This window comes from Nelumbo lutea, chromosome 4 (assembly GCF_056320005.1).
Source record: "Nelumbo lutea isolate HS-2025 chromosome 4, American lotus-T2T, whole genome shotgun sequence".
NCBI lineage: Eukaryota > Viridiplantae > Streptophyta > Magnoliopsida > Proteales > Nelumbonaceae > Nelumbo > Nelumbo lutea.
Genome location: NC_142687.1, coordinates 49,307,178 through 49,424,236, shown reverse-complemented (window position 1 = coordinate 49,424,236; position 117,059 = coordinate 49,307,178). Strand labels below are relative to the sequence as shown.

The following is a 117,059-nucleotide window of genomic DNA, read 5'->3' as shown; positions in this document are numbered from 1 at the left end:
CCTGAAGATGGTGGTAATAACCATCAGTGATATTTCTCTTTCCTCTACCAATATTGATAAAATTGACCTTTAACAGGGGTGTTGCCTAGGGCGGCAATGGTCATATTAATAATACCTTTTATACTCCTACAATAAAATTAACATTATTTGTCAGGAGGGTTTCTTAAAATGGTAAAAATCATCAACAATGTTTCTCCTTTTCTTTTGTGCAAATGTTGATAAAGTGGACTTTCAGCAGGGGTTTTCCTGGGGTGGTTACGGTCATTAGAGATGCATTTTGTCTTAAAGGTTGTGTTTGGTTGCAGTGCAAATTTATTTGCACTAGTACAAATGCATGGGAGTGCAAATGTGAAAAATGCAAATTCTTGTTTAATTTTGTTTTGGATTTTACTTTATTCTGCTTCATGAACAAAATAAGCTAAAATTTGAAACAAAAATAGATCAGAATTTACACTCAAATCATTTGCACTGTCATAGTTTTGCACCAGTGCGGATTTATTTACATTGCAACCAAACACAGCATAACTATAAAATTATCTTTCATCATGAGGGCTTCTCGGGATGGTAATAACCATCAACGGTATCTCTCTTTGGTGTATGTCTAGGTGACAATGACCATTGCAGTATCTTTTGTATCTAAAGGTCAACCTTCAACAAGGAAAAAATATACTAATGGCCATCAATAGTCTCATTCTTGTACTATTAACAATAAAATTAGCATTCATAAGGAGGGCTCTTTGAGATGGTAATAATCATCAATAGGGGGGGCAGGGAAGTTGGTCAATGAGAAAGTTAGACCAAACTTTTCATGTTCTTTTACTAGTTGAGTACTGGGGGTCACATGGAAAAGTTTTTGGCAACTTTCTTAGAAAAGTTTTGCCCATTTGGAAGGTGGCTAAGTTACTTATCCACGGAGGGAGGAAACTGGCAAAATCGTGTACAACTAAAATGTTCCTGTCAGAACAAAAAAAATGATCTTTTAGGAAGTTTGTTCACTTACCACATGGCAAAAGAATATGGGTAAATGTATTTACCTAGGTAACATTTTCATAGGTAACACTTATTTAACTAAATGCATTTACCTACCTAAGTAGCTCACCACGAAACAAAGGGGCCTAACACTTATCTTCATCAAGAGGGTTGCCGATGATAATAAATTTGACCTTCTCCAATGGTGTAGTGCTTTTTCTTTTGTAGTTTGGATGATAAATTTAACTTTTGTTAGGAGAGTTATTTGACATGGTAATAACTAATAACCATCAACAATGTTTTTCTATCTCATGTGTTCTTAACAATAAAGTTGACCTTTCTTAGAAGTAACAAGGCAGTGTGGGGTGGGCACCTCCCCATCCCTGTCTTGTAGCAAAAATCCCCTACCCTACCCCATCCCAAGTGGTAGGGTAGGGATTCAACCCCATCCTTGTAGGGTTTTAGGAATTTGGGGGAAATGGGATTATGGGAATCCTAAGTCACCTTATATACTCAAGGCTACTTTAGAAATTAATGTTAAGTATAGAGGCATTTTAGTAATCTACCACTAGGTTTGGGGTGGGTTTAGGGATTTGTATGCAAACCCCGTCCCCATTTATGATCAAGGAAAACCAACCCCATTCAAGGTTGGGCAGATTGGGCCCATAGTTTTATGTGGAAAATTGCCATCCCTACTTACGAGGATTGCCCAAGGTGACAATCCCAACATTCATTAATAGAACCTATCTTTTGTGCCACCAATAATAAAATTGATCTTCATTTTGTAGACCCTATTTTTCAGTCCAAATGGGCTGTCTATTTAGATTTGACATTTAGTTGCAAAACAATCTCTATCAAACAAGGCCATCTTTAGACACCCCTTTTTGGCTCCAATTCTTTATTAAATTTGTAAGACTTCAAGAGAAGCTACACAAGGTGGGGGTAGCTCTGCCCCAGGAATCACTGCAACAGATATACATTAACACACTATGAAGAGATGAAATATAGAAACTAATATAGTTGGGAGAACAAATAAGAGCTTGATGTGCCATCCAATCCGTAGCTTGATTTCCTTCCCTGAAAGTGTCAACGTATGTGACACTACAATTTAGGCAGTCAACCAACTTTGAGCAATCTTCTATAATGGTCTCCATCTTCCATCTTCCATGGAATGTTAACTTTGTTCTTCAAGCAGGAGATTACCAAGAGAGTCGCATTCAATACAGATGGGTCGATTTTTTATGTTTAGAGCAATGTTATGGGCCTCCTAAGTGCCCATGCTTCACTTACATTTATGGGCCTCCTAAGCATCAAAGTTTATTTTAATGGTGCCAACTCTTGGTGCCTTCCATAGAATGGGCTTCAACATTGTTTTTAATGTTTTGATTTGTTGAACTCGCCCTTCCAGAAATAAAGTTAGTGAAAAAAGGATAAGGCTCTATCAATGATGGCTGAAAGGTGGAGGCACCGGTTGTGAAACAGATTTTCAATTCCTGTTTTCTCAAATCTGCCAAAGAATGAAGCAAGCTTTTTCCAGAGCTAAAAGTTCAACCGATGTGGTCTTACTGTCTAAGTTTGACCACCACTCCTAAATCGACAAAACATTTTCCCTAGGCCCCATAATGTTAGAGTTTATAGTATTCCAAACTTGTTTGGGAAAAGAACAATTTTTTAAATATGTGATCCATATCCTCCATTTCATTACAAAAACAACAACTTCCATCAATGCATGGAAACACTCCTAGTTTAGAAGTAAGCAAATGTTTTAATTTTTTTTTTTTTGTGGATCTTGAGCCCCCAAATTTTATTAAGCATCATATTTGGGCCACCTGCACCCCTGTGCATCACTATTGCTTCTTTATAAGCCGATTTTATAGTGAAAATTCCCTTTGAATCCAATCTCCATACCACTTTTGGGCAGGAATCATGTTGCATATCTTATCCAATTATCTTTCTAGAAGTTGATATTTTCATCATTACCAACTAACCATTCCACACCCCTTTTGACTCACTTTAAGCATTTTATAATGAACGTTAGTTCGAAAGCAATTGTTTGACTAATTTGTTTGTCATACGGTTGTTCAAACAACCACATAGTTATATTATTACAAATGGATGTCAAAACTACATTCTAATGGGGATCTTAATATAAATATCCATGTGCATCAACTAAAAGGCTCCATTACAAAGCATAGAAACATATAGAATGCAAACTTAATAGGTTCATCTATGGATTAAAGTAAGCCTCTAGGAATTGGAGCATCCATTTAATTCTACAATCAATGAGTTTGATTTTAGAAAAACAAAAATACTAATGATCTTTATCAACAATCAATTTTTGTTTAGTCCCCTCAATAATCTGCTTTAAAATGGAGGAGATTCGGTTGGATCTAGATTTGGTTATCCAACATTCCTATCGGGAAGGTAATCAATTGACTAATGCCCTTTTTAACTTTGGTTGTGATAATAGAGCCCATACTTCTTCTTCTTCTTCTTCTTCTTCTGATTCCGGTGTTGATTTGGATGTGATAATGAGTTGAAATCTTATTATATAGATTTTCAGAGAGGTAAGGTCTTTATGTCCTCCTCATAAGTTTGATTTCAATTGATAAAATTTATGTCGATCTATCATGTTTGTAACTTTGTTTCCATTGATAAAAAGTACATTCCATTTACTTTGATGTAGAAAAGTTCATGTTGAGACATACATGGGCAGTGATGCTGTGGATTGTATAGAATGAGTATAATTCAAGAATCGCAACTTAGTTGGTCAATATGTTAATGTGGATTCAGATGAGGAAGAGGTTTTGAAGTGGGTATGTTAAGTTGAAAAGTGGAAGCAAATGAAGTGCTTTGGCTGGAGTTAAATAGAGTAGTTAGTCTGCCTAAAAGAAGATAAGACAGATGGAGTCCTCTTGTGGGAGCTATAAGAAATGTCTAAGTAGGAGCCAGAAGTCTTCTCTGGATCAAATGTTTCATGCAGTAGGAAATTCATGTGGAAGATTTAGGAAAATAGATTCTAGTACTAAAGTACTAAAGCTTGGAAAAACTTAGTTGCAGTAAGATTATTGGTAGAAGGAAATACATTTGGTTCCATTGTTTATGGCTATGAAGATTGCTGAAGAGTGGTTTGATTTGAGATTAGTGGAAGTGTTCCACTTAAATGGCTGGATATCGATTCAGTGTTGTTGGTTGCTGTTGGACATGGGGTTGAGAGTTGAAAAGACTAAAGCTGAAAGGGCAGGATCTAGAGGTTGAAGATGTGGCATTTTTGAAATTTTGATTAATATGGGCATGGGATGGGCTATTGTAATTGGGAGACACATGGGGAGTGACCTTAATGTGGGTAAGTTGAAGATTCATAGGTCAATTGCAGAGAACCCAAAGTTTTAGATAATAAATGGTGAGTTTAAAATAAATATCTCCATTAGTGTGTAAATGAAAAAGAGTCATGGTAAGTTTTAGATAATATTCCATGTAAATTTAAATGGATAGATTTAAGGGTAAATTTGATATTTAAAAATAATTGGATCACATTAGCGTTTTCCATGTAAAAAGCCAAGTGGCTTATTTGTAGCTTTTTTTTTTCAAAATCAGAGGGAAGGTTTTTGTTAGGGTCAAAACCGAAGAGAGGTTTTTATAAATTACCCTTACATATAGGCTTAACTAGCGGGGACCTATGCGATGCATGAGAAAACCCAATGTTTAATATGATGGCAAAAGGGATTCAAAGGAAATATAAACTTTACATCATTTTCCCAAGAAAAAATAATGCAAGAAATAAACTACAAAAAAACAATGGGAGAAAAAACAATGAACTTGACACATGTATATGTTTCGAATTGCATCTTTATGGTATCTTTTAGGTTACTGTACTTCATCAAAAGAGCCACAATAGATGAGAACAAAGGTAATAAAAAGAGGGAAAAAGTAAGAACTAAAAAGAACCCAAGTAGTTTATAGCTTGGAAAATCACATGAACTAAGTTCTCCATGAAAGTGGTAACATAGCTGAGTTCATTGTTTTACTGACAACACATATGCTACATTGATCAGCTGCTTTCTCTAATATGCACAATTAGCAACAAACCTGTGAGAATAAATACATTCAGAAATTTAGACCAATAAATATGAAGGAATAAACAATGGGAGATGACTTTTTTATGCAACATTATATGATTTGGATCTGAAAGAGGAAGGAGATTGGTCAAAACTACTTTTGCTCCTATTTAAGGCTGCAACTTGGGTGGGATCCAACTTGATAATCCACAATAGGAGTCAAGCATAAATCTCTAGAATTATAGGATAATCACATACATATTTATATGGAAATCAAAAAACCAACACCAAACCGTGTTATAAAAATATGTGAGATTACCTATTTAAAAAAGACATTAATAAAATTTAAAAAATGTTTTTATGTATATAGTTAACTATGAAATCTATTTAAACATTCTCCAACAACCACTTTATAATGCCATTATATACCTGTTGGGGTCTAACAACAACCACCCACAATCTAAAATCACAAGGCATTTGAAATAACAATTATGAGAAATCTAATAGTAGTAAAAATGATAAATTCCAAGCAAAGGCAAATAAAGACAAATAAAACAAATACCGCAAAGAACACAAAGATTTACGTGGTTCATCCTTACTGCCTATGTCCATGGGAGAGATGAAACCTGTTATTCACTATGAAAGAAAATTGAGAAGCATTACAAATATCTTTTGACTTGCAAATCAAACCAGCCCTTAACCCTTGTACACCCGTTCTCTCTTTTCTCTCAACCCAAAGAACAAAAACAAGAGAAAAAATCCACTCTCATACCAAGAGCACTCTGTATTTTTCTTTCACACATTCTCTCCAAAAAAGCCTTAACCCTACATACAAAAGAACGTTTTTATATATAAAACCTCTTTAACCTAAAGAGGGATCACATCAACTGTTAGATTAAAATTAATCTAGCAGTTGTAAAATAAGACGCAATTCCAACAATCTCCACCTTAGAGAAACACCATTTGTGCCTCCACCTGTTTGCAAATATTGCAAACACCTTGTAAAACATCAACTAGCTATACATAACTTGAACCATTCGGTCCTGACTTCACCTGATGCAAACAAAACGACTAATGTACCTATGCAACCATACCCAAACTAACAATCCTAGTTAACTTTAGAGAGGGACATCGATCCTTCCTCCCTTCCAACAGGAATCTTCTACTCACCGTCATTTATACCTTGGAAACTTGTAGCATTTGGCTCCACTCTATCCGCAAAAGAAACCCTCTGTGTGGCCACACTACCTTGTGTTTTCTGTTTCTAACATCCTATCGAGGTCTTGGGAATCACTGTACTTCCAACCAGATGATACAAACCCTTGCATTTTCCTCCCTTCATCAAGACCATACCACCATGTGTGATTTTCATGGCTCCACCTGCAACAAAAACCTTGCAACTCTTAGAGTCTAACTTGTTAAGTGATATTAGATTCTTGTGCATTTTTAGGACATACGCGGAACCACCCAAAGTGTGAACTGTTCCATCAAACATTTTGATTTTAATTGTCCCAATACTTGTGATGTTACACATAGATCTATCACCCAAGGAAACAATACCTGTCTTCTTCTCTAAGAATGTGTCAAAATATTCATTCTTAGAGCAAATATGCATAGAACATCTAGAATATAAAACCCACTCATTTGGACAAAAATTGCACATACCTTCGGAGACTATAAAAATGTCTCCATCATCATCATATCCAATTGCCACACTTTTGGATTCATCCCCACTTCTTTTTCATATAAGGCATTCTCTCTTTATGTGACCAAATTCCTTGCATCTATAACATTGCACTTTTCCCTTTTCCTTGGCCTTGGATTTAGACCTGTTGCTCTTAGACCTCCTATCAGACGACCTTCCTTTCCGATCCGTTCCCAACGTAACCAACGCAGAGTCTTGCCTACCCTCATACTTGGGCTTCCTCCTAACCTCATTGGATAGAAGAGATGCGGTAACTTCTTCCATTTTCATTGTATCTTTCCCTTATAACAATGTTTCCACCAAGTTTTCATATGAATTAGGAATTGAGGTAAGAAGCAAAAGGGCCTTGTCTTCTTCCTCCACCTTGACATCAACTTTCTCTAGTTGATTCAATATACTGTTGAACACATTTAGGTGTTCCAAGAGATTCTTACCTTCTTCCATCTTCATCCCATACAATTGCATCTTTAGATATAGCTTTGTAGTTAAGTTTTTTCCTAAATAAAGCTTCTCCAACTTATCCCACAATTCTAATGTATAATCTTTCTCCATAACATTATTAGCCAAGAGCAATTGAATCGTACTAGCACACATTGACTTGATGTCCTCCCAATCAACATCCTTCATGTCTTATGGCTTCCCATCATTTTCCTTGAACACTCTAGCCAAGCCTTGTTGAACCGAGATATCCTTTATCCTTCTTTGCCATAAGGTAAAATTGCCTTTGCCATCAAACCTCTCAATCTGGAATTGAGAATTTGTACCTTTTGTTGCCATTATCTCTCAAGATATTTTATAAACACCTTGTAAACACTAACCTAGGAGCTCTATTACCACTTTGTTGAGGCCTCACAACAACCACCCATAATATAAAATTACAAGGTATTTGAAATAGCAATCATGAGAAATCTAATAGCAGCAAAAATGATGAAATCCAAGCAAAGACAAATAAAAACAAGCACCACAAAGAACACAAACACTTATGTGGTTCGGCTTTACTGCCTACGTCCACGAGAGAGATGAAACATATTATTCGCTATGAAAGAAAACTGATAAGCATTACAAATATCTTGTGGATTGTAACTCAAACCAAACCTTAACCCTTGTACACCTGTTCTTCCTTTCCACTCAACTTGAAAAACAAAAACAAAAGAGAAAACCCACTCTGTATTTTTCTCCCACACCTTCTCTCCAAAAAAGCCTTAACTTTACATACAAAAGAAAGCTTTTATATGTAAAACCTCTTTAACCTAAAGAGGAACCACACCAACCGTTAGATTAAAATTAATCTAGCAGTTGTAAAATAAGACACAACGCCAACAATACCCACCAAAGAATGGTGAGTATGTTTGTTACTTTATAATTTGAATTTACTATTCTAATATCTTTTGTTTCTTGTAAATAGATTATTTATAAAATATAAAAATCCATAAAATTATAGATATGGATCTTTTCTAGATCATATGTTCTCAAAGTGATCAAAACATCTAATATGAAACCTATCGTCTACTTCGTCTTTACTATTCAACTTAATTCGTCTAACCAAAATATTGATGAAGAACAGACTAATAATAAATAGTCTGATAACCAAACTAGCTAGGGTTAAATGGCTGATTTTCAAAATTTTTAGTTTGAACCCAAGAACTAGATTCTCGGACTTAGGTGAATTGGATTCTCCTAGGATTGATCTAGTAATGTTTTGAACCAGATTTGGAATCTGAAATTGAAGTGAATTTACCTGATACAAGTCCACAAATTGCAGCTCTTAGAGTGGTAGTTCACACCCAAAACTTAGACCAAAATTGGCATCCCAACTAAAGATGACACGGTTAATGTTGGAGGTCAATCTTGCAACAATCTTTCAGCTGAATTTGTTCTCTAACAACTTGAGATTTATGCAACTGTGAGAACCACTTCAAATCTGATGTTTTTTCTTCAAAACACAACAAAAAATATTGAAGGAACAAAGTCCTTCTTGGATGGTTCGAATAAGGGTTTATAAGAAACAAGAGAAAAGAGAAAGAATGCAAGAGAGTAGCTAGATAAGAGTAGTTCAAACTCTCCCTCTTGCCTCTTTAAATAAACCCTCTTAATGTAATTAGGACTTATCCAAATCATATTTGGGTAGGTCTCTAATTACATTAGGTAATATTTCGATCCAAATCACATGACAATTTAAGTTGTCATGTGACTAGTCCAACTAGTCTTATTAGTTAATTGGCTAAAGCCTATTACTTAAAGTGGTTCACTTAAAGTAATTGTTCCAAGCCTTATTAGGCCTTAATAATATATGGTGTGGGACCCACAAATGTATCATATCAGTCCATATGAGTTCATCCCATGTTTGAAAACACATGGATAGAATTCACTAACTAAAGGCAATGAACCCCTAAGCCAATCAAATTGGGCTCAGTCTAGGCCCAACACTTAAGTCTAAGTGACATTGGTTTCAACTATCTTATGAAGCCTAAGGATAATAGATTTATATAGGATAAAGTCCATCGGGTTTCAACCTTATAATGGTTTTTTGCTCTTAATCTCTCAGCCCTAAATGATCAAAATATTGCTTTAGGGAATGACCTCTTCCCTAACTGTTAAGTATAATGTCACACCTTCTTCGTAGATAGATTTTGAGATTAAAACCTTTTGCAAATATTTTTCATAAAATAATATATCATAAATATAAATACATTTTACAAAGAGATTTTAGAAAATATTTGAGATCCACTACTAACAATTTTCCATTAGAGATAGTGTAAATATTGATATTTTCTTTGTTTAGCGAAGGGGTTGATCTTATCACAATGATCACCCACTTAGGTAACATTATAAATTGCTTCAACATACCCATATGTTTGACCCTAAGAGGATTTTTATTGACTGACATATCAAAAGTAGCTCAATCCAAGACCTAGTGCAGTATTATTATCAAGTATGGGGTTAAGTGCAACTTTCCAACTGTACTTAGGGTCTAACCCCAACAATTAAAATAAGATACTACACCATTTCGACAATACATTAGTGCTGACCTTGTCAGAATGATGAAAACCTTTTCAAACTAACATAAATTTTATAGATGTCTAGTTAAGGGGTAATTCATAGAAACATACTAATATGAACATAAAACAATAATGTACTGATTTTATTAATACATAAAACTCAATGTATATCAATATAATTGGAGCTAACAACATACATTGTCCAATAGTTGAAATCGGCATCTTTAATCTCTCTAAATGGTAAACCCATAACCTTAACCTACAATATACTCTAACAAAAAATGTATGATTTGTTAAGTTTCCTTACATAAAAATACAACAAAATCATTTTGGAATAAAGGGTGATTGATACTTGAGAGACACAAAACACTATATTTTTATATTTCTTTTAATTAAAATTCTTTTCACCTTAACTCTCACTATTGGTTACAACTACACACCATAAGAGGTTGATAATTTCTAAAGTTCTTTAAGTTCCCTACAAGAAAAAAAACAAAATCATTTTGGAATAAAGGGTGATTGATTCATTGACACTTGAGAGAACCAAAACACTTAATAGGTTGATAGTTTCTGAAATTGATTTAAGTTTCCTCATTATTAGTTACAATTACACACCACGACAGGTTGATATGAAGTATAAATAGAAGAATCTCAATCACAATTTCATGTGATGAGGGAAACATTAATCACAATTTCACATTGATTTAAGAAGCAAAAATAAGAAAAAAAAAACATGGGAAAAGATTTGGTTTACAATGAAGAGGGAGACCCATTGGTTATGTAATGAAAGGCTTCAAATCTACTTGCACCACAAAAGAAGTACAAAAAATTGTAATAAAATGAACAACTAATTCATAGAATAAGAATATACAATGATAGTATCAGTAAAGTAACTAAGTGAATGAGAAAGTATCAATAACCCAACTAAGCAAATGAGATAAAGAGAGACATGTTGGTTATCCAATGAAGGCTTCAAGAGTACTTTCACCATAAAAGCATGGTGATTAGGGTGGATTCGAGCTGAGTCGAGCCGAATAGTATGAGGCTCAAGCTCGGCTTGAGACTATTCTACAAGGCTCGAGTTTGGCTCGAGTAAAAAATTCATAAGATCGAGCTCGATTTTGAGAAAAAAATATTTTATAAAAATAAAAAATTATTTTTTATTTGATATTTAAAAAAAGAAGAATTATAATATTTTTATTATATATATTATTTTCTATAATTTTATTATATATATTAAATAATTATTTTCTATAATTATAATAATTCTACAAGGATCGAGCTCGGCTTGTTTCATAGTCGAGCCAATGAATTGGGCTCGAGCTCGGCTGAAACTGAGTCAGGCCAAGCTTTTTGCAAGCCGAGCTCGAGCAGCTCGTGAAAAGCTCGGCTCGTTGCCACCCCTGATGGTGATTATGAATTTTCTCAAATATAAAATCCACTTAATAGAGGCACCACTAATTGTTGTCTAAAAGAAAGGACAAAAAAGAAAAAGAGAGAAATTTTACCTAATAATAGAAATTAACTAGAAGATTAACATGTATGGCCCCTATGGTCAAGAAATTTTGATCAATCTACAAAATTTGTAAGCTAAAATTCAATAGAAAATTTATTTAAGGCCATGTTTGGTTCGCAGCTCTGGGCCTCATTCTTTTAATTCTTGCTCTTCCTAAGCAAGAATGGTTAAAAATGAATAAGATTAGAGTGTTTGATTACAAAATTCTTGCCATAAGCCTCATTCTTTTTAGAATGAGAAATCAGCCTATAACATAAAATTTGAGGTAGCCAGTAGCATGAAAAATAGTCATGCGTGATCTTGTTCATTTTCATTCTTTAGAGAAACTCTATGCCAGTGGTCGTAAATTGCCGACCTAGGTCTACAAAATTGTTGCCATAGATGTTTAATGGTGGACTGTCATGGAAACTTATGCCGATGGACACTGAACTGAACATTGGCCATCCACCGATAAACATTTATATTGACAGTTTTGGAGACCTAGGCTGACAATTAATGACCAATGACACTGATTTTTTTTTTTTTTTTTTTTTGTAGAATGAAAATGATAGGACATAGGGCATTTGTCATTCTTAAAGAAAAATAATTTTTAGGAAAAAAGTGTTTGATTCATAATAATATTTTCTGATTCTGCCCATTTTATCCCATTCTTGTTGAGTTTAGAATTTCATCTTAAATAAGAATGAGAAAGAACGAGAATTGAACCAAACATGGCCTAAATTTCCAAAAAGAAGAAGAGGAAAATCACTATCTATATGGAGCCCACTAACCTTCGCATTCTTGAATAGCATACGTAGTTAATCCGTACTAAGTATGGAAAAGGAAGGCTGAAGAAAACATCAAACCCAAATTCTTTTTTAAAGAAAGCAAAAAAAAAAAAAAAAAAAATAGAGATAAGCAAACTAAACACAACGCTCAACTCTACAACTCTTAATCTTCAACTTCCATCACAGAATCACAATCAAGAAAAAAATGGACCTATAAACCCATTATATTAAGCAAACCAAATACCAAAATAAGAAACTAATAACAAACAAATATGTAATAAATCAAAACCCCCAATATCAAGAAAACAATATTTGAAAACTAAACATTTGTTTTGTTCAAGAAGAAAATACACACCTCATAAACCCTATGCAAAAAGGATTAAATTATTTAGCATGGCAAAGCTTGCAAACAAGGGAAAATAAGACCTACACAAATGTCCTAGCTTAATCCCTAGAAATCCACCCAGGATTTATTACTAATCAAATGAGAATTGAGAAACCTTGATCAATTCAACATTATTCCAAACAAAATATTTAACATTTTTAAACCAAAAAAGTAGTAAATTCAAAGAATAAGGTAGGAAATTAACCTTTACAGCCTTAATAATGAACTAATCATCCTAAGTAGGATAAAAGAAAGCTTCCATTCTTCCCTAGCAAATATGGCTGACTCTCTTCATACATCAATTCTGCAAATGGCAAGCATATGTAATATGCAGGATGTACATAGAAGTATAGAACAACTCCCTTAAATGTCTAGAAGAAACAGAAATTTAACATAGGCAAGACCTCAAAACTTGAGACCAGAATTACATCCATTCACATCCAATTAGAAAACAAAACGGAGGTCAGGTTTTCTATTTCAAGAGAAGCAATACCTAAATACTAACAGGCAATAGTCCATCCACCTGAACTCCAAGCATAAAATGCCCTACAATATCTTGCACCAGAAAATTTATTTTTCACCCAAAAATTAATAAAGTTGAAAATGAGAACCTTAAATGATTTGCATGTTTTACTTTATATATAAATTATATGTTAAAAATGAAAAAACATTTATTATTTGAAAAAAAAAATAGAGTTGTTATTTACATAAAAATACTAAATAAATAAATTCTCTTAACAAAATAAATAATTCAAGATTTAATTTTCACAAAAAAAATTTAATAAAAAACAAAAATTGTAAAAAATAATTTATTTTATCAACCTTAAATTATTTATATATTTTAATTTACAATTATATGTAAAATAAAACAGTTATATGTTAAAAATGAAAGTATGTTTATTATTTGAATAATAGTTTTTATTTATATAAAAAATACTAAACATGTAAAATTTTCCAAAAATTTAACAAAAATTGAAAATTTTAATTATAAAAGTTGAAATAGAGTGATAATTATTGTATGATGTGGGCATGTTTTAGAGTCTGAAAATTGTTGACGTTTCTCTTCAAATAATCTATTAAATTGTGCATTTATTATATGTTTATACATTTTCATAGATAATTCAACTTTAGATTTAATGTTATTAATGTATTTATATGATTTATATGCATTTCCTTGATGTATCCAAGCTTTTATATATATCTTTGGAACCGTATTTAATTTTGGCACAGTACAAAACTTTATTCATACATATCAAATAACTTTTCTCCAAATAGTGGGGCTCGAAATCGCATCTATTTTAGGACTACCCAATTTAAATCAGCTCGATCTATATTCTAACCACTCAATTGATTATATATCTTTTATCTATATCTATGCATTTTCAAAACATATCTATTTCTATATTTTTATTTCAACAGTAATCACATGAAATATCAAATATCAGATAGATACCAATACAAGGTGTAAAGATCCAAATCCATCTTTAGTATTCATTTCCCAAGGCTGAAGGGTCTTAGAGAATTGAGACCAACCAATTCAACCCTTGTTGACCAGGGTCCAGGACACACGGACTGGGTCCCAGTCTTCCTGGTGGTTGCAAAACCACTATAACGGTGAATTTCCTACTGAACTGTTTGGGAAATTCCAAGTTCAAATCACCCTTTCTCCTGATCCGTACTAGAAGGAATCCATTGCAGCCAATCAAGACATCCGTTATTTACTGTTGTATTTACTAGAAAACTCTCATCATTGCACAACTGACCTCTCAATCTGTCAGTCACAGAGGATCTCAACTGGAAGTTGCCAGCTATGCATGACTGATTAAGTCAGTTGGGATTGCCACGTTAGCTTCCTTTCTGTTCTCATCTTCTCGTGCGCTGCACGCTGTACTCCTGGGATTGCCCTTTTCAGCGTGCATTGGGAACATCTCCCGCATCTCTCATGGGGAGATGTTCCAAGACACGGTTGGAATGTGCTGACGTGCTCTGTGGGCGCGCGTCAATCTGAACTCTAAGCCTGAGGGCTTGAACCTATATAACATTCTTCATCTCCTCAACTTAAGGAAGATACTATTCATTATTTTTTATGTTGAGACTGAATCGATTAAAGTATTTGAGATTCTAGATTAATGAAGTTATTGCCTTTTAACTTTAGATTTGGAATATATTATTGTCATTATTTTTTTTGTTTTCGTTTATTGTTTCCTTCTATCATATTTCATGTTTTTTCTTTATTTTTCTTTGAAGATAAACTAGTTCGGTCTCTAGGTAGAAGACAATGAACAGTATTTTTTTTTGAATGATAGTTTTGACATTTTCAAAATATACTTTTGAAAGTTTCTGTACTAACCTTGCTCTCTCTCTTTGTCCCACTGTCCTTCCATTTAGGGACCTCACAACACTTGTAGCTATGCATTGGAAACATCTTTGCATGGATGGCAAAATTTGTTTTAAATACAGAGCTGTAAGTGTTGTGAGGACAATTTTTGTTAGGACTGAATCCGATCTTGAATAAACCACTTCCATATCTATTTTATTTTATATTAAAAAAAATCAAATCAATTAATCCATCTCCTTCCCCATTCCATAGTCATCCATCTGTTTTTCTCACTTTCTTGAAATTCCGTCCTTGTCCTTGGAAATTGGGTTTCCAATTAATAACATTTCCCATCCTCACAAAATTGGTCTTCACACCCATCTCACAGCTCTTAAAGTTGTTTATCGAAAATATCTCCTATCAATAAAAACATACAAGTATAGAAATGTTTTTGATGTACAGCTGTAAGGGCTGTGAGGTAGGTGTAAGGACCAATTTTGTGTGAAAATCTCAATTCTTCCCATAGACCTTATCGGTATTGTTCACGAGCCCGAATGGCTTATCGGAGAGCCCTGATCCGGCATCCATTCGTCGTTTTTTTAAGCTTAACCAACTTAGTTGAATGTTCAGCCAAGCCCTCCCAAATGGGCACTTCTATAATAGAAAATTTATAAAATAAGATTAATAGGTTGGTCAATGACTCAAAGGTTAATTTTATCATTAATTAATACTAATGGTGCTTGTGAACCACTTCTATTATGATCACTAAAACAGATAAATATGTCTTACAGGGGGTTTAAAATGAAGAGAATCCTAGAAAAATGAGTTGGGAATTTTACATGAACCCTTTAAAAAATTCTGGGTTTTAAGTGTACTTGTGGCCCATACTCACTAAATAAATCCATCCTATCCCCACTGTTTCCTACCCACCATACACTCCTTCCCCTGGATTAAATGCTTCAATAGGAAAAAAAAAAAGAAAAAAACACAAAATTTCAAAATTACCCTTTATCTCAAAAATCACAAAAATACAATGTTTTACAATTGAACACACATACTCTTTGAGGGAGAGAGAGAGAGAGAGAGAGGAAGATTCAACATAGTCTAGGTAATGCTCTATTGTGAGCAGGGGCATTGATGACTTTATTTTTCACAATCTTTGTCATCTGACCTTTCATCTCTCTACACACCTTTTCCAATTCAACCACCCTCCATTGCATCCTCTGTAAATTCATCTTCATATCTTCCTTCTCTTCGGAAAACCCTGAAAACTTTTCGGTATCCGATTCGTTGTACAAAACCAACTGCGTCTGCTGTACCTTGGATTGCTGAGAGACGAGCGCTTGCACAGCAACCCTCGGAGGAATTCTAGGGTTCTTCGCTAGGTCTTTACAGGCTTCCAGCGTTAGCTTCTCGTATTTCAGACATCTACATAGCCTTGATCGTTCCTCAAAAGAAAGTGTGGGATGTGACTGCACAGATTACCCCTTATTACAGTTATAATCAGGATTTGATTCACTTAATTAAATAACCAAATTGGGATTAATTGACTTGAATTTCATACTTTCGATACCTTAAATAAGGGGGTGTTTAACCAACCCCTTGAAACTATTTGCAATAAAAAGCTAAAATAAAGTTATAAAAGTATTGACACTTTTCTATGCTACTAAGAAAATACATGAAACCCACACCCCATCTTATAGTGGGGCCTCCTAATCTATTACCCACTAGTTGTTCCCACATCTATACCCATGAAACACCCTCACACCATTTCCCTATAAATGAAAAGTGAGATATTCCCATGTTAGGTGGGTAAGTATGTGGGTGACAGATCCAAACCCCTAATGGGACCTATGAAAATATGAATTTATTACAAACATGGAATATTATCATTGATTGCACAGCCAGCTGACGAGCCATCCATCACATTCAGCTAAACCAAAATTATCTTCAATGGAGCTTTGCCTTTATCTTGGGAAAGCCAAAAGCCACTCGAAAAATTGTCCGGTGAAAAAAGCTTGAAATGGGCTTTTTAGTTTTTACATCAGAAAAGCCTATTCGAAAAAAGCAGGGAAAAAACAAAAACTTAATCTAACTTCTATTTTGAACAGAAAAAGCTGGTGATGAGACAAACACCAAAACAGTGATTTTTCTTAAAGCCCGTTTCAAAACTCAGAAGTGTCTTTTTTAGAAGCTGTTTATGTCAAAATGAAGTCCAAATGCAGCCTTATAAGTGTAGGGGGTAATTTTGGAATAATGAATTTACTATAACTGAATTGTAGCATCAAGGAAACGGAATTTAACCACCACCAACCAATTATATATAGTCATTACATACCAGCATTAAATTACACACATTCTAAAATGGGCTAAAAAATTAGAGAATGAATAGAAAAAATAAGTCATTTACCGCAAGAAATCAAGAGGAAATTGAATATAAAAAAAAGTAGAAGTAAAAACAGTTTTTGTGGGCAGAAGAAGAAAAAAAAAACTTACTTGAGTGAAGAATTGAGGAAGATTTAATCAAAAATAGGGGAAAGTCCTTGAGAACTAGAAAATTCTCAATTGCTAATCATGGGTAGCAAGAGAGGAAATGATGGGTTTGTGATATTTACCTCAAGATAGATGTCAATAGCTCTGTATACACCATCAAAGCAATCTCTAGCAGAGTCAGGCAAGCTCTCTGCAACTGCAAGAAATTTTGAAATCTTGAGATTCTGATCAGGAGAGATCTCTCCCATGTATTTATCAATCAATCTCCCAACCTTTTTTAATTTCTGTATCGTCAATCCGTCATCGTTAACAAACACCCTGACCAATCTTAAGACCAGATTCACATCGTAAACACCCCCATCATGTCCACAAATGAGCAAATCATCTAATGTTGCCTGATCAAGCATCCCACCAATCAGTCTCTCCAACCTAGCTCTGTATTCTCTGCTCAGACCCAAACCAGAAATCACTCTCAGTACTGAAAACAGCCCTCTGCAAGAAAAAGCGGTTTTTCCCATCAAAACTACTCCATGTACAGCTGTATCTGCAAGTCCACCACAGTCAAACTTGGACCGAATACCACCTTTTCTCTGAACAGAAGCTTTGAGGTAGTGGAGGAGGAATTTGGTGAGGATTAGGCTGTTGTTCTCCGTTCCATAAGCACCCATCGTCTTGACGACCTTTTCAATGATCTTGGGGGGTAAAATGGTCAAATCATCGAACCACCATGCCTTACCTTCAGAAGAACATGGCTTCATGGATTCTGGTGTGGTCTTGGCAGATGAAGAGAATCTAAACCCAGATGTTGTTTCAGGAGATGAGGAGGAAGAAGGGGAAGAAGCATTGAGTATTGTGTCTGAATTCTGGGCAATCTTTGCCAGAAGTGAACAGACGAGCTTTTGAAGAAGACCAGATGAATCGGCAGCCAAGAAGAATGATTCACAGCTCTTGAGACAGATCAATATATCATTCCAAGACCAGTAGAACATCCCTTCAAGAAAGGTTTCTGTCTGTTGCAGGAGATTGCAGCTTGAGACCTTCTCTGTCATCTCAAGAACGGCTGCAGAGCAATAGAGGAGGGAGACATTTGATGGCGTTATAGGGATTCTGCCTTCGTTATAGCAGAATCTTGAAACCAGCTCAAACCCATCTGGGCCTCCCGGGAAATCATCGATTTCAATTCCTGAGTTTCTGATCTGGGTTTTTCTCTTCTCTTGCTTTATTATCTTCCTCAATCTCCCCGAGAATGTTGAGATAGTCTTCTGCAAATATAATGAAAGAAGAAGAAGAAAGCATTTAAAATTACTACCAACGAAGGAAAAACAAAGCAAATAATAGCAGAGGTTGGAAAGAAACAACTAACAAGACAGTTAATGGAAGCTCAGATTACCTCATTTAGAAAGAATGTGTGTTGCCCATTTACAAGGATTCTCAGATCGCAGAGCTCATGCATTGCTGATTCAAATTCAACTCACCTGAAAAATCGGTGTGTGTACAACACAGACAGAGAGAGAGAGAGAGAGAGAGAGAGAAGATGCTGAAGAAATATGAAACTAGTTTTGCAATCTGGTCTCTAAAATCAAGAGAGGGTACATGATGCTCGCAAGCAGCATCATAGGCAATGCATTTCACATCTTTAGAACCTACAAGTGGTCCATCTGACACACACCCATCAAGAGTTCTGCCATGGTCAACCCAAATCTAGACCATAATGGACTATAATCCTCCATGCTCCTTAGCAATACAACTGTTTTGGTGGGAAAAAAAAAAAAAAATAAACTTTTTACTATTTTATACACTACCTGACACACACGATAGCCTCTGAAAGTCAAGGAGCGTGCTTTCTTACTATTTTGGAATTCTTTTGTCAATTTGCAAAACTGGATTCCTTGCTTGAGTTTGGACTTGCATGGACAAAAAGTCTTGCTAGCAGTAGAGAACCTTTTTTGTGAAAGGAGAGGCAAATAGGCCACCACAGACCACACAACAACAAAACCCATTTATTATTTTTGTTTGTTTATTAAACTATGCATAAATAAGTACAGAGGAAAAATATAACCTCTCCCACTCCTAATAACCCTTTGTTAAAAGGAAAAATGAAAAAAAAAAAGAAGGCAGAGTTTGTTTTACATGGGTCTTACCTTTGCAAATTTTATCTTTTATTTGCTTGAGGCCAAACGGTTTCTGCTTGCAGCTGTTACTTTAAACCTACCTCATCAGTAGGAATTTTCCACCAGGTATAGAGTTGACATGGTGGGCAGCATCAAAGGTACCCTTTTGGTTTGACAGTAAATAAGAGAGAAGCAGAGAGAGGAGTGAAAGTTCTGAGGGAATTTTACAAATTTCCTTAACAACTTACCATCAAGTTTCTGTTTCTCTGTTATTTTGTGTCCAGCCAAACATGGTTTTGCTATGATCAGTTCCTTGCTTTATCTCATCTTTATGTTTCATGAGCAAGGTTCTCAACTAAAACAAGGGAGATTTTATTATATGTATTTTACTAAATTCTATATATGAGTTTGTAGATAAATTATAGTCATTTCTTAGATGACATGGCATCTGATGTGGACAAGGGAGATACTAGCAAACAAACTCAATATTGTTGATTTCTCAGAAATTGGCTGATATGGCATCAATGGTACCAAACAAACAATTTCTCTGATTTATGAGAAATCTCTCTCATTAGTTGTGTTTGGTTTGAAACAAATTAAGGTTGGAAAACCTGTACAAAGTACAAACTTTATATAAGTTTCCCTATTTTTTCCCCTCCTTCCCTACCTTTACTTTCAAACCAAACATGGCCTTAAGCCTTCCTTTCATTTTCTTTGTTTTTATTTAATGGATTTATGGTTTTTTTTGTGTGTGTTTTCTTTTGTCTTTTTTTCCTTTGCATATTCTTGTGATGACATCAACCAATGGTATCATAGTTTAACTCTGGATCTCTTGTCCACAAGAACTCTGCCTATGTCTACCCACAATACACTAGCTTTGTGCATTGGGAACATCTCCTGTGCATAATACTATATAGAATGATGAGATATTCCCGATGTGTGACTGTGATGTATGTGAGATCCGGATTCGTAATTATCTGTTCAAATATTATGTATAGTGGCACCTGAATTATCTTAATTGCGCTTTTCGACCAGGTGTTTTGGGAAAATGGGCTTTACCTTCTACCCTCCATGGGTTATTTAGTATCTAATTTCATTATTATTCAATTTGGCCGAGGATGATACTTTGGGTGATTGAGTCTCCAACCTCTTTAGATGAGTTTCCTAATTTCTTTATTATCATAGCATTCATTATTTATTTATATAGTTTCACTAATTTTTTTAATATTTACTTTTGAATTTTTTTATTTTCATTTATTTAATTGAACTCAAGGTTCAAAGTCTCACAATGTATTGTATTCCTTGATTTTGAACCAAATGATGCGCTAAATACTAGGAATTAAAGACATCTGTCAAGTTTATATAGTAGTAAATGTAAATTAATGATTGAACAATGTGAATGGTTTTGTTTCGTTAAACAAAATGCCTGACATGTCAGCAAAAACAATAAAAAATTGCTGATGTGGCAGTTGTTTTTATTTAGAAAATCGAACCATTCACATCATTTGTTGCTTGATACTGATTTTTCTGTATCATGCATATGGATACTTTGAACCATGATTAGGGGTGTTTGACAAGGTCTAAAGTAAAAACACAGTTGTTATGTCAGTAAAAACAATACAATTTTTTTTTAAGTTGTAATTATTCATATTTTAGAAAACAAATTAAATCATTTACATCCTCGAACACCCTATAATCGCTTTATACTGATTTTTCCTTTATCATGCATATGGATTGCTTTGAACCATAATAAATAAGGTTCAAAGTACTGATAGGATATATTAATCTGATATAGGGTGTATCATATCGTATCTTTGAAACCCAATATATCTATCTATACACAAAATTAGTAAAATTTGAAAATGAAAAGTAAAAGCAAAAAACAAGTATCGATTAAATATCAATACCTCTGCTGATGCACAGAAATGCATGAATACTTTGAACCTTGATTGGAGATTTGGAGGGTAAAATTTGTCACAGTGGGGGAGGGTGACATGAATGTACATATGACCCATTTCAGGTTGTCTCTTCTCCCACATGAATAAACATATATGTGAAATTAAACTCTTTTGTCTAAGAAGCACATTTGTCACTTGTGCTTCAATTCAAGGTTTAAAATAATATAGACATGTTTCAGCCTACATGGGCCAAAAAAATATCGGATTTTAGAAGGATGTACTATACCTAGGTGGAGTTCCCTAATACTCATTCATATTGCACTGTATCTCTTTACATTGGTCAAATTCTAGGTATTGGGTGGTAAAGATGAAAAATATCGGATACCCTTGAAGAATAAGGGCCCGTTTGGCATGTCTTTTTGAAAAGATCTTTTAGTAGCTTTGATATGTAAAAGATGCATTGAACTTTTGCATGAAGATTTGAGTAGCCCAAAGCATGTTTGGCAGACATAAATCTTTCAGCACGTTTTTTCGCATCTTTCGCACAAGATTAAAGCACGAAAGATACGAGAAGCTTCATTTGAAGCTTCCCGAAATCAGCCCGAAATGGGCTTCTCACGTCTTTTTGGCACTCCATTTTTTGGCGGCTAGATCTTCCATGAGCCAAATGGGAATAGATCGAAAGTCGGTCCTCCCGGTTTGTAAACAGCCGAAAGACCACATGGAAAGATATGCCAAACGGGCCCTAATTCTTTAACCAGACTTTTAGAAAACCTCTTTAGGTTGAACTATCTTAAAGCCAAACTTCTATCAAGAATACCAAACGTCATATTTTTTCTTTCTTTTTCTGATAGGCAAATGGGCTATATAACAGATGCCTTCCCTCAACCTGGGTGAAGGTGGGACTAGATTGATTGACATGGGGAACATCTCATCCTTTTACATGTGTAAAAACTTGAGTATGGATTTCTTACTCATGAAAATTCTACCTACATCTACCCACATAATATCGCAGTCACAAATGGGAAATATCTCATCCTCTTACATGTTATTAGGCATAGGGAGATGTTCCCAATACACGAAAATAGTGTTTTGTGGGTAGGAGATTCGGAGTCCGAAAACATGGGTTTGAATCTAAAAGTTACCATTTTATGCGAAAAATGGCAAAGGTTAAGACAATGTCCAATCTACTCCCCCAAGACCATAAAGAACGAGGGCAAATATGGGACAATGGCCTTTAAATTCTTAACCAACCAAATCCTCAAACAGAAGGCTGGTAAAGCTTAAGGTGATTTCTAGAGTGTGAAATGGCATCCTCATAGCTTTGTAGACTTAATTTGAATGGTGAGGAAAATTTTATATTGAAACCGAAAGAAGCTCTACATATAATGCCAAATCAAAGTTGATCATACTAATTTTTAAGGCAGAAATTTTTAGTAAGCTTCCATTTAATTTTGATCCCCATGTGTACTTATATGTTAGATCCATCCACCCAAAGAAGAAACTTTTGAACATAATATAAACAAAAAGAAAATAAACAAATGTAAATAGAAAGAAATGATATTAGGGCCTAGGGGCTTGTACAAACCAAGCCATTTGGCAAGAGCTCTCATGCAACCACCTAACCTGTTTGAGTTTTTTTTAATTACTTTTTATTTTTTTCTGGTAGAACCTGCTTGAGAGTGGGGCCTAGTGTTAGGTGGGCTTCATTGACAATACATGAGTTGGGTCTGGGAGATTGGAGGTTACTAGAGTTGGAAAATAATGGGATGCTCTCATGATCATACATGGACAACGCATGTGGTTATAAGCTGATTCAGTTATGCTGCATTATTGCCTCTTCCTTGAATGACTTTGGAATTTATTTGTCTTTATGTGTGCAAATGAAGTTTGCAACAAAAAAATCCTAAACAAGATTATATCAGTAAGTTGTAAAATATAAGTTATATGAGAAAAGATATAGTGGACAAAATTTTGGATGAAATTTTGCTTTTGAGATTTGTGCTTTGGGAAACAAAAATGAGCCAAAAAAGTGTTTTGTATGTTTGGTACCAATTGCTTTTAAAGATAATTAACCATCTGAAGTTTAGAAAACTTATAAGCCCCAAAATTGTATTTGGGCTTTAAAAGCACAAATCCTAGAACTTATCCAATGGCAATTTAGAACAAAATAAATAGCACTCAAAATAAGTTTTTAGCATTATTGTAGCATTGTAAAGCACTTAATAAGATTAGAAACACATATTATGTCTATTGTAGGCAAAATGCAAATTTTCTTACATATTAAACATTCTTATAGTCAATTGAGTAATTAAAATCAGTATTAATCTTAATAATTTCTGAAATGAATGAAAAAAAAATCAGATGTTGGATTAGGCCCATGATCTAAAACTAGGTGTATGAGATCTAGGATGAAAGAACACACTGGAAAATAAAATAACAAGCAATATCAAGGTTTTTAAAACTGAATTGGACAACGAACCAGTCAGGGGTTCAATTTCCGGATTGAATGGTCCAACTGTTTGAACTGAATAGATGACTAGTTTTGAAAAAAATAAAATAAAAAATAAAAATAAAACCCGCCAAAACCATTGAACAGTTTGAACGGTTCAACCACCCGGATCAACGGTTTACTGACCAAATCAACGGTTTTTGACAAAATAACGATTCTGAATTCCTGACAGGTTCCTAGTTTTTTTTGTCCGGTCTGGTTTTAAAAACCATGAGCAATATTATACCATTAATAGAGTCTACAGCCCTAGCAATGGACTAAAGATAAAACTCTCTATCCCCCTTGGATTGGATTGACTTGGCGAGTTATACCATTAGTAGGAATCCTACTCATCATCTTGGTCATACTTTGTGAAAAGATTACCCGGACTTCCATACATTTTATGGATCAATCCCTAATGTAGTGTTTGGCTTCTCAATAAGTTTATATTAAATTATTTATCAGAAAGCAACTTAAGACATACGTCACTTTAGTAAGTTCCTTTCATTTGGTCTAATTTATTTTTTATTTAAGCCTATTAGAGATATTTCACATGTGGGAGACCTCTCTCTTTGTCTTTATATACTGATGGTCAGTGGTTATCAATGAAATCTTACTTATCTATAAGGAACCAGATGCCCTTAAATCAAGGATTAATTCAAGATAAAGACATGATCACTCGGGAACAGCCTATAAACTATTTTTGGTGAAAAATCCAGTTATCCGGATAGCCCTAACAATGTCAGTCGGTTGTTTGAAGGGCTGTCCGTTTCAGCCTTATAGAATAGCATATGCTGAGTGCTTCAAAGTGGCTAAAGCAGCTTAGCTGAATCTTCAGCTCACTAATGGGTCCTTTGGAAAAGCCCCATGCCGGCCTGTATTGTATTATTTTTAGGTTTTATTTATTTTTTTCGAAATTGGTTTAAAGGGGTCAGTTTAAGGTTTGATTATTCTCTGAATCAGTGTCTGACCCAATACAATCCTTAAAGGGGCATATCGGGATGTTATCGGCACGATTATGGACCAATACGTATCGATACTTTGAACCTTACTACTTGAACAACCTATAATTAATGTTTGATGAAAACCCATAAAACTTAAATTTACTGTTCTTTAAGCCCAAAAAAAAATGTAGAAAACATGGCTTTTCTTTAAAGTTTCTATCTCAAAATGAGACAAGTGAGTCCTCACTCAGTAAGAAAATCACATAACATAAAGTCCCAACTCCAAATAAAACAAAAGTCCCCCATTCTGCCTCTTCTTTACCATATCCCACTTTTTCAGCTTTTCTAGCCTTCAATTAAATTATTCACCAATCTCTCTCTCTCTCTCTCTCCTGTGTGAGCCCCACGGCTAAAAGGATGGTAGGGACTAGGGGACCTTTAGCCACAAATAAGGTCCCAAGGTGGGTGATTGAGGCCCAAATACCAACAAGTGTTGTTTGGTCGACTGTCAACCTCCACTGTTAATATAATTTAAACGGACTTTTTAATGTACCAAGGAAAGATTCTGTTTATTAGGGCTGCCCATTGTAATTTACTCGAACAAAACACTTTTATCAAGACAATGAGACCAAGTTGCCGTTGGCAAAAGAATCTTTCCCTTAGATTATCACAAGAATGTAAAACAATAGCGTTCAAAGTTTGTAATCAAAGCAGAGCACCAAGGAAAATATATTCCAATCCGACGGTCACTGCAGAGGCTTTACACGGATCGACCACACAAATGGTCCCTAGCTCCCAAATTAATAATTTGTTGGTTTCTTTGTGGACGAAAACAAATGTTAATCTACCACAGCTTGTCTGCTGTCCTAACCAGCCAACACACCCATTTTACGAAGAAAAACATTCCCTCCCACAGGGATGGCATTTCAACCCACCTGGGTTTTCTAAAGTTTCTGTTGGCGAATACCAACTCAGTTCAAGCCCGGGTCAGACTCGGATCAGGAAGGACTCCTTGCCGACCTATGGTGAGACCGGATCTGCTACTCACACAGGGCGTCTCACACCAATCTCACACAGGCCTGATGTTTTACGCCTGTGTGAGGAGCAGATCCCGTTCCATCTAGGGTTGTCAATGTGTCAGACTACCTGGCAGACTGGGCCAACCAAACTAATGTTAGTCCTTGTTCTGTGATTTTATCCCGATTAATAATTAGGTTGGGATTGATTCTTGCTCTTATTCATAGATAGACCTATTCATGGGTCGGGTAGCCTGATGGGTTGGTTCGGTTTGGCCCATTCTAAATTATACTTGGACAAAGTTTTAAGTTCATAGGCTCGGGCTTTAAACATCAGGCCTGACTGTTTTTTGGGCCGGGCTTGGGCTTTTCCAAATAAATTTGGCCCGAGCCCGAGCTTAGCCCAATAATATTATATATAATAAAAATATAATATATTTATTAATAATACATAATATATATTATATAATAATAAAATTAGTAGTGAAAAATGAATAATTCTAATGCCCATCCTAGATTTGGCTCAGCCAAAGGCGTCCTCCCAATTCTTTTATTGCAAATTAATCATATAACCTGAACTGTGTGATTGATCACGTAGGACTAGCGAGTTGATGGATAGACCTGTTCATAAACCGGATAGTCCAACAGGCTGGCCCAGCATAGCCCAAGATTGAGCCCCACCAGATAATATAACATATAGTCAAAATATATACTAAAAATATATAATAAGTATACAATATATATTAATTTATTCAATTATGATCGAACTAATATTAATATTAACTTATTAAATTACATCATAAATATAACTTTTCTGTCTAGACCGGGCTTTGGGCTTTTATATAAGGGCCAGGGTTGGGGTCGGGCTGGATATTTTCTGTTGGAAGAGACAAAGCCTGACCTGTATACAAGTGTATCGGTGGATGAATTGGCTAAAGCTAAGAGCAAATAAAAAAAAAAAGAGTTTTCAGATGGTCCATAGTTGGTATGTGCCAATCCCAATATGGGATGAGATCTGGATGAGCCCAATCCAGGCTCCAGCCAATTAATTAAACAACCTGCTAGCCTATCTCATGGGTTGTCCTTGACCTAATAAAAATGGGGTCTGGTTCAGTTGGCCAAAGCTATCCCTCTCAGTTGGATTTATTTTTTATCAAGATTTTAGAATATTGATAAAATACTAAACTATATTAAGAAAAGTAATACAAATATTAATACATAAAATAAAAAATGAAAAAAAGACAAATTGTTCTATGTAAAAGCCAAGCCAATGTGGGTAATTGTCTTCACTGAGATTTGAAAATTATTTACATGTATATAAAAGAAATTTAGTTTTTTACAATTACCCCCACCCAAATAAAATAATAGGGGTCCAATAAAATTTAACTTGTTAAATAACATATCTTTTCATGGTTTTAAAAGGCCACACATGTGTGCCAACGTGATTCCATCACCGAATGTAAGTAGGAATGGCAACGGGGCGGGTTTGGGGTGGGGCACCCCCTCTCTGTCCCTGCCCCGAAGTCATGATACCTTGCCCCGTCCCCAGTGGCGGGGTGAGGCATCCATTTTTCATCGGGAATGGGGAATTTCTAAATTTTTCCCGCTCTAAGGCAATTACTTAAAAATTATCTATTTTATGGATAATTTATGTATAAGGCATAGGAATTTGGGGGTATTTTAGAATTGAATTATAATACTTTGGGGGTAATTCAAAAATAAAATTATGGGATCCTAGAATTTTAAAAATTTAGAAAAAACTTAGAGATATTTTAAATATCAATATTAAACCCAGAGATATTTTACTAATTTATCTTTAGGTTCAAGGTGAATTCGGAAAATTATATACAAAACCTATTCATGCCCCATACCCAGTTCAGGGAAAAATTATTTTCCCCATATCCACCGCGTCCTTGTTTAAAATCGGGAAAAACCTGCCTAATTCAGAACGGGGCCCCGATTTTATAAGTGAAATTGCCATCCCTAAATAAATGTAAGAGACTAAGAGCTGAGTGGGAGTTGGGATTCTCTCTGGTCCCGACCGTTCAGATAAAATTGAAAATTGAAAATTTGAAATCCATTCAAATTGGTGACTCACAATCACAAACGACACATTAGGATTCTCCCTACCCCGCACCATATTCATGATCATGGTCTGTTAGAGACGAAAATGATCTCGTGATTGGCTGGTCAAGTGGGACCCATATTGTATTGATGCCCACGTGTCGTTTGATTATTGATGCACCTGTCAGAAGAGTACATACCAACCCACTTATTTGTAGCATTACTAGCGAAAGGGCCCGTGGGGAGTCTTTTAAATCGGTATACATCCAATTGTGTTTCATTCATAGCATTTTATTTTCACATATTAGCACTCCGGTACTCTTTCATCATTTGGTTCTACTTAGGGGTGGATTCGAGCTCGGTTCACCAAGGTAATATGAGGTTCGAGTTTGAGTTCAATTTGAGCTAGAATCTTGAGTTTGAATTCGGTTTGAGTTAAAAGCTCGTAAGTTTAAGTCTGACTTAAAAAAATATTTTATAAAAATAAAAAAAGAAATATATATATATATATAATATTTTTATTTGATATTTAAAAATTAAGAATTATATTAATTAGTTATTATTATATATATAAAATTTTCATTATTTATTATTATTATTACTATTTTATGTATGTAGTTAAAGTCTCACAAGCCGAACTCGAATAGCTCGTAAAGAGTTCGACTCATGACTACTCTAGTTCTACTATCAATTGAGTCAAGTAATGGCTTAAAGGATTTAATAATGAATTCTTCTTACTCATCTTCATATGGGTTAACTAAACTCTGGTGTGTTGTTCCAAGTGCATAACTGTAAGTGTTGTGAGGATGGTGTGAAGATAAATTTTGTGAGGACTGAATCCGAATATTCCATGTTCCACATGCTATCTGCCATTTAGATCAAGTAATAACCATCAAGCATTGAATTCATGGATGGATGAACATAACCCAATCAACCAGGTATATGGCTTTGCAAGTCTATGTTCGTACACCCTCACCATATCCATCCAGTCAATGTTTTCATCATCAGTTCAGTTCCAAGCAATATCTTCTTCACACAAAGTCATAACGAAGAAAGCCGTAAGGATCGTCACTAAACATGGAACCAAGGCAGGTGAAGTGAAATATACAAATTTCACAGCAAATTCATGATTCATTTTGATTGGGAAGAAAATGATTATGTGAACAGAGTAATAAGTAAAGAGGAATTTAAATATAAATGACCCAACAAAGGATCAATTCACTTGAATTCCCCAGCTACAGCTTGCAATCAAGGTCCTAAAACCACATACAATGTCATTATCTGATGATCTACTAATGTAAACTTCATCCAAATCATCATCTTCTTCATCCTCGTACTCATATCCATACTGATACTGATAAAGGTCATCAAATTCATTATAAACCTCTCCCCGAACCTCCATTGTCAATGTGTGAGCCATGCATGTAGCTCTAAGAAGTAGCTAAACACTCTCCTCAAAGATGGTGTCAAGAACAGGAACATTTTGGTCATCAGCATATAGTTGTTTCTACCTCCCTGTCTTATTCTACCAACAAAAGCAAGAAGTGTTCTTGTACCTACCATCAAGTGACCTATGAACATTGAGAAACTCGAATGGATGCTTACACTGAGGGCACGAGGGAGGGCATGTGGGTTTCTGATTGTATGTCGCCCATCTGAGGATGCTAAGTCATACTAAACAAACCAAAAATGATAGAGAATTAGCAAATCCTCGTGTCATTTCACAACATGAACATGATTTACCAAAAAGTTGAATATACCCTAGCTTCCATACCACCAAAAAAGCTGAACTTAAAGTGGATTTTGTTTTGTGCACCAATCCAACACCTAGTAACATAATTCCCTTACTAATGTGTGTGTGTGTTAGAGAGAGAGAGAGAGATTTGTGTAGTAGAAGTCTAAGATGATCCCATGTTAGTAAATGTATATTGTTATAAAAACATTTATATTTATTTATATGATTTTTAGCTAATGTATATTGCTTTTTGTAAAACGTAAATTGAATTTGTTTAGATCTCAATTATCGATAAAGTTGTTGGGGATTAATGTTTATTGTTCATTTTTTTTTTTGTAAAATGCATTACAAATTATTGAAAAACTGACATGTGAACAATATTTAAAGATACTTGATTATTATTATTATTATTATTATTATTATTATTATTATTATTTTTTGTATAATATACTTAACATTATATTTTATGAGACTAAATTATAAATGTGAAAATTTAAATATAATTTTGTATTATTGCATATATATTTAACATAAGATGAATAATAATGTGATTATTATTAATTCATACATGTCTTATTCATATATCAATGTGTAATAAGATTGTGAATATTAAGATGAATTATTATAGTGATGGTATTGTTCATCACTATAGATATAGTACCGCCATTATATTTGCAAGTTAATTATATAGTGACAATATTGGTCCTCACTAAAGATACTCAATATCTAATATATTGACACAGACAAATTATATAAATTGTCACTATAGATATATTAGCATGTCATAAATAACAACAATGCTTGTCACTATAAATGCTTAATAGTGACAAAATTGATTATTACTATACATTATTTATAGTGATAAAATTTAGAAATTCTATCACTATACATTTATTTATAGTGACAGACAATTTATCACAAATTCACACAATCCCACTTGAGTCTATAACCCAGTACAACTTCCCAATGGTACCTTATTACCTGTGGCCTTCAAGGGAGAAGTTTCTCTCTCCCCTGAGTTAACTTTGAATGATGTTCATTTTGTCCCTGATTTTCAATGCAACTTAATCTTCATAAGCAAACTCACTTCACAACTACAATGTGCTGTCCTTTTTTGCCCACATTTTGTATATTACAGGACTTGATAACCAGTAAGGTGATTGGGGTGGGAACAGTGCATAATCCTATATCACTTCATTTCGTTCTCCACTCCCATGACTCTACATACATCCAGTACAACCAATTCCGAGTTGTGGTATTCCAAGTTGGGTCACACCTCATATGGTAGGCTATCTATGATTCTTAGTCTTCTCATAGTTATCTTCTAACACTCTATTTCCCACTTAGTCATTCTCATACATCCTCTCTATTCAAAATAATACATTGTGATATATGAGATGGGTATAGTACTCCTTTACATTGTAAATGCACATTATTTTCTAACACTTGTAGATGATTTTTCACATGCCACATGGGTCTATTTTCTTAACCATAAATCTGATGCATATGGTTACTTCACCATGTTTGAAATCAATTTTAAACCATTGTTAAATGTGTATGGTCGATAATGGGTTGGAGTTTCTATCAGGACCAATATTGGATTTCTTACATGAGCATGGCATTGAATATCAACATTCAAGTGTTGAAACACCCCAACAAAATGGAATTGTTGAGAGGAAACACCATCATTTACCGGAAATTGCTTGGGCCTTACATTTTCAAGCACATTTACCCATTAGCTTTTGGGGAGAATGCATTCTCATAACATCATATCGCCTCTCCGCCTCTCCGGCAAGACACTATATGAAGTTCTGTTCAAGAAAGCTCCCTCAAATGAGCATTTACGGGTTTTTGAATGCTTATGTTACGCAGGAAATGTGCCTTCATTGGGTATCTCCATGGCCAGATAGGTTACCATTTATACAATAGGGAAACTTTGAAGACCAATACCCATTCCAAAGGGAACGTACCAATGGCCGACAGAGCCCAATCTTTCCTTTGTCAGTTGCTGAATACACAAATGATGTTGGCCCATTGGCCCATGAACTTGTTTGCATATTGTTACTGATAGTCCCTCTAATATTGATGGTATACCAGCCCAAACCCACATTCTTGTAACTGAGCCCATTGATTCCCCAACAAATCAAATTGACGCTATTGGATCCATACTTGAACCCACACCTGAAACCACTGGTACATGACCTACTCGTCCATGTAGACCCACCCACCCATCACTCCGACTTTGTTTGCCCCACCATTCATCCCGCCACCAACCCTAACATTAGATATCCCATTTCCCATTATACTCATACATCATCATTCTCCTCACATAACCCACCAACTGAACCCACCTCCTATGAACAAGCTAGCAGATACTCTTGTTGACAACAATCTATGCAAAATTAGACAACACCAGCACTTAGGATTTGGCCAATCTGCCTCTAAGGGCTCTACTCAACAGGAAGGCATCAATTTCTCTGAAACATACACACCAGTTGCCAAGCTTGTTACTGTACATTGTCTCCTGACTTTAGCTGTTGCTCAACATTGGGATGTCCATCAAATGGACGTTGACAATGACTTCCTTCATAGAGACCTTAGTGAAGAAGTTTACATGAAACCCCCACTAGGACTTTTCCAACCAGGTGATACAAGAGTATATTGTCTGAAAAAATCAATATATGACCTCAAACAAGCCTTACAGAATCGGTTTCACACCCTAGCTCACACACTTCATCAACATGGTTTTTCACAATCCTCTGCAAACAATACACTCTTCACCTCAATTGAACACGAAAGAACTTTGGCTATGTTGATGATCTTCTCATAGTAGGTAATGATTTGGGTCGTATTACAACACTTAAATAGTATTTGGGTCAATGCTTCCCCATCAAGGAACTTGGCCCATTACGGTATTTTTTGGGCATTGAAATATCTCAAAGTGATGACAACAATTTTCTATTCCAAAGAAAATTTACTAGACATACTCAGAGATGTTGGCATACTGGCTTGCAAACCATGTTTATTTCCCATGGAACAACAAAACAAACTCAGACCTGATGATGAACCTCTCTTAGTTCAGCCTGATTGCTATAGAAGACTAGTGGGCCAACTCATTTACTTTACTATTACAAGGCCAGAAATCACGTACTCAGTTCATGTTCTTAATCAATTCATGAGCAATCCTAGAAAAGATAACATGGATGCAGTTCTTCGGGTCATGCGCTACTTGAAGTCTATTCTTAATCAAGGGTTGCCTCTTTCATTCAACAGTGATCTACGGATCCGAGCCTATTGTGATTTAGATTGGACTGGATGCCCGTTTACGTGCTAGTCAACCACATGCTACTTTACTACACTTGGAAGCTCTCCATTATCATGAAAAACAAAGAAAACGATCGATAGTTTCCTATTCTTCATAGAAGCCAAATACCGGGCCATGGAAGCTACTACAATTGAACTCGTATGGCTCCGATGACTCTTCAGTGACTTAGGTCTTTTTTTCCTTGCAACCTATGAAGCTCTATGTGAAAAAAAAGTGGCACTCCACATAACCACTAATCTTGTCTTTCTTGAGTGCACTAAATATATCGAGATTGATTGTCATTTCATCTGAGACCATCTTCAGTGGGGAATTATCATTGCCTCTCATCTCTCGACTAGACTTCAGCCTGCAGACATTTTCACCAAAGCACTTGGGCATGATCAATTCACATCCCTACTCTCCAAGTTGGGCATTATTCAAAACTATCCTCCAACTTGAGGGGGCATATTACAACACATGTAGATTAGCATAGATAGTTAGTCACGTGGGTTCTTGATCTTGATTCTTGAATCCGTCACACCCAAATGCATTGACCTCAAAAGTTTCAAGAGTATTCCCCTATATCTATAAATATTGCAGTGGAACAAATGATTGTTTTGCAATTCACACATTTTTAGAGAGAGAGAGAGGTCTCATGAATCTCTCCTTGTCAAGGTTCAAAATATCAATATGCCAGTAGGGGCATATCGGGCGAAACGATACTGCATTTTTATACGTTTTTTATTTTTTTTCGCAACCGGATGGGGGTGTACTTGCAACTGTCAGAAAATTCAGTAATAGTAGAAACTTTAGGGGAGGTTTCAGCAATTTATCCTAAAAAAAAAAAAGAGCGACTGCTGCAAAGGAATATCATGGTTTCTGTAAACGTTTAACATTCGACGATATCCCTCTTCCATGCATTAAAGCTTCTATTACGAGTTGAATAGACTCCTTTTTTAAGGGAAAAAATGAAAGCAATATAATGGCACGAAGCCCTCCCAAACTGATATATGGATACATCTTTTGTGAATCATTCTTCGGAAAAAAGGGAAAGCAAAAACAAGATTCAAGAATCTTGGTTCTATACGTAATAACTTAAATACAAACTGAGGTAAATATTAACCAAAAGAAAAAAAAAAAAAAAACGAGATTTCTTGAAAGCCATTAGTTGAGCTTAGAGTTCTATTTCCCTTTCACCTGTTACAAAACAAAACCAATGCTCCGTCATTCAGATGGCTTTTACAAGGAACAAAAGCAAATTACCACTCTTGTTGCTTGCTGTATTTCTTTTTACACAAATAAGAATATATGGTACTCTAAGAATATTACAATGTGATTTGATTAAACATTAAAGAGAAAAATTCGGGATGGGGTTTAAAGAATTGGCTCCGTCAATTGCAGCGGAATGGACAAAATTTCTAGTAAACAATCGATCGACCCTGTCCCATTATACATAAAAATGGTATCCAGGCTACGAGGGTATTTACATTCAGATGCATGTATGCTGGTGTAGAAAGGGACGCCTAGTCACAAGCATGCCTGCACCGGCCACTGCACAGGATGATGCATGGATTTCATTCCCACCTTTCAATCTTCTGCCATTTCACGGAATATGCAAATTGCGGAAGTCATCGGCCACATCAGAGGGGGCACTCAGGTTTCGGAAATCAGATCGGTGAAGGACATTGGCTTGGAATATTTTAGAATTGCTGGATTTTGAGTTAGAGCGTTTGGTTTTGGATGAAGAACAATGACGCACATGAATCCAGTGGTTTCTTGCCTCAGTGCTGCAACTGCCTCGAACATTCACCACCAGTATCACTTCCTTGTCACGGTTGTCCTCGCACCAAATGTTCTGTTGAATGCCATCAACAAACTGTTCTATGGTATTAAATTCCTCAGGACGCACCAAGACCTCAGCAATATGGCCAGGTTTAATTACACCAGATGCCGGAGTGACCTTATCATCCATAAGAAGAATTTGACCGAAAACATGAGACAAATTATAGAAATTACGTTTTTCTCTTCTGAAATAAGTACTTTTTTTCCTTGTATGCCAACCATGCTTGCAGATCACAACAATCTTTGTATCGTAAACTAATCAGATAAGAGTCTTGAAAACAAGGATCAAAATTTCGTAACCCATCAACCCCCATACATTATTTTTAGAGTTTTTTTTTTTTTTTAAAGATAAACGTTAATAAACATTAATCCAGCCCCCTTTAAATTTTGAAAAAAAAAAAAAACAAATGAAGCAGAAGGTTCAAAGTACTGATATATCCCTTCTACCATATCGAGGTGCATTGATACTTTAAACCTTGATTAAAAAAAAGTAAACTACTAAGAGCATTTCTGCTTACTAAAGTTGTGTTTGGGGTTGAACCCTATGTACGAGTCTATTAGGGTTTAAATATTGGGAAGTAAAGATCTCCCATCAATGCAGGAAGTGTATGCCCTAGTGCAGTCAAAAGAGAGCAAATAGAATGTGATGAATAATCCCGAGGGAGAGCCAATTGCCCTGACAGGTAATGGAAGTGTAGTAGTAGGTGGCGGAAGTCTTTAGAATGGTGGTTTCTAGAAGAAAACAAATGACAAGGATAAATTATGGTGCACTCATTGTCAAAGGTCAAGGCATACTCATGATACATGTTGGGACCTTCACGGGAAAGACGAAATGGACCAAGGAGTTGAGTAAGAAATCAGATCAAAATAAGAAACTAGGACAACAGGGTTAAAAGAAGTTCAATGTAGCAAAATTGGCTTCTCATGAGACTTAATCTTTTACAACTGCTATGAGCCAGGAATGCTCTTCCAAGACTAATCCCAAGGAAGATATCATTAAGTCCTTCCATGACCATTTGGAGTTGTATGGTAGGGTAATTCATCAGATGGATTCAGCCCCTCTTCCCTTGACTTCGTCCATGACCACAACTTTCCAAGTGTCTTCTCATTCCTTAGACTCTCCCTGGATAATATATTTGGAGCCTCGAACAATATGACTAGTAAGTCTAATTGTTTTCAGTCTACAAGCTTCTACTACTGGAGACAAGGCGAGACTAATTGATGGCTCGTTTTCCACCATAGCTGGCCAAGGAACCATCTCTCTACTCATTTTCTATTAGTAGTATTACAAATTCATTAAACTGCTTAGTAACCATTTTTCCTTTCTCTTGTGTGATATAAGATTTGGGCTCAAAGAAGACGATTGGTAGAGGTAGTATGGTGGATGGTCTCTACATGTTGGAGAATAAAGCTTGTCTTGTGGCAATAGCGTCTACAAGTCAGTCTAGTAAGAGTTAAGCCTATTTATGGCATAGTCATCTGGGTTACTCATCTTTTGAGTCACTAAAAATTTTTGTTTCTAAAGTTAAGTCAGTGTCAATGCCTGAATTTACATGTCAAACATGTTAGTTAAGCAAACATTGTACAAATCATTTTCCTGAAAGAAATAATAAATTTGGATTTCCTTTCCATATTGTTTATTCTGATGTTTGGGCCCTATTACTTTACCTTTCGAGACTGGTTATAAGCATTTTATTTCACTTATTGATGACTATTCCAAATATACATCGATGTATCCAATGTGTTCTAAAGATAAAGTGCCAAAAATTGTAAAAGATTTCCAACGCCATGATATTCAACCAATTTCAAATTGAAATCCAAATTTTCCAATCCGATAGTGCCAAAGTGTATTTCCAAAGTGACCTTACGGAATTTTTTGCTTTGTATGGATCCCTTCACTGCAATTCTTGTCCCAAAATGCTTCAACAAAATGGTGTTATAAAAAGAAAAACCCACCATCTCCTTGAATATTCCAAAACATTTTTGGTTGGATATTGTCTTATTTGTTACATACCTTGTTAACCATATTCCATCTCGTTTGTTGGAGTACAAGGCCCTACGTCAACTCTTGTTTCCCAAAGCTCCCTTATTTCCTGTTCCCATATGTGTGCTTGATTGTTGTGTCATTCAAGAATTGTCTACCACCCGTGGTAAGCTTGATCCCCATACTATTCCCCATGTTTTCTTGGGTTACCCTTCTTTTCAAAAGGGTTACCAATGTTTTGGTTATGTTTCCAAAAAGTAGTATTATGTTTTTTTTTTTTGAGAAAAGATTTTGTATTAATAAAAAGGTATTGTGTACAATGAGTAGTTGTACAAAACACAACCAAAAGGACCTCAGAAAAAGGGCACCCTCAAAAAAGTATAATTAGAAGTGTTTTCTTTAAAACCAGAATGTATAGACAAGTGTTTTAAAAGCGCAAGCTCAAAAAACGCGCAAGGGCCAATTTGTGCTGAGGCGCAAGCCTTTTTAAGCAAAAAACAAAATTACAAAAAAATCTAAAAAATAAAAAAAAAGTCAAAAAAAAAAAACAACAAAATTTAAAAAATGCAAAAAATTCAAAAATATTAAACATAATGTTAGTAAAAATATAAACTTAAAATTTAAAATAAATGTTTTAAAAAACATATTATCTAAAATTAAAATACATAAACATAACATGTAAAACATATTCAAATGAAAATTAAAAAATAAAAGCAAACATATAAAGCATTTTCAAGCATGTAAAACCCACAATCTCTTTTTCTCCTTAATTGCATTGCTTCAAGTAGCTAATGTGATGTAAAACATATTGCATTCTTGATTCTATGAGTCACCTTTGTACCATGCCCCTCGAGGCAAGTCCAAACAAGTCTATGTTAGGGTCTAAAATTCTTATTTCTCACATAAAAATAATGATTTTATAACTTCCATTGCCTTTTAAGAAGATATTTTATTGCAATGAATGAATGAACAACGTTAGACTCAAAAAAAAAAAAAAGAAGCAAAATGCACCTCACCTGTGCGCCTAGGCACGCCTCAAGCACGCCTTTTAAATCATTGGTATAGACATCAACTCCTAACAGCATCTATACTCTAGCCGAATTAATAATCTCGGCTTTAGTAGTAGTTTTGTTCTCAAAAATCCTTTCATTCCTTTCTGACCACACAGCTCATAGAACTGCTGAAGGGATGGAAGATCAACAAATTTTCCATTTCTTGGTTAACCAATGTAGATGCCACTCCTCCAACAGAGCTTTAATTGAGACTGGCATGCACCAATTCAAGTTCAAGGCTTTCAAAAAGAGATTCTAGACTGCTGAGCTAAATTTGCAACGAAGGAATAGATGCCAAGAGGACTCCACCTCCATATTGCATAAACAACACAATAAGTCTAAAATGTTAGAGCCACTTTTCAGTAACATCTCTTTGGACAAACACCTCCAGAGCTGTCACCCAAACAAAATACAAGACTTTTGATGGAGCCATATTCCCCTAAGTGGCTTGATTGGGGAAAGGGACTTCAATCTTCCCCACTAGAAAATCGTAAAAGGATTTGATTGTGAACTCAAGCCATTTGTGTCTAGCAGAAGAGGAATATGGTCCGAAATAGCCCTTGGTAGTGTTCCCCGCCTTGAGTTGGGGAAGGTTTCTTCCCATTCCGGAGAAATCCAAAACTTGTCTAATCATACTAGTGAAGGATTATCTTGATTATTGGTTTGGGTGTACTTTGCTCCAGAGAGTGGCAGATTAATTAACTCCCACCTTTGAATGAATTCCATAAAAAGTCTAATACCTTTATTAATCCTTGTACAACCTTTTTTGTCTTCTAGATTGACAATAGCATTGAAATCTTCCCAATCACCCAAGGTCCTCCCCAAAATCTTCTATTTGAGTTTAGTTATTACCGAAAATCTTCTTTCAGGCTGGAGTCCACCAACCCATACACCCTTATTACCATTATCTATAAGTTATGTGTTTATGACAAAAACATAACTAAGATGGAAAACACCCAAATCTTCTTGTTTAAGAGCTTTAAGGAATTATTGTTCCAAACTAGAGCCACTCCACCATAAGTATTCACCATAGGGATTTCAAGCTAGTCGCAAAGCAAGGTTCAAAATATTGATATGGCCAATACACCGGATGGGGTGTATCAGCCTGCATTGAAGCTCACCTTCATTTCTTTTTTAGATTTTTTTCTCTCAAACTAGTTCAAGGGAGTCGGTTTAAGGCCCGTCTACCCCGTGAAATAGGTGGGACCTTGAAACACTATGTATAGGGGTGTATCGGAGGGGCCTTGATATGATACGTATCGGCCAATACACCCCAATATGTGACGAAATTTTAATCCTTCGTCGCAAGGATCAAAACCCCAAATGCTTCTCACCACTCTGAAGGTCAACTTTTGTAATTTGGTTTCCTAAAAAGAAAATCAGGCTTCTTGTCTTTTAAAAAACCACCAATTAACATTCTTCTTCTATCAGAGCCTAGTCCTCAAACATTCCACGAAATTACTTTGATTCTCTCCATTTCTTAACCTTTTGTATTTTCATCGATTCGACTTACACTCCCGACGGTTTCATTTAAGCCCCAAGACAATCTCAGCAACTCTTTCGACTATCTTCTATTCTTTTTTTCCTTTTCCCACCAAAAATCTATTTTCAATGGCAACTAACATGGCTTTTGTTTCCTCCTCCACCCCTTTTCTTTGGTTTCTCCTCATAGGGAGAGTAGGGTTAATGCTTTACATAAAAATGGTACATAGAAGTTGGTGGATCTTCCTAAAGGAAAGGAATTGGAAGGGTGTAAATGGGTGTTTACAGTGAAGCACAGGGTTGATGGCACAATGAAAGGGTATAAAGCCCTGTTAATGGCAAAAGAGTTTACTCAAGTGTATGGAGTACATTATGCAAAGATGTTCATCAATTGAATATAAAAAAATGCCTTGTTGAATGGTGATTGTTTGTGCTGTTCAGACGAACTGAGAAAAGAGGAAGAAAGAAGAGAAGAAGAGAAGAGGGAGAAGAAGGTGAATAGTGTTGAACTGAGAAGACTAAACGTCTAACCCAATCGACCAAGCTTAAACATTACAAAAAAATAAAATTACAAGGACTGAAATGCCCCTGCATATGAGACATACAACTAACACTTCACTTGGGGGAAGAGACCAAAATACCCCTCTTTAGTCGACTCTAACACTCCCCCTCAAACTGGAGAGTATATCATATAATCCCAACTTGTTACATATATAGCTCACTCTTCCCAAACTCAACCCTTTTGTGAACAGATATGCCCATTGATCACCTGTTCTCACATGCTCAGTACCTATCTCACCATTGACGACCTTTTCCCTTACAAAATGGAAATCTACCTCTATGTGTTTAGTTCTCTCATGAAAAACTGGGTTGGATGAGATGTGAATTGCAGCCTGGTTGTCACAGTATAGCTTCATGGGTTTGCTTATTGAAAACCCAATTTCCTGCAATAGATTCTTCAACCATACTAGCTCACATGTAGTATGTGCCATGGCCCTGTATTCTGCTTCTGCACTGCTCCTTGCTACAATATCCTGCTTCTTGCTCTTCCAAGTCACTAGATTTCCTCCCAGAAAGGTGCAATAACCTGTAGTGGATCTCCTGTCTGATACAGAGCCAACCTAGTCTGTGTCGGTGTGTCGGTGTATCCAACCCACGACCTGGGTCCCCCTTCAAATACCTCACAATTCTAAGAACTGCATCCCAGTGAGGCACCCAACATTGTGCATGAACTAGCTTACAACACTGACGGAAAAAGAGATGTCAGGCCTAGTGATAGTTAGATAGTAAAGTTTTTCCACTAGCCTTCTATACCTTCTAGGATTATCAAACAATTCACCTGTGCCACTTCCCAACTTCACATTCAGTTCCATGGGAGTTTCAATTGGTTTAGCACCTAGCAACCCCATTTATTCCAACAGGTCAAGAACATATTTCTGCTGATAGAGGTTGATGCCTTCCTTTGATCTAGCAACTTCTATACCCAGAAAATACTTCAACTTCCCAAGATCTTTTGTCTGAAAGTGATTTTGTAGGAATGTCTTCAATCTATCAATCCCAACTCTATCACTACCAGTTATGATTATGTCATCCACATACACTACCAGCAAAATCTTCCCGGCCATAGAGTCATAGCTAAATACTGAAAGGTCAACTTGACATTGTCTTATTCCAAACTCCTTCACCACTTCATTGAATTTTCCAAACCAAGCACGAAGAGACTGTTTGAGCCCATAGATCGCCTTCTTGAGCTTACACACCTTACCATCCTCCCCTTGAGCAACAAACCCTGGTGGTTACTCCATGTACTCTACTCTTCCCCTAGCAGATCACCATAGAGAAAGGAATTTTTAATATTAAGCTGAAAGAGAGGCCAATCATGCAGTGCAACTACAGAAATCAACACGCGTACTGAGCCAATCTTTGCAACTGGAGAAAAGGTTTCGACATAGTCTACACCATAAAGTTGAAAGTACCCTTTTGCAACTAAATGGGCTTTCAGTCGTTCCACTCTCCCATCTGGTAGATACTTAACGATATACACCCACTTACAACTAACAACATGTTCACCTGGGGGAAGATTGGTCAATTCCCATGTATGATTGTGATGAAGGGCAGAGAGTTCTTCCATAGTTTTTCGCCAACCTGGTGAGGTAAGAGCCTCCTGAACATCCTTAGGTATGGATACAAAGGATAAGAAGGTAATAAACTCATGATGGGAAGGAAAAAGGTGTGATACAAAAACATAATTGGATATAGGATGTAGTGTGCAACTACGTTTACCTTTCCACACTACAATAGGAAGGTCAAGGTTAGAAGGAAATTCAGTTGTGGAAAGAGCTGGATCAGCCGCCTAAGTAGAAGGTGGTGAAGGTGCTAGCCTCTATCGATGAGTATACACTTGACGAATTGGTGGTCTTTCAGTATGCTCCTGCATTGGGGAAGGTGTAGACTCAGGCATAATGGGAACCACTGGGATGGAATTATCAACCGAAAGAGGAAGAGGAACCTCTGTAGGAGAAGGGATATCAGAAGGAGAGAAGTATGGCACCGATTTGAAAAACGTAATATCAGGATACACAAAGGATTTTTGAAAAATGCAACATTTAATGGAACGAGCATTCAACTTGTCTAGTCCAGGACCAAGATTTTGAAAAAAGCACACACCCGAAGATCTTGGGAGTCGGAGGATATGGAGAGGTAGTGGGAAACAAGATAGAGAATGGTTTACAACCATTTAGAATAAATGACGGCATGCAATTAATGAGAAAACAAGCAGTCAGGACTGCATCACTCCAGGAACGTTTAGGAACATTCATATGATGAAGGAGAGACTGAGTTGTTTCAAGTAGATGTCGGTTCTTCCTCTCAGCCACTCCATTTTGCTGAGGGGTGTAAGCACATGATGTTTGATGAATAATACCATGTTGTTCCAAGTATTGCTGGAATGAAGAAAGAAAATACTCTCTGCCATTGTCAGGATGAAGAATTTTAAGTGAAACACCAAATTGTGTACGCACTTCAGCATGAAACTTTTGGAAAATGGAAAATAATTCACTTCTTTCTTTTATTAAATAAAGCCATGTCATTCTTGATCAGTCATCAACAAAGATAACAAAATATTTGTAACCATTATAAGACTCAATTCTACCCCACACATCTGAATGAACTAAATTAAAAGGACTCAACATACGACTATCAACTCTAGGACTAAAGGAAACCCAATGGTGTTTCCCATACTGACACGACTCACACTGTAAAGACAACAGACGACTCGATGCCGAAACAAGAAGCTTGAGAGCTTTAAGAGATGGATGGCCGAGTCTACAATGCCACTGAAGAGGAGTCAAAGAGGTTTGAAGTGCAACCGTAGACCCACCACCGTCAAGATAATACAATTTGCCAGCTTCATCCCCTCCGCTAGTCCCCGTCGTTAGATCCTGAAAAACACAAGAGGAAGGGTCAAATGTGATAGAACAATTGAGGGATTTGGTTAGTTTACTAACAAACATAAGATTGAAAGGAAACTTGGGAATGTATAAAATAGAAGTCAAAGAAAGAGATGTTGTATTAACATTACCAACACCATAGATGGGGGAAGTAGATCCATTGGCAAGGGTCATATTATTCGATGTAGAGGTTGGAGAAAGGGAGGAAAATACACCTAGAGTCCCGGTCATGTGATCAGAGGCTCTAGAGTCAATTATCCAAGGTGAAGGTTTGGATGCTAGGCAAGCTATACCTAAATGAGCAAGAGTGGCAGTATTCTGATGTGAGGTGGCTTGAACAAATCTCTCATACTCCTCTCTTGGAATACTCATCATCTCCTTCCCAAAAGTAGTGACTGTAGGGGACGCGGGATGAACTGGTTGAATATCACTGACTTCACTACCACCAACAGCTGCATGATTAACCCATGTTGATGGTGGGCCATGCAAATCATAGCAGAAGTTAACTGTGTATCCTCTCCCACAATGTGTGCATTTTATAGTAGTGCTCCCCTTTCCTCTGCCACGACCTCCCCCTGAATCACGACCTCCTCTAGCACCACGACCACCCATAGGGTTACCACAGCCTCCCTTAACTGTACGACCACCTCCTCTGTGTCCATAAGAACCACCTCAAGTGCCAACAAGTGCTGATCTATCGGAAGGTATGTTACACTCTGTGGGGATAAGAGATATTCTATGGAGATGGGCAAACACCTCTTCTAGAGTAGGGAGAGCAGATCCTCCCAATATCTGTGCTCTGACCAGTTCATATTCTGTTTTCAGTCCCACCAAGAACCGAGTAACATCTAGTTGTTCCCTTTGTTGCTGCTAAATCTTAATGTCCGGTGTTAAGGGATGATAGACATTAAGTTCATTCCGAAGATTCTTCATACTGGCGTAATATTCTTCAAGAGTCTGGTTTCCCTACTGCAAATTGAAATATTCCTGATAAAGCTGATAAACTCTTGTGGTGTTATCTTGTCAAGAGTAGAGTTTCTTGGCATGTTCCCATATATCCCTTGTTGTATCTAAAAACATGAAATTAACATTGATTCTAGGCTCCATACTGTTCCACAACCATGTCATAATTTGAGCATCCTCTTGCCCCCAATCACTAAAACTCGGGGATTCAGCACTAGGCTTCTCCTCCCGTACATGTTTCACTTTCTTCTTAGCCTTCAAAAACACCTCCATTGACTTGGCCCATGGAACATAGTTTTCACCATTAAGTTTGATGGAGGTCATCTGGACATTTAAAAAATCAAAGGAAATCATGACACTCGATTTCTGGTCACCACTCGCATCTCCCATCGAAGCCATTTCAGTTTACAAAGTTGGTTGTGCCCGTCACACACAAAAAAGCAGTTCCAACCACTGCACTACAATTCGTTAGCTACCACACAAGCACACTTGCAATCACCAAGTACTGGCCTTAGCATACATTCAACCACTTCAACCACCAATGTACTGCTAACATGCAGATTTAAAACCACAAAGAATCCCTCTTGAAATCATTAGAGGGTTCAGACCACCACGACTGCACCTACTCGGCCACCACAGCTGTCACACCCATGGTGATAGCAATCTTTTTTTTCTGGTCACTCGACTGTTGTTCTCTTTCCCTGTCACCAGAAGTCAAACCTCTGAAACCCTAGAGGTTGCCGCAGGAATCTGGGTTGTGCCGTAGTCTTCTACCCCAGATTTCTCACACTTGAAAAAAAAACGAAAAAAAAAAGAACTGAGAAATATTAGTTGAGCAAGCTGTAATTGACTACTGTAAATGGTGCTCTGATACCATGTTTGTGTTGTTCATCCGAACTGAGAAAAGAAGAAGAAAGAAAAGAAGAGGAAGAAAAGAGGGAGAAGGTGAAAAGTGTCAAACTGAGAAGACTAATCGTCTAACCCAGTCGACCAAGCTTAAACATTACAAAAAATAAAACTACAAGGACTGAAATGCCCCTGCATATGAGGAGACATACAGCTAGCACTTTACTTGGGGGAAAAGACCAAAATACCCCTCTTTAGTTGACTCTAACAGTGATCTTGAAGAAGAGGTGCACATGGTACAACCCCCTAGTTTTCGTGCTCAAGGCAATGAGCAAAAAGTTTACAGGCTGAAGAAGTCCTTGTATGGACTAAAACAATCACCAAGGGCTTAGTTCAACAAGTTTCATTTTGTGAAAAGAGGGGAAGGAAAAATTGCAGCCCTGATAGTGTATGTTGATGACATAATAATCACTGGTGATTGGAAAGTTGAAATTCAAAGGTTGAAGGAGTTCCTAACCACTTAGTTTGAGGTGAAAGATCTAGGTCCTTTGCGGTTAGAATTAAAGATCTAGGTCTTTTGCGGTATCTTCATTTCTCAAAGGAAATACATCCTAGATCTATTACAAGATTCAAGAAAACTAGGAGTCAAGCCGACCGACTTTCCAATTGATCCAAATCATAGGTTGGGTGACTACTGCGGTGAGACTATCAAAGATGTGAAGAAATTCCAAAGGTTTGTGGAAAGGATCTTTTACCTATCCATGACCCAACTAAACATTGCTTATGTTGTGGGCTTCCTTAGCCAATTCATGCATGCCCTAAGACCATTCACTTAGAGGCAACCGGAATGGAAGAATCCTCAAGTATTAGGGGTGTAAACGTGTCAAATTCGAATCAAATCAGGCAATATCCGAATTCAAATCTGATTAAATATTCGAATATTCAATTTGATTCAAATTCGACCAAGTAATTATTTTAGGTAATTAATAAATATATAAAATAAATATTTTATTTATATAAAGTACATAAATATATAAATTATTTATATGATTTAATTATTTTATAATATAAATTATATAAAACATTTAAAAATTTTATATATTATATATAAGAATTAAATAATTGCTCGAATTTGGATATTTGTCGAATCAAATCAGGTCATATCTGAATTCAACCGGTTGGATATTCGAATGATCCAAATTCAATTCGATTATTTTTAATCTCGATTCAAGTATCTCAAGAAGTTTCTAGCGGCTGGTTTATTGTTCCAGAAGCATGGGCATTTAAAGTTTGAGGTGCACACAAATGTTGACTGGGCCAAATCAATTGATGGCAGAAAATGCACCAGTGGTTATTATACCTTTTTGAGAGGGGGGCGGGGGGCTAGTCGTATGGAGAAGCAAAAAACAAAATGTAGTGGCTAGGTCCAATGCTGAAGCTGAGTATAGAGCAATGTCCCATGGAGTGGTTGAGATTATGTGGATAAAAAATCTATTGGGTGAGATGGGATTTTTGTTGATAGTTTTATGTCCTTGTATTGTGATAACAAGGCTACTAACAATATTGCAACTAATCCAATTCTTCATGATAGGACTAAACACATTAAGGTGGACAAACACTTTATTAGGGAGAAACTTGTTATTGAGGAAGTTTGTACTCCCTATGTTAGTTCTAAGGAGCAACTTGTGGACATCTTTACAAAGGGTCTACATCACTTGTGGCACAATGACTTGTGTGACAAGTTGGGCATGGTTGACATCCATGTCCCAACTTGAGGGGGAGTGTTAAAAATGTCATCTATTTATTCTTTACTGCCACTAGGGCACTTTTGTAATTTTCTCCTCAAATTATTTTTATTTTGGACTGCCCTAGTATAAATACTAAAGTTGGGCACCACCAGCCTATTCTTTTGACTCCAATTCATTCTTTTGACAAAGAAAACATAAAGCTTTTCTTTTTACAAAGGGAGTTAAAATGACCACCCCTTTTAGCTTCAGTACCTTAACTAAGATGTTAATTAGCTTCTTCCAATCTGAGACAACTTCTTAGCCTCAATCACTAGTGTAAACTTAGGAGTTGTACTCGAAGTAGCAAAGGAGAGAAGAGAAACTCTGAAATGCAGTGAATGTCGAACTGTTCTAGTCAGTCGACCATGCTATTATTTATATATGAATGTAGTACAAAGTACAAGAAATTACTGGGATGCCCCTGATTAGTGATGGGACACCCAGATGACTTAAAACATTAAACAGGATTAGGCCCATTAGCACAGGCTCAGTTATAAGATAAGATAAACATAAGTATGGGCTAATAAGAACTCTTATCAGTCGAACATCACTAACATTCTAACACTCCCCCTCAAGCTAAGTATGGATATCAATCATGTTTAGCTTGCCAAGTAAGTCCCTGAACTTTGTTGTTAACAGCCCTTTAGTTAATACATCTGCAATCAACATCTCTGATGGAGTATAAGGCACACAGAGTTCCCCTGAAACAATTCTCTCTCTGACAAAGTGTCGATCAATTTCAATATGTTTTGTCCTGTCATGCTACACGGGATTGTTGGCAATGTTGATGGCAGCTTTATTATCACAATACCACCTGAGAGGACCCTCAGTTTTGATACCAAGCTTATTTAGAAGAGTTCTGAGCCATAAGAGTTCAGCAACACCGTGTGCCATAGCTCGGTATTCTGCTTCTGCACTTGATCTAGCCACAACATTCTGCTTCTTACTGCACCATGTGACTAGGTTTCCTCCCAAGAATGTACAGTTTCCTAAGGTTGATTTTCTGTCTCCAACAAACCCAGCCCAATCAACATCAGTGTAGGCTTCAATTTCAAGTATGTTGTTTTTCCTGAATAGAATTCCTTTTCCTAGGCAAGTCTTCAAGTATCTGAGAATTCTTTCCACTGCTCTCATATGAGGGGTCTTTGGTGAGTGCATGAATTGACTGACAACATGCACTGCATAAGCAATGTCTGGCCGAGTAAGGGATAAGTATATCAATTTTCCTACCAATTTTTTGTACCTTTCTTTATCACAGTATTCCTCACCCATTGATTCTTGTAATCCATGGTTCGGTTCAATTGGAGTGTCTGCTGGCTTGCACCCCATCATGCATGTTTCCTCTAGGAGACCTAGCACATATTTTCGTTGACATATGTAGATTCCTTCTCTTGATCTAGCAACTTCAATCCCAAGAAAATATCTCAGATTTCTTAGGTCTTTGATCTCAAATTCTGAAGCTAAGAACTCATTCAGCCTCTTCATCTCTTTCACATCATTTCCAGTAATCACCATATCATCCACATAAACAATGAGTGTTGTAAGTTTGTCATCCTGTCTCCTTGTAAACAACGTATGATCTACACTGCTCCGAGTGTACCCCACTTTCTTCATGGCCATACAAAACCTCTCAAACCATGCCCGGGGAGACTGCTTCAAACCATATAATGCTTTCCTTAATTTACACACCTTTCCAACATCATATCCAGGTGGGGGTTCCATGAATACCTCTTCATGAAGATCACCATTTAGGAAGGCATTCTTCACATCCAGCTGATGGAGTTCCCAAGAGAATTTTGCTGCTAGTAACAATAGAACCCTGATTGTGTTGAACTTTGTTACTGGGGCAAAGGTTTCCTTGTAGTCAATTCCTTCCTTTTGTATAAATCCCTTTGCCACAAGTCTGGCCTTGTACCTCTCAATTGACCCATCTTCCCTGTTCTTTACTGTGAATACCCACTTGCACCCAACAGTGCCTCTCCCCTCTGGCAGGTCCACCAATTCCCACGTTCTTGCTTTCATTAGGGCTTTCATTTCTTCATTCATAGCTTCCTTCCACCTTGGATCAGATGCCACCTCTGAGTACCTGGAAGGGACACATACAGAAGAAAGGGCAGACACAAAGGAATGATAGGCAGGGGATAAGTGTTAATAAGAAACATAATCAGCTATGAGATGCCGAGTGGTACAAAAACGAATAGGCTTACGGAGAGCAATAGGAAGATCCAAATTTGACTTGAGTGAATCAGAATTACCTTGGATTGCAGAGACGGATTGATCTGAGTTCAACTGGTTGTAATCATGAGGTTGAAGGCCCTTCTTCCTTTTGTTGTATGTAAGTATCTCTTTCTCTTGCCTACTGGAACCTTCAGGAGCATCACTAGGTTGACCCAGAATGTCACAGCTAAGAGTAGTGAAAGGTGATGAAAGGGGAACAAAAAAGAAGTGGGAATGAGAATCATCTTCCAACCCACTAGTCTCCCCCTGAAGAGAATTATGAAAAGACTGGAAATAGAGTTGAGACTCAAAAAGACTACATCTCTGGTGACATACTTTATCTTGGAGACAGGATCATAACACTTGTACCCCTTTTGTGTATGAGAGTACCCCAAAAATATTCCCTTTGTAGACTTGGGATCCAGCTTGGTTTGCTTTGGATCCTTCACATGTATGAAGCATGTACAGCCAAAAACCCGTGGGGGAAGAGGAAATTCTGGAAGAGTGGGACACAAAACAGAGAAAGGAGTCTTCATACCCAATAACTTAGATGGCATCCGATTTATCAGGTATGATGCAGTGAGAACAGCTTGAGACCAATATTGCTTGGGCACATTATGCTGGAAAAGTAGAGCTCGATCTGTCTCCAATAGGTGCCTGTTCTTGCGCTCAGCAACCCCATTTTGATGAGGGGTGTAAGCACATGATGATTGATGTAACATGCCTGCATCTTCCATGAATGAGCTCAGGGATCTTTCAAAGCATTCAGCTGCATTGTCTAAACGGAATTGCTTAATCTTCTTATCAAATTGTGTTTCAATGATCTTGCAAAACATCATAGTTATCCGTGGAACTTCATCACGTCCTTTTAACAGATAAATCCAAGTGCACTGAGAATAATGGTCAATAAAACTGATAAAGTAACGGAAGCCATCAATGGAAACAATGGGTGAAGGACCCCAAACATCAGAATGGACCAAATCAAAAGGGGCTTGAATTTCATTACTAGAAACTGGATACATTGATCTGCATTGTTTTGACATTTGACACACCACAAATTAAACTCTAACTTGGAATGCCCTTACATAATTCGGGAAACAACATTGCTAAAGAAGAAAATGACAAATGACCTAGCCTAGCATGCCACAAGTGCAGCCTAGCTATTGACTCCACACTTTCCAGACTAGTAGTAGTAGAAGCTTGAAGGGCTGAGCTGATATCTGCATCAAAATAGTAGAGGCCCCCATACTCATGACCACTCCCAATCGTTCTCCTCGTCAATCTGTCCTGGAAGACACAATGAGAAGGGAAAAAAGTTATACTACAGTTCAAATTTTTTGTAAGCTTTGAAATTGACAACAAATTTGAGGTAAGACTAGGAACATGTAGGACTGATTTAAGAGAGAGATCCTTGCTTAGGTCAATCACTCCCTTTCCAGAGATGGTAGAGAGAGACCCATCAGCTACTCTCATCTTATCCTGGCCAGACAACAAATGATACGAAGAGAAAAATGAGGACATATGTGTCATATGGTCAGTGGCTCCGAAATCAATCACCCAAAAGGTAGAATTAATGGAACTAGTTGCACTAAATGCAGAGCCTGTACCTGATTTGGCAAGAGAGGTGGAAGCTAAAGGATTGTTCTTCAGACGGGCAAATGCCCGACTGAGAACCTCTACCTCACTAGCTGTGAAGACCAAAGTACTCGATCCAGAGGAGTCGGTAGCCTACCTTGTGGTGGAAGAGGACACTGTCTGAGTACTCTGTGAGTTGTCACTGCTGTTGTTGGTGGCAAGATTCCCACTTGCTGTGTGGCCCTTATGTTGCTTTTTGTCCTTTCTCAGAGCAGCTGGCTTCAGATGAGGGTACAAGACCCAACATTTCTCCTTTATGTGTTTCTCACCACCACAATGGGTACACTTGAGGGACTTCTTGTCTGAAAATCTATTTCTCTTGGTGGAGACTAGGGCTAAATGTTCTCCAGATAGTTCTATGGATTGTGTCTGGGAGTCAACTTGCATCTCCTTTCTCCTTACTTCATTCCTCACCAGGTAGTAGACATGGTGAAGCTCAGGTAATTCATCTCTCCCTAGAATTTGTGACCTTATACCTTCATATACAAGATCTAGGCCCATCAGAAACTTGAAGGCTCTGCTCTGCTCTCCTCAATCTGCTTGTCATGCCTCTCCTTATCGTTGGCATTTTCCCAATCCAAAATCAAGTGATGGTCAAGCTCTTCCCAGAGGCCTTCCAATGTTGCAAAGTATGTTGCCACGGACATGTCTCCTTGCCTTAGGGCTGCAATATCTTGGTTCAGCCTGTAGATTCTAGCATTGTTCTTTTTCTGGCCGTATGTCTTGGATACTTTCTCCCAAATTTTAGTGGCTGTAGGGAAATGATGAACAGTTCTAGCCACCCGAGGAGTCATTGGAGGCCAGCAACCAAGACATGACTGTGGCATTTTCCTTACGCCACACAGTGTATTCAGGACTGCCAACCTCTGGTTCTTTCTTGTCTCCATCCAAATAGCTTGTGAGTTCACGAGAGGTAATGAGCAGCCTTGCTGAGACGGACCACTCTCTGAAGTTATACTCATCCAGCAGCACACTTGTAATCTGTAAGCTGTACAGATTAGGGTTTTCCAGGTTTGAGGACCTTGCGACAAGTCTATTATCTCTAGAGGAAACTTCACCGAATAGTGAGGACATCCTGACTTCAGTCCTAGAGTTGTTCACAGTGCTGTAGGGCTGGCCACAGTGTTCACAGTGCTGGTAGCACACTAGATAAACTTCACTTAGACTGAACCAGTTTGGGTACAGTAGCAAGTAAAAAATCGAGGCTGCAACTGTGCAGTGTAAGTCTTTACCACTGTGCTGTGCAGGGCTAAAGTAGGGCTGGTAACCAACCTGAAAATAGGGCTATTTACCACTGTTCTGTAAGAGCCTTGCTGGAGTACTGAAGCTGCAACTGTAGAAGAGGTTAAGTCTTTACCACTGTTCTGCACAAGTCTTGCTAGAGCACCGAAGCTGCAACTGTGGAGGAAGCTCTCCCCATTTCGGCTAGTGCTAGGACTGCTGAAATCAGTCCTCAACAAGGTCTGTCCTATACAGACCTCTCTTAGTAGCCAAATAGCTACTACTTACTGGAAACAACCTAGTAGGACATCTACTTCTGGGTCTTACTTCCCTTGAGTCCTACAACCAAGAGAAACCCTACGTTCGAACTTGCTTTACTCTCTTACACCCCTAGGTCTTTACTACAGCAACCCAGAAAAAGAAGAGAGAAGATGAAAAGACAGCAAGAGAAGAGATTGCGCCTGCTGAAACCCTAGGTTCGAACTTGCTCTGATACCATGTAAACTTAGGAGCTGTACTCGAAGTAGCAAAGGAGAGAAGAGAAACTCTGAAATGCAGTGAATGCCGAACTGTTCTAGTCAGTCGACCATGCTATTATTTATATATGAATGTAGTACAAAATACAAAAAATTACTGGGATGCCCCTGATTAGTGATGGGACACCCAGATGATTAAAACATTAAACAGGAATAGGCCCATTAGCACAGGCCCAGTTACAAGATAAGATAAACATAAATATGGGCTATTAAGAACTCTTATCAGCCGAACATCACTCTAACATTCTAACACTCCCCCTCAAGCTAAGCATGGATATCAATCATGTTTAGCTTGCCAAGTCCGTCACTGAACTTTGTTGTTGACAGCCCTTTAGTTAGCCCATTCCTCCATTCCAACATTCACCATTATTTTGCAATTCCCATTAGAATTCACTACCAAAAGACCATCATGAGTCTGACCCTGTACCTTTTCACTGAGAACATCTCCCAACTTCTTTACACAAACTCTTGGCTTTAGTGAATCTTCAGCCCATAGGTACAGAATTTCCTGTACTAAATCGTAAATCAACTTCCAGCCTTGACAATTCCTACCTTCTGGAAAGCAAACCATTTGCATCCTTCCCAGGTCATAGAACTCTTGTAAAGTTATGAATCTTCCTTCTGCGTTTTCCCTTGTGTCCACAACATACTTTCTTTGTTCTTCCACCAGCATTCTTTTAGATCTTTCTCCCTACTGGAATTTGGTGCCAACCAGCACCACCAGCACTAGCTTTGCTTCCCTGACCTTTAAGACCAGCCTCCCAATTGAATCTTAGCTCTTTAAATAGAAAGTTCTTTGCTTCAACCTTCACCGATTTTCTCCATCCTCTTGAAGCTTCTGATACCACAATCACAGTTAAGTTTAACAAAACCATCGAGGGAGATCACATCACATTCTCTTTTTTAACAAACCCTTCCTGAATGTCATCAACAACACCTTCTGCCCATGGATAAAATTCTTATCTCCTATTTGTGAACAATCTAGAATACCCCACAATTTACATAAAATTCCTGCTTGCTGCTGTTTACATCATGAACTTCCACACTTGCCAAAAGAGAAAAGAAATGAAAAAAACAAGAACTTTGTTCAGTGGGAAAATTGGGTACACAGGAGTACGAGTGGTTAGAGATGGGACAGGCAATCTTGTTCTAAGCTATTTGGGGCTCATGAGAGAAGGAAACCCCTTTCAGAATGAACTTTCATCTCTATTGCAATGGCTGAAGTTGGTGTTCTCTTCAGGTTGGGAAGGCTTGGTGGTTGAAGATAAATATAGGGTGGTAATTTGTTGGATCTCTTCTAGCCCAGAAGATCCAACAAACTTCATCATTTCTGAGAAGCCAAGTCACTGGTGTCCCAGTTGAGCATCTCATTACTTCAAGATTGGCTGACGGTCGTGCTACTTTTCTTGACAGGGAATGCATAGAAAGGGCTGTATTAGAATGGGGAACTTCTGTATTCCTCCTAGAAGACTTATATGTTCTGTTTCCTATATGGATTTTAGAAGTTATGCTGCCCCCCCACCCCCCACCCCCTCCCTTGTTCTTCCCAATAGAAGGGTTTGTGTTTCAGGTTGTATGCCTACTTTTCAGTGGTTACTAATAAAAAACAATCAAACATTTTCATCATAGTAAGTTGAGAACATAATATATTAACAATCAATGGCAAGTGGCTCTGGATATTTATCAACTCTTGTCAAGGTACCTTTCAACCTAAAAACTTTAGCTGTTAGGTGAGGCCCCTGAATAGGTTTTTATTCTCTAAACACAGCCCAAAGAGATTATTACATTTCTAGAAATCTCTGATGTGCAACAGAGAAAAAGAAAATGTGAACAATTTTTCTATTACTGGCGAGATGTAGGAAAATAAGATATTCTTTTTAATCCCTTTAAGATAACGTCAGTTCAATCACCAACTGCCAATAACTTTGTTCAGCATCATCCCTTGTTTAATCCATTGGGAATTTTGGAAAGAAAGAACAAGGCAATTTGGAGGAAAAAAAACACATTACTGAGAGCTAAGTATGAATGTGAGCCTCCTTTGTCATCATTGGATTATGCTTTTGAAAGAGGGATAGATAGAGCTTCTTTTAGAAAATAGAAAAATCTTCCTTAACAATATTGGAAACCGTGGACCACACCGTATGTCTGTATCCCTACAACTTATATACAAGTTGCTATTTCTATAGCTTATCCTTGCAAATTCTATTTTTTTCCTACTAATAAATTTCCCATTATTCATCATAAAAAATCAAAAAGAGCACAAACTACAAAGAACAAAACAAGTATGGAATTCAGACTGATATAACTCATCATAAAAGCAAGAGAAGTCACCTGAAGCCAGCGGGGAAATCCATAGGAGCCTCTTACAAGATGATCAGATGCTACACCATCCTCTATAACGGCCTCACCTTCACAAATAATTTCAAACAAAGCTCTGTCTTTACCAGATTTGTTGGTGATTCTTAGAATGGAAGTGTCCTGGTTTTGAAGGATTATGGTGTTCGTGCTAACAATGGTCTCAGGAACATCACATAAGTCTTCAAGCAAGGACCTAATTTTCTCATTAGATCTGATGACATCTCCAAACTCTTCTCTCTTTATTGACTCATCTATCCGAGCAATATCAACACTAAGAATGCAACGAACAGGTTTGTGATCACTGTCTGTGACATCCATGCATGCCTCATACCTGATATAAAGGATATGCCAATTCTCAAAACATAAGAAGATGAAAATCATTGACCAGAAAAGGAGAAACTTACTGTGAAATTGAAGAAACTACAGGGCACCCTAAATTGCATTCAGATGCTGAAGTTGACCGACTATCACGATATAATACCCTGTCACACCAGGCAGGGATGCGTTTCTTCTCACTGGAGTCATATCCTAGAAAATTATAGCACGAGTTACATTTTAAAACCAAATAAAAAATAAACTGGGAACACAAGATAAACTCAAATGCACTGCTTCATTGGCACATCTGGCTTAATTATTATTAACCATAAAGAATTACCAAGACAGAAAAGGACACTTTGTGAAGCTTACCTGCTAAACCTGCTTGGTGCCTTTCAAACTTGTACGTGGGAGGAAATGTTATGACCCCTTCACGCATCCCTTGGAAAACTTTCCCAGCCTTCATTTCTGCTCTAAGTTGATCCCTTTCTCTAAGCCAATCAAAGCACCTTTGAGAAACAAAGTCCCTTGCTTCATCATAAGAAATGCCATGAAGCCGATAATTGAAATCACCAAGAAATATAACCATGTCTGCTTCAGACAACTCAGGCTTCCCATCTTCTTGAACTGCCTGTAAGATCAACGTTACCTTTAACTCTAACCAGGAAAAAAAAGTAGCCAAAAGAGAGTGAACATAAAGAATTGATTTCCACAAGACCAATTAAAGAGTATACATACATTTGCACTACGAAGAACCTGAATGGTAGATGAGGCACCAGCTGCAATAGAGGATCAATAGCAAGCTAGAAGAATAAAGCAGCCAAAACAAATATGCAAAGCTGGCAAAAGAGCAAAACAATAACAGGTTTGGCACCATACCAGAAGCAGGATTAAGCTGGTTAGATGGCCGGCTGAAGATCATTGTTCTATATACATGATCAAAATCAGCATTACGGCGATTGACTGCTTCCATGTGTGCAGCAAAGTGACAGCACACAAAACAAATTATCCGATCATATACTCTCATCCGCAAGCCTACAGCTCCCTGCTTAAACAATTCTTACTCAAATCACCCATATAAATGAAATATGGGAGAGTAGAACAAATTTACAATATGAAGCAGAACAGAATTTACATAATATCTTCACCATACAAAGTAGAATTAAAGCCAAATTTTCTTACACCTTTTATTTTGTGAGTGGGGGGTGGGGGTGAAGGCACCAATTGTAATGGTAAAATCTTGGAATGGCAAGCATGAGGGCATGGGGTTCAAGTCTGAGGGCGGGCACTTTGTGTGAAAGAATGCAATAGGTTGGGACCATAACCAATCTACCCCTCCCAAGACCCCAGATAGGTTGGACCAACATTGGGTGATGGCTTTTTCTAATGGAACATTTGTTATTGGATGAAGCGTCTGAATTGAATGGCTTGACTTTGTCTTTCAGTAATTAATTAAGGAGGTTGTGATTTCATTAATAGATGAAGCTCAAGATGGATTGATTACTATATCCTCAAATACTTGTATGTGATAAAAGAAACATAAACTTGAATCTGTTATAATATTAAAGATTGAAAGGGAAGTTGATCAAGAGAAAAGAAGAATAAAGGAGAAAAAGGGGGAAGAGAAGAAGATTATTGAAGAAACTGGGGGTCATGCACCTCCGATTTCTCTATTTATACAATATGGTTAAAATTACAAGTATACCACTATGAACAGCAATAAATTAAATGCAGAATAAAATCAAAACTGAACATGAACAGAACCAATAATAGAAATATAATGGCCCTCTATTCAGGTCTTATAGCTTACAGAAACTCAACAAGGGCAGAACTCATGACAGTTCTACAAGGACTATGAACTGGGTGGAATCTCAGGTATCGGAGTGTTGTGGTGGAAAGAGACTCGAAGGTAATGATGAGTTGGCTTAACAATAACAATATGGGAACCTGAAGATACAGATATTTGGTGAGAGAAATCAAAGAATCAGCTGCAGCAATGAATAAAATAATCAGGCAGATGGCAAGGAGTGTTAACAGTATGGCTAACACACGGACCAGACAGCAAGCCAATATGGCTAAATCTGTTTGAACATTACCAATTCTTTATATTGGTTAATAACATTTTAACTTTATCAATAAAAAAAAAAAACACCAATATAATAAAATAAGATATCTCAATACTCCCTTTCAAGCTGAGCAAGATATCAACCATGGCACAATTGCCTTTTATTTGCTTTTTGCTTTTTCGGAAAAGGCAAAGTATTTTATTATGGAAAACACAAAAATACAACAAGCCCAATAAACGGAGGCACAGTACATCAGACAATACAGAGGGAATGTGATGTAAGATTAATGTGATCCAACGCTGGACTGAACAAATTTGAGGGAAATTGAACTAAGTGATGATAGTAAGGGTTAGGTCCGAGATTTGGAGCTGAGGGGATAAAAGTAGGTCCAGAGAATGGGCACGAAGGTTTATCTAGGGATATATGACTGTATGAAGTTATGAAGAAGCTAGTTTAATGTTGAAATTCCTGAAATATTCAGAAATTTCAAGAAAGAGAAAAAAATTCCATTTCTAGAGAGACACAGAAGCTTAATATCCCTTTGTGTCAAAGTGTTTCTGTTGCAAGGAACCATAAATTGATCCAGTTAGTTGCCTTGTGGTTGGAGGGGTAGCATGGAATAATATAGTAGAACAATGGATGTGGTTCTTTCTTCAAGCCTTCCAAACTTCAACTGATCCATTCCTTGATTTTTGCTTTCAGAAATTGTAATTTTTTATGGAACATCATCTCTTCCCATTCCACCACTTCCTTACTCTTTTAGTGAAACCAGGATGGGACAACCACATATTTTCAAACCTAAATGGGGAGGGTCCTCCACTTCTCCTTTGCTCCTTGCAAATCACTATAGGCCAGTGGTCAAAGGTCAATCGAGGAAGAGCTCTAGAATCTAAGTTCCCTCAATGTTTTTCCCAATCCAAAGAGAACAAAAACCTATCCAACTTGGAGCAAATGGGACTCGATTGGAGATTTGACCAAGTGAATGTTTAGTGGGCTAAAGGTATCTCTTTAAGTTCAAATGCATCCACAAACCGGTTAGACTTCCTCATACTAGTTGTCACCCTTTGATTAGTATTATTGGTTTCCTCCGTGAATCTAATAACATTAAAGTCCCCACCCACACACCAAGGACCATCCCATAGCCCTCTAATATCAGCCAACTCCTCCCACAATTCCTTTTTCTCTCTCTAGTCATTTGGTCCATAAACATTTGTGAGCACCCATACAAAGCCATCCACTTGTTGCTTGAACTTCAGTGAGACTCTGAGTATTTTCCAATCAATTCCTCCAAGCCTTCAACTGCATCCCTCTTCCACATTGTCACTATCCCCCCCTGAAGAGCCCCAAGAGGGAACAGCCACCCAGCTAATTCCCCTAGCTTTCCGAACACTCATTGCCCATCTATTATTAAACTTCATTCTCTTGGATTCCTGCATTAAAACAATGTCTGGGTCATACCTATTTATTACTTGTCAAGACTGCTGGAACAGACCAACAGAAGGCAGTTAATCAGTTTTACAAGAGGAGGCCACATCAGCACAACTAACCATCCACTTGTAACAACTGTAACAATCAAGATTGTAAAACTATAAGTAGTAGAGCAGAAAAGGAATAAGGGGACGACTCTTTCAGCATTAAACTCTCTCTCTCTCTCCTTCCAAGAATTCAGGAGGTTGGCCCCTCGAAGAGCCCTGAGTTAGGCAGGTTCCTAACAATTTGGTATCAGAGCCAGCATGACCAACACAAGAAACACGTCAGTAGACAACCGAATGGATCAGATGGAGGTAGAGATCCTTCGAATGTCTTCAGATCTCAAAGAAATGAAGGAAGGTTTCACTGCTCTCCTCCTTCGACTGAAGCAGGGAGCAACGAACACTGATAGAGCGTAGCAATGAAAACAGCCGCAGAACAGGGGCAGCAACAAGAATAGCCAAAATCGACTTCCCCATCTTCTCAGGCGGCGACCCAACTCCCTGGATTCTCAGAGACAAAAGGTATTTCGATTACCATGAAACACTGGGGCAAGATAGGGTAGCTCTGGCTTCTGCACATCTTGAAGGGGAAGCTATCCTCTGGTTTCAATGGTACAGAAGGGGGCACCCTCGTCAAACCTGGGCAGACTTCACAGATGCCATGACTGTCCGTTTTGGATCATCTAGGTTCAAAGATCTTGATGAAAATTTGGCAAAGTTGCGGTAGGTGGGATCAGTAAAAGAATACCAGATGGAGTTCGAAAGGCTAGCCGTGAGAGTCCAAGGGTGGAAGGAGAAGGCATTGGTGGGAAGCTTCGTCGGCAGCCTAAAAGAAGAACTGCGACTGGAAGTGAAAGCGAGGCAGCCCACTTCGGTCATCAATGCGGCAGCACTAGCAAGATTGTATGAGGACAAGTTCAGTCTTGCAAGAAAGGTGCAGCGACCATGGGGTCCAGAAGCAAGAAGGGAGCATGAAAGGACGACAACGCCAAACAAGGAGGAAGGAGTACTGGGCCCAGGCCCACTGGTTCCTTTCAAACGGCTGACCTGGGCAGAGATGCAAACCCGCGGAGACAAAGGTTTCTGTTACAATTGCGAAGAGAAATTTGAGCCGGGCCATCGCTGCAGGAAACAACAAGCGTTTCTCCTCCAAACAGATGCCGAAGAGGAAGACGACATCACCGGTTGCGGAGAATCTAACCAAGGGTGGGAAATACAATCCAATGGCACGCCTGAAATATCCTTACAAGCCCTTACGGGACTTGCGTCCCCTCAAACAATGAGAGTTGTAGGGCTGATTCTAGGACGCCAAGTGTCAATCCTCATAGACAGTGGCAGCTCCCTTAACTTCATAACTCAAGTCTTGGTGGATAAAATGGGACTTACGGTTCAACCAACAACGGCCTTTACAGTTCATGTGGCCAACGGTAACAGCCTATCTTGCAATAGCATTTGCATGGGCCTACCACTAAAGATTCAGGGTCATCAGTTTGCGGTGGACCTATATCCTCTCCATCTCAATGGAGCAGATGTGGTGCTAGGCATTTCAATGGTTAAGACAACTAGGACCCGTGGTCTGTGATTGGGCCCATCTCACCATGGACTTCACATCAGGAAACTTTACAGTCCATCTACAAGGGCAAACATGCAAGGGCCCAAGGCCCATCAGTCTTGCAACACTAACAAAGCAAAGAGGAGATCCAGATCAGCCCATATTCATGCACATGGACTCAAATTTTCCTACTTAGATCTGCAATCAAATTTTCCTACAATAGACCTTAAGGCAAGGTCGCTCTAAAGGAAGGGGGGATTGTCAAGACTGCTGGAACAGACCAACATAAGACAATTAATCAGTTTTACAAGAGGAACAGAAGGCAGTTAATCAGTTTTACAAGAGGAGGCCACATCACCACAACTAACCATCCACTTGTAACAACTGCCATTCACTTGTAACAACTGTAACAATCAAGATTGTAAAACTATAAGTAGTAGAGCAGAAAAGGAATAGGGGATGACTCTTTCAGCATTAAACTCTCTCTCTCTCTCTCTCTCTCTCTCTCTCTCTCTCTCTCTCTCTCTCTCTCTCTCTCTCTCTCTCTCCTTCCAAGAATTCAGGAGGTTGGCCCCTCAAAGAGCCTTGAGTTAGGCAGGTTCCTAACATTACCTCTTTGGTCGTAGCTCTTTTCCTCGCACTTCCTATGCCCCTCAAGTTCCAACTAAGTATCTTCATAGTCACTTCTTCCTTAACTCCCTACTGCACCCACCACTACTTCCCCCCTTTCCTTCTGTCTCCTTTTACCCCGAAACTCTTATCACTTTCCACATCTCTTTTCAGCCTCTCCACTTCACTCAGTTTTCTTTTCTTTATTTTGATTTTCTTCTTCTTCTGTAAGCCACTCTTCAGTCCATTTAAATCTTCCATTCTGCATCCTAGCTTCCCCACAAAATCTGCTATCAGGTCTTCTCTATTAGATCCCCCCATCACTATCCTTTCTAAATAATCCCCTCCATTCTTCCCCTCCTCTCCTTCTCCCCTCACAGCTGATCCCTCCCCTATTTTTTCCTCTAACTCCTTCCTCAACATCATATTTTTTTCAACTTCACTAAAAATTTTTTCAATAATTTCCCATACTTTCTCACTCCTATGCCTTCCTTCCACCACCTCCTCACAGTCCAACAATCCCTTCTCCACAACTTTATAAGACTCACCACCTTGGTTGGCTACACGAGCTGCTGGACTTGGAATGGGAGCAGAATCTGGAACGTAGGACACAAAAAAAAAAAAACATTAGTAGCACAAACTGAATTCACTTGGTTACCTAAGCTTAACTGGAAAATTGGGGAAGTACATAGGACACTGTTCACAGCCTCCCTTCCTTGTTCAGAAGTTTGGTAAATAACTGTCTCCCTAGGTTGGTTGGGAAGCACCTCTATCCTTTGGACAACAAGGCAATCTCTCCTCTCTACCCTTGGTTCACCCCTTATTAGTGCATTCCTGCTCTGCCTCAAGTTCCCCCGGTTAACCCCCTCTTTTGTGCCTTGCACAATCTGAAATCTAGGGGGTGGACTCTTCTGGCTAATTTCTTTACCCCACTTGCTTCACAAGTCTCATATTTGCTTCCATCACCTACCAAACCTTCCTGGCCATCTAGAGTAGAAATTCGTCTCTCCTCTAAACCCCCTGAAAGAGACTTGCACAATTTAGCAAACCCGTATCACCCACATCGCCGCCACCATCATCATTTACACTTCCAATGCTGGTGCCTTTGTCTGAGCTCTCATCCAACTCTTCATCATTTACGTTACAATGCACCCAACCTTCGTCCAACTCCTCCCTTTCTTCATTTCTCTCTCTTGCATATCTTGGGTTCGGTTTCTCTGAGGAGCATTGCACTGAGCTAAACTTCTCAAAATTTCCATGGGGTATCCACTATAGAACACCATGTTTGTCTTCTCTCCGCCGATACAATTTCTCCTTCGCCGAACACACTGATTTGGACAATGATAGACCGAGAGTTCGATCAATTGTCGTTGCGTGTTTCATGCCCTTGCCCCAACCCACATGAGTCTTTAAGTTATCACGAGGGTCACAATCTGTATTGGGCTTACTAAGACATGGGTATTCAATAGTCGATGTCTGTTTCAGGCCCATGCCCTGACCCACGTGAGACTTTAAGTTATCACGTGGGTCACTAATATTGCACCCCAGTTTGGTAGTCGGCCCACCCAACCATTTAAGTGGCTCAGACCAAGCATTCCGGTTGTTCTGTCCTTTTAACTTCCTCGCCACATCAGCAGAAGATAGGTGGCCCGCCCTACCTATGATTAATTCAAATAAATTTGAATTAAGTGCCTTAACAGGCATGTTTGTCATTTGGTTTACCCCAGATGATAGATTAAAAGCCAAATTAATTTCTCCCTACAGTTCCTTTTCGCACCCCACTATCTTTCCTCCACATGTCCACTAGCCTGCCACCTCACCTTCATCTTCAACCTTGGGAAATCTTCCCCACCAGGCCTGTTCAACTTCTGAAGCCACCCACACCTATACCATACACCATCTAAGCAGACTTCAAAAGACCTGGGCAATCTCTCATGTTTGATTCCGGCAACGTTAACCTCCACAGCACCCAAATGACTTTTGTTAGTCTACAACAACACCCCTCCACTGTGCCACTTCAATTTTCACAGTATCAAAGATCCCCATCTTTGATCTATCCTTTTCACTGAAGATCCTCTCATCCCTTTCTTCCCATACAATCCATAGCATGCAGCTCTCATTGTTTTCCACATTATTTTTTCCCTTTTCTTCGGTTTTCTCAAGAAGTTTGAGTCAAAGAGACCCACCACATACTGAGGAGTCCACCTGCACCCAAAATGAGAACAAAGATGCCCCCAAATACAAAATACAAAAGGACAGGGCAAAAGATACAAGAGATGGTTTCACCATTGTTTTTGCATAGAAAGCACATGTGAGGGGATAGGCACTTATTTGGCCTTCTTTTCTGCAACATACCACAGGTGTTAATCTTTCCAAGGAAAGATTACCAATAAAGTGCCTACATTTTAGGAGGGACGAGGGATTGGCTTACTCAAAATTTCTTTCACCGGGAAATTTACCCCCAAGGTAGAAGGCTGAAATAAGAAGTTGAAAAAAGAAGCACAAGTGAAAAGACCACCTGAGGTAATAGACCAAACCCTATTGTCCTCTACATTTTGAGCCAAAAAGACAAGTCAAATCTGGAAAAAAGAATAATGAGAGATTCATATTCTGTTTCCCTACTGACCCTTCTGAATCCGAGATCCCAATTTAGGTCCGATGCAGATAAGTTCAAAGACTTAGAGATGGGTTCAAACTTGTAGCAGAAAAGTGCATAAAGCAAAGGAAATTGGACCTTTAGTGGTTGTTCACCTATGAGGTATAATACTTTTGGACCTTCCAATCTCCCTGATAGTAAGCAAAGATCTCTGGTTCAATTTGATATTGTGTATTCGTAGGTTGTCTTCATCTTCCTCATAGAAACAGAAATATAAGACTCTATAGGGTTAAGAATCCAAGAAACAATTTTCCCATTGTCCAATTTCCATTGCTAAAAAGCCTTAGTATCAGCCTCAGCCAGTTCAGTAACAATCCCATTCTACCCTTCCAAACCTTTTCCTTCAACATAGAAGTCAAAATGGAATTTCCACATCCCATAGTTTGATCCATCATGTTTTACAAGAATAACATCTACCCTATCAGAAGCAATTTCAGCACAAAATAACAGTATGAAAACAGAAACAGCACAGAAATATTTCAATCGACTTAGTTACAAGTAGTTGTAGAACTATTCCAACACTTAGAGAAAACAAAACTCTCCAAAAAACACCACAAACTACAAAAAAAAAATCTCAGTGTTGACAGTCCAAACAAGGTAATTTTCAGAACTGTCGAACAGAGAAAGGGATCAAAAACCCTCCAAGAACAATCTAAAAACTGAACCAGGTAAATGGGAAGTAAGAAGACCCTAAGGCGACACCAAATCCAGGGTTACAGGATGATTGGATCAGTCAAATGAGAGAAAACTGAGATTTACCAACCTGATAGGCATCCTTTGTAGAAAAAAATAAGATCCTTTGTGCTGATCAAACAGTCCCTAAGATCACCCTTCAATCTCGAAAACTGAGATCACAAGCTAGTATAGAGAACCTGCTCTGATACCATCTTAACCCTCTTAACCAAATTAGAGAAAGAGCTTGGAACAGATTTAGGGATAACAAGAATAAATCAACCCCCACCGCAAAGAGCCTCCTTTATATTAATAAGTATGTACCAGTGTTTTAAAAGGCGTAGGAGGCATATGCCTGGAGGCACCCCCAAAACGCCCCAAGGCCTATGCCAGAGGCACTGATACCTCTGAGGTGTACACCTCATGCGCCTTTTTCATGAGGCGTGCTAGAGGCATACACCTCATGTGCCTCATGTACATTTCATATAAAAAGACAAAAATAATGAAAAATGAAGAAAAAAAAAAGAAAAGAAAGGAAAAGAAAGAGAAGGGAAAGAAAGAGAAAGAGAAGAAAACATTTATAAAAAAAAAAAGAAAGAGAAGAAAAAAGAGAAAAAGAAAGAAAAGGAAAGGAAAGGGAAGAGAAGAAAAGATAAGAGGAAAGACAATGGGCCGGCATCCATGGATCTTCATTCTTCTTAATATAAAAGATTTTTATTAAAAATAATCTTAAATGAGATCCTCCTTCCTCTTCTTCCTCCTCCCCCTTCCTCCTCATCCCCCTCCTCTTAAGGAGGCTTATGTCTCCTTGTGTTTGGGAAGCTTACGCCTCTTATGTTCTAAACTATGCCTCATGCCTCTAGGTAGTGGAACACCTCGCATCACGCCTCCGTGTTTTAAAACATTGGTATGTACAATTGCAAGAATGCTCTTACAGGGATGAAAGAGAAAAAGGATAACAAACAAGGGACAATACTAATAAAGTACATCAAATCATGGAATCTCTACATTCTCTTGTTTTCTTAATGTTACCACCTTGCTAGGGGCATCTTTGTAATTCCTTCATCTTTCAAAGCTGCACATATATAAGATATTAAGGATTGGGCAAGAAAGAATATTTAATTGCCACCCCCTTTCTCTTCAATCTTCTTCTCTTCCTCTTTTTATTACCTATTAGGGCCGAACACTAAAGCTCCTCTACAATTTACAATACAATGTCAATTCAAAATATTGCATAGGAATAACAACATGAAGACCCAAAACATAACAAACTTAAAAAAATGATATTATCTTTTCTTAATAGTAATATCCAAATAAATAAATAAAGCAGAGGATACATCCCCCCCAAGATTGCTTCTAAATAAATAAACATATACCTTATTACCAATAGCACGCCCAAAGCCACATGGAACTGCTGCAGCATCAACATCTCCAATATGTGCTCTAAGATTTTTTCTAACCCTGGAATGAACAATTAACTCACAATATCAGCCACTAAAGAACTTAACAAGGATAGAAATCCTAAAGAATATTTAGTAAAATAGACCCTTACTATAAGAAAAGGAGACAAACTAACATTCCATTTATGTATTAAAAAACTTGACTTCCAAAAAATGAGGAAAGAAAAGAGATCTTCATAACACCATTCGCAATGGAAAACTTACCAAATAACTATTAGGAGGCCTGCCAGCTGCCTAGAACCAATACGTTCAAAAGTCGATCCCTCATCTAAGGTTTTTCCTATGGTATCAAGCCACCATTGCCCAATAGAACTCCCCTCAAGTCCTACCTATAATCAACATAAATTGGTAAATGAAACAGATGTGCAGATCGGAAGACCCCAACATCAAGAAGATTAAGTAAATAAAAGAAAACCATTATTGGAAAATATGATTATTTGGGAATTCTAATAGATCAATGATACCTGTAATAATTAAATGGCATAAAATGCAAAAGGTTTTCATTTCATGCTGCCCGCTATTCATTTCTGTTGACACAACGAAGTAATATCATGCTCACAACATTAATAAGGATACTAAGATATGTATGATGGTTTTTCTGGCATTATATTTTATTTATTTATTTCTGGGAGCAGCCATTGTGTGCAAAAAAAATGCCAAAGTTTAGGACCATATCCAGTCTACCCTCCCCCCCCCCAAGAATCCAGATAGCTGGGACCCACATTGGGTAATGGCCTTTTTTTAATTCTGAGAAGTAATAGATATTGTAATAATAACATATACAAAAATAAATAACAAGTACAGCTGATTAGTAAGAGCTGCACAAATCACTATAGATCAAAGAAACTTTTTTTATCAGCAAGAAAATCTATTAATTGTATTAATATGTGAAAGTTTGTTAACCAGAACAGTGATTTTGTCTCAGCCAAGAAAAAAAGAGTTACACTAATGCCAAAACAGCTGCTGCCTATAGACTCCCTGCTTTTGTCTCGGCCAACCCATTTGCAATCCTTATCCAAACAAAAGTAACGTTCAAATCCTTTGACAGGCCTTTTATTTCCCCAAGACATGCCTATAAAATCAAGGTACAAGGTACCTAGTAGTGGTTCAGGAGACCGGTTTTGAGTCCCCTTCAACTTCCAGTTAGAATGCTTAGCAAATTCTAAGCCTTGTAATAAAGCCACCAGTTCAGCCTTCAATGAATCTCCAACCCCTATAGGTCCCAATATATAGTGATCACCTAGCCTAAAGAGTCTCTAAAACACCCCCTATACCTTCCATTCCTAGGTTTCCCATGGAGCTCCCATCAAAATTCAGTTTTATTTTGTTACTTGCTGGGTGCTTCCATTCCATTACCACCCTTTTCCTTTTCTTTTGAAGACTGTGCCACTTCATTCCACACCCTTATTATTTTTTTTATGGTAAAATGAAATTTCATTAAATAAGAAAAAAGATTACAATCTAGTACGTGATAAGGCATCACCCCCAAACAAAACAACAACAGAAAAGAACATCTAGGGAAAAGAATTAAAATAAATCATTCAAGTTACAAAGTTGAACTCCCAAAATATCTCCCAACTTGTCCCCCAAATCCTCCCTAGAAACTTGATTAAATTCTGGAGATAACAGAACCAAGTTTGCAACCAAGTTGCTAACAGCTGCCATAATCTTGTCCAGAATACAATATCTGTCTTGAAAAATTCTTCTTTTTCTTTCCTTCCATATATTCCAGCAAACTGCGAATGGGATACATCTCCAGAGCAATCTTGCTTTGGCCATGTAGAAAAAAATTCTGCAGCAAGTTCTGGCTGAAAGTTTGTTAACCAGAACAAAGCCATGAAGATCTTCCACAAACCCAGAAACCTTACAGAAGAAGAATAGATGGCTGACAGTTTCCTCCTGTTATTTACAGAGGAAACACATGCCAGCCTTGCTGAAACCGCTGGATATCAGATGATCCACATTCAATATAATGTCCATTGCCACAAGCCAAGCAAACGCTTCAACCCTTGGAGGAACTGGATTTCCCCATACACCATCTATCTGATTTCGTTCTAAATCATCCCTGAGTATAGCCATGTAGAATGATTTAACAGAGAACTTCCCATTGAGCACTCTTTCCACCAAAGTTCATCCCTTGTCTGAGATGATATCTTCACTTCCTCTAGTTTCTCCAGTAGAGATATGCATTCCTCCACTTCTCTATCCAGCCAAGGCCTTCTAAACTTTGGACACCATATCAGATGTTCACCTCTCCTCTCATAACATTGATTCAATGTTTTAAAAGCACAAGGTGCAAAAACAGCACAAGGAGCAATTTGCACCCAAGGCACAAGGCGTAATTTGTGCCCAAGGCACGTGCCTTTTTGAAGCAAGGCGCAAAAATACAAAAAAAAATCAAAAAAAGAAAGAAAAATGCCAGAAAATTCAAAACAAATGCCAAAAAATGAAAAAATTAATTGCTATTTTGTTTACATGTAAATGTAGTCTCACCAAAATAGCACCCTTTTTCCTATGTTCCTCCTTATTACTGTTAGGAACATGTGCAAGTTTAGTAAGGCAATTTATGGCCTAAAACAGTCACCTTGGGCTTGGTTTGGTAGGCAGTAGTGTGGAGCAGGAGTTTGGTTTACATCGGTGTAGTGTTGACCACTCGGTAACAAAAATATAGAGTAATGGCTCACACTACATGTGAACTTGTTTGGCTCAAATAGTTGTTACAAGAAGTTCAGGTGAATGGAATGGATGCTTTGTCTAAGCAAGGGGTGAATAGGTCATTTTTATTTTGGCACAATGTAATTTTCTTTATTGTATGAGAGGTAGCAGCTTGTGCCTCTCTAAGGGATGCTTGTAATGATGTTACATTAAGTTTGTTAATAAAATTTAAGTTATTTATAAAAAAAAATTGTCTTTTAATGCTTTCTAAACCCCCTTGTGGTGTGATAACTCTGTAGTTTGATGCCTTAAGGGCATCATTTCAGGGGTATTTTTGGCTTTAGAATAGTAAAAATGTGCCATCTTCCCAATTAAATTCAATACTGTGAACTCTAAGGGTCTCTGTGCAAATCTTGTGGAAAACTGAGGAAGTTTCATGGCTGAAATGCAATTTTTGGGAAGCCGGTGTAAAGTCCAGGTGAGAGAGGGGTGTTTTTGTGAAAAACTGAGCACAGAAAGGTGCCTTCTATCTGCTAAACCCAGAATGGCGCCCCTCCTACTGAATTAGCATGCTCCCCTCTCCTTAGCAAACCCTAAGGTGCCTTCTAACTCATTCTTTTCATCCTTAAGAAACCCTAGCCACCCCTAGCTGCTAAATCTCCACCTTCCATTCCTTCTAATCTCCACCATTCATTCTAGGGCACCCTCTTTTTAGCTTTTTAACCCTAGGGAGCCACCTACCTTCTAATCCTCACCATTCAGCCCCTAGCCACTAGATCCCATCCCTTTATTCCATTCTCTATCTCAACCATCCACTCTAGGGCGCCACCCACTCCTTTTAATCTCCACCTTTCAAACCTAGGCGCCTCAATCTCCACCATCCATTTCTGGGCGCCCAAATCTCAGCCCTACATAATATTGGGCACCCTCTCCTTTTCTTCTCAACTTTAGGATCACCTTAGAACCATCCTAGCCCTTCATTCTAAAGCCTAGGGCACCCATATCCTTTGCTAAAATCCAGTTGCCGCCCCCCTCTTTCTCTCTAATCCCAATTATGTCCACGCTTGTCTATAAAAAGGATCCCAGGGGACCCTGGAGAAAGGGTTGGTCAATTCACCCAGTTCACAAGGCTACGGTTTCTTGAAGAATTCAAGGGTTGTAGAAAGGGGGGACACTCAATTCTTGTCAGGAGGGGTTCCTGCAAGCTATTCAACCAAATTGCAACTACTGCCACTGGATCTGATCAACCATCTTTTTATTATCTTTATTTTCTTTTCTATTATTTTTATTCCAGCACTCTTTTAGATTTAAAGTATGTTCGTTTTGCAGGTCCGAATTCGTCCAATTCAAGGCTAAGGTGTCTCGAGGGGTTCGAGGGTTGTAAAAGGGAATGACGCCCAGTTCTTGTCAAGAGGGGTTCATGCAAGTTGTCCGGCCAATCTGCAGTTACCGCCACTAGATCCGAACTTTGGATCACTTTTGTTGATTTGAGCACTCCTTTAATTTCTGAATTTTAATTACTGTCTTGTTTAATTCCGAACCTTTAATTTCAGCAGTAATAGATTTTATTTTCTTATTTTCTGCAATTCCTAGTTCCATTTTCTTTTTATTTGTTCGGAACAAGAAAATAATAATTTTTCCCTCGCTTCCCTATAGGTTCGACCCCTTCCTCACCATGTACTACATTGTCTAAGGTTACATGAGGATTGGAAAATTTATAAATTATTAAATTGGTGTTCCAAAATGGTTAACGACACCCTTCCGATGACACCATGGTGCATAAGCACTAATTATATTAATGATACCTAAAACAAGTCTAATTAAAGTTATTCTATCTCCAATTCTTTTAACATTTACAGTTTTATTTCTTAGATCCTTGTCTACTATTATTGTCACTCCATTTCTACTAATTACTTCTCTCGTCTACCATATTTTGTAACCATCAATTTCTTTTGCTTTTTTACTCTTCCAATTAGTTTGTTGTAAGCATTCATAGTGTCTAACTGTCTATTAATTCCATAATCTCACACTAGCAAAAGAACTGGAATCATTTCCTAGATGAAAATGTAGTATCATTGCATACTTCTACATTTTTCCTCATTGTTGTCTCATTTTTCTCAAAAAAATGGTGACTCATGAAAATGTAGTATCATTGCATACTTCAATCATGCCAAGCTTGCCAGTATCATGCTGAAGTTTAGCCTTGGGGATGCCCTTGGTAAGGAAATCAGCTAACTGTCCTTCAGAAGTGATAAAAGGTAGACAAACTTATCCAGAAGCCAATCTTTCTCGAATGAAGTGTCTGTCAACTTCAATATGTTTGGTTTTGTCATGTTGCACGGGATTGTGAGCAATGTTGATGGCAGCCTAATTATCACAGTATAACATCAATGGCTTATCATGATCAATACCCAATTCCTCCATCAGGGATCGAAGCCACAAAAGCTTAGAAACTCCATGAGCCATGGCTCTGCATTTAGCTTCGGTTGAAGATCTGGCAACAACTTATTGTTTCTTGCTTCTCCAAGAAACAATATTACCTGCCACCAAGCTACAATCTCCAACGATAGATCTTCTGTCATCAATATTTTCGACCCAATCAGCATCTTTGTAGGCTTCAAGTTTCATATGACCATGCTTAGCACTGGGAGCATGCATGAACTGACTAATACAACTAACAGCATATGCAATGTCTGGCCTAGTCATGCACAGATAGAGCAGTTTCCCAAGTAGCCTCCGGAAGATTCCCTTATCTTTCAACAATACTCCATCTGGGACAGAGAGTTTATGACTCGTATCAATAGGAGTAGCAACTGGTCTAGCACCCATCTTCCCTGTTTCAGTGAGCAAGTACATACTTTCGCTGAGAGATAAGGATCCCATCCTTAAATCGAGCAACTTCTATACCAAGAAAATATCTCAATTCCCCCAGATCTTTGATCTCAAATTCTGTATGAAGGAAATGCAATGTGCAGTACACTTCCTTTTACCTTTCCTGATAGCAATAGGGATATCAAGGTCTGTGAAGGATGGCTCCAAAGGGGGTTGTATCAGTACATGTTGTCTCTTCTATGGCTGGAAGTGTAGGAGGCTCATGTGGTGTAGGGGAAGCAATCTGCTCACTTCTAGTTCTCTATCGTTGGTTCAACCTGGGATTAAAAAAATGACGAGGAGGTAATGGAGGAGGGATAGGAACACTGTAATGAGAATGAGATGACTGATCCTCCCTTGACTCATTTGAAGGAGGAAGAGGCTCTAAAGAAGACTCAACTGGGACAAGAAGGGGGAGAGCAAACAACTGTGACAAATTCTCCCCCTTTGGACAATGCCTCTCCTGAGAAGGATCATAAAAAGAAGAAAGCTCATCAAAGGTGACATCCATTGAGACAATCAAGTTCCAGTCTTTGGATCAAAACAACAATAACCCTTTTGTGTGGGGGAATAACCAAGGAAAATGCACTTGTGGGCTTTTGGTTCAAATTTATTTCTCTGGACACTTGGAATATGTACATAACAAATGCAGCCAAAGACACGGAGTGGAATAGGAAAAAGGTCCTTGCCCCGGATGAAGAAGACTGAAAGGAGACTTAAACCCCAACTGGATGGCATACGGTTGATCAGGTAGGTTGCGAGCCGAGCATAACTTCCCCAAGGCAGGTGGTTGCCCCCAAGGTGACCGCTCCACCGGGGAGTCAACACAGTCGGGCCGGCGCGGGTCCACCACCCAATCGGCCCCCAACCTCGGCCACACAGAGCGGGCCGAGCCCTCAAAGTCTGGCAGCAGTCGCCCGATTGACCCACGCTCCAACACCTTTAAACCTCCCAGCTGAAGGGAAGACAACTCCAAACCTCCTAGCTGAAGGGAGGAGGATCCGGAGCAATCGGCGGATAGCCGTCAGCCCTCCGAGCAACATCACCGACGTTGAAGGGCCAATCCAAGGGACGAAGACGGGCATCGCAATCGCCCCAACACCCATCCCAGGGCCGAGGGCCGGCACCGAGCCTCTTCCCCTCACGTTTCAGACCTCCAGGACATCCTGAAAGATCACAGCACTAGGCACGAGGCACGTTGTCTCAACTCTGAGCACTCTAGCGTCTGCACCGAGCTCGGTAAATTAAAAGCCAAGCTCAAACAAGTGAAAGAGGGTCGAACCGACACCTCGGCCGGACAAAGCTCCTGGGAAGAATGGATGCCTTCTCCCCTGATATCATCGCCGAGCCTCTACCCCCGAACTTCAAGGCTCCCGCCTTGGAGATGTACGACGGGAACTTTGACCTAGACGACCACCTAGAGAGCTTCAGGGCACTCGTGATCCTATATGGGTACTCTGGCGCGTTGATGTGCCGAACTTTCAAGGCAACCTTCAAGGGAGACGCTCGGCAATGGTTCTCAAGCCTCCCACCTCGATCCATCAACTCGTGGGAGCAATTTTCCAGCATGTTCCCCACACGTTTCATCAGCAGCCGACGCCCTCAAAAGAGTGTTGTCTCACTGATGACTGCCAAGCAAAAGTGAGGGGAAAGCTTGTGGTCATACATTGATCGTTTCAAGAAAGAATAACTTGAGGTCCGCGACCTCGACCCCCCGGTCTCCATGCATGCCGCTATTAGCGGGCTCCTCCCCAGCTCTGCCCTCAAATGTTGTGGCCAAAAGCCAAACGAAGACGAAGTTGCAGTTCCTAGAAAGGGCCCAGAAGTATATTGCGGTTGAAGAGGCCTCGGCCACGGACACCCATGAGAGGGGTGCGGATCATCGGGACGGAGACCCCGAGAGCCTATCCGAACTGGTAAGTTTCCTTAGTCTCAATGTCGACGTCTTTGCTTGGTCCGTCACTGACATGCCTGGAATTGACCCTTCGGTCATTACACACAGGCTGAGCGTGGACCCGAGCTCTAGGCCAGTTTAGCAAAAGAAGAGGGAACTTTGCACCGGAACGTTGGAAGGCCATAGAGGAGGAAGTTGAAAAGCTACTCTCATCCGAGAGGTACAATACCCTAACTGGTTGTCAAACGTGGTTCTGGTAAAGAAAGCTAATGGGAAATGGCGGATCTGAATTGATTTCACAAACCTTAACCGAGCCTGCCCCAAGGACAGTTTTCCTTTGCCGAGGATAGACCACCTCGTTGACGCCATTGCAGGGTACAAGGTGCTTAGCTTCATGGATGCCTTCTCCAAATACAATCAGATAAAGATGCACCTAGATGATGAAGAGAAAACATCATTCGTCACCGAGCATGGCATACTGCTACCATGTGATGCCCTTCGGCCTCAAAAATGCGGGGGCCACCTACCAGCGCCTTGTCAGCAAGGTGTTCAAAGAGCAGAAGGGGAGGAACGCCGAAGCCTATGTGGATGACATGGTAGTAATGAGCCTGAAGGCCGAGACCCATGTCTAAGACCTAGTCGAGACCTTCAACACCTTGCGGAAGTACAGCATGAAACTCAACCCTAGCAAGTATGCCTTCGACGTTACATCAGGCAAATTCCTAGGTTTCGTCATCACTCAAAGAGGCATTGAGGCTAATCCTGAAAAGATATAGGCCATACTAGATATGGCACCCCCACGGACGGTGAAGGAGACCCAAAAACTCACTGGCCGAATAGCAGCCCTCAATCACTTCATGTCAAAGTCAACCGACCACTACCTACCCTTCTTTCGTGCCATCAAGAAGCTGAAAGAGTTCCAGTGGACGAAGGAGTGCCAACGCGCCTTTGACGAGCTCAAGGCGTACCTTACTTCGCCTCCCCTTCTCGCCCGGTTGACCGAGGGGGGAACCCAGTACCTATACCTCTCAGCCAGGGATGAAGTAGTCAGTTCAGTCCTCAACGAGGAAGATGGCATGCAAAAGCCGGTGTACTATGCCAATAAGGTCCTCTGCGACGCCGAGACTAGGTACCCTAAGATAGAAAAGTTGGCTTTCACCCTCGTGATTTCGGCAAGGAAACTCTGGCCGTATTTCCAAGCACACACTGTAGCAGTCCTGACGAACCAGCCCCTCAAGGCTGTGCTTGCCAAACCTGAGACCTCAGGACGCCTGACAAAGTGGGCCATCGAGCTATCGGAGTTTGACATCCAGCACCAGCCAAAGCCCGTGATCAAAGCACAAGCCCTGGCAGATTTCAAAGTCAACCAACCGCTGCCTACCCTCTTCCATGCCATCAAGAAGTTGAAAGAGTTCCAGTGGACGGAGGAGTGTCAGCGTGCCTTTGACGAGCTCAAGGCGTACCTTACTTCGCCTCCCCTTCTCCCTCGGTCAGCCATGGGAGAAACCCCATTTGGTTTAACCTACGGCACAAAAGCAGTAATCCCAACAAAGATCGGCCAGCCGACACTCCAAGTTGAAGCATACAATGAAGTCGAGAACGATGAAGGCCTTAGAGCAAACTTAGACCTACTGGAAGAAGCCCGAGAGCAAGCACAGATAAGGGTAGCCGCTTACCAGCAGCAAGTGGCCCGCTACTACAACTCTAGGGTAAAAGAAAGACACAATCAAGAGGGAGATCTTGTCCTCAGAAAAGTCATGGTCCCCAAACCCAAAGTAGGGAAGCTAGGCCCCAATTAGGAAGCCCCCTATAGAATCAAGCGAGTCGTTGGCCCCAGTACTTTCCACCTAAAACACCTAGATGGAAGAGCAGTACCTCGGACATGGAATTCGGAGAACCTCTGAATGTCTTACAAATGATTGTAACATCTTTTTGAAATTGTGGAATGAGTGAAGCAAAGTTCCTCTTCGGCTCAATGCTCAGTGCGTGAACCTACTAAGTCCTTATAACTCTTCGGCCTTGTGACCGGCAGGGGGCACGGCCTCCTCCAAGGCTATACCCCCTCGCTAGACCGACGCCAAGGCTTAACAAATAAGTAGCGGACACCTTAGCTATAACTTAGTGCGTCAGAATACGCCAAGACGGCCGAGAGCCCCATGTGCCTTAGCGCCCCACCTCGGCAGCGACTAGCCTCCTAAACTTTCACACTTAGTGCTACCAACAAAGAAAGCTAGCCCCTACGGAGCGTTGCTCTCGACCTCATCGAAACAAGTATGTGGGGATACGGGAGCTAGGCAAGCCTCGGCTCTACCTAGGCCCCAAGGAGCCAGACGAGCCTCAACTCTGTCTCGGCCACACACCCCCCCCAGTAAGGCAGGCCACCTTGGCCTTGCCAAAGCTAAGGCGCAGGGATGCGGGAGACAGGCAAGCCTCGGCTCTGCCGCGGAGCCAGACGGGCCTTTCCTCTGTATTGAACACCCCGTAGTACGGCAAGCCTTTTCGGCCTCGCCAAATTCAACACTTAGAAGAATGGGAGGCAGGCGAGCCTCGGCTAAGCCTCGGCCCCCACTCTCGCGTCGACAGGTCATCTTGCTATTTACCCAAATAGAGGGGAAGGAGAGGGAGCAAGGCGAGCCCACGCTCTGCTCCGGCCTCCCTCCATCACAAGCCTCTTTGGCCCTACCTAAGTAGACACTTAGAAGGGTGCCAGGCTAGGCAAGCCACGGTCTAACCGTGGAGGCTTCACCACGCTTTTGATGCACAAAGTAAAGCGAAGAGAACCATGCTCTGCTTCGCTACGCTTGTCTCACAAAAGCATAAGTGCAAAAAACGGTGCAAAAACATACAAGGAAAGATAACATAGCAAAACACAAGTGCAACAGTCGAAGAAAAAGATCAAAAAATTCCTCTGATTTTCATTATGCACAAGAAATTCCTATGGCATTACAAATTTGTTTCGTGGCCCCTCAGGCCGAATACATATACAAAAAAAAAAAAGGAAAGAAGCCTGGCTTAAGCCTTGCCACCAGCTAGAGGAGGAAGTGCGGAGTCAGTAGCCTCTTCGGGAGTATCGAAAATCACCTTCAAAGAGACAACATCGATGTCCAGAAGCACTGCCAGGAGTGCCTTCTTGGTGTCCTCGATCCCGTCCAAATAAGCCCCAGAAGCGACGTCGGCCAGCTCATTAGCTCGCTTCTCTACTTCCTAGGCCCTCTTCTCGGCACCAGTCGCCTTCTGCTCGGCCTCGGCAGCCCTCTTAGTTGCCTCCTTGGCCCCCCGCTCTGCCTCAGTCGCCCACCTGTTCGCCTCAGAGATGCCCTCCTTGGCTTGATGGAGATGTCGCACGGCCTCGGAGACGAGGCTCTCGACCTGAGCCCTCTCAATCTGCTCCTAGGCAAGAAGATCCTGTGTCTTCTTCAGGTTCTCCTCAGCCTCCTTGCAGAACTTTTATTCGTCAACAAAGAACTGTTGCATCTCGCGGCGTTTCTCCATGGCGTTGGCGACAGTCTATTGAAGCTTGTCTTTCTTATCCTCTAGCTTATCCATATTGGCCAGGGTCAACTTCAGCCAATCCCCTAGACCAACAAAATGAAGGCAGACCTGCAACAAGAAAACAGTCAGTACCTAGCAAAAAGAACGAAAGAAAAAAGAAAAGCAAAGAGGAACAGACTGTTTTACCTCGGCCAGGCTCTGCAACCCTTGGTCGTACAGCTTGTCAAGGGCCATCCCCAACATCTGGAAGCAGTCCTGAGACAACAGGGACCCGCTCACCAGTGCTAGACCAACTCCTGCGTTGCAGATTGAGTCCCCCTCATGGACCTCCCATTGAGGGCAAAAGATTTGATCAGACCGCTAGGTGAGCTCCTCCAACGGCGTAGGAGCAGAAAACGGTGCTCCATGTAGGACGCCCTCGAGGCATCACTGGCAGAACTCCTAGTGTACCTTCTGTTGCAGTTGACTCCCCAAGGCCCCCTCAGCCGGCCTCTTCCTCCTTGCCTCGACGCCATCGGTAGGTCATCGCGGCACCTCAACCGATTGCTGCGGCGCTTGCTCCTAGCGCCCCGACTAGCCCTCCTCGACGGGCCCCTTCCCCTTCGCGAAGATCTGCGAAGTGGCTCCATTCGGGGGAGCTATTGAAGGAGTCCCTTTGGCGGGGACCTATGATTTCGTCCCCTTGGCAGGGACCTAGCGGGAAGACCCCACCTTTGCAGGGGTAGAGACCTTCTCCTTCTGCCCATCAGAAGGCCTCTGAGGTGTCTTGGCCCATTCCTTTTGCATGGCGCGAGCACGTTCCAGAACAGCCTTGCGGGCATCCATTGGCACTTCTGCAAACAAAGTAAAGCCATCAGTAAGGCAACAAAAAAAAGAGAAGAAGAGAGAAGAAAAAGCAAGGGGGAAAAAAGAACGTGTTAAAGGACTATAGAGTATCTCCTACCAAGGGGAGCAAGGCTGAGCCCCGCAAAAACTAGTGGGACCTCCTCTTCCACCAAGGGTTGGGCTCGGACTATCCCCAGGTCGAGCAACTACACGAGATCATCGTTCCCCTCACTCGTGAGCACGAGGACACTCTTCTCTGCAGCCTGGCTAACCTCTCCCCACCCCAACTTGAAGGACCAATCCTCGGGGCATGATAGAAAGAAGAATTTTCCCTTCCAGTTATGCACGGAAGAAGGGTTGTCTATTGGCTTGGTCTTACGGGATTGAAGATAGTACATGTCGTTTTCGGAAGAATGCCTCCTTGGCACAAACAACGCTCGGAAGAGCCTTAGCATCAGCTCCACCCCCTGGAACTGAGCCACCACCAACATGGCCACCATGGTCCTAATGGCGTTGAGCACCAGTTGGCTAAGAGTAATCCCATATGCCCTCAACAGTTCGGAATTCAACGGATGAAGGGGAAACCGAAGACCGAACTGGATGAAATGTTGGTAGACGCAAATCTCCCCCTCCTTTGGAGTCCACGGTTGTTCGCCTACTTATAGCACCCTCATACCATAGGACGAGGGAATGAAGTATTGCCTTACCAAAGCTATTACCTGGTCCCCATCTAGAGAGTTCTCGAAACCCGGGCGAACATCAGTCTCAACTACTACATAGGCAGCCCTCGTCCTGGGAACATGGTCTAGGGTTCCCTCCCCCTCGGTTGGGCAGGCCCCTTCGACCTCCTTCGGTGTCACAGAAGCGGCACTCTCACAAGGAGGGTCCTCGCCTTGACGGCTGCCTTCGGCACCCTCAGGGGATACCCTTCCCTGGAGCACCATGACCTCCCGCTGAAGGGGGGCAAGAGTAAGACTCAAGGGGGAAAGGGGAGAAGGGGTATGGGAAGAGCTCCCTTCCGACTCGTGCAAAAGTTCATAGCACTCAGGTCCAGAATCTGAGAAAGACGTTGTTTAGAGTTACCTAAGTAATGTGGACAAAGAAAGAGTGAGAGTAAAGTGTTGAAGGTTGGAGAGTCTGGAAGTTGAGTTCACTCGAAGGCAAAGGCGCTTAGAGGCAAACGACAAGAATGCTGCCGCTAAGGGCGAGGAACAAACGGCACAGATTTCTCAAGATCCAACGACTAAGAAGCCACCGCCTCCACTACCCAATCATGGCACGCCGCGTGACGCTCAACCTCAGAAGGCGAAACGATGATCTAGCGATGGCTCGGATCGTAGCTGATCCAACGGACGCCAAATGTCTCTGCACCTGCGATCCAGCTACGCCGCATCCCTAAACGCTCACCCTCGGAAGGCGAAACGGCGCTCACCCTCGGAAGGCAAAACGACGCTCTGGGTGAACCGACATGTCCACCCACTGTGGACCACCGGCTTATGTGACCCGGTCACGCGAATGTGCGCACCAGTCAGACCGGAAAGCCGTCCCGTGCACGGGTCCTCAGGCTTCACAGGCCTTCGCCTAAAACAGCCTTCGGCTTCACAGGTCTTCAGCCTAAACAACCTTTGGCTCCACGAGTCTTCGGCTTAAGCAACCTTCGATTCCCTATGCTCTCAACCTAAATGACAGCACCAAAACATCCACACTGAGCGTGCCTCCCGAATCACTTGTCCGATGCAGCAGTGTCGTAAACCACTCACAACCTCGGCCCAACTCATAAAGGACGAACCAGGCAGAGACACAAAAGAGGATGCCACCACATGATACACCTCGGCTGCCGGGCCCACTAGTGCTCACCATTATTACTCCCATCAGCCGAAGCCAAATTTTCCTCTTCGGCCTCAGGAGTGGGGGGGCAAGTGATGTGGGCCTAGCCCACGAGCACCAGATCAAGGAATGAGATCCACTACAGCAAGGGTTACCCTCCCCCCATCGTACAAAGCCAACCGCGATGCACTCACATGACCCTACCAAACCCGCTACAGGCCCTCGTATGGCTCCCATCCAAAGCATTCATCTCCACCTACCACCAAGCAGCTCAAGTATAAATAGGGGTACCCCCTCCATGTAAAGGGGTTACAAAAACTCAAGACCTACAGCTATTGTCATAATAGCTATTGCAATAACTGCTATTGTGACTTTATTATGGAACTACCTACCAGGATCCTATCCTGGTACTCTCCCTTCCTATCCTGTACTAACTTGACCGTCGGAGACTCTACCTCGGGTTCTCACCTGAGGCCTCTAACGAATTTCCGCCTAGCAGCAATTCGGCCATCTACCCTTGGCTTCTACCGTACTCAGGATCCACCCCGCCTCGACCTACACACCTCGGCCTCACCAGCAAGCTCTCCGAGTCCTCAAAGCCTTCGGCCGGCCTTCGGAGCCTAGTGGCGAAATTACTTTGTTGTCCTCGACCATTCCAAGCACCAGCACCACCCATAGAGGGTAAGTGGTAAGGCCCAACACATCGGAGTGCACAATATGGAATGGAGAATCTTTTATTACTCAAAGGGTAATTGTTTCTACAATGTTTTGACAACTCACAAAACTCACAATGAAGACTTGACAAACTAATTCCCTTAAATAGTTCTAGGAATAAATGATTCGATGAAGTAAAAGAAAGATGACCCAAATGAAAATGACATAACATGACACGACTGACAAACTCTGAAGATGTAGATCCAAAGGCAGCTTTCCCAAGTTGTCCATGGCCTTGTCCAGGAGTGTCCAGCAGATATATTCCATTCGCCTCATGGCCACTCGGCCACTCCCAATCACTTTCTAAGACTCTAGATCCTGAAAAACACAGTAGGAAGGAAAAAAGGTACACAACAGTTCAAAGACTTAGTTAGGCTACCTACAGATAACAAATTAGTATTAGTTTGGGTACATGAAGAGCAGAAGGAAGTACTAAAGAGACTGTAGCCTTGATGGTTCCCTTGCCAGAAATAGGAGCAAGAGAGTCATTGGCTAGGGTGATTTTGTCACGGCCAAGAAGCAAATCATAAGAAACAAATAAGGTGGAAAGGCTGACCATATGATCTGAAGCACCATAATCAATAATCCAAGGGACCTTACGATTACCTGAGATAGTTGCTTAGTTGGAAAAAGCCCATATACCTGAATGAGCAAATGCAAAAGTTGAATTTCCTGGAGGGTTGGAAGAAGAGGCCACACCCTCTAGGTGATTGACCATCCTTCCAAACTTCTCATACTCTGCCTTCATAGCTACTAATTGCTCACTAGCAGTCTTTTCTTCAGTTAGACATCTGTCACTGTCTGGACCAACAGCAATATTGGCACTCCCTACCTTCATATTATTAGACTTCTTTTAAAACCGAAGGGGAAGAATCTCCAGATGCAATTTCCAACACTTGTCTTTTGTGTGTTTTGGTTTCTTACAGTACTCACAAATAATTTCTTTCTTCCCTGAGCCAACTGGATTTCCAATATTTCCCTTAGGTTTCACCCCCATATTAGCAAAGGGATCATTTAGACCAGCCCCTGAACCTAGACAAATCCCCTGCTTTTTCACTGCTTACCAAGGCATAGGCTTAGGACAATGAAACACTATCCTTGGATAAGATATTCTGCTTTGTGATGTCATATTCGGGATTCAGCCTATCGAAAACTCAAACGCCCCATTTCTCTCAACAAGTTTCCTATAGGTCTCAGAATTAGTAATGCTTTCCCAGGCTATAGTTTCCATCAAATAAATTTCTTTCCATAGAGATTTCAGTATTGAGAAATAAACAGCCAAAGGTTTCTCCCCCTATCTTAAATTTTTCACATCACTCCTCATCTTGTATGGTCTAGCCACATTTAATTTCTAGGAATAGGTTTCAGCAACACTGTCCCATATTTCCTTTGCTGAATTCATCCACAAATAGTGTTGACTAGTTTGAGGTTGCATTGAGTTCACTAACCATCCGATTACAATATAATTTTCTTGCATCCATTTTTTATAGGATGGATCATCTTCCGAGGGAGCCTTCTTGGCTCCCGGAGATATAACCCCATTTGCCTCTACTACAGATGAATTTTTACTGATTGTGACCATGCCAGATAATTAGTTCCATCTAGCTTGACTGTGGCCACAGCCAATAGAGAGTCAACAAAGGCTCTCGAAACCTGTACGGATTCAACAACATGCTTGTTTTCAACTTCTGAAGGGTCCATCTTCTTAAAACACTTCAAAAATAACCTCTAATAACTTCAAATAACAATCAATGAAGGCAGAAAAAAATACAGTGCTATGAATCAACCTCTATGAAGTCGTACCTATCAACTACGTCACACCCGGAACCAAGAGAAACAGAGAAAACTTAGCCGCACCTTGTAGACTTCACAGAATACCAAGCAACTTGAATCAATCTTCAAGATGAAGAACAAGAAATCTTTCAGCCACTGAGCGCCCAGGTCAAACTCCCTGTGGGGCCCACAATCAGATTTCTCCGGTTAATTAGGGTTTCGAGCAACACACTTGAAACTGTCAAGAGGACGACAAAGATAGTCTCCTTCTATCCAGAAACCACTAACAATTGGGATGAAAAAAGTTTCTTTAACTATTCATCCGATTCAGTTCTCCATACACACTGTATATGGGAAAAAAAGAGGAGAAAAAGAGAAGAAGAGACCGCTTTGATACCAAGAAGAAAAACAGCGTTTTGAAATGAAAGGACTGTTCAAAATGTTGCAGAAAATTGATTAAGAATAGCGAAAATCAGGTTTCAAGAGGAGAGAAGAGGAAGAAGAAGGTGGCGGCAATAAGGGTTCTGAGAGAGATTTCGAACATAATCTCCTCTTACACCCCTAATCCCATTTCATTAACTTAATTTTTATAATTTACAGAAAAGAGAAAAGGCCCAAGTTGAGGCCCATTACAGCAAAGAACATAAAGAAATAAAATAAGACAAACAGTCTATGGGCAATTCAGCCCATCTTCTCTACAATTACCTTTAACAATTTGCTATATAGAAATCATAGATCAGCAGATACATGAAAACGGACAATAATCAAAAGGGAAATATTTTTTCCTTGGAAGGGATTTACATTTTTTTCTGATAGGTAAGGAGTCTACATTTGTTTATTCTCTAGGTTATTCTAGACTCTAGAGTGGAAATTGAGGGGCATTCTCAGGGTTAGGTGGATGAGAGGTGGACAGGTCCCCGGGGTTATGGTGTTCTGACATTGATTACAAGAGGGTAGATCTTTGGCAACTTGGGGAAACATCTTCTTCTGACATTGGATAAGGAGTCTGACAATAACCCAGATGACAAAGTTAGGTAGGAAAAAGTGAGTGTACTGGGGTCAGTCCTACCTGACTGCATTTCTTCCCATGGGGTGTGTAGTGATAATCCCCCGTGGTAGTTTTGCGACTATCTTCCAGTTTTATTCTTCTTCTTTTTTATATGCTTAAACTCTTCTTGTTGATTTATTAGTAAAACGTCATTGATCTTGTTACTAAGTATTTAAAGAGAAGGTGACAATTACCAAATTGTAATTACTAAAAGAGCCTCACATAGCAGCAAATATACACATGATTAAAGCAGATCGGGCGTTCATAAATCAATATATTATCAGGCCTTAGACTTTCAGAAAACAAATAATCAGATCAAGGCGTTCATAAAACAATATAGTTAGTTACATGCATCTATAATGGAGTTCCTGGGTTGAATGGAAACATCAGCTAACAATTAGAACAAACTATGAAAATGATGATATCTATAAATCTGTGGAAACACCTATCTGTTTTTTCTCTAGATTGATTCTTCTTGAACAATAATGTCAGGACCATACAACTAAGAAAAATCAGCTAAGAAAATATAAGAAATCTCACAGTTTCTTTTGCTGCAGACATTGCAAGAAAACCAGCACCCATTTCCACTTCTTGCAATCCAACAACGACAATGCCAACATTTGATGCTGCAGAACCCAGCCAAGAGATAAGTGAGTCATGAGAAGCTCTTCCTTGTCCAACATTCCAAGTGCCTGTCAACATTTTCAGATTTTCTAGCTTCATATATAGATGTTCTTTTCTGGTCATTTCTGAACGCAATATGTTATCAAGAGGGCCTGGAGACATAATGCTCCATCCACGAATTCCACCATGGTTAGCTAATGTGAACACATAACCCACTCCAACATCCATTTTTATAATAGGACTATTGTGTGCAATCCATCCTCCAAGCAGGTTGCCCTCAAGATCTAGTACCTGCACAGTACCATTTATATAGCCTACCCATAATCGTGTCCCAAAAGTACAAAAGCATTGGACAGCGAAAGGATGGTGGTGAAAGTCTTTTAACCTATTCCCATTTCCATCCCACTGCACAAGTAACCCATTTGTACATCCTGTCCAAATCATTCCGTCTATTGTTAGGACTATCGCTTCAGTTCTCCTATTATCATCTCCAAATGCTCCCTTAGCTGCTACTCTACGGACAGCATCAGCTGCTCCCATCAGAGCATTTCGTGAGCGCTGCAAGAAGCTAATGGAACCTTGTGGCTTCTCCTTCTTTAATAGAGAAGTAAACTTAGCCTTTATATCATCCTCTATAGAAGAATCCTGAACTGATGGAATATCAAAACGATTTTCAATCTGACCATCTACATTAAATACTTTCATAAGTTCCCTTGTACGTGCATCCCTGCAGAGTAAACACCAGATCTGGATTGACTTAGGATGATAAAGATTTAATTGTGAATCCATAACTTATAGAGAGTTATTCGGATAAGACAAATATATGTATACATACTGAAGAAATGGTGAATACCATTTGGTTTTCCAAGATTATGATGTTAAAATTTCTACTTCCAATGGCCACAACAAAATGATCTGAAGTTTCTAATACATATTCTTCTATTATGTATTAGAACATCCTCCCGACAACATTCTAAAAATCCATAAAGATAACTAAGTTAAATTTGTAAAGAATGTTCCCAGCCAAGAGTCTTAAGCACTAAACTTTAGCCTGATCAATAATAGCTAACAGTCAATATTAGAAAAGAAATGATTTTTAGTAAGTACATACCACAATGCAAACGACTGGTAGCCAGCACTCCACACTTTTCCTCTTGAATTATCAGATAAAAGATACTTCACATCTGTAGCAGGTATGGAGCACACACCATTAACAGTAACTTGGGTTCTGAGGTCTATATATGACCTCTCCACTAAAAAAGCAGCCATATGTCTTTCCTCTGCTGTTAGTGAAAAAGCTTTTTCTATTGATTCCCAAGTCCATATTTTAACAGAACCTCCCTCAGAACCTGACCATAGATCACCTGATTTTGGAGCAATCCAATGTCAAAATCTTGAGGGTAAATGAATGACTACGCATTTAAGTGCTTTCACTTTTAGAAATTCAAGTCCACTTTACTATCATGATAATGTAAAATATTCAAGCAACAAATCCTGGCACAATAGTATAATAAAGTGACAATAGTTCTATTTCACTGCTATATATTTGACAACTGCAAGATTAGGTAGCACAAAGAATGATAAAATAGGGCCTAGAACACTGTTCAAAAATATCATCACTTTGTGCTATGATTGTGGATAATTCAAAGAACACAGCAAATTGTAAACGAGAAACCAGTGCAGGTAAAATGAATAGATACCCAAAAAATTGGTGCAGATTGAAAGAAGTGCTTTGTAGATTGCAATACACCTAGATATCTTCCTGATCCTACTTGTCATATATTTCAGAGGTTTGCTGTAGCAAAATATTCATCTAATGGTCTCAATAACACCCCCCTCACCTATCCCCAAATAATGAATAGTCATCATCATCAACATATCCAAGCCTTCCCTATTACATGGGGTTGGCCAGAAGAATCCTGTTTCATCATTCCATTCTATTTCAAGCTATATCCAAATAATGAATAGTCAAAATGGTTATATTTGCTAAAATGGGAAAAAAGTCGTAATATAAATGGGAAGAGGTTCACTAGTCAGATTAAGTGGGGAGCACCTCTATACTTCTCATTTTTCTGCCAATGTGGAGGTACGACCTGGCTAATATAAACCATCCAACAAGTAGGGAACCCTCTGGATTGACCACCTATTCAATCCTACAGTGCATGTTTTCCCTGTAGTTCACCTTTTTTATTGTTTTGCACTACAAATATTGACCATTGAAACTTTCAATTTCAATAAAGAGAATCATGTGGGGCCATTGGAATCCTCAATTATTAATTAGTTCTCTGATTTGCAAGAAAGATAGATAGATGCCTCTCAATTATATCCTCCACAGGGACTATCAGTACTTGGTTGAAATTTGAATTTGAACCCTCAATCAGTAATTAGTTCCCTGATTAGAAGTAAAATAAGAAATGTTATTTCCTCCTTCTTGGGTAAGAGGATTTCTTAATCTCATATTCATGCAAAGACATGTCCATAAGATAGTTGATATCTAAAATTTGAAAAGCTTATTTCATTTGAGAATATGCATAAAGGAGTCCAATAGGCCACTAGTGGCAGAACCTCCAAACCTTAAATCCTCGATAAGCAACCTAAATTACTCATTTAGAATTTGAACACCACATATAGCTCAGTTTAAAAATGGCAAAAGACATTTTAGGAGAAACTAAACGAAACGGCAAAGTGATTTAAAAAAAAAATGGTGGTGGAATGAAGATGTTCAAAATATAATCAAAATTAAGCAAGCATGCTATAAAAATTGGCAAAAGACTAGAAATGTAAAAAACTTGGAAAAATATAAAACCATAAGAAAGGAAGTTTTAAAAAAAAAAAGAAAAAGTGAGGGAAGCAAAATTTAAGGCATATGATTAACTATATCATACATTAGGCACTAAAGAGGGAGAGAATAGAATTCATAAAATAACAAAGAGAGTTAAATCAAGTTAGAAGCACTAAGAGGAAGATCAAAGGCTCTTGAAATTTCTGTTGAGGATTGAACTTTAAATGGGTGAGAAGAGATGCCAATGCTTTTACTGACACACTTGCCAAACAAGGGGTGGGAAGGAACAGCTTGTTTTGGGCTATGTTGTAATTGAAATTTCTGTTGAGGAGGACAAAGAGAGTTTATATCTCCCCTTTTTATCCATTTGTACTTTTTTTCTAATTTGTGAATTTGATTTTGTTATTGATAAAAAAAAATGCCAAACTCACCCAACCCCTAAACACCAACTTAAGACATTGACACAAAGAGACCACACCAACCACCAATTGGATTTTGCAAAACTACCAGTGTTTTAAAAGCACAAGGTGCAAGGCAAAGCGTGCACCTTTTTAAGCAAGGCACAAAATTACAAAAAAAAAAACTAAAAATAAAAAAAAATCAAAAGAAAATGCCAAAAATATTTTAAAAAATGCAAAAAATATCAAAAAAATATTAAACATAATGCTAATAAAAAAATATAAACTTAAATTTTAAAATAAATGTTTTAAAAAACCTATTATCTAAAATTAAAATACATAAACATAACATGTAAAGTGTATTCAAATGAAAATTTAAAAATAAAAGCAAACATATAAAGCATTTTCAAGCATGTAAAACCCACAATCTCTTTTTCTCCTTAATTGCATTGCTTCAAGTAGCTAATGTGATGTAATACATATTGCATTCTTGATTCTATGAGTCACCTTTGTACCACGCCCCTCGAGGCAAGCGCGAACAAGTCTGAATTTCTTATTTCTCATAAAAAATAATGATTTTATAACTTCAATTGCCTTTTAAGAAGATATTTTATTGCATGAATGAATGAACAACATTAGCAAATAAAGGGTTCTCTAAGCCCCCGGCCCAGCTGTTATACTCAAAAAAAGCAAAAAGCGCAAAATTTTAAAAAGGCACACATTTGGGCTGAAGCACAAGGCACATTAAGCGCACACCTAGGCGCACCAGGCATGCGCCTTTTGAAAGGGGTGCGCCGAGGACCTGAGCGAGGCACATACCCCAAAATGTGCCTCGCCTGTGCACCTAGGCGTGCCTTTTAAATCACTGAAAATTACTTCACAGCTTCAGAGACTTGGCCAATATCCTCTTTACTTCTATTATCTAGAAGAGTAGGAGAAGAGAAGAGAGATCTGAGAGACAAAACTCATAGCTGGTGGTGCCAGCTTTTGGTATTTATATTAGGGCGATCAGAACATAACATAAAGAGAGAGGGAATTACAACAGTACCCCTACGGTTGGTACTAAACAAAAACAAAAGCAAAAAATAAACAGCCTTTTAACACTCCCCGTCAAGTTGGGGCATAGATGTCAATCATGCCCAACTTGTCACATAGATCATTATACCACAAGTGATGTAACCCTTTTGTGAAGATGTCCGCAAGTTGGTCTTCAAACCTGACATAGGCGCTGACACTTCCCCTTTGACAACCTTTTCTCTGATAAAATGCTTGTCTACCTCAACGTGCTTGGTTCTACCATGCAGCACTAGGTTAGCAGCAATGTTTATGGCTGCCTTGTTATCACAATATAAAGTCATAGGTCCATCAACTATAGATCCCAGCTCACTCAACAAATTTTTAGCAGCATTATTTCAGCCACTCCATTAGACATTGCTCTATATTCAGCCTCGACACTAGACCTAGCCACCACATTCTACTTTTTGCTTCTCCATGTGACTAGGTTTTCTCCCACAAAGGTACAGTAGCCACTGGTAAACTTCCTATCATTCAATAATCCTACCCAAACTGTATCGGTATACACTTCAACCTTCAAATGCCTGTGTTTTTGGAACAATAAACCTACACCTGGGAATTTCTTAAGATATCTGAGAATTCTTTCAGCTGCTTCAAGGTGGGTGCTCTTAGGGGCATGCAAGAATTGACTAAGAACACCCACTGCATAAGAAATGTCTAGCCGAGTCATGGAGAGATATAACAATCTTCCCACAAGCCTCTTAAATTGCTTCACATCCTTGATGAATTCACCTAGATAATCACTTAATTTGTGATTATGATCAATAGGAGAATCAACAGGTTTCACTCCCAATTTTCTTGTATCCTATAATAGATCTAAGACATACTTTCTCTAGGAAATAAAGATACCCTTTTGTGAGCGGGCAACTTCAATTCCAATGAAGTACCTCAAAGGACCTAGATCTTTCACCACAAACTGAGTAGCAAAAAATCTCTTCAACTTTTGAATTCCATCTTTCCAATCACCAATGATAACTATATCATCAACATACACTATCAGGGCTGCACTTTTTCCTTCCCCTCTTTTCATAGACAATGTATGATCAAATTGACATTGCTTGTAGCCTCTTTGTTGTACAGTTACCTGCAATTTATTGAACCAAGCTCTTGGTGATTGTTTTAGGCCATATAATGACTTTTTCAACTTACACAGTTTTTGTTCATTACCTTGAGCCTGAAAACCAAGGGGTTGTACCATGTACACTTCTTCAAGATCACCATTTAGGATTGCATTCTTGACATCTAGTTGGTGAAGGTCCCAATCAAGGTTAGCAACTAAAGGGAAAAGAACCCTAATAGAGTTCAACTTAGCAACCAGTGCAAAAGTTTCTGCATAATCCACTCCATATACTTGAGTAAACCCTTTTACCACTAAACGAGCTTTATACTGCTCCACTATGCCATCAACCCTATGTTTTACTATAAAAACCCATTTACATCCAACGGGTTCCTTCCCCTCAAGAAGATCCACCAATTCCCGTGTACCATTTTTATGCAATGCATTTTCTTCCTTCATTGCATCTGTCCATTTAGGCACCAAGGGAGCTTTTGCCACATTCTTAGGAATAGGGCCACAGTTAGTGCAAGAAAGGAAGGTGGAATTTTTCATAGGAAACGAAATGGGAGATGGGATGCTCAGTGATGCAAGACCTAACACCCTTTCGGTGAGCAATAAAAAAGTCAAGATCATCAGCAATGGAGGTATCAATAGCCATAGGGTCAAAAATATCAATGGGAATCAAGGTACCTAGCTAAGTAGGATCGACCCCTAGAGAATTTGATGGCATTGGTGGTACAATTTCTAGATGCTCCACAGCTCTTGAACTTGGTTGGCCTTTCTGACAACGAAAAAAAACATAGAAGGGAGGATGATCAGGAAGAGGACGGAGCTGAACCTATTTTTCCTCATGCCTATACTCCCCCCGAGGAGAATTAGGAAAAAAATGTTCACTCTCAAAAAAGGAGACATCCATAGAAATATGATATTTCCGAGAGACGGGATCAAAGCACCAGTACCCCTTCTGAGTTGTGGGGTACCCAAGAAGATGCAAGGAATAACACGATGATCCTATTTTCCATGGGTTGGTGACAAGTTTTGAACAAAACAACAACAACTAAACACACGGAGGGGAATAAAGAAAAGGGGAGCCTTGGGAAATAGGAGTTGATGTGGAGTTTTGCACTTTAACCATCGAGAGGGCATGTGATTAATGAGATAAGCAACACAAAGGATAGCCTCAAGCCAAAAACGTTTTGGGACATTCATACGAATCAGTAACCCCCGAGCCACTTCAAGAAGGTGGTGGTTCTTTCTTTCAGCTACACCGTTTTGTTGGGGTGTTTGGGAATAGGAGCTACGGTAGAGTGATCCACGTGAAGCAGAGAACTCCGGGAGATCATTATGAAAGTATTCTTTGGCCTGGGTTTTCTTGTAATGTTCTCATTTTCTGTCTAAATAAATTTACTTTACCTTTTCTAAAAAAAAAATCATTATGAAAGTACTCTTTAGCATTATCAGACTGGAAGACTTGGGTTTCAGTTTGAAATTGGGTGAAGATCATTCTTTGAAAATCTTGGATAATTTTTTGTACTTCATCCCTATTTTGCATGGGATATGATATACCCATGTGTACCCGGAGTAATCATCAATAAAGGTAATAAAATACTTGTAACCACTCTCAAATGGTAAAGTAACTAGGCCCCAAACATCAGAATGAACAATATGAAAAGGAAATTAGATTTATTATTCTTTGAAGAAAAATGAGTTCTACAATGCTTACTCAATTGACAAGTTTGACATATAATCTCAAACTCTGACACTAACTTAAATAACTCTGGAAACACAATTTTTAATGACTCAAAAGATAAATGACCAAGACGATTGTGCCATAAATAGACTTGACTCTTAGACTCTATGACTACAAGATCAACCTTATTCTCTAGCATGTAGATTCCATCCACCATATGTCTTCTACCAATCATCTTCCCCGAGGCCAAATCCTGAATCACACGATAAGGGAAAAAAGGTTACTGAACAGTTTAATGAATTGGTGATACTACTAATAGAAAACAAATTAATAGGGTATTGTGGAACATGTAAAACATTAGAAAGGGTAGGGCCAAAAGGAAGAGAAATGGTTCATTGACCAACTATGGTAGAGAATGAACCATCATCCGGTCTCACTTTGTCTCTGTCAGAGAGAAGATGATAGGTATAAAAGTAAGTAGACTTGCCAATCATATGTTTTGACGCTCCAAAATCAATTATCCAAGGAGAGTCGGAGGAATTAAATGATACATGGAAAGCTATGGCAGAATTACCTAATGTAGACACATATGAAGTTGATGGAGGAGGAGCATCCATCTGACAAATTGCCTTACCATAGAGTTCCAAATGATCACGGAAGGAATTAATGATATCCTCCCTAGGGTCAAAGCCAAAGGTGTGTGTTTGAGCCACAGTAGTAGTCGATGGCTGGTTCTCCTAAGTAGCCATTTTGCTGTAGTGAGCTTTCTTGAACCTGATTGTCCTAACTTCTTATTCAGATCAGAACCTTGTTTCTTACTCAATTCCTAAGCCCATTTCAGCTTCCCATGAAGGTCCCAACATGTATCACGAGTATGCCGAGACTTTTGGCAATGGGTGCACCCATAGTTTGTCTTTGTCATCCACTTTTTTTTGAAAATCCCCCTTCTTAAAGGAATTTCCCCCACCTGTAAAAACACTTCCTTTCACTGCCAACACAATTGCATCTCCCCCAAAATTATTCATCAAATTTCTTCTACTTTCCTCTAATTCTACTAATGCATATACCTCTTGGACAGATGGGAGATCACTGCTTTCAAGGATTTATACTCCAATGGATTCATACATAGGGTTCAGGCCAAGGAGGAAGGCAAATACTCGCTGCTGTGAAACAAGGGACTTGTACGCTTTTGCATCTTCAGACTCCTCTCCACCCATTTACAAGTAGAGAATTCTACTTGCAACAGATAGATCTTTGCATAGTGAAATAATTCATAATAGGTTGACTTTGCTTGTTCCCAAGTCTCATAAATTGTTTCAGCCCACAAAATTTCTTCTCACCTGAGATTGCAGAGACATTAAGAGCCATGTTATTTTCCTAGTCCCATCTATCATGTTCAACATCCCAGAATTAGGTTCTTTAATTCTTCCATTTATATATCCTATCTTTCCCCTTTCAGTAATATACAACCTGATCCCCTTCGACCATTCTAAGTAATTGAGACCATCAAAAGGTATGCCAGCCATAGGGAAGGATAAATCCATACCCCCACTCACTCCATTCTGCATCGATGAAACACCAAATGTGACAGAATCTTCACTACTCATGATAACTGGTTCAAGACTTCAGGTCACACTCAAAGTAGTCACAAAAACCTAAAAAATACAATCCAACCCATGGTTTTCAAAACCAGACCGGACCAGAAAACCGAGAACCGGTCAGGTGACCGGTTCCGTTTTACCGCAAAACCTTATTTCGCCAAAACCCATTGATTTGGTCAACAAACCGTTAACCCGGGCGGTCGAACCATCCAACGGTTTTGACCATTTTTTATTTTTTTATTTTTTTTTGTCAAAACGGGCCCATCCGTTCGATTCGAACCATCGGACCGTTCGACCTGGGAACTGAACCCCTGGCCGATTCGTTGTCCGGTTCAGTTTTAAAAACCTTGGTCCAACCAGTTTCCCTCACACATTGAATTATTGTTGGAAAAATTGAATATTGCACCAGGAAACTAGAGACAGCCACCTTTTAGTTCGAACACAGTCCTTCAAACACCAAAAAAAAATATTACTTCTGTTACAGCACTTACAGGTCATCAACGACCTACAAACCAACCACCAGACTGCTGTCACAGTGCACACAGGTCACCTCTGACCTACAAACACACCACAGAGCAGTTGTTACAGCACATACAGGTCATCTCCGACCTACAACCATCACAAGGCTCACTCAATCCTACAAAAGAAGAAAGTACAGGTGCTGCTCACCTCACATCAGCTCAGTGAACCCTTTTTTAGTACGACCAGAAAAAAAGAAAAAAAAAGAGGGAGAAAGAAACTTCTGGGATCAGTCCAAAGTTGTACTCTGGTTCAAAAGGAGATTAGCGACTAGTGAAGAGAGAAGGCAAAAGAAAACTTTCTCGATCTCCTTTCAGATCAAATAGGCCTGCTCTGAGACCATATTATCCAGAAGAGAAGGAGAAGAGAAGAGAGATCTGAGAGCAAAAACTCATAGTTGGCGGCACCAACTTTTGGTATCTATATTAGGGTGGTCGTAACATAACATAAAGATAGAGGTAATTACAATAGTACCCCTGCAGTACTAAACAGAAGAGAAAAACAGAAAATAAACAGCCTTTTAACTTCTTTTAAAAACTCTCTTAAATTTTTCACCTTTTGTTAGGTCCAACCACAAATAAACCCCCTTTCATCCTAGCGAAGACTTGAAACCTGAACAAGACAATGATTTTTTTGACTTCTAAAACATCTAACAGCGTTTGGAAGTTTCTTAGCAACCTTCACACCCTTCCCACCTCCCCTTTATCGATGTCCCCAATAACTCTAAAAGACCTTTTCTCTCTTGAAATTCCTTAAAACTCAAATTAAAAACATCCTCAGCCTTATTTAACTTCTCACTCTTCCTACTCTATATAAATCACACTTTCAACTGGATGTGTCTCATCAATGTACATCTCATCTGCAACATCCTCCCCTATATTAGACCTAACCTCCTCTTCTCCATCATCAGTTAAGAGGTTTAGTCCTATATATATTTTTTCCCCTCTTTTACACTTTTACATCAACAACATTCCCACAACCAACAACTACCCCTCTCCTTACCACCTCTTCCCCCTCAATTTGCCCAATTTCACTACCATCTCCCTTTCCCCCAACAGGCCAATACCATCACAATAGTGTGCCTCTAAATTTTTCTCCAGATCAATCTCATACAGCATGAAACATGTATTTTAGAAAACCAATTTGGATTTATGACTGGGTGATCAACCATGGAAACCATCTATATTAAGACAATTGATTTTAAAATTTAAAGAGAAGAAGAGAGAGATTCATTTGGTTTTCATTGATCTAGAGAAAGCATGTGATAAAGTCCCTGGAGAGGTAACATGGTGGGTTTTGGAAATGAAAGAAGTCCTAAATACGTATGTGGATGTAATTAAGAATATGTATGAAGATGCAAAAACCAATGTTAGAGCACTTGTGGGGAGACACCAAATGTTAGAGTTGCAATGGGTCTTCACCAAGGTTTAACACTTAATCTTTTTTTTTTTTTTTTTGAGAAAAAGGTTACTTTCATTAACAGCAAAAAGAGGGAAGGATATACAAAAGATGCAAGAGGGTTACATCATCCAAAACAAAAAACCCCCCCGACATTTACAAGGGTAAATTTGAATCACCATTCAAAGAATCTCTTCCCACCCCAGATTTAGCCAAAGCATCTACCACACTATTCAACCCTCTAGGAATCCATCTAAAAGAGCAATGCATCTGAGACAAGATTTTTTTTCTTTTAATCTCATTAAAAATGTAGGAAAATCTCCAAGGTCCCTCCTTCATATTTCCTATCCAGTTGATGACAATTCTAGAGTCGCCTTCTGTGGAAAGTATTGATGTATTCTGATATTATAGCCCCTATTGTATTGTATCTTCTATTACTTTCTTTTTTCTCTGTTAGCCCCATAAGGGCTTTCTTGTAATTTCTTTGAGCTCATACAGGCTTTCTTGTAAATATTCATAATATTATAAAGGCTCTTTGGGGGCGGGGGTCGAATTCATTCTTTAACACCCCTGAAACCTGGTGTTAGACTCTCTACCAAGGTTCTAAATATCGATACACCAATAAGCGCGTATCGAGCAGTATCAGTCCTTTTCTTTGCTTTTTTTTATTTCTTTATTCAAAACCGGTTCGGGGGGCCAGTTTAAGGCTCCTCCACCCCCTGAACCGGTCAAAACCCCGATACACCCTTTGTAGGGGCATATGGGGGTGCTCTCGATACAATACGTATCGGCCGATACGGGCCAATACGTGTCAATACTTTGAACCTTGCTCTCTACTATTCATCTTGTTGACATGGTACCAGAGCATCCTGAATTACATCAGAACACATATCTGTTTTTATTTTATTTTATTCAAGTGATTTCTGCTCAAGATTGAAGGTTAATCTCGAGTTCCAAATCTGGTTTAAAGTTCTGTAGACTGTTTTGATCAGTCAGCTTCATACTGTGTTCTGTTCTGGACTTCTGCGCAAACTGCTTTAGTTAGGGTTTTTGTTGGTTCTCTTGTTTGAAGCATCAGACCTGCATAAAACTTTGGATTTAGTGTCACCCAGAGGAGCATTACTGAGATCTCCTTACCCGGTTTGGTTCAAATCAGTCTGGAAGAGTTCTTTGTTCTCCTTCTACTAGTGTTTCTTCTGGAAAAGGTGCCTAACAGATTAGTTAATCATCTCCTTCTCTTAATCAGATGCTCCAATTATTGTGTAGCCCTGGATTTGGTGTCGCCCTAGGGTTTTCATTATGTCATTCCATCAGCCCAGATATCAGACTGCTTGGTTGAGAGTTTCAAACCCTTCTTGGATTTGACAATCCTAAAATTTACTATTTCTGGACTGTCAACTTTAAGTCCTCTGCTTCCAAAGATGTTTATGGTATTTCTTTGAAACTTCTAGAATTTTTTGTATGCTGGGTTATTTTTCTGATCTTCTGAACTGAAGTGCACCATTGCCGCACCTATATTTTCTGTTATTACTGTGTTTGGACTGTTATTTCTTGCTGAAATGGCCTCCGATAGAGCAGATGTCATTCCAGTGAAGCTCAATGGAGCAGACTATGGATTGTGGAAATTTCATTTTGATTTTTATGTTGAAGAAAAGGGATTGGAAGGGTATTTAAATGGGGATGTCGTTAAACCACCTGAAACTGATACTAAAGCCTTCCAACAATGTAAGTTGGATAATGGCAAACTTGTTTCTTGTATTCTAAGCTCTATAGAATCCCGCATTGCTTATGAAATGTATTTCCATCTGAAGGAAGTGTATCAGTGTGAAGATATATCTTGATGTACACTATTAGAGTAGTTCTTGTTGTACAGTATCGTATTCTTATTATTTTATTTGTTCTTTTTATCTTTCAGCCCTGTAAGGGCATTCTTGTAACTGTACATATCTTTTATCTCTTTAATATAAAAGAGACTCTTTGGGGTGGGGGTCGACTATTCTTGACACCCCTAAATCCGTTTTCTTCTTGTTCTCAATTCAGTTCACATGATATCAGAACAGGTTGCCCTTTGATCTTCCTTCTCTCTGATCCACCTTGTTTTCGTGACCTATTGAGAGCCCTCATCTCCTCCAAGTGGTCCTGGACTGTTTTAATCTCTCCAGGAACCCGTTTTCTGTTTTCTACACACCCAGAGAGAGAGATTTTATTGGATCTCTCTCATTTGAAATCCATTTGCAGCAAGATTTGAAAGGAGTTGTCGCCTAGCCCTTCCCAACATACTCTGAAGGTTTTACGAAGATCCTGAAGTGTTGAGAGAGATCTGGACTTTTCTTCTAGGCAGCTGCGCCCAGACTTTCCTTTTCTGGACTGTGTGTTCAGTTTTCCTTTATATTGGATCTTGAACAATCTTTGGTGAAAGTAAGGGGTTTCTATCTCAATTTTTTTACTCTCTTGGATTGATTACAGCCTATTTCACTTGTTTTTGGATCAATTTTTACTTCAATTTAGTTCCTTTAAACTTCAGTCAAACCCTATTTTGTGCTACTTTCTTACTGTAATGGCTTCAAACAGAGGTGATATCATTCCTGTGAAGATGAATGGACAGAACTATGGGATGTGGAAGTTCCACTCCGACTTTTATGTTGAAGGAAAGGGTTTAGAAGGATATCTGAATGGAACAGTCACCAAACCAGCTGAAACCGAGGCCAAGGCTTTACAACAATGGAAGTTGGACAATGGTAAACTTGTTTCTTGGATTCTGAGTTCTATTGACTATCATATATCTGTACCTATGAGGATAATGAAAACAGCATATGAGATGTGCATGTATCTAGAAAAAGTTTATCAACAATCCAACGTATCTAAACAATATCAGATAGAATCAGAAATATTTTCTTACAGCCAAGGAGATAGGAGGATACAGGAGTATTATTCTGGTTTTCTTGATATATGGGCTGAATATGAGATTGTTCACATTGAACCCTCAGATCCAGTAGAGTATATCTTTAGAAGCACTTTGAGAAGAGAAAGGTGACTCAGTTCTTGATGAAACTCAGACCTGAATATGATATAATCAGGTCCAACATTCTGAGTAGGGGAACACTTCTAGATATGGATTCTATTTTAGGGGAACTTCTGAGAGAAGAGACTAGACTTCTCACTGCAGCCGGGTTTGATGGGAAGATGGCTGAAGTTGGGGCTGAAACAGCCTTTGTTGCTCATGGGGGTAAGAAGCCAACCTCCAAGCACCTCACTGTAAGAAGAAGAATGTGTGTACCTATTGCAAGCAACATGGTCACATCATTCTAGACTGTCCATTCCGACCAGCTAAGGGCTCTCAGAAAAATACTCAGCCCCAGGCCTATCAGGCAACAGATGGACAAGCAACAAACACTATATCTACCAAGGGTGAGTCTTCAATGAAAGGAGATTCAACAGGTGTCATGGATGAAGAAAGGGTTTGGCAACTGGTATCTTCTACTATTTCCTCTGTTTTCTCTGCTATTGGCTTGTCCGGTAAGTTCTCTACATATTGTTCTTCCCCTTCACATGCTTGGATTATAGATTCAGATGCCACCGACCATATGACAGGAGACTACCTCAATCACCCAATCCCTTCCACTAAAACTCAAAATAAACATATTATTACTGCTAATGGTGAAAAGTTAAACATCATTGGTAGTAGTGATCTGTCCCTTCAACTATCACCAACCAAATCCTTCCCTCTCCAAAACCCTCTTAGTACCCAACCTTACTACTAATCTGATTTCTGCTGGCCAACTTGTTGATGAAGGAAATGTTCTCACCTTTTCTACTGATGGTTGTTTGATACAGGACTGCTACACTGGGAAGGTGAAAGGGAAGGGGCGTACGTTGGGCCATCGGCCATCTGTTTGTGCTGGAGTTCGAGAAATCTCAATCAGGGGCATCCTCACCTTTACTTAGTTCTTCTTTTGTCTGATTCTCTATTGAGTTATAAAAATAATGTTTGGGATTTATGGCATAAACAATTAGGTCATCCATATTCCCAAAAATTAAAATTTTTGTTTGACTCTAGTTTGATTAAGAATAAAATTCCTCCTGTTCATACTTTTGATGTTTCTTGCACTACGTGTTGTTCGAGTAAAAGTCATGTTTTACCATTTCCTCATACATCTAAACATGCCACTAAACCATTTCTTCATACCTCACAATTGGGGTATAGATATTTCGTATTATTTATAGATGATTGTACCAGATATACTTGGATTTATTTTCTGCGACACAAATCAGAAGTCTTAGGTGCATTTAAATTGTTTCATACTATGGTGCAAAATCGATTCAAGTGCAATGTGACTATCTTCCGCTCAGATTCAAGAGGAAAATATAGAGATGGAGACTTCCTGGCATACTTGAGGAGTAATGGAATTCAGTCTCAATGCAGCTACCCAGACACTCCACAACAGAATGGTGTGGCTGAATGGAATAATGGACATATTCTCAGTGTTGTGTAGACATTACTACAAGAGTCTCATACTCCAACTTCATTTTGGGTAGAAGCAGCCAGTACAGTCGTGTATTTGATCAATTTTCTTCCATCCTCTGTTCTTGGCAACACTTCTCCCTTTCAAAAACTTTTTGGTTATCCCCCAGATTTCTCTAGCCTTCATGTTTTTTGTTGTCTTTGTTTTGTTCATCTTCCTGTTCGTGAATGATCTAAATTAACTGCTCAATCTGCTATGTGTGCCTTTGTGGGATACAGTCCTGACCACAAAGGATTTTTGTGCTATGATCCTACTATTCATCGTATTCGGATTTCTCATAATGTTGTGTTTCTTGAACATATCTCCTTTGTTGGGATTGCTAGATTGTTTGCTCCTTTCATCTCCGTTTTGCAGGACTTTGATTCCAATGACACAACTACTTCCTCAACTGAAAGAGATCTTCTTGTCTTCACCCACAAGCGGCTACGTGTCTCGGCTCCTGCGCCTACAACCCCCCTTCCACCCGGTCTAGAGAATCCATCTCAGGTATCCTCTATAAGTGATACCTTGACCAATATCCTCCTATTTCAGATAGTAGTTCGGTTATTCCACTTCGTCATTCTACCCATATTTCTCGACCCCCTGACCGCTATGGTTTTCCTTCAAACCATAGTTCCTTTTCTATTGTACTTTCTTCCACAGATATCCCTATATCTTATCAACAAGCCATTAGAAGTTCTTAGTGGAAAGAAGCTATGGATGCTGAAATTCAAGCCCTCCATGAGAATGATACTTGGGATCTTGTGCCAGCTCCTCCAGATGCTTCTATTGTTGGAAACCGTTGGGTCTATACGATCAAACTGAAGTCAGATGGTTCTCTTGATCGATATAAGTCCCGGTTAGTTGCTCAAGTATACAGTCAGGAATATGGGATTGATTATGCAGAAACATTTGCCCCGGTTGCTAAGGTCACCACAGTTCGGACTCTTATGGCCATATCTGTTGTTTATTCCTGGACTATTTACCAATTAAATGTGAAGAATGCTTTTCTTCATGGTGAACTAAAGGAGAGTCTATATGAAACCTCTACTTGGATATTACAGTGATCCTTCATGTGTCTGTCGCCTGAAGAAGTCTTTATATGGTCTGAAGCAAGCACCCAGGGCTTGGTTTGAGCACTTTCGAGATGTTATTGCAGCTAGGTATAACCAGAGTTCCTCTGACTACTCTCTATGTTAAGAGAAGACCCCAGGGTATCACTATTCTCCTATTGTATGTTGATGACATGCTTCTAACAGGGGATGATCATGACAGCATTTGTGAGCTGAAGTCCTTACTTCATAACTCATTTCACATTGCGGACCTAGGTCCTCTCACTTACTTCTTGGGTTTGGAGGTTCATCGTAGTAGTCGAGGGTATTTTATTTGTCAAAAAAAATACATCTCCGATCTCGTCAAATTAGCTGGAATCACTGATGAGAAACATGTTGATACTCCCCTAGAGCTGAATATCAAGCTATCTAAATCCGAAGGCCTCATCCTTCCTAATGCTACCTTGTACCGTCAGCTTGTTGGCTCTTTGATCTATCTTACTATGACTAGACCTGATATTTCACTTGTTGTTCAGGTCGTCAATCAATTTGTCTCTACTCCGCGACAACCTCATATGACTATTGTTCGTCACATCATCTGTTATGTTAGAGACACAACCTCTCAAGGATTGTTTTTCTCTTCCTCATCATCCATACAGTTGAGGGTTTATGCTAATGCTGATTTGGCCGGTAGCCCTGACACTCGTCGATCCACTACTAGGTGGTGCGTCTTCATGGGTGACTCCCATTTCCTGGAAGTGCAAGAAATAGCAAACTGAAGTCGAGTATAGAACTATATTTTTTGCATGTAGCGAGATTGTTTGGCTGAAGTCCCTTTTTATGGATCTTGGTATTTCTCTTCCTACTCCTATCCCTCTGTATGCCAACAACACCAGCGCCATCAAAATCGCATCTAATCCAGTCTTTCATGAGAGGACTAAACATATCGAGGTGGATTGTCACTTTATTAGAGACCTCCTTATTGCAGGCTCTATATCTCTTCCTCATGTAGCCTCTCACATGCAAATTGTCGACATCTTCACCAAGGCCATGACTAAAAGTCGACATCTCATTCTTGTGGGCAAACTAATGCTGATGTCTATGCATCAGTTTGAGGGGGAGTGTGAAGATATATCTTGATGTACACTATTAGAGTAGTCCTTGTTGTACAGTATCGTATTCTTATTATTTTATTTGTTCTTTTTATCTTTCGGCCCCGTAAGGGCATTCTCGTAACTATACATATCTTTTATCTCTTTAATATAAAAGAGACTCTTTGGGTGGGGGTCGACTATTCTTGACACCCCTAAATCTGTTTTTTCTTGCTCTCAATTCAGTTCACAATCAGCAATCTAAATGTCAAAGCAATATCACATCGAATCTAATGCAAGTATTTTGTAATATTTATTGATGATTGTATTAAGTACACTTGGATTTATTTTCTTCGGCACAAATCAGAAGTTTTCCCAACATTTCGGTTATTTCATGCCATGGTACGAGTTCGGTTTTAGTCTTGTATACGTATCCTCCGCTCAAATTCAGGGGGAGAGTACATTGATGGAGACTTCCTCTCTTATTTGAAGTCTAATGGGATACAAGTTCAGCAAAGTTGTCTAGATACCCAGCAAAATGGAGTGGTCGAGTGCAAGAATGGACATCCTTAGTTTTGTGAGGACCTTATTACAGGAATCGCATGCACCCTCTTCCTTTTGGGTGGAGGCAGCTAGTACGGTTGTGTGCTTGATCAACTACATTCCTTCTTTTGCTCTTTTCAATGTCTCTCCTTTTCAAAAGTTGTTTGGTCATCCACTAGACTTTTCTTCACTTCATGTGTTTGGTTTTCTATGCTTTGTGCATCTCCCTTCCTGTGAGCACTCCAAATTATCTACTCAATCTACTATGTGTACTTTTATGGGTTATAGTTCTGACCATAAGGGATTTTATGCTATGATCCATCTGTCCAACGTATTTGTATCTCTCGCAATGTTATGTTTCTTGAACATATTTCTTTCTTTGATGGTGTTGCTAAATTACCTGCTCCTTCAATTTCTATCTTGTATGACTTTGATTCACAGGACACTTCTTCTTCGAAGGTTGTAAAAGATCTTCTTGTCTTCTACCTCAAGCAATTGTGTGCACCAGACCCTACTCCTGCAACCCCCGTTCCTATCGGTTCAGATCATCCCACAGTTGTGCCTATAAGTGATACTCCTCCTTTTTTAGATACCCCTCCTGCTTCTGTTCTTCTTCGTCATTCTACTCTCACTTCTAGACCTCTTGACCGCTATGGTTTTCCTTCAAACCATAGTTCCTTTTCTACAATCCCATCCTCTATAGATATTCCTCATACCTACCAGTAAGCCAGTAGCAGCCCTCATTCGAAAGAGGCTATGGATGCAAAGATCAATGCCTTACATGAAAATGACACTTGGGATCTTGTGCCTACACCCTCAGATGCTCCTATTGTTGGAAGTCGATGGGTCTACACCATCAAATTGAAATTTGATGGCTCCTTAGACCGATATAAGGCTCACCTTGTTGCATAGGGGTATACGTAGGAATATGGTATTGATTATGAAGAAACATTTGCCCCAGATGCTAAAATTACTAGAATTCGTGTCTTTCTAGCTCTACCAGTTGTACACTCTTGACCTATTCATCAGCTGGACGTGAAGAATGCCTCTCTTCATGGCCAAATCAAGGAGACAGTGTATATGAAACCTCCCCTAGGGTACTGTAGCGATCCCTCTCTTGTTTGTAGATTGAAGAAGTCTATCTATGGTCTGAAATAGGCTCCTCAAGCCTGGTTTGAGAAGTTTCATGATGTGGTTGTTACTGCCGGTTATAGCCAATGTTCTTCTGACTATTCTCTATTTGTTCATAAAAGATCTCAAGGCATCGCAATCCTCCTTTTGTATGTTGATGATATGTTAGTTGACCGGGGAAGATGATGAGGGAATTCAATAACTTAAATCCCTGCTTCATAATTCATTTCATATGAAGGATTTGGGTACTCTAACCTACTTCCTAGGACTTGAGGTTCAATGAAGTGATCAAAGATATTTCATTTGTCAACAAAAATATGCATTTGATCTTATCAAGTTGGCGGATCTCACTCATGACAAGCAAGTTGATACTCCCTTGGAATTGAATCTCAAGTTATCCAAAACAGAGGGTCGATTACTTCCCAATGCCACACTCTATCGACAACTTGTGGGTTCTCCCATTTATCTTACTATGACTCGTCCTAACATCTCCCATGCGGTTCAAGTTGTGAGTCAGTTTGTTTATGCCCCTCGTCAGCTCCATTTGACTAATGTTCATCAAATTATTCGATATATTTGTGGCACATTATCCCAAGGCATGTTCTTTTCCTCCTCATCTCCTTTTTTTTATCAATAACAACAGCTTCATTAATAATAAGAAAACTATGAAACTTTAGATACAAAGGGGGAGATAAAATGTCTTAGCTCCCCATTAACAGAAAACAATGAAAGAAAATTAAAAAATAGCCCAAAAGATCCACTCCCTATTCACCCCTTGCTTGGTCAACCCATCCACAAATGAGTTGGCATTCCTCTTCACCCAGTTGTATTGTATCTCGATGTCCCTACACAATCCACTGTCCTCTTTCTTCAACCAATATTTAATTCCTTTTCTCTTTGAATTCCTTCCAACACTGCAAGGATCTCAGCCCTAAGAGAGTCACCTTCTCCAATAGGGCCTGAGAACAAAGCAATAACAATCCCTTCCTCATTCCTGAAAACTACCCCAATCCCAGAGGGCCCTGGATTTCTTACACTACTGCCATCAAAATTCAGTTTTATAAATCCAGAGGGAGGAGGGGACCAAGAGTCATCTTGCACCGAACAGTGGTAGCTACCTCTTTCCAATTTCTTAACAAGTCAGCCACAGGAAATTCTGAAAACAATTCCATAGATTTTAGCCAGTGGGCAGCCCTTAATGGTATTAGGTCTAACAATTCTTCCAGGGTTCTTTCCTTGTTTGAAAAAATACATGAATTTCTCTCTTACCACAGTGACCAACACAAGGCTGCCCTAATACTCCTCCACATAATCTTCCCTCACTTCTTAGGCCATCTGAAAAATGAAGGAGAGAGCAAACTTTGGACACTCTCGGGAGGATTCCAAGAACACCCAAAGCGGGAAAAAACCCACTCCTATACAGTTTTAGTAACCTTACAAGAGACCATGAGGTGGTAACCAAATTCCCCATCAGCTTTACAAAGAGAACATTTGTTAGGAAGTAGACAATAGTTGGGTCTCCTTCTCAGAAGTAAGTCAATTGTGTTTATTCTTTCTAGGAAAATTTCCCAACAAAAAAAACCAACCCAAGGAGGAATAGGCTTGCTCCAAATTTCCTTAGCCAGAAAGGACAACCCAATGGGGACAGAAGGCTGAGTTAAGGTTTCAAAGAACGAAGCACAAGAGAAAGTACCTAAGGTGGAAGGGGTCCAAATTCTGGTGTCTTCCTTATTAGGATCTAAGAAAACATTCTCAAGGATGGCTAGCAAAGGTAAAATGTTGTCCAAGTCCGTATCCCTAATTACCCTTTATAGGCCTAGGTTCCACCCAAAACCAGAAGTGGAGTTTGAAGGACCCAAGAAAGAAGAGATAGGTTCATTTTTCAAGTCTGACAGAGCGTACAGGGAAGGAAACTAGTCCTTCAGATGTGAATCCCTAACCCAAAGTTGTTCCCAAAACTTTATTCGGTTACCAGAGTTTAGACCATACCTGATCCAAGGGGAAAAAGTTGAAAGCAGATTGTGAATGGATTTCCAAGGAGCAGCAGCTGTAGCCCTTGCCGCGATTCCAGGATCCCAACCATTGTCTTCCAGCCCATGTATGATAGCCACAATCTTAGTCCACAATTTATCCCTTTCAATTGTATACCTCTACAACCATTTTCCCAGCAAAGACATAATCACTTTGTTCGAGACATGTTTCTTGTAGGGTCTATTTCTCTTCCTCATGTGGCCTCAGATATGCAAATTGCAGACATTTTTACCAAGACCATGACAAGGACAAGACATCTATTTCTTGTGGGCAAACTGATGCCTATGCCTTCGCATCAATTTGAGGGGGAGTGTGGAAAGTATTGATGTATTATGATATTATAGCCCCTGTTGTATTGTATCTTCTATTACTTCATTTTTTCTCTATTAGCCCCATAAAGGCTTTCTTGTAATCCTTGTGGCCCATAAGGGCTTTCTTGTAAATTCCTTGAGCTCATACAGGCTTTCTTGTAAATATTCATAATATTAAGGCTCTTTGGGGGTAGGGGTCGAATTCATTCTTTGACACCCTTGAAACCTGGTGTTAGACTCTCTACTATTCATCTTGTTGACACCTTCCACAATAACCAGGGAGGCATTCAGATTTAACACCTCCCTAAGACCCCACCAGTATTACTTGGAACTTTGCTTCCACAGCTTCTGCCACATCAATGGGGCCACTGAAAGCCCAAACTAGATTGCCAGAAGAATTTAGAATTCTACCCTCAATACCTATCTGACATCTATGATTAGAAAGACTGGTGCAACTACCATCAAACTGAAAAATGTATTCAGTTGGAGGTCTTGGGAGAAGAGTAGGATTTGTAGAGGTTGTCAAGGGTGACAAATTCAAGATCTTCTCAAGGTTTTTTTCTAAGTTACCTACATAAGCCACTTCTGAACAGCTTAGAGGCTCTCAACCACAAGTTAACTATAGCACTGATTTTGCCTTTTAAATCTTCTATAGAAGTGATTTGTTTACAAAGACTCTTTTATTGTGTTCTTCGCAAAGGCACCACATTACAACATGGATTCCTCTTTTACCAGATTTACAAGTTGCAACCTGTCCATTGTAATTGGAAATCAATCACTGCATTAGGGGGAGCCCAAAGGAAGCCAAGTGAATGTTACCAAAGACCATGAGCTACCACACAGTTAATGAGCGAATGTCCACAGGATTCATCATCATTCATACACATCACACACAAGGAGCAATGTAGAGGAACCCTTTCCTTTCGTTCAGAAGCCTATCACAGGTATTAATACTACCATGGGAAGCCTCCCAGACAAAACAACAAACTCTAGGAGTAACTGCTGATAGCCAAATCTTCTTATGGGGGAAGGAGTTAACTAAGCCTTGCACTAGCTTAAGGAAAAAAGAGTTCATAGTAAACACATCAAAAGAAGAAGGCCACCAAATTCTCTAATCATTGGTCAAAGGGGCAAGGAAAATAGAGGAGAGAGAAGACAGAAGAGAGGACATATAATCAGTTTCTTCATCAGATAAAGCTCTACGGAAGTTGAAGTTGAAAGAGAGGTCATGCTCCCCTCTAGAAATAACCAAGGAGATAGTGCCCTCTTTAGAAAAGGAAATTCTGAAAAGGAGAGGGTAAGAAGTGTGGAGTAGGGGTGCTCATAAAAAGACGAAAAACCAACCAAACCGAGAAAACTGAAACGAAAAATATGGTTAACCAAACCAATTGGTTTGGCTTCAGTTCAGTATTTTCGATAAACCAAAGGACTGGTTTGATTTTCAATTAACCTAGAAAAAAAATTTGGCAATTAACCGAACTGACCAGTATATATATTTTTAATATATATCATATATTATTTATATATAATATATAAATGTATATGCATTATGTACCATCATCATCATCCATGCCTTATTTCCAACTATATGGGGTCGGCTACATGAATCCTATTTCGCCAATCTATTCTATTTAAAGTCATATCCACTGCTAAATTATTAGTACTTAAATCATTTCTTACTACTTCTACCCATGTCCTTTTTGGTCTACCCCGAGCTCTTCTCGCCCCTTCAATGCGTAACAAATCACTTCTTCTAACTAGCACAATTGGTGCTCTTCTATGCACATGCCCAAACCATCTTAGTCTATACTCTCTCATTTTATCACTTATTGGAGTTACTCTTAGGTTCCTACGGATAACTTAATTCCTAATCCTATCCTTTCTTGTTTTTTCACTCATCCGTCACAGCATTCACATTTCTGCCACATTCATTTTCTAGACATGTTGCTTCTTAACTGCCCAGCACTCTACTCCATACAACATAGTTGGCCTTACAACTAACTATTTTATAGAAGTTTCCATTTAACCTAACTGGTATTCACCAATGTTTTAAAACGCAGAAGAGTGATGTGAGGCGTTCCACTACCCAAAGGCATGAGGCGTAGTTCAGACGTACAAGGCGTAAGCCTCCTTAAGAGGAAGGGAATGAGGAGGAGGAAGAAAAGGATGGAGGACCTCATTTTTCTTTATTTTTAATAAAACTATTGTATATTAAGAAGAAGGAAGATGCATAACACTAGCTAAAAGAGGGGGGGTCTTTTCTTTCCCCTTCTCTTTCCTTTCCTTCCCTTCCTTCCCTTTTCATTTCTTTCTCTTTTTTCTTCTCTTTTTTCTTCTCTTTTTTTCTTCTCTTTCTTTCTTTCTTTTTCCCTTCCCTTTCTTTTCCTTTCCTTTCTTTTTTCTTTTTTTCTTTTTTTGTCTTTCTGTACGAGGGGTGTGTGTGTGTGTGAGGTGCACAAAGTGTACGCCTCTAGCACACCTCATGAAAAAGGCATATGAGATGTACACATTAGAGGCATCAACGCCTTTGCCATATACCTCAAGGTGTTTTGGGGGGCGCCCTGAGGAGGAGGTTGGATTCAAAGTTGATTATAAGCTGGTTGCAAAAGGAGGAGGAGGCTGGTTGGTGGGATTATATTAATGAAAAAAGAAGGTTTAAGTGGATGTCACAGGGAATGGAAGTTAACCTGCAGTGGGTGAAAAGAGATGCTAACTCCTTTGTTGATGCATTGGCTGAGATGGGAAGGAATCATCTTTTTGGGACTATGTTGTAAACATGCAATTCTATTTTGGTGAGTGTTAAGAGAGTTTATCTTCTCCTCTTAACTTTGTACCTCTTTGGTTTAATTTTAATGAATTCATTTCAATTATTGATCAAAGAAAACTACATTAGAAATGCTGATAAAAAAAAACTACATTAGTATGCAATGTATATTTAATAATAAGAGTGAAAACCAAGGTACCCTTAAAATTGGAGACCAAGAGATAACTCAATTTGGTGCCTTCCATTACAAAGATTCAATAACTCATAACAAAGGAGAGACTGAGGAGGGTCCCGCCCATTGAATTAGAGTAGGATGGGCAAACTAGAGGGGTACATCTAAAGTCTTATGTCATTGGCACGTACCACTTTGCCTAATGGGAAACTTCTATAAACAGTTTTAAGGCCAGTTATGCTTTATAGAGCAAAGTGTGGGCAGTTAAGAAACAGCATGTCTAAAACAAATGAGCGTAGCAAATATGTGAATGCTTAGATGTATGAGTGGTAAAATTAGAAAGGACAGATTTAGAAATGAAGTCATACAAAGAAACCTAGGAGTATCTCCCATAGGTAAAGATTGAGACGGTATGGCCACATGGATAGAAGACCATCTACAGCACCATGATCTATTACAAGTTGAAGGGGCTAGAAGAGCTAGGAGCAGACTGAAAACGACTTGGGTGGAACATCGAAGTAATAAGAAATAATTTAAGCACCTATAATTTAATGATGGATATGGCACTGAACAGAAGGGAATGGAAAAACAGGATTGCCAACCCCATATAGTTGGGACAAAGCTTAGATTATGATGATTCTGCAACAAGTACATAATTAAAAATCATCATCAAAATATTAATGAAGATCAAAATGACTTTAATTATTGAAATCTTCAAATTACTTCACCTCTAATTTTACTATAATACTAGTGAGGTTTGCATTTAAAATAGTGTTTTTGTGCATTTAAATGCCCAAAAAGTATATAATTTGGCCATGTGGGAATGTCATCGCAAAGGAATCCATTTCTGACTTCGTTACACATTCAAGGAGAGATAGACAGTTCATCATATTCTCATCTCCCATCCTTAAATCATATTTCTCAGGAGAAACAAGCTTGGTAATGCAAACGACCAGAACTATTGCTTACTATATCCTCCGTGTTGTGGAAAAGCAAAGACAAGTGGAACTTAAAGAAAAACACCAACTAATCACAACAAAAGTTGGAAGAACAAAAAGGCGAATCCCTGGAAAGAACTAACCGTAAGCAGACATAACAATGGATAGAACAGGCCCACGATGGGCATGCCATGCGAGACTTTCCCTGAAAGAAGTCCCATCCAAGGACTGATCCATCTTCCACGACCTAATCTTCCCATCCTTGTGTCCCGTCCAAATCAGCCTATTTCCCTCGTCCACAGCCATACACATCGTCGCAGACGTCTGATCCGACTCATGGAACGGCGCTGCATCTTCGTCCCCTCTGCGAGCCCTTCCCCTAATTCCGTACCAGGTCGTATACATATCAGAGAAACTCCAAAACCTTACACCATCTTCCTGCCCAGCCCACAACTGAGTCTCAGTACACACAATTGTCCTTAAGAAGCACCCCACTTGTGTTTCCCTCAACGGGTGAGGCCTCAATTCCAAGCTCGGCGGGCGATTGGGATGCATCGCGGCACGAAGTGGCACCTTAAAGATCCCATTCCCTCCACCACTGCCAATAAACTCCGGCAACGATCGTCGCTGCTCGTCTGAACCATCCGACAGCTTCTGCTCCAAAAAATGGCTGACATACTCCCGCTCGCTGGCACTAGCAATACCACCAAACCGCCTGCCATTGCCGCCACCACCACCGGAGGGATAGAATTCATCATCAGAGGAGTCGTAGTATCTGTTGACGTCTTTAGGATATCGCACTTCTTCAAGACTGTGCTTTCTCATTAGTTGAGGCCTTTCGTGTCTAGGTACGCCTAGTTGTTGACTGTAGCAATGCATTTTCCGATGGGGAGGAACCGTGCTTAGAGATGTTAACTTGTCCCCGTCGTCGTCCTCGATTCGTTCCTCCATGATCGACGACTCTCCGACCTTCCGAGGTCGAACCAGAGAGAGATTCTGGGTTTTTCCGATCGGATCGAGGTGTTTTTTGTCTCCGGAGAGCAAGGCGCGGCTTATTGAGAGCTGACGGACGAGAACCTCTTGTCTCAGCTTTCGCTTCCTTAATAAACGTTGTTTTTTAGTCTATATTATTATTTTTTTTATTATTATTATTATTTTATTTCATATTTAATGCTTTTCGTTATGAAGTTGATCTGCATCGTCGTCAATAGACGCTTGCTGTCAAAGATGCACGCTTGTACAGAATGCCACGTTTACGACGTTCTAAGAATACTGTGGAGATTATGTTGATCGAACGGTCGTAAAAGTTCGTTTGGTCAAAGATGACTCTATTCTAATGAGGCCACGTTGCATTTTGTAGGTAGAGTTAGGCACGATGGTGTAATCCTGTCTCTGTTCCGAAGGACAACCTCAGTGAAAGTGGTTTCTCTGACCGTCGAATTGGAATAAGTGTGATGTGAGTTATTCTTATTGAACGTTTCGCAGAGGATGCCTTGCATGAGGCCAGAAATCGTTGACTTAATCATTCACTTCTTCGTTGGCGGGGAGCTCTTGGTTCGTTCGTCTCTACCTCTACGGATCTGTATAACCAATTACAAGTGGACACGTCAGATTCCGTACAACAGTTCTCGCGTCAAAATTCTCCGCTATCCAATCTCGGGTGTACTCGAGAATCGAGGAGAAGTGAATATGTCGTCAGAGGATTTTTTTTTCGAAAGAGGTTGTTAGAGGAAGTTAAATTAACTATCTGATTTCAGTGTAGCCGTTCGGTCCATTCGCTTGGTTCCTTTCTTTCTTTCAGCTATATATAGTGATAGTGAGTAGTTTCACTGATTGTTAGCAGCTGCTTCTAAACCTTTCTAGAGAGCTCTTATTTCAGCTTCATAAGTTGATGCTGCGCAGAACTGTTTTCCTTCTGCAAGAAATTCCCCTGATTCGAGTTGGTGGATGAATGCTTCTCCTACATTACCGTAAGAGCCATCGATATATAATGTACACAAGGTAGCATGATTTGTTGTTTGGTTTACGATTACATTTCGATTTGGCTGACTGAATGGGAAGTGAAGTAGAACTCTCCTTTATTCATTGTCATTTATGGGGAAATAAGATCTCTTTCAAATAGCAGTTTATTTCTTGCTTTTCAAATCACTAGTAAACGTGCACGTGCAAATGCACGTGATTGTGATTGCTTCAAATGACAACAATAATAACAATACAATAACAAAAAAAAAGAACAATAATTATAATAATAGAAGCATAGTGGGTACGGATGAAACCAATGGTCTATTTGACCAAGTCAATAGGCTATGGATGATACTTTTTTTTTCTTTTTTTTTTTTTTTGTATTCTTCTTATGTTCATCATTAATCACAACAATTCTCATTTTTTAACATATTTTGTTTAATATGATGAATATATAATATTAAAGACATGTTTAATACCCATGGTCAAATCAACCAATCACACCAATATTTTGGGTCCATTTATCATCAAATTACTTGCTCATAAAAAGCCATTAGCTTGGTTGATAATATGGTGACCCAACTATTTGAACCATTTAACTATTTGAAAAAGTACGGACAGGCCCAATGCAGATATCTGAATTCCACGACAGATCTATAAACATTCAAAATGTCAAAAAAACCCCACTCTATACACCAATGCCCGCCTGTGAATTGGCATCAATTCCGAGCCGACACCTATCCTAACTGTACTTTGGGCCTAAAAATTCTGACCCTGGGCTGAACCATCATTCTCCCTTAACTATTTGACCTAGTTGGTGGAGTAACAAGTCAAATATTAATTTTCTTTTTCATTTATTTATCTATTTTATTTTCATCTTAATAAAAATATTTTTTATTTATCATATTTATATTCCTGATATAATGAATACATAATATTAGATATGTACCCATATTTTTCTATACAATTTTTATTTATTTATGATATATTGCATTTGACGTAGGTGGTTTGAAATGTCCCACCACTTCCATAAATGGTAAAACTAGTTTACTTTTGGGTCAATTTTAGTGTATTCCACTATCATTATTAGTACAAAAAAAAACTTATTTTTTCACACATTTTTTTGTTTCCAATTAGGCAAGATAGTTCCGCACTTAGATTACATCCCAATGGGTGGGATAACAACCTCCTTATGAGTAAAGTTCAAGCTCATTCAATCTAGAAAGATATAACTAAACTCTATCAATTGGTTTTTAACCGCATCAAATACTTAGCAGGTAATGGGTCCCAAGTTAAATTTTGGGGAGATATGTGGTGAGGCATAGTAGTCCTTTAGCCTTACAATTTCTTTATCTTTTTCATCTTACCCTCAACCCAGAAAAGCATGATTTTAAGCTTTATGTCAAATTCCAACTAAATTGTCTCTTGAACCTTTAGTTGGTGTTTGATGCTGCGCAATCCGGACACTCCTAGCTGGCTACTAACTGGCTCCTAGCTGGCAACGGATGAAACTTGAGAAGAAGACGATGAAGGATTCCCCGGGACTTGGCCAGGGGGAATACTCCAATGCTTAAGTTAGAACGTTGGGGAAAATAGTAAGAGTGTAAAAAGGCTAAGAGTGTAGGTCGCGCTAGATCACTGAGTGCTCAAGATTAGCTCGAGAGCAAGCTTAGGTAGGATGATTCAAGGTCCAAAGACCATATCAGATCCCCTCCCCTTCGACCAAGGGGCTCTTATATAGGTGTTCTTGTCAAATTGGGCGTAACCGCCACTAGAATTCTATCGTAGCCATTATCTGCCACGACTGCGCAGGTAACCGTTGCAGGGTACTACCCAATCGGATGAGTGACACGTCCTGGGAGGACAAGCAAGCCACCATCTGTTGAGAGACGTGAGTGCAGTCTGTTGAATTGGCAGGAACTGCCCGTCAGCCAGGAGACGTGATGCAGTCTGACGGGTATGGCCTTTTCAGATAGAAGCTTTCTGAAAGCATCGTGTCGCTTAGTCATGAGCTATCCTGTTGTGTAGCAAGCTATCTTGTTGTGTAGCGAGCTATCCTGTTGTGTAGAGAGCTACTTCGTAGCGAGCTCCTAGGGGTACTTCGAGGTGACCCTTCTCAAGGTTGCCTTTGGGGCAATTTTTCTGCCTAAGTGTTGGAGCGAGTTGGTTATCCCAGCTCCTGAGCTAGGGTAGACTTGTCTTTGAGTATTCCCTTTCAGTAGCTCGGTGGACCTCAAGCTCGCATTGTAGCGAGATCCCTCTATAGCGAGCTATGGCGTAGCGAGCTGTCTTGCAAGCTCGTTGCTTAGTCACGGTCAGGCTGTGGTGCTAAGTTGTTGCTTGTGCTGAGTCATGTCCACATGTCGTCGTCTCAAATGGTCAGGTCAAACCATCCTCCATCAATTGCCCCCCACTCCTCGGGCTAAGTATGCCACCTTAGCGTGAGGAGTTCATGAAGTGTGACTGGTGGATTTGATCGAAGTTCAAACTTGATTGACCGCTCACATTAAATGTGTGCACATAAGTCAGGGGATTTCTAACTTTTCCAATGTCGAGAAACATGTTGAAGCGGCTCTTAACTCCGGATGTCGTGCAACCGTCATTACCTCAATCATGGGAGACGTGCAACCAGTCACATTTCAGTTTCAGAAGACATGCGGTCAGTTTGACTACGAACCATCAGATCTATCTCAATCTAGGCCGTTGATTTGGCGGCACAATGGCTATAAATAGGAGGGCCCCCAGGCCTCATTTTCTTTCACGCTAACTTGCTTTGTCTTCAGATTTTGGGGTCGTATCCATCTAGTTGCTCAAGCTCTTCTATTTTTCTTTTCTTCTGATTGACTTCTGATGGGTCCAGTGTGCCAGAACCCGGTTTTCAAAATCTTTTTCTTGGGCGGTTGTGCCCTTCTTTACTTCCTGTTGAACTCTTACTGAGCTGTTTAGTAATGAAATTTTTCTTTTTCTGCTAAGTATGGTGTGCTCTTTTATTTTTTGCCAAAGCGATCTCATCACTCGAGCTGTTAGAGCTACATACCTGAAATAGGATTTTTCGATAATTGCTACCCCGAATTATCCTTTAGTGTTTGAGGCATTTTTATAGTATGCCCCGAAGTAATTACCATGTATGCCCGAACTGTATGTTAGTAGGTTGTATGTTAGTAGGCATTTTTATAGTCGCGGTCAGGCTATGGTGCTGAGCTATTGCTCGTGCTGAGTCATGCCCACATGTCATCGTCTCAAGGGGTCGGGTCAAATCATCCTCCATCAATTGCCCCCCACTCCTCGGGCTAAGTATGCCACCTTAGCGTGAGGAGTTCATGAAGTGTGACGGGTGGATTTGACCAAAGTTCAAACTTGATTGACTGCTCGCATTAAATGTGTGCGCGAAAGTCAGGGAATTTCTGACTTTTCGAATGCCGAGAAATGCGCAGAAGCGGCTCTTAACTCCGGATGTGGTGTAGCCGTCATTACCCCAATCATGGGAGACGTGCAGCTAGTCACATTTCGGTTTCAGAAGATGTGCGGTCATCTTGACTGCGAACCGTCAGATCTGTCTCAATCCGGACCGTTGGTTTGAGGGCACGGTGGCTATAAATAGGAGGGCCCTAGGCCTCATTCTCTTTTATGCTAACTTGCTTTGCCTTCGGATTTTGAGGTCGCGTATCCATCTAGCTGCCCGAGCTCTTCTCCTGTTCACACCGTCTCGTCTTTTCTGGTGAGTCTAATCATTCTGTCAACATGTCTGGGTATCCGTACCACATCTATCCCCAGGACAGTAACCAGGATGATGCACCCTCGAGCTCAGGGAGAGCTTGGGGGCAGGCTTCAGAGGCTCTGGAGGCCTCCGACAAGATGGCTTCTACTTCTCGGGGCAGGGAGCCCGACAGCTTCGGTCCCTCCTCCATGTCAATGGAGAGGCTTAGGTCTTTAGTCCTTCACTTTAACCTTCCCAGAGACCTTATCTACAGTCCCCCCCTCTGGTGACTTTCCTTGGGAGCATGGTCCCAATGAGATAGTGATTTTTCAGGAAAAACTCGAGGCTAGTTTGCGTCTTCCTCTGCATCCCCTGATAATGGAGGTGTTGAATCATTTCAACGTCACCATTGACCAGTTCCACCCCAACTCCATCCGAAATGTAGTTGGGACTATTTCTCTGTGCTATGACTACTATCTTCCCCTTAATCTTGATATCTTCTCTACCATTCTCTGCATCAAGAATGCTTCTCCTAGAGCGCCTTTGGAAAGTCGTTCCTACTATTTTTCTCCCCATCGCGGCTTCAAGCTCTTGCACGAGCTGCCAAACAGGATCCCGGCCTGGAAGCGGGACTATTTCGTGGTCCGTAACCCCAAGGGGTGGCCCTTCCCAACTTCCTAGAGGGCTGCCATCCAGGATTCAGGGGTTGAATTGGACATTGAAATTCGAAAAACACTGCAGTCTTGGGTAGCAGTAGGCCTTCTCTGATCGAACTTCTTGGCTGAGGAAAAGCTCGTACAGGCTGGCCTGAGTCCGGGTAGGTTGCCTTTTAGGTCACGTAGCGCCTTGTAAAAATATATTTATTATTATTATTATTTTACTGGACTAATACCTTGTGGTTTTTTGGCAGCCATCATGTCTGGTGTTGACACGTGCTGCCTTCTTTCCAGCAACCAGAAGCATAAGGCGAAGAGGTAGCGTCCTGACCGAGCTTCTACTTCTGGGGGCACTAAGTTTGAGTCTGCTGACCCAGACTTTGTTTCTCCACCGCTTGAGGTTCCACCAGTCCCATCTGAAGGAGTTGTCGGAGAAGGCGGCCTCGAGGAGGGTGAGCTCCCGAGGCAAGGGTTGTTTCCTCCTAGGCTTTCCTGCCCATTTCCCTACCCACAGTTCCCGGTGGGGAACTGAGAGGGTGTCAATGACTACCTCGTGGCTGGGCGGAAGAGCCGAAGGGCGATCTGCCACAAGGAAGTCGCTAGGTGGGGGGAGATGGACCCCAAGGCGTTCGCCGTGTTTGTCGCTTCTCACTGTATGGTGGTAAGTGGTCTTTTCTCTTTCTTCTCGTTCTTTCCTTTCCTTTCCTTTTTTCTGACCTTAGTTTCTTGTTGGCAGGTGAACTCCACCATCCACGCCATGGCCCTCCAGACCAACATCCACTCTGGTGATGCTTGCAATCAGAGGGCCAATGTCCAGAAGCTCCAGGGCGAGCTCGACCAGGCCCGAGGTGAAATCCTTCAGGCTCGCAAGGGGAGTGAGGCCCAGGAGCTGGTCATCCATGACCAGGAAGCACAGATCGCCAGGCTTTCTGAGGAGAGCACATGCTACAAGGAGGAGGAGTCGAGGGTGGCGGCGGAGAGGGAGCTCCTTCGCCAGCAAGTTCGATGGAGTCTACGCTTCTGGACTGAACTCGGAACTTCGACACCATGGTGGAGGCTGAACGGGCTAAGGCGGTCTGGGACTTCAAGGACTCCCAGGAGTATCACGACCTCCTAGTGGAGTATGGCTCGAGCTCGTACCGCTCTGGATTCAAGCTCGGTCGTTGGTTGATTTGAAAGAAATTCTATGAGCTCAACCTCGACGGCATCACAATGAAGGGTTTGGCTCCCGGAGGACGAGCTGTTAGAGCTACATACACGAAGTAGGGTTTTTCGGTAATTGTTACCCCGAGTTATCCCTTAGTGTTTGAGGCGTTTTTATAGTATACCCTGAAGTAATCACCATATATGTCCGAACTGTATGTTTGTAGGTTGTTCCTTATCTGGTCCAACCGATGTACTAAGATGAGCTATGCTTCGTAGGGTTCAGACCCGAGCTGCTTATGCCTCTGATACTTCATACTCTGCCTTCACTAGTGAAGCGGTTAAGTCTTCCATCGTGCCGAGGTCTTAATTAGCTCGGTGTTTTAGCCCTTAGGCTGAGGGAGTGACTTATAATCTGCCATTGGACTTTGCCCATGCCATGGAGGAGACTGGGTCTTATTCCGTCGAGGTCATGTTAGCTCGGCATTTTGGCCCTTAGGCTCTAAGAGTGACTCGGTCTTCTGTCTAACGGGCTTAACTACATCATTAGTATTAAGCTTTTGAGTTATGATGCTAGGGTCTATGCTAGACCATGCAAAAACATCTAAGTTTTCAAGTAAAAAGCGTACTAGTTTAGATTCCAGAGGCTCATCAATAGAAGCACCGATCTGAAGCATTTGGGTTGGGTCCTCCATCGAGGCTAGGATGGAGACGGTCTCTTCTGTGGGTACAGCTCGCTCCTCGCTCTACTTCGTAGGTCGCTCCAGCTTGAGGTCATCGGCCTCCTTAGCTTTCTATTTGAGGGCGGTGACGTAGCATTTGCGAGACTCAAGCTGGTCACCTCGCACTATCCCGATTCCGAAGTCCTTGGGGAACTTTATGGCCAAGTAGTAAGTGGACACCATAGCCCATAAGGCATGGGTAATCGACCAACCTACTATGGCGTTATACGGGGAGGGGGTTGCGACAACCAAGAAATCGTGGTTGAGCCTCACTATGCTAGGCCAAGTGCCAACTTCCACAGGTACTGCAATCCTTCCTAGGGGCCTGACTTCCTCTCCTATGAAGCCTACCAGGGGAGTGTTCACGGGCTTTAGGTCGCTCTCCTGGAGCAGCAATTGGTCGAAGGCTGCTTTGAAGAGGATGTCCGCTGAGCTGCCTAAGTCAACGAGGACAGGCCTGACTTCGAAGTCGTTGATCTTCACCTTTATGACGAGCACGTCATCATGGGGGTAGTGGACCCCTTCCATCCTTGGCCGCTTAGAGGGGTTCTGTTCTTCCCTGGTGGCCTCGCAAGCTGATGCACGAGCTGCAGCTGAGGTGCAGCCTGCCACAATCGAACCTCCAACTATGACGTGGATGGTCCCCCGAACTGGTCTTTCTTTGGGGGGCTACTTCTGCAGCTGTTTCGCTTGCCGATTGGACTCGAGAGCATCCCTAATTTGCTCCCCTTGCCAACCTACTTTATTACTGTTATTATTACTTTGTACAAAATTTCTCAGATATCCGTGACAGATGAGTTCTTCTATCTCATCACGGAGGTTTCTACAACTTTCGGTGCTATGAACGTGATCTTTATGAAATCTACAATACAAATTTTTATTTCTAGCATTAGGGTTGGCCTTTAGCCGAGGTGGCCACTTCACGTATGGAGTGTCCTTGATTGCCATGAGGATCTCGACCCACTTTGTGTTGAGGGGCATGTAGTCCCTTTCTGCCGCCAGAGCTAGGAAAGGTTGAACCGGCCTTGCCCCCCGAGCTGGGTCCTTCTTCCTCCTATCGCCTTGAGATGGGGGTTCTAGTTCCCTCTTCCTTTTCTCAAGGGTCTGCTTGCCCTTTTGGTTGATTTCTTCCTCCGTTCCTATGAACCGATTCATG

At 39.7% G+C, this 117,059-nt stretch overlaps 2 protein-coding genes across 5 annotated transcripts; both read right to left on the bottom strand.

The window, feature by feature from the left end:
• Positions 1–15,709: 15,709 nt before the first annotated feature.
• On the bottom strand, positions 15,710–19,047 carry LOC148855669 (BTB/POZ domain-containing protein At3g19850-like). Its single transcript, XM_088984364.1, has 3 exons — positions 18,600–19,047; positions 17,332–18,471; positions 15,710–16,188 (listed from the first exon to the last, which is right to left on the bottom strand). Exons 1-3 carry the CDS (start codon positions 18,660–18,662, stop codon positions 15,811–15,813), a joined length of 1,581 nt encoding a protein of 526 aa, XP_088840490.1. The 5' UTR covers positions 18,663–19,047; the 3' UTR covers positions 15,710–15,810.
• A 14,775-nt stretch (positions 19,048–33,822) lies between these two features.
• On the bottom strand, positions 33,823–108,818 carry LOC148855668 (type I inositol polyphosphate 5-phosphatase 13-like). Of its 4 annotated transcripts, none has more exons than XM_088985805.1 (11): positions 107,867–108,817; positions 83,781–84,033; positions 82,586–83,396; positions 65,151–65,275; positions 64,863–64,947; positions 55,339–55,504; positions 55,198–55,238; positions 54,832–55,090; positions 54,549–54,672; positions 54,118–54,475; positions 33,823–33,969 (listed from the first exon to the last, which is right to left on the bottom strand). In XM_088985805.1, exons 1-11 carry the CDS (start codon positions 108,672–108,674, stop codon positions 33,955–33,957), a joined length of 3,045 nt encoding a protein of 1,014 aa, XP_088841931.1. In that variant the 5' UTR covers positions 108,675–108,817; the 3' UTR covers positions 33,823–33,954. The 4 variants fall into 4 exon arrangements, with proteins under 4 accessions (XP_088841931.1, XP_088841928.1, XP_088841930.1 ...); XM_088985802.1 differs by lacking the exon at positions 33,823–33,969 and adding an exon at positions 34,010–34,732 and having other exon boundaries at positions 107,867–108,818; XM_088985804.1 differs by lacking the exon at positions 33,823–33,969 and adding an exon at positions 34,010–34,627.
• Between the last annotated feature and the right edge of the window lie 8,241 nt (positions 108,819–117,059).

What these genes read in the sequence shown, in the direction of transcription:
- LOC148855669 (XM_088984364.1), bottom strand. Translation starts at nt 18,662, where the DNA reads ATGCATGAGCTCTGCGATCTGAGAATCCTTGTAAATGGGCAACACACA. An exon ending in ACACATTCTTTCTAAATGAG is followed by an intron (nt 18,472 to 18,599) that starts GTAATCTGAGCT and finishes TTATATTTGCAG; the next exon opens with AAGACTATCTCAACATTCTC. An exon ending in CTATTGACATCTATCTTGAG is followed by an intron (nt 16,189 to 17,331) that starts GTAAATATCACA and finishes TAATCTGTGCAG; the next exon opens with TCACATCCCACACTTTCTTT.
- LOC148855668 (XM_088985802.1), bottom strand. Translation starts at nt 108,674, where the DNA reads ATGGAGGAACGAATCGAGGACGACGACGGGGACAAGTTAACATCTCTA. An exon ending in TACCAGTCGTTTGCATTGTG is followed by an intron (nt 83,397 to 83,780) that starts GTATGTACTTAC and finishes TTTACTCTGCAG; the next exon opens with GGATGCACGTACAAGGGAAC. An exon ending in AGGTTCTTCGTAGTGCAAAT is followed by an intron (nt 55,091 to 55,197) that starts GTATGTATACTC and finishes TTGATCTTACAG; the next exon opens with GCAGTTCAAGAAGATGGGAA.